General features: G+C 36.3%; 2 protein-coding genes across 3 annotated transcripts; one reads left to right on the top strand and one right to left on the bottom strand.

Annotated features, from left to right (window-relative positions):
- Positions 1 to 59661: 59661 nt before the first annotated feature.
- LOC120079640 (Insulinase (Peptidase family M16) family protein) lies at positions 59662 to 84584 on the top strand. Its single transcript, XM_039033907.2, has 25 exons — positions 59662 to 60106; positions 64001 to 64238; positions 68390 to 68631; positions 69436 to 69634; positions 70341 to 70388; positions 70606 to 70713; positions 70845 to 71033; positions 71146 to 71442; positions 73911 to 74012; positions 74287 to 74421; positions 75641 to 75865; positions 76732 to 76935; positions 77042 to 77212; positions 77918 to 78067; positions 78855 to 78992; positions 79497 to 79724; positions 79965 to 80117; positions 80408 to 80534; positions 80631 to 80742; positions 82414 to 82534; positions 82625 to 82705; positions 82981 to 83082; positions 83235 to 83385; positions 83649 to 83792; positions 84186 to 84584. Exons 1-24 carry the CDS (start codon positions 59928 to 59930, stop codon positions 83738 to 83740), a joined length of 3792 nt encoding a protein of 1263 aa, XP_038889835.1. The 5' UTR covers positions 59662 to 59927; the 3' UTR covers positions 83741 to 83792; positions 84186 to 84584.
- A 1008-nt stretch (positions 84585 to 85592) lies between these two features.
- On the bottom strand, positions 85593 to 91821 carry LOC120080573 (protease Do-like 10, mitochondrial). Of its 2 annotated transcripts, XM_039035283.2 has the most exons (8): positions 91131 to 91821; positions 90239 to 90484; positions 89556 to 89751; positions 89109 to 89368; positions 87736 to 87863; positions 87250 to 87453; positions 86963 to 87013; positions 85593 to 86157 (listed from the first exon to the last, which is right to left on the bottom strand). In XM_039035283.2, exons 1-8 carry the CDS (start codon positions 91615 to 91617, stop codon positions 85921 to 85923), a joined length of 1809 nt encoding a protein of 602 aa, XP_038891211.1. In that variant the 5' UTR covers positions 91618 to 91821; the 3' UTR covers positions 85593 to 85920. The 2 variants fall into 2 exon arrangements, with proteins under 2 accessions (XP_038891211.1, XP_038891212.1); XM_039035284.2 differs by lacking the exon at positions 90239 to 90484 and having other exon boundaries at positions 91131 to 91787.
- Positions 91822 to 144179: the final 52358 nt, after the last annotated feature.

Raw genomic sequence — 144179 nt, forward strand, 5'->3', positions numbered from 1 at the left:
AGCCACACGGGGAATGACACTGATATCTTTTTGGCTCCACTAATTGATGATTTGAAATTTCTTGGGAGGAAGGAGTTGAATGCTTTGATGCATATCGTAAAGAGGTATTTAACTTAAAGGTAATTCTATTGTGGATCATCAATGATTTTTCTGCTTATGGAAGTTTGAGTGGTTGTTGCACAAAAGTTTATTATGCACGTCCTATATGTTGGGTTTTATGTCCTAAAACTCATGGTTTGTAAACATTAAACATATTCTATTTTGCAATAAATATGTTATTGAAGTTTATTCAGTAAAATTGTTATTGAATATGTGAATTGCACCTTTAAGAAATCTAAATCCAATATACTAAGAACCTCTAACTATAGCATGAATTCTTGAACTATATGTGGAGACATAAAAGTGGATCAAGTTCAAGTATATACCAAAAGTGGTCTATAGTATAAGGATAAGGTTGGGTACCTTATCTTGGAGACACTATGAATGCAGTCCACTTTGTATTTGATACAAACGATGTGATCTTGAATCATTCATGTGAAGACATGCGAATGGGGGCATCCTACGTAATGAGTTTGTATAAGTCCGGACCACAAAATAGTCACTTTTACTTTATAACGTTGTTTACTGTTAAGATTGACTATTTCAATTCGATGACCTAGGTAACTCAATTTTAACCCTAAGCTAACTATGAATTCTTGCTTATTCGAAATTATCCTTTAATCTGCATGGTGAGAGTGGCTCTGTTGGGTTGTATGTCCTAAAACTCGTAATTTATAAACATTAAATATATTTTATTTACAATAAAGATGTTATTGAGGTTTATTCAATAAAGTTGTTATTGAATGTGTAAATTGCATTTGTAAAGCTTAAACCGAACAAATGAATGAACTCTTGGCTATATCGTGAATTGAACTTTATATTGAGAAATAAAAAAGGATCACATTTGAGTATATAGCCAAAACAGTCTATAAGTATAAGGATAAGGTAACCTTATCCTTGGAGACACTATGGATTCGCTGCTTTGTGTTTGATACAAACGATGTGATCCCGAAATCATTCATGTAGAGACATGCGAGTGAGAGCATCCTATGCAAATGATATTTCCATAAGACTGAACCACAAAAAAATCACTTTTCTTTAAAATATCGTTTACTGTTAAAACTGACTATTTCAACTTGATGACCTAAGGTAACTTGATTTCAATCTTGAGCTAACTATGAACTCTTGTTTATTCGGATTATCCTTTAATTTGCAATGGTGAGAGTGGCTCAACATCGTCGTTCAATAGGCCTCCCATTTTAGGGGTAAGATCGAGTAGATAGTTGGGGACATAGTCTTGCAAGATGGAATTCACTCCTACCCATTTTTAGGATTAGTAGATAGGTTGTTCCCTTAAATACTAACTCCTAGTCTTGAATAAGGGGTCTCACCTTCTCTATGACTTAGAGGGACTCGATTTATTGTAGGACCATAAACCAATTGTCCGTTGGTGGATCAGTGAGACTTAAGGAGTAAGATGTACTACAGGAGTAAAATGGTAATTTTGACCCAATTGTAAATATGAACAACCTGTGAAGGATCGACTTACTAATCATGGTTAAATCAAGTGGACAAAAATATATCTACAATGAGGAGAGTGCAATTATTGAGTTTCAGTGGAATGACCCGGTAGTTAACGAATGTTGGTTAATTCAGTTAAAAGGGTTTAGTCAATTAATCTCGAATCATTGAAGCTCATGATCTGTAAGTCTATTAGGTCCCCTTACTAGCTCATAAATAGACTAAACCTTAGAATAGTGTGATGAGAAAATTTGAAACGTTCAAATTAGAATTAAAAGAATTATTAATTATATATATAATTAAACGTTTAATTATCAAATTAAACAAAATTTTATAGAGCTAGAAAATGTTTAAATATGATTTAAATATTAATTACATGAATATGGATTCATGTTTGAAATAGGTGTTATATTAATTTAATATTGGATATTAAATTAATTTAATTAATTAAAATTATTTAATTAATTATTAAGAATTAGTTTTATTTAAAATTAATTATAGAATTAATTTTATTTAGGAAAATTATTTCAAATGGTAAAACTGTTGAAAATATTTACAAGATACAGCAAAATTTTAGAATGATCAATGATAGACGCTGATAGTTACTGATAGACTTCTATCAGTGTCTATCAATATTCTTGATAGATACTGGTAAAATTCTATGAGTGTCTATCAACGTCTATCATTGATCGTTCTAAAATTTGCTATATTTTGTAAATGTTTTTGTTTATTTTTCTATATTTAAAAACAATCATTTTATTTAAATATTATTTATTGAATTAATATTTTATAAAATTATTTTTTCATTTTAAATTTGAAACTAGATTTCAAATTAAAAGTTGAACTTTGAATAAAATTCAATTAAAATGAAAAAAAAAATTGGAAATGGGTGGGTTAATCCCACTTATTCCATTACATTACACCTACTTTCCACTCAAATTGGGAAAGGTTTGGTGTCATCTCCTCTTGATTTTTACTTGCATGAATTGATATGATAAAATGGAGAAAATTTCGGCAGAAATGAGTGATGTTTTTTGCTGAATTGATGAAGAAATTGTTCTTCATCTTTTTGACACAAAAAACTCACTAATTTCTCAAATTCCCTTGAATTTCCTTTTCATTTTGGATCACACAATCCAATCTATGGGCCTAGGATAGTAGGGAAGATCTTGTGGTGGTCTTTAAACATTGGAGTGGAGACTTCAATTGGATTTGGAGCTTAGAGGAGGATTCTTCAAAGGTATAGTTTTCTAAGACCCTATTATTATTTAATGACCTTACATGCTTGTAATCTAATGTAGTTAGAGTGTTTAAGGTCCTAATTGCTTTCATATGTTGATTGTCAACACCATCAATTGGTATCAGAGCATGATTTAAGCACTCAATTTACGTTAATTTTAGCTTGGTGAGTGTTTTTCATAAATTCTATTGCAAAAGTTGTAATTGAATCTTTGTTTATGAGCCTTAATATGTGATCAAGAGTCTGTAAATTTGTTAGAGTTAATAGAGTTGAAATTAAGTTGTAATTGAAGAAGATTTGAAGCAAGCTCACAAAGAAAAGTAACGGTTTTTAATATTTCCTTCGCAGCATTGCAACGTTGTTCGATTCAAGGGTTTCGGAGCTGATTCGGGTCAGTTCGATCGGTTCAAGACTTGTTTTTAATTATTCTTGTAATAATTTAGTTTGTTTGCTTGCTTAGGATATCAAAACTAGTCGATATCAGTATGTTTAATTATTTATGTAGTGTGAAATGTATGTTATAATTAAATAAATCTTGTATGTGCATATAGTATGCCATGTAAATTTAAAAATCCCAACATAGGAAGCATGTATCATGCATTGAAAGTACGTTATAATTTGTTATAATATATAGTATGCATGATCTAGAGTTTCATGTATTTAATACAATTTGTTATATTAAATTATGAAATGTTTGATGTATGTTATGGATGGAAAAATTAGTTTTATAATGTGTTATTAAATGAATTAGACATTTAAAATTTATAACAAAGATAAGATTGTTAAGAATATCCCAAAACTCGTAGTTTGTAAATATTGGAAACATATTCTATTTATCAATAAAAGTATTATTGAATTGTTCATTCAATAAAATATTATTGATATTGCATTTTGTTATAAAAATCCAATAAACGAAATCCATGGCTATAGTATATATACTTTAACTTTATGTGGAGACATAAACATGGATCAAATTTTAGTATATATCCAAAATGGTCTATAAGTACATGGATGAGATTGGGTACCTCGTCCTGGTACACTATGAGATGCGGCTCACTTTGTATACTGATACAAATGATGTGATCTCAAAGTCATTGATGTGGATACATGCGAGTGGAGGCATCATATGCAAAGGTTGTTTGCATAAGACCAGCCACGAAATAGTCACTTGTTCTTTATAATGACCGTTTACTATTAAAAACTGACTATTTCAAATTCGATGACTTAAGATAACTTGATCTTAATCCTTAACTAATTACGGACTCCTGTTTATTTGGGATTATCCTTTAATCTGCATAGGTGAGAGTAGTTCAACAACACTACTCAATAAGCCTCCCATTTTGGGGATAAGATCGGATAGATAGTTGGGGACATAGTCCTACAAGATGGAATTAACTCCTACCCAATTTAGGGTTAGAAGATAGATTATTCCCTTAAGTACTAACTCCTGGTTTTGAAGAAAGGGGCACCGCTCTTTCATGGCCGAGAGGGATATGGTTTATTAGTTAGACTATAAACAAATTGTTCAATAGAGGATCAGTGGGAGCTTAAGGAGCAACATGTATTTTACAAGGGTAAAACAATAATTTTGACCTTGCTGTAAATTCGAACGACTTATGAAGGATTGACTTACTGATTATGGTTAAAGCGGACAGAAATATATCTACAGTGAGGAGAGTACAACTATCGAGCTTTAGTGGTAAGTATTGGTAGTTAACGAATATTGATTAATTCGGTCTAAAGAGTTTAGCCGATTAAATCTCAAATCGTTGGAGCTTATGATCTGCAGGTCTATAAGGTCTCTCTACTAGCTCGTAAAATTATATATTGGATTAGAGAATTGAGTGGATTTTAAATGTTCAAAATCAAAATTAGGATTTTTTGAATTTCAAGTGTTCAAATTCAATTTAAGGTTTGATTAATTATATCTCATATAATTAAACACTTAAATTTATTGAAATTAAACATAAATTGGAGAGTTTATAATATTTAAATATTTATTTAAATATTTATTAACATGAATAGGATTAATGTATGAATTTGGTGTTTAATTAATTTAATATTTAATATTAAATTATTATTTAATTAATTATTTATTTAAATAAATCATTTTCAGTTCTATAAATTCAAAATTCAGATTTGAATTTTGTTTAAATTTAATTTTGATAGAAAATTAAATTAAATAAAATTGGAATTTTCAAAAAATTGGAAATTAAGTTAGTGGGAAAATCCAAATTTTGTTGGATTAATTCACTAACCAACACTTTGCCTACTCACTTAATGTTGATTGAAGTGTGAATTGAATTAAGTGGGTGGTTGCATGTTTAAACGCCTTAAATACTCCAATTTTTCAGATTGGGAGATTTTGATGCAATTAGAATTTTAGAAATTTTGCACTCTCTCAAACCTTTTTCTCCCTTTCACCTAATTGAGTTCAATTCAGTGTTTTCACCACACAATCCAAATTGGAGAATAGTAGAAAAGATCAATGTGGTGATCTATTGGTGTTTTGAAGATCCAATTCGTGGAAAGAAGCTGGTATTGAAGAGTTTCATCAAAGGTATAATATTCTGAAACCCTCTTTTATGAAATTATTTTCTCACATGCTTTTTTAACTCAAATTAAGTGTAATTAGAGTGCTTATTGATTCTGATTTCTTCCGCTACATGTATGTTTACTCTATCAATTGGCATCAGAGCGTGATTTAAGTACTCAATTAACATTAATTTGAGCTTTGTGGGTGAATTTCTATAAATGCATGTTTGGTTTACTGATATGGTTGAATTTCAACTTCGGCATTAGTTTTCTCTTTGATTATGTTGTTAAATTTGTACTTGATGCTTGATTGATGAGCTTTTATGTATGCTGTAGAGTCTATAATTTTATTGAAGCCCGAGGCATTGCAACGCTGAGATGAAGCATTATGACGCAGTTCATCCCAACCCAGAAAGGCGCGCATGACGGAGTCGGTTCGCGGGTAGAAACCAGTTTGATTGGTTCGATGGCCTGTTGACCAGTTCAGCCTAAATTTGGTCCAGTTCAGCCTCATTTGGAGCCTTGGAGAGCCGGTTCGGGTCGGGTTGAGCGGTCCAGATTCAAAATGGAGCTGTTTTTAATTATTATTTGTAATAATTAGTTAAATTTACTTGTTTAGAATGCCAAAGTTGAACCATATCGATGTTGTTTAAATATTTTATGCATACGATGTATATTATATTTAAATTAAACATGTATGTGCATATAGTATGCCATGTAGATTTAAAATCCCACTATAGGAAAGCATGTTACATGCATTAAAAATATATTATAAAGAGTTATAATATATAATAAGATTTTTAGGGTTTCTAAAGTTCAATATCAGAGTTATATTAAAGTTTGAATGCCTTTGATGATTTTTGTGAATGCAAAGCATGTCTACTATTTTATAAGTTATTATAAAATCAGATTAGACATTAAAATATATAATAAAGATAAGATGCATGCTCATTTAGATTAACAACTTGTTTTAATAGTTAAAATAGGTCGTTATCTTATAAAATACGGTTACAAACTCAACGGGTATGTGATCCTGCCTAAGGTTTGATGTATTTAAGTTGACGATTGATAGCTAGTAGAAATACAAGCTATTGTAGCATTTTATTTAGAATTATGAGGGCTAATAAGTAGAATATGCATTGATAATACTAAGAATACATGTGAAAAGTGAGCTTGCGTCGATCGACACTGAAAATTTCGGTTAACCCAATATTATGTGTTATTCGGTGTCAACATGTCTATTTTTGTAGCTATCGCATGCATTCATCGCATGGATGTTGTGGCTATTGATCGCATGGATGTTGCAGCTATAGAGTAATAACCATGATAGAAGGGTGATCGCAAGGTTGGTGGAATGCGATGGTACTTCAAAAAACAAGCATGAACGTATACCTTGGGAGTATAAAAAAGATGATGTTGACATTTCACCTGCCGCACCAAAAGTGACAATGATTCAGAGCAGGACCATCAATGTTGTCGGCGTTTGAGCTCTATAAATAGAGCCTTAGAGCCCAAATTCAAGGCATCTGAGCTTTTGCCTTAAAGCAGATCCTTGTGATTACAGATGAGTGCGTGAGCAAGACATTCTTTGAGAGTTATTCATTCCTTCAACCCATTCCAAGTGACGACCGGAGCTTTACCAAAGATAGAGCTCGAGAGAGACTACTCCGCCGCCCATCCATGGCACCACCGGCAGCCTTGACATACATCTGATGGAAGCAAGAGATTGTTTACATCTAGCCCTCCATCTCTCTTCTTATCTCTGTATTGTATTACATTTTGGCTTAAGACATTAATAAATTTTATAATCAATGCATCTTTTACGAGTTAACAGTTGTCGCGTCTCTACCAACTCTCATAGTCATACTTCCATTAATCAATCTGTTTAGTTAGGAGGAGTAGTAGCACATAGTCTTTTAACTTCCTTATTCTTTTATTCATCGCCTCAAACGCATTGCTTTGCAACATTTAGTTACAAGTCCCTGAGTTCGACCTTGAATCACCCTAAGAAACTTGTGATCTCGTTATACTTGGTGAGAGAGCAAGAAAACTTGTGATAGGAACGAATGATCATCGCATACACGATTAACGAATATTCTTCAGTTCAATGCATGATCATCGACGCATGGAGATCAACGTATAGCATAAGACATGCATTAAGTATTTTCCAACCATCAATTTTTTGGCGTCGTTGTCGAGGACTTGGCAGCTAATAGTTTGTTAAGTTTTGTGTTTTTGCAGGCACCCTTTTTATCATGGGCGTATTGTAGCTTGTGCAACCAAGTTTCAAACTTTGAGTGAAGGTGATGTGCCGAGAGCCAATATTGACCCCGAGATAAAAAGGTCATTCGTCCCACGAGCTGAAAGCAGTCTTAGGCGCGTGTCAATCAACATACGGCCATCAAATGCTGGAAGCTCCAATGGTCAGGACGAGTCTCTTGACCTAAGCAGTTGAGATCAATCTTCTGCATGTAAGATTCCTTGTGGTGGCTTCACTCCAATTTCTCCAGAGACGTCTTCTACTCTATTTTTACTTTTCTTTCCTAGTTAAGTTTATTTATTTGATTATTATCATTTTGGAATTGCGGCTGCTTTCTTGGATATGGTGTGCATTCGCTTCTTGTGGATGCGACAATAATTCCCCTCGGTGTGTAGTTTCAACAGAAGAATTCTCTCCATCATTCAACGCATGGTATGATTGCATGAATTCTAAAGTATGGTCGCAATTGTTATTATGTTTGTAGGTTCTTTTCTTGTTATCTTTTATGCATTATCCTTCTGAAATTCTCTTTTGTCTGCTTGCCTACCTTTGCGTTGATAAGTTAGCATCCATGATGATACTTATAATTCACTACATTCATTAACTAAATGTCGCAAGACTCACCTCACTTTAATAGCTTCTTCAAAGAGATCGTCTATGGAGCACCTTCTATATGGGGATTATGGCCGAATAATTGAGTGTTGTTAACTAGTTTTATGAGCTTGCGTGAGCGGTGTGAGGTAATAAAATGTTTTATCACCTAGATATCATAGGTTAGGTCCAAATATCAGAGTTATGTTTTGAAAATCACATAGACTTAGGATGTTTTTTAGCCGAAATATACCTAAGTAAAAGTATACCCAATATGTTAGAACAATTCAATGGGACATTAATAATATATACAATATATTATTCTTAGCTCTCACATCCCTAAGAGTTCACACCATGAGATCTATATTCGGCTTCGTGTCGATTTCACTTCGAATGCTCCATTCGAAAAGTGTTTGCATGGGTTAATAACAAGGTGAATAGGAGAAGTAGTTCATAATAAGTGGGTGAAGGAAATGTGTCAACATATCCTGTAGTCTCTTTCATTAGTTTGAACTGTGAGATTCCTATGTCGTGCTTGCTGTCGTTTTTAGGTGGCGCTAGCTAGTCGTTAACCATGGCAATCCCCTTGAAAGGTTGTAACATAGGATTCAGAACAACCCAAGCTTCAGAATGAATGGGGTTTCATAATTCCATTTTGAACATTGTCTTCCAATTCGGGGGCATATTCATACCATTCTATGAAATTTGGAAATGGAGGGTCACACTTACAAGAATTACTAAGTGTTAGTAAGTTCTTGATCGAAAATGGTAACTAAATGACTATAGGAATAAAAGTTATTCTAGAGATAATATTTGGTCAAGATTGTCTTGCTTAGTAAAGGAATATTTGAATGCCCCTTGGTAGCATCTATTCTGACTCACTAATGCACCGTTGAAAATAAATAAAGAGATATGGGTACCTTATTACTTTTTGCTAAAGTTGGATTTAGATGCATAAGTCTAATAAAATTTGTTTATTTTTTAGCAATGTCGAACTCGATTATACAACTATTAGCTTCCGATAAATTCAACGGTGAAGGATTTTCAAACTGGAAATCAAACATATATACGATACTAGTGGTTGACGATTTGAGGTTCGTTTTAATGGAGGAATCTCCTCCTCTTCCCAGTTTAAACGCTAATCGTTGTTGCAAGAGACGTTCGAATAACCGTCTTCTTCAGTACGACATGATGCTATTAAGTACGTCTATAACTTATATATGCGGGAAGCCTATGGTAGATGGGTTCGGGCTAACAATAAAGCCAGAGCCTATACCTTAGCAAGCATATCTGATGTGCTTACTAAGAAGCATAAATCCATGGTCATTGCACGTGAGATCATGGCGTTGTTGCAAGAGATGTTCGAACAACCGTCTTCTTCAGCACGACATGATGTTATTAAGTACGTCTATAACTCCCGCATGAAAGATGGGACCTATGTTAGAGAAAATGTCCTAAATATGATGGTCCATTTCAACCTATGAAGCACAAACACAAGTACGATTACACAATAGGGATACGATCGGATACGACGATTCGTCAATTTCTAAAAAACCAAGATATGAATACGTGTAAGGATGCGTCATTTTTAAATTTTTTTAATATATATATATATTCCTAAAAAGACGAGGATACTGATACGTTGAAGATACATTTTTTTTCTTTAAAAAATCTATGATATAGATAAGTTTAGCATACAAGTTAATAACAATAGCACAAAATAGAATACAAACACTAATACAAGAAAAGCAACATCTAAGATGTTGAAGTACAATAGTTAATAAAATGCAATAGAAAAGTGACTCATATTGCAAAGAAGAAGAAGAAGATTAGGGAGAGAAGTATGAAGATAAACGAAGAATTTATTGTTGAAGATATCTAAATGATTTATATTTTGGTGGACTTTGTGGGGACTCAAATGTGAAGATGGAAATTAGATAATTCTAGTCTAGGGTTTGGTCCGTTATTTATTATTTATCTTTTAGTTTTGGACTCAAGTAGTGAGCTTTTTAAATAGATTGCCTAATTTTAGATTGGGAAATATTAGATGAGTTACTTGTCTTTTTTCTTAAAAAAAATACGCATAGAAATAGATATGTCAAATTGCATGTCAGATACATATCTGGAAAGTATCTGAAAGTATAGATACATTAAATTACGTGTCAGATATGTATCTGGGAAGTATTTGGAAGTATCGGTATCTGATACGTGTCTGATACTGATTCTTTGCCTCACATGAAGTATCTGTGCTTCATAGATTTCAGCATTGCAGAAGCTAATGATGCTATCATAGATGAAAGGAGTCAAGTTAGTATGATAATGGAATCTCTTCCGAAGAGCTTTGTAACATTTTGTACTGATGCTTAATGAATAAGATTGATTACAATTTGACCACTCTTCCGAATGAACTACAGACTTATCAATCCTTGATGAAAAACAAGGAAAATGAAGCAAATGTTGTTTCATAGAAGAAATCTCTTAAAGGATCTTCTTCTGGAACGAAACCCTCAGAAAAAAAAAGAAGCCTGCTTTTTCTAAGGATAACAGTATCTAGATGGAGAAGAAAGGAAAAGAGAAGAAGAAAGCCCCTACAAAGAAAAGAAAGAATAATGGACCAAAATAAAAATGTTTCCATTGCAATGAAGACAGGCCTTGGAAACGCAATTGCTCGCAGTATCTTGCTAAAAAGAGAGGTGAAAAGGAAAACCAAGGTAAATCCGATTTACTTGTGGTAGAAACATGTTTAGTGAAAAGTTCTCACTTAACCTGGATACTAGATTGAGGAGCCGCTAACCATATTTGCACTTTTCTTCAGGAAACTAGTTCCTGGACACAACTATCAGAAAATGAAATGACTTTCAAGATGGGAACGGGTGAAATCATTTCAGCAAAAGCCGTGGGAGACGTCAGATTATATTTCGAAGATGCTTACATTTTACTTGAAAATGTATATTATTTACCTAAAATGAAAAGAAACTTAATCTCTGCCTTATTTGCTAGAAAATATGTACAAAGTAATCTTTGAAATTAATGAAATGTTCATTAGTTCAAGAGGTGTTCATATTTGTTCTGCTAGACTTGAAAATAACTTGTGTGTTAACCAGTTGAAGCAAAAGCCATCTAAAATATAGAGATGTTTAAAACGACAGAAACTCAAAATAAAAGACGAAAGATTTCTCCGAACACCTATCTTTGGCACTTAAGACTTGTTCACATATATCTCAACAGGATTGAGATACTGATAAAGAACGATTATCTAAATCATTGCCTCCGTTTGAATCATGTCTTAAGGGTAAAATGACCAAAAGATCTTTCACAGAAAAAGGTCTTAGAGCTAAAGAACCCCTATAACTTATACATTTAGACCTTTGTGGTCCGATGAATGTTAAAGCTCGAGGAGGATATGAATATTTTGTCAATTTTGTTGATGATTATTCAAAGGTATGGTTGTATTTACCTAATGGGTCATAAGTCTGAAACTCTTGAAAAGTTCAAAGAATTTAAAGACAGAAGTTGAAAACTTATTAGGTAAAAGAATCAAAGCACTTCGATCAGATTGAGGTGGTGAGTATATGGATTTACAATTCCAGAACTATCTAGTAGATCATAGAATTCGATCCCAACTCATAGCGCCTAGAACACCACAACAAAATGGTGTTGCAGAAAGGAGAAATCGAACACCACAACAAAATGGTGTTAGACATGGTTTATTCGATGATGAGTTACACTCAGTTACCTCAATCCTTCTAGGGGTATGCAGTACAGACAGCTGTATATATTTTGAACATGATTCCCTCAAAAGGTTTTTCAAAAACATCATATGAGTTATAGAGAGGACTTAAAGGTAGTTTGCATCACTTTAGAATTTGGGGATGCCCGACACACGTGTTAGTGCAAAATCCTAAGAAATTGGAGCGACATTTAAAATTATGCCTATTTGTAGGATACCCTAAAGAAACAAAAGGTGGATTTTTTTATGATCCTCAAGAAGATAAAGTATTTGTATCGAAAAATGCTACATTCTTAGAAGAAGATCATATTAAGAATCATCAATCTTGCAGTAAACTAGTATTAAATGAATTGTCCAGATAAACTACAAATTCAACAAGAGTTGTTGATCAAGTTGGTCCTTCAACAACAGTTGTTGCTCTATCACATCCTTTTCAAGAGTTGAGAATGCCTTGACATAGTGGGAGGATTGTACGACAACCTGATCGATACATGGGTTTAACGAAAATTCATGTCATCACACCTAATGATGGCTTAGCGGTTTCATTGACCTTTAAATAACCAATGGAAGATGTTGATAGGGAACAGTGGATAAAAGCCATGGACCTAGAAATGGAATCAATATACTTCAATTCTGTCTGGGAACTTGTAGATCAACCAGATGGGTTAAACCTATTGGTTGCAAATGGATCTACAAGAGAAAACGAGACCAAACTGGCAAGGTACAGACCTTTAAAGGCAGATTCATGGCAAAATATTTTACCCAAAGAGATGAGGTAAACTATGAAGAAACCCTCTCTCCTGTTGCCATGATTAAATCTATAAGAATACTTTTATCCGTTGTTGCATTTTATGACTATGAAATATGGAAAATGGATGTCAAGATAGCCTTTTTGAATGGTCTTCTTGATGAAAGTATTTACATGTCTCAACCAGAAGGGTTCATTGAACAGGTCAAAGAGTAAAAGGTTTACAAGCTTAAAAGATCCATTTATGGGTTAAAACAAGCATCTAGATCCTGGAATATAAGATTTGACACTGCGGTCAAATCTTATGGCTCTGAACAGAATGTTGATGAACCTTGTATTTACAAAAAGATAGTCAACAAAGCTGTGGCTTTCCTAGTTCTTTATGTTAATGATATCTTGCTCATTAGGAATGGGACAAGTTTTCTTGCTAATGTAAAAAAATGGCTAGCATCACAATTCCAAATAAAAGATTTAGAAAATGCACAGTACGTTCTTTGAATCTAAATTATTTGGAATCGCAAGAAAAGAACGCTAGCTCTATTTCAAGCATCTTATATTGACAAGATGTTGTCAAGGTATAACATTCAAAATTTCAAAAAGGGTACGCTACCTTTTAGACACGGAATTCATTTGTCTAAGTTACAACGTCCTAAGACACCTCAAGAACTGGAGGAAATGAAAAAAATTCCTTATGTATCAGCAGTCGGGAGCCTGATGTACGCTATATTGTGTACACATTCTGACATATGTTTTGCAGTTGGAATTGTCAGCAGGTTTCAATCCAGCCCTGGACAGAGTCATTGGACTGCTGTTAAGAATATCCTCAAGTATCTTCTGAGAACGTGGGACCGTATGCTCGTGTATGGGCCTAAGAATTTGATCCTTATGGGATACACTGATTCTGATTTTTAAACTGATGTAGATATTAGGAAATCTACTTCAGGATCAGTTTTCACTATTAATGGAAGAGCTATAGTATGGAGAAGCATCAAACAAAGTTGTATCACTGACTTCACGATGGAAGCTGAATATGTAGCTGCATGTTAAGCAGCTAAAGAAGCCATATGGCTACACAAGTTCCTGACAGATTTGGAAGTGATTCCCAATATGCATATGTTATCACTCTGTATTGTGATAACAGTGGAGCAGTTGCCAATTCATAAGAACCAAGTAGCCAAAAACATCGTAAACATATTGAGAGAAACATCTCATCAGAGAGATAGTACATCGAGGAGACATGATAGTCACGTAGATAGACTCTGAGGACAATCTTGTTAATCCATTTACGAAGGCCCTCTCGACTAAAGTGTTCAAGGGACACCTGGCCGGACTAGGACTACGAGCTTCATAATCTAAGGCAAGTGGGAGAATGTCAAGGGTATATTGATGCCCTAGCTTATTGTATTTTCTCTCTTAATCTCAACATTGTGTACATTATATATTTGTATATATTTTTAACTCACTGGAGTATTAGTCCAAGTGGAAGATTGTTGGAAATGTCCTAAAATTCACAATTCGTAAATATTGGAAACACATTCTATTTATCAATAAAAGTGTTATTGAGTTGTTAATTCAATAAAATGTTATTGATATTGCATTATGTTATAAAAATCCAATAAATGAAATCCATGGCTATAGTATGAATACTTTAACTTTATGTGGAGACATAAAAGTGGATCAAGTTTTAGTATATAACCAAAATGGTCTATAAGTATATGGATGAGATTGGGTACCTTGTCCTTGTGACATTATTGGATGCGGCTCACTTTGTATAGTAATACAAATGATGTGGTCCTAAAGTCATTTATGTAGAGATATGTGAGTGGGGGCATCCTATGCAAAGGATGTTTGCATAACACCCACCCACGAAATAGTCATTTTTTCTTTATAGCGACCGTTTACTGTTAAAAACTGACTATTTCAAATTCGATGACCTAGGATCACCGTGCACTTGCATCACCACCAGAGCGAAGCGGTACTCAATCTTTATCCCGAGCTAATTATGCGTGAGCGATGTAAGGTAATAAATTGGTTTATCACTGAGACATCATAGGTTAAATCCAAATATAAACGTTATATTTGGATAAACACCTAGACTTAGGATGTATTTATTAGCCAAAATATACCTAAGTAAACATTTACCAAAAACAAACAGAACACTTCAGTGGGAGATTAATAATAAATAAGATATATTATTTTTAGCTCTCACGTCCCTAAGAGTTCACACCGGGTGATTCATTCTCGAATTTGAGTCACCCTGGGAGTGACCTCCATTTGGAAAGTGTTTGCATGGATCAATATCAAGGTGAATAGGGGAAGTTGTTCATAGTAAGTGGGAGAAGGAAGTGTGTCAACACATCCTACGGTCTCCTCCATTATATTGGACCGTGAGAGTCCTATATTACGTCTGCTTGTCGTTTCTAGGTAGCATTAGTTAGTCGTCATTTTCAGCAACTATCCCCTCGGAGGGTTGTAACATGGGATGCGAGACAACTCCAACTCCAAAAATGGATAGGGTTTCTTAGGTTGATTCCCAACTTTGACTCTTCAATTCAGTAGCATTGTTGGGGTCGACCTCTGAGGTCTGAAAATGGAGGGTTACACTTACAAGAGTTATTAAGTATTAGTAAGTTCTTGACCAAAGACGGTAACTAAATAACTATAGGAATAAAGAGTTATCGTTGAGTTAGTATTTAATCAAGAATGTCTTGCTTCAGTGAATGTGTATTTGACTGCCCCTCGGTAGCATTTACTTCAACGTGTCAAATTCTTCTCACACACTCACTTCCGATAAGTTTTAACGGTTTTAAATATTCAACATGGAAATCAAATATAGACAAAATACTAGCAAATGATGATGTAAAGTTCATTTTAACATAGGAACGTCCTCTAACTCCCAGCTCATCGCATACCAAAAAGTTTGAGATGCTTATGACAGATGGATTGGAGTGAATCAAAAGGCTCAAGTCTATATATTAGCGAGCATATTCGATATACTAGCTAAGGAGTACCAGAGCATGGTTTCCGCTAAAGAAATCATGGATTCGATGAAAACATTATTTGGACAATCCGTCACGCATGATTCTCTCAGTAAAGTTTATAACTATGACATAAAAGATAGAACCTCTGTTGAAAGTAATAAACAGGAATGTCATAGATAAGGAAGTCAAGAAAGCACAACAAAGTAAATATTATTTACTCGTTACTGAAATTTGTTTAGTTGAAAATGATAAATTAACTTGGATATTAGATTCTGAAGTCGGTAATCATATTTGCACTTTCGCTCAGGAAACTAGTTCTTGGAGGCAACTTACAAAAGGCGAGACAACTTTCAAGGTTGGGACCGAGGAGGTTGTCTCAGCTAAACCAATGGGAGACATGAAGTTGTCTGTTGAAGATAGATTCATTTTGCTTGAAAATGTATTTTTTGTTCCTGCTATAAGGAGGAATTTAATATCTAACTCATGTTTGCTAGAACAAAAGTGTAAAGTTTCTTTTGAAGTTAATGAAGTGTTCATTATTTCAAAAGGAATTAAAATATGTTCTAAAAAGCTAGAAAATAGCTTATATGTGTTAAAACCAACTGAGGCAAAAACTATTTTGAATATAGAGATGTTTAAAATAGCTAAAACTCAAAATAAGAGGTGAAAAGTTTCTCCTAATGCCTATCTTTGGCACTTAGGACTTGGCCGCATAAATCTCAATAGGATTGGGAGATTGGTTAAAAGTGGACTCCTAAATCAGTTAGAAGGCAACTCTTTACCTCCGTGTGAATTTTGTCTTAAAAGTAAGATGACCAAAAGATCTTTTACGGGAAAAGATCTTAGAACCAAAAAACCCTTAGATCTCATGCACTCATACCTTTGTGGTATAATGAATGTCAAAGCACGTGGAGGGTATGAATATTTCATCAGTTTTATTGATGATTATTCTAGGAATGACTTTATTTACCTAATGCATCATAAGTTCGAAACCCTTTTAGTTCAAGAAGTATAAGGCAGAGGTTGAGAACCAATTAGGTAAAAAGATTAAAACACTTCGATTAGATCGAGGTGGGGGAGTATATGAACTTAAAATTCCAGAACTATTTGATAGAACACAGAATTCAGTCTCAACTCACAGCATCCCGTACACCTCAACAGAATGGTGTAGCAGAAAGGAGAAATAGAACCTTGTTGAACAGGGTTCATTCAATGATGAGTTATGCTCAGTTGCCTAATTCATTTTGGGGACATGAAGTAGAGACTGTTGTTTACATTTTGAACATGGTTCCCTCGAAAAGTGTTTCTGATACACCATACAAGTTATGGAAAGGTCATAAAGGTAGTTTACATCACTTCAGGATTTGAGGATGCTCGACATATGTGCTGCTCAAAACCCAAAGAAGTTGAAACGTCATTCGAAAGTACGCCTATTTGTAAGATACCCCAAAGAAACAAAATATGGTCTATTTTATAATCCTCAAGATGACAAAGTATTTATATCGACAAATGTTACAATATTAGAGGAGGACCACATAAAAAATCATCAACCTCGCAGTAAGTTAGTATTTAGTGAAATGACCAAAGAAACTACAGATAGATCAACAAAGGTTATTGATCAGGCTGGTTCTTCAACAAGATTTGTTAATGAAACTGGTCCATCACATTCTTGAACAAGAGTGCCTCGATGTAATGGGAGAGTTGTTCAACAGTATGACATAGGTTTGACAGAAACTCAGATCGTCATACCCGATGATGGCTTGGAGGATCCATTGACCTTTAATAGGCAATGGAAGATGTGGATCGAGACTAGTGGATAAAAGCCATTGACCTCGAAATGAAGTTTATGTACTTCAAGTTAGTATGAGAACTTATAGATCAACCAGATAAGGTAAAACCTATTAGGTGCAAATGGATCTACAAGAGAAAACGAGACCAAGCTGGTAAGGTACAAACCTACAAAGCTAGACTCGTGGCAAAAGGGTTTACTTAAAGAGAGGGGTGGACTATGAAGAAACCTTCTCTCTGGTTGCTATGATTAATTATATTAGAATACTCTTATCCTTGCTGTCTTTTATGATTATGAGATATGGAAAATGGATGTCAAGGTAGCCTTTCTGAATGACTATCTTGAAGAGAGTATCTATGCATTTCAACCAGAGGGGTTTATTGAACAAGGTAAAGAACAAAAGATTTGTGAACTTAAAAGATCTATTTATAGGTTGAAACAAGCATCTCGATCCTAGAATATAATATTTGATAATGCGATCAAATCTTATGGCTTTGAACAGATGGTTGACGAAACTTGTGTTTACAAAAATATTGTCAACAAGACTGTAGCCTTTCTAGTATTATATGTTGATGATATTCTAATCATTGAGAGTTAGGTAGAACACCTGGCTGACGTTAATAATGAAGGAACTCTAAAACTAGAGGACCTATGAACGGAAGCGGATCGTTCCAAACTCCATTGTGAAATAACATAAACATTTACAATCATACAGAAATGATTGTGCATTAAAGATAAATTACAACATGCTTCTTATAAAAAAAAAAAGAAAGGATATAGTCACAATACCTTTGAAGAACTTTTTCTTCACGTATTTCCCTCGATCAAACTTGAACACCACGAGCAACTGGAATGTCCTCGAACACCAACGAGTAAAACTCGATCCTCGAATAGAACTAGACACCACCACAAGATTACCTTGGTATTCTCGGTGTGAGAATCCAGGAGTTGTGACACAACCACAAGAATACTATTATATAGTAAACTCGATAGTCAATTGTGTAGTCACTCGATAGTAATCTGATTATTTGTGTTGTCCTGGAATGAATAGAAAAACCATTTTTCTTCTTTATCCCACTTAGCCATAAAATCGTCTAACCACCCATTAAGTGTGGTTATTGGAGAAAAAGAAACTTAATTATCTCATAATTAATAAACTATAAATAAATACAATAACTAACTTATCATATTATATTTATAACCTAAAGTTTTAATATTGCATCATATGCAACATATAAACCATAGTTCTTTTTCTCTTTTTATGGCATTTAATATAAATCATATTTATATTAATTCCTCCAATCAAATAATAATGTATCAAATACATCATATCAATTATATCACATATAATTTAATTAATTTAATTATATCATATATAATCAAATTCCCTCTTGTTAATTTGAACATTTCAAACTAACCCAAAAACTGATTCTCAACTTGAATCCATTGAGCTACCAAGGGACCTTATGAACCTATAGCTTGAAGCTCCAACGATACATGAATAATTGACTAAACTCTTTAATCACGATATTCACCATCCATTAACTATCGGGCACTGATGAGAGAATTTGTGAATGTAATTATGCGATGCATGTCTTAAGCTATGCGTTTTTACTCATGTGTCGGTGGTCATGCGTTGGAATGGAATGTATGTGTTGATCTCATATGCAATGACCATGCGTTCCTGTCACAAGTTTTCTTGCACCCTCACCAAGTATAATGAGAACGCAAGTTTCTCGGGTGATCCGAGATCGAACTCAAGGACTTGTAGCTAAATGGTATGCGTTGATGTGTTTTCGGCGAATAAAATAAAATAATGATGAAGGTGATAAGCTAAGCACTACTCCTACTCCTAACTAACAGATTAAGCGGTACGAGTATGACTGAGAGGTAGAGACACAACAACTATTGACGTGTAGTAAAATGCATGGAAAAATAGATGAAAAGGCGATGATGTCTTCACTGCAACACTAAGCTTGACCGCAAGGGCAACCCCAGCCAACAGAAGCTATGCGATCATGCTATACACACTTGACGTAGACGTATGCGATGTATATGCGATAGTGTCAAGAAGCCTATTTTTAAGCTCTATATGACTGCATACCACCATAACCTACTTAAAGGGTGCATACGTTGTGTAGTAGCAAACAGAGTTTATCTCTAAGTTCCCCATTCTTGTTTATGCGATCCAATCCGCTCTCTCGAGTCTTAGATTTGGTTTTTAGACTACTCTCCCAAGTATGCCTAAATGATGAATGATACGCTCATATGACAAGATAATCGCATAAACTTGGCTGACGTAAGATTATTCCTATCTCTAGTGAACACTTGCCTACATTGCTTAATGCGACCAACCACTTACCCTCTCGAGTAGTTAGTTGCTGCTGATTCTACTCATAGACAAGCATTACGTCCACTTATAGACAAGCGCTACACCTTCACACTAAGCAAATAAGATTTTGTCATAACACTCGCGCAATGCACACCTCTCGATGGTTTGCTACATGCTTCATATCTCTATGTCGCATGATTAAGTATGCGATACTCTAGCAATCTCACTTAGTTATGCAATGAAAGTAAAAGATGCTAAGTAAATGAGATGGAGATGGAATCGAAGGAAAATATAGAAATGCATTGATCATAAAATGTATTAATTCCTTAAGCCAAAATGTAATACAATACAAAAGAAATAAGAGAAATGAAGGGCCAGCTGGAAGCAATGTCTTGCTTCCAACAGATGTGTGTCAAGGCTGCCGGTGGTGCCATGGATGGGCGGTGGAGTAGACTCTCTCGAGCTCTAACTTCGGCGAAGGCTCCGATCGTCACTCTTAATGATTGAAGGGGATGAAGAACTCTCAAGCTATCTTCTCACGCTTTAATCTGGATCACAAGGATCCATCCTAACGCAGAGACCCTCAAACGAAAAAACTTGGATGATCTGAAATTCTGCTCAACGGCTTCTATTTATGGAGCTTAATCGCCGATAGCATTAATGGACCTGCTCTGAATTTGACACTCATGGCGCGATGGTTCTTTTCTGAATCTCTGCTGCTAACGACGTGGTAGGTGAAATGTCAACATCACCTTTTGATAATCCCAATGTATGCGTTCATGCTTTCATTCTATCAACCTTGTGTTCATCCCTCTATTATGGTTATCATTATGTAGCCGCAATCTCTCTACGATGACCTCATTTGCTTGACAGCCATAACTTCTATGCGATGGACGCATGCGGTTGAGGGCCGCAACATCCATGCAATGGACACATGCGGTTGGTGGACGCAACATCCATGTGCCGAGCGTATGCGATCGCGCATGCGATCATCACCTGGATCTCGTGTATGCTATCGATTTCTGTAGTTGCTATAAAAACAAACAATTGAACGCATAACAATGCATAATAGTGGGTTAGCCGAGATTCTTAATGTCGATCGATGCAAACTCGTTTTCTCATGAATTCTTAACATAATCGCCGTATATTTTACTTAACAACCCTCATAATTCTAAATAAAAGGCCTATAATGACGTACATTTCTGCTCAGTCATCAGGCAAACAACTTTACCATTGTGTCAAATCTAATGTTTCATGATCGAGACGCTTGTTTTCAGCCCATAAATGGACCTATTAAGCTGGATAATTTTTTTCTTTTGATGTGGAACTATGAACCCCTCTGGTTGAGTCATATAGATGGTCTCCTCAAGATTACCATTAAGAAAGGCAGTCTTGACGTCCATTTTCCATATCTCATAATTATAAAATGTGGCTATGGACAGGAGAATCTTAATAAACTTGAGCACAACAACAGGTGAGAAAGTTTCCTCATAGTCAACTCCCTTAGCCTAGGTATAACACTTTGCCACGAGACAAGCCTTAAAGGTTTTCACCTTTCCTTCTACACCTTTCTTTCACTTATAAATCCACTTACACCCAATAGATCTTACCCCATCAGGAGGATCAACAAGCTCCCAGACGTTATTGAAGTATATAGGCTCCATTTCCTGGTTCACGGCTTTAACCTATTGATTCGTTATTTTATTGAATGGAAATATGGATGATATACGTAGATGGATTGCATTGTGCACTCAAGTTTCCCCAGCGGAATTCAAGTATAAATTTCTCTGAGTTTCCTGGTAAGTCCAGGTTCGAACACAGGGACTTATGAAAATAGTTGCGTTGGTAATGTTTATAAAAACTTTGTGGTAACCAAATGAATAAATAAAGTGTTGGGTGTGTTGTTGCGTTGATGAAAAAGAAGTAAATAAAGGCAACGGATTTGAGAAAGATAGTTGTGTTGATAGATGCAATGAGTATGCGATGAACGGGTTGAGAAGATCTTTAACTAGCATTACTCGGGAATGCGTCAAACTTTGCGATCATGCTACAACCATGCACAGCAAGTCATTTCCCAATGTAAATGCGATGCTCCCTAGTCTAGGACGCATGTGTTGAATGCAAAATATCCATAGAGCTTATCCCTAAGTCTCTACTCTTGTCCTATGCGTTGATGCAAAATGCATGAAAGCAAGGTGACCGCATACAATCATATTTTATCGCTAAGATGCATGCGATGCGTTAATAACAAACAGTGCTCATTTCTAAGCGCCCATCTTTCGTTTATGCGTTCTAATCTGGTTCTTCCAAACCTAGATTCTAACCTGACCTTCCCAAGTCTAGATCTTGTCTTTAGGCTACCCTCTCGAGTATCTTTAATAGACGAATGAAGCATACATAAATAAGTTAATCGCAAAGAATGAAGATTCCCTCGTCATGCTAGCTAACTGCTTCTCAACCCATTCAACTAATTTAGCTACTCATGCTTGAATAACAGAGAGTGAACAGATATAGAGAAAGAAATTCCGTTCTTATAACTGAGTTGAGTACAAAATGACAATGGAAAGTGAAGGTAGAGAGCCTGGTAGCAATTCCTTGTTGATCGAGGCTTTTTACACTAAATCTCTATTCTGATCTACAAATTTTTTCGCTTCCGCAGGCGTTGGCCCTCTCTATCTTGGAGCTTTCAGTGCTTTTCCAAGCTTATTGGAACAATCTACCGGCACACCTTCTTCCTCACGTCCGCCTTAAAATGAAATAAAACTATGGACAGAGGCGTGAACTTGTAAAGTGATGAAGTAATTGACTGCTTAACCTCTTCTCTGAAGAATACACTTGGTATTTATAGAGCTTCCATGGTGAAAGGCGGTTTCTCTCTCCTGGATGTACAGATGGGATAGCTTTAATTCCCACTTGACGCACCGAATAATTATCATCGATAAAGCTGAATGTACTTCATGACCGTTATCGGCTATCAACTTAATTTAGATCCAACTGTCATCAGCTTTCTATCCCATCGCTCTTAATTATCCTTTCACCCGGATGTGCCCACCATGTTTCACTGACCAAGTTGCGGTGATTCTTCTTGAGAGAATGTTTGCGAGCACGATCAACGCAAAGTCTTGCGATGAAGTTGCACTCTACCAGTGAATTCCTATGATCGCCATCTTTGCATTGCGTTAACGCATATTCTGCACGAAAATATAAAGATCAACTGTTCTAATGCGTTGGATGCATGCGACCACAATATTATAGATTTTATGCTTAATGGACGCAACTTAACATATTTCATCAACGTAATCCAACATTGTTCAAGAACTTAGCACTATGATAACGTGCATTTCTGCCCGTTATCACACCCCTAAATTTAAACAATGTTTATCCTCAAGCATAAGCTAAAGATTCCTTTAGCAAGTTAACCGCAAAGTTCTTTTCCTAGATTTCTCAAGAATACTTCGTTCAAATCCTATATACTAGAATTTCCTTTAGTCTTATTCAAGTCTCTTCCTAAAATATTTCTAAGACTTAGGAATTGCAAGCTTAACTTTCAAAAGAACTTTACTAAATTCCGGAACATCGCATAATTTATTTCAAAAAGAAAATTTTCCTCCAAGGTGTCAAATGATTTATCCTTGCATAAAAATTTTCTTTATTGCTATATTTTTTTTCTCTGACATTACGCTGATCCGAGTGCCTTGCCTTCGTTTTGGCTTGCCTCCACAGGTTTCATGCGGACATTCAACTGCGAGCAATGCACTCTTTCTCAGACTAAACGCATACCGATTTGGCATTGAAGTTGCGGTCATTGATTTATGCATTGATCCTGGTGACTTACTTTCCTTTTGGCTTGCCCCCACATGTGTCATGCGGACATCCAACTATGGGTAAGTTCCTTTAACAACTTAACTCTTAACAACATGGGTTTTCCATTGCATTGACAGTGGAGTTGTTATTCTCAAAAAAATATTTTTTCCTTTTTTTTAATTATTTTTTTCGCAAGGTCGAAAATAAATACCTCACCCCCAAATTTAAAATATGGCAATGTCCTTATTGCCAAAAGAAATTAAAATAAGTCATGCGATGGTCATAGAATGCGTTGTAAAGAAGAATGCGTTGTAAAGAAGGTTTGAAAGAAAGCTAGCAAACCCCTAACTTCGAGAAATATTTCATGAGGTGACTATCTTAAGATTAAGTTGACTCTTATATATACGAAAGACATAGAAGCATATTTTTCATCATTGAAATTATACTTGGGAAAGAAACAACATGCGGTAAACTACTAAATTTATCTACTCGACAAATGATTCTGGTAATCAGAGAGGATGCGGTGATAAAACTTAAAATACAATGTGATAGCGCAAAATTTGAAATAAGGATAAGGAAGAGTACACCCCCAAATTTTGTGTTGTCGTCCGCATTGGATTACAGTGATGGAATGAGATCATTTTCTTCTTCGCAATCCTGTGCCTTAATCCTTGTAAATAGACAAAGAGAGGGTCAAATGATTTGAAAACAAAACAACATGTTTTTTTTTTTTTTTAGAGAAAGAAAAATAAGTGAAATACAGATAATAGTAAAGTGATGAAGAGTTAAATGTTCAAGAGTTGAGTAAGGGATAGTCCGGGTATTTCAACATTCTGGAGACTGTTTCTGGCTGGAAATCTCCTCCGCAATATGCCTTTATCCATTATCCATTAACTTTAAATGTTCGATTGCCATCCTCGATGATCAATTCCACTGCACCTTGTGGAAATATTGCTTTGATGATGAAGGGACCGGATCAGCGCGATTTTAATTATCCCGGGAAGAGTCGCAATCTTGAATTGAAGAGTAAGACCTTTTACCCGACTTGGAGGTTTCTAGCACATATGCGTTTATCATGCCAACGCTTGGTGCGCTCTTTATAAATCTTTGCATTATCATGTGCGTTGACCCTTCATTCTTCTAGTTCGACCAGCTGCAGTTTTCGCGCTTCCCCTACTTTCTTCAAATCAAAATTCAGTTTCTTGACCGCCTACAATGCTTTATACTCCAGCTCCAAAGGCAAATGACACGCCTTGCCAAATACCAACGCATAGGGGGACATACCTATTGGTGTTTTAAATGTTGTCTGGTATGCCCACTATGCATCATCAAGCTTCATCGCCCAATCTTTCCGCATAGGTTTTACCACCTTCTCAAGTATCAACTTAATTTCTCTATTGGACACTTCAGCCTGACCATTCGTTTGCGATGGTATACGGTGGCCATTTTGTGTAGGATATTGTATTTGCACAGCAACTCCTTTATATTGTGATTGACAAAGTGTGATCCTTCATCACTTATGATGGCACGGGGAGTGCCAAAACGAGTGAAAATATTTTTTTTGAGGAACTGGGAGACTACCGGGACATCACTTGCGGCGCATGGAATTGCCTCTACCCACTTGAAAACGTAATCAACAGCCAATAAGATATAATGCTTGCCATGCGAAGGAGGGAATGGTCCCATGAAATCAATCCCCCAGACGTCAAATAATTCCAGGTCCAAGATAGTGTTCATTGACATTGCGTTCTTACATGAAATGTTGCTGGTGTATTGATACCAATCACATTTCATTGCGTAGTCAGCAACATCCTTAAATAATGAAGGCCAAAAGAATCCACTTTGCAAAACTTTGGCTGTAGTGCGTTGCCCTCCAAAGTGCCCTCCATATGGTGAATCGTGGCACTGTGACAATATATGTTTTTAGGCAGCATTTGGTATGCATAGTCGAATGATTTGGTCTGTACCTCCTTTATACAGATTCGGCTCATCCCAATAATAATGTTTGCATTCATGCTTGAGCTTCTTCTGTTGATGGTAGGTGTAATCTCTAGGAAATTGTTCACAGACCAAATAATTAACGATGTTCGCATACCAGGGCAATTCTTCTATGTGGAACAACTGCTCATCCGGGAACACAGCACTCACCTCAGATTCATTGCGGTCAACCTCGGGATTTTCCAATATGGACAAGTGATCCCCAACTTGATTCTCTGTTCCCTTCTGATCAATTATCTCGATATCAAATTCTTGAAGGAGGAGAACCCATCTGATCAACCATGACTTTGCATCTTTTTTTATCATTAAATATTTGATTGTCGAGTGATCAGTGTGAATAAGTACCTTTGTTCCCAACAGATATGCCCTGAATTTCTCTAACGCAAAAATCACAGTCAGGAGTTCTTTCTCAATGGTGGTATAATTTTTTTGAGCAGGGTTTAGAGTTTTACTCGCATATGCGATGGGGTACAAAATAATTTTCTTCTTTTGCGCTAATGCAGCCCCCATCCCATACCCGTTTGCATCGCACATGTTTCAAATGGCGTTATCCAATCTGACGCAATTAGTATGGGCACGGTAATCAGCCCATCTTTTAATACTCTGAATTCATTGAGGCAATTATTGTCAAACTCAAATTTCATGTCCGCCTCTAACAACACACTGAGTGGTCGTGCAATCTTAGAAAAGTCTTTGACGAATCGTCTATAGAATCCAACATGCCCCAAGAAGCTTCGTATAGCCTTCATGCTGGTTAGAGGTGGGAGTTTTTCAATTGCTTCGATCTTTGCTTTGTCCATCTCCAACCCTCCCGGGAGACTTTGTGTCCCAACACTATACCCTCTTTCACTATGAAGTGACATTTTTCCCGGTTGAGCACTAGGTTCGTCTCTTCACATCTCTTCAGAATTTTCTCCAAATTGGCTAGGCAGACTTTATAAGTGTTTCCATATTCGGTGAAGTCATCCATAAATATTCCACTGAGTGATCGAGAAAGTCTGAAAAGATCGCCATCATACACCTTTGAAACGTGTTCGGGGTATTGCAGAGGCAAAATGGCATGCGGCGAAAAGCGAATGTCCCATATGGGTAGGTGAATGTGATCTTGTCTTGATCTTCAGGAGCTATCATGATTTCATTATATCAGGCATACCCATCCAAGAAGCAATAAAAATCATTCCCTGCTAGTCTGTCCAACATTTGATCAATGAATGGCAGAGGGAAATGATCTTTCTTTGTGGCCGCATTCAATTTGCGGTAATCCATATATATGCGCCATCCAGTGATGGTTCTTTGTGGTATTAATTCATTGTTCTCATTTGGGACTACCGTCATTCCGCCTTTCTTCGGCACACATTGCACGGGGTTGACCCACGTGTTATCAGCTATTGGATAGATAATGCCCGCATCTAGCCATTTGATAATCTCCTTCTTGACGACCTCCTTCATCATAGAGTTAAGTCTGCGTTGATGTTCAATAGTTGCTTTGTGGTCGTCCTCAAGATGAATGTGGTGCATGCAGTACACGGGGCTAATTCCTCTAATGTCAGCGAGCGTCTAGCCAATTGCTCGCACATGTTTCTTGAGAATGCTCATCAACGCATTCTCTTGATCTGCGTTGAGCGCAGAGGAAATTATCACTGGCAGCTTCTCGTTTTGCCCCAAAAATGCGTATTTCAAATGGGTTGGTAGGGTCTTTAGTTCAAGTGTTGGTGGTTCAACGAGGGATGGTTGCGTTGTTTTTCTTTCTTCTTTTGTCTCTTCTTCTTGTGTTGCTATTATTTATTCTTCTTTGTTTGTTTTTGCTACGATTGCATTGCATGCAGCTATGGATGTGTTGGCATCCTCTTCTTCACACTCTTCATCAGACTTTTCTTCTTCAATCAAATTCAGGTCATCGTCAGAATCTTGTAGATCTTCCTCATCCGGGAATTTCATGGCATGAATTATATTATATTTGAGCTTCTGTCTGTTTATGCTCAAAGTGATTTCTCCCTTGTGCACATCAATTTGAGCACGACTCGTTGATAGGAAAGGTCGCCCTAAAATGATGGGCACATCTTTTTCGGCCTCATAGTCTAGAATGATGAAGTTAGCTGGGAAAATAAATTTATCAATCGTGATCAGCACATCCTTTACCATACATCTGGATGAACCAGAGATCTGTCAACCAATTAGAGAGTCATTGATGTGGGCACAAGTTGTCCCACATTTAATTATCTAAAGATTGACAGCGACATCAAATTTATGTTGGCCTCTAAGTCACACAGAGCTTGCCCAATATAGAGTCCTTCTATGGAGCAAGGAATAGTGAAGCTCCCAAGATCACTCATCTTCGGTGGGATAATGGATTTGGAACTTTGTGTTGCAAATTTTTCAGTGCCTCTCTTCTTAGTTACCATGTCCTTCAGAAACTTCACATAGGCAGGCATTTCCTCAATCACTTTATTGAAACGAATGTTAACATGTAATTTCTTTAACATAGATAAGAAGCGTTGGTACTGTACCTCTTCGTTTCTCTTCTTTCTTAGCCTCTGAGGGAAAGGTGGTAACTGAACTTTCACGGTTCCTGTTTTATTTGACTTTGAGGTTGACGCAACCTCAGGTTCCACTGCTTCAGTTTCTCTTTCTTCCTCTTGTGTTACCGCAATCTCAGGCTCAGTTGCGATGGATGTTGTTCTACTCTGATCCTTCTTTTCTCCCTCCACAATCTTTCCACTGCACAATGTCACAACCTGACATTGCTCCTTACCTGATCCCCCTGGGTTGCGTGGAAGCTCGGTTCAACTTGGCAATGCCCCTTGCAGTCGACTCTTCAGCTCATTCGCAATCTGGCCCATTTGCAATTCGAGGTTGCAGATGGACGTAGCCTGAATTTGAAGCACTGTCTCGTTTTTCTCTATATATTGCTTCAATAGGCTCTCTAGAGAAGAAGATTCTGTTGGTTTTTGTGAGCTACTTGCTTGGTTGCTTTGTTGACCGTTGTTGCATTAGAAGAATCTTGGTGGCCCTTCTTTTTGTGCCACAGATTGAAAATTTTGTTGTTGATTCTTCTAGGTAAAATTGGGATGGTTTCTCCACCCGGGGTTGTAAGTGTTTGCAAAGGGATTATTATTTACAAAATATACAGACTGTGGATTTTGCGGGCAATCTTCCATCGCATGACCATCACCGCAAGTCGCACACCTTGCGGTGTTTTGACTTATTGCGTTAATTTACCCTCCTTGCGATGTTGGGCTGCTGATCGCCATCCTTGAATCAAATTCATCATTGCGGGCATTTGGTTTGTTATTTACGTCGGAATCTTTGAGTCTCAATCTCTGGTCGCTTTCCCTCTAGTCTTCATGGTTCTTGGAGATGCGGTTCAGGATATTCTTCACCTCATCGTAAGTTTTGTCAAGCAGACCACCAGCGGCTGCCGTATTGGCAGCGGTCTGCGAAGCAGGATTCAAACCTTGATAGAAAATTTTCATTTTAAGGCAGTCTGGTAGCCCATTATACGGACAATCCAAGACCAACCTTTTAAACCTCGCCCAAGCATCGTTGAGCGATTCATCCATATCTTGTTCAAAATTTGTAATAAGCTTTCTTCGTCTTGCATTCTCGGTAGGTGGAAAATACTTTTTCATGAATTTCTCCACTACCTGCTCCCGAGAAGTAATCTCTCCTGGTTCGAGCGAATAAGCCCATTTCCTAGCCTGATCACAAAGAGAAAATGGGAACAACGTTAGTCGAACTTCTTTAGCAGAGATGTTCGGGAACACAAAAGTATTGCAGATTTCAATAAAACTTCGGAGGTGGGCATGCGGGTCCTCGCCATGCCTTCCTCCGAATTGAATTGCAGTCTCGATCATCTACCGCATCACCAGTTTCTTCTCGAATCTACTTCCATCAAGGGCAGGCCTCATGATTCCTGGAGAGAAATCATAGAGGTTTGGCGATGCATAGTCCCTAATAGGCCTATTACGATCGTTTGCCAACAGAATCGGATTCGCCATGACATTTTTATCATTTGGTGCTCCACCTCCAGGCTGCTCTGCCATCTCTTCTTTATCGGATTGTGGTTGCTATTGGCGGTCTCTTAGTCTCCTTTGAAATGTTCTCTCAATCCCCGGGTCGTAGTTTGCCAAAGATTGGGAGTTCTGCAAAGAAATCACAACAATTACCGTTAACAACTATTTTGCCGAAGTCCCCGGCAACAGGGCCAAAAACTTGATGCGTTATTTTATTGAATGAAAATATGGATGATGTGTGTTGATGGATTGCGTTGTGCACTCAAGTTTCTCCAGCGGAATTTAAGTCCACGGTTGAACATAGGGACTTGTGAAAATAGTTTCGTTGGTAATGTTTATGAAAACTTTGTGGTAACCAAGTGTATAAATAAAGTGTTGGGTGTGTTGTTGCGTTGATGAAAAAAAAAAGTAAATAAAGGCAACGGATTTGAGAAAGATAGTTGTGTTGATAGATGCAATGAGTATGCGATGAACGGGTTGAGAAGATCTTTAACTAGCGTTACTCGGAATGCGTCAAACTTTGGGATCATGCTACAACCATGCACAACAAGTCATTTCCCAATGTAAATGTGATGCTCCCTAGTCTAGGACGCATGTGTTGAATGAAAAATATCCATAGAGCTTATCCCTAAGTCTCTACTCTTGTCCTATGCATTGATGCAAAGTGCATGAAAGAAGGGTGACCGCATACAATCATATCTTATCGCTAAGATACATGCGATGCATTAATAACAAATAGTGCTCATTCCTAAACGCCCATCTCCCGATTATGCGTTCTAATCTGGTTCTTCCAAACCTAGATTCTAACTTGACCTTCCTAAGTCTAGATCCTGTCTTTAGGCTACCCTCCCGAGTATCTCTAATAGACGAATGAAGCATACATAAATAAGTTAATCGCAAAGAATGAAGATTCCCTCGTTATGCTAGCTAACTGCTTCTCAACCCATTCAACTAATTTAGCTACTCATGCTTGAATAACAGAGAGTGAATAGATATAGAGAAAGAAATTCCATTCTTATAACTGAGTTGAGTACAAAATGACAATGGAAAGTAAAGGTAGAGAGCCTGGTAGCAATTCCTTGCTGACCGAGGCTTTTTACACTAAATCTCTATTCTGATCTATAAATTTTTCCGCTTCCACAGGCGTCGCCCTCTCTGTCTTAGAGCTTCTAGTGCTTTCCCAAGCTTACCGGAACGATCTACCGACACACCTTCTTCCTTGCGTCCGCCTTAAAATGAAAGAAAACTATGGACAGAGGTGTGAACTTGTAAAGTGATGAAGTAATTGACTGCTTAACCCCTTCTCTGAAGAATACACTTGGTATTTATAGAGCTTTCATGGTGAAAGGCGGCTTCTCTCTCCTAGATGTACACATGGGGTAGCTTTAATTCCCGTTTGACGCACCGAATAATTATCATCAATAAAGCTGAATGTACTTCATGACCATTATCGGCTATCAACTTAATTTGGATCCAACTGTCATCAGCTTTCTGTCCCATCGCTCTTAATTATCCTTTCACCCGGATGTGCCCACCATGTTTCGCTGACCAAGTTGCGGTGATTCTTCTTGAGAGAATGTTTGCAAGCACGATCAATGCAAAATCTTGCGGTGAAGTTGCACTCTACCAGTGAATTCCTATGATCGCCATCTTTGCATTGCGTTAATGCATATTCTGTACGAAAATATAAAGATCAATTGTTCTAATGCGTTGGACATATGCGACCGCAATATTATAGATTTTATGCTTAATGGACGCAATTTAACATATTTCATCGACACAATCCAACATTGTTCAAGAACTTAGCACTTTGATAACGTGCATTTCTACCTGTTATCACCCATTCATCTTTTCCAACATCCTCCATTACTTTCTTAAAAGACAACGGATCCTCGACCCCATCATAGGAAATGATGTTTTGTGCTTCAGTCAAACCCATGTAGCGATCTGATGGGTATATAACCCTTTCACTATGTTGAGGCAGTCTCAACTTTTGACCTGGTTGACTAGATGTTCCGACCTCAACAACTCTTTTTGAACCCTCAGCAGTCTCAATCTCACTTGAAATCTCACGTAAAACGAGCTTACTTCGATGCTTATGATCCCTCATGTGGTCTTCTTCCAAGAAGATAGCATTTTATAGAAACAAACACTTTGTTCTCACTCGAATCATAGAAGTATCCACCGCTCATTTCCTTTGGGTAGCCTAAAAAGAGGAAAACCTTCAAACGTGGTTCCAACTTCTTTGGGTTAGTCACTAGCAGATGTCTCGGACAACCCCAAATCCTGAAGTGGCATAAACAACCTTTATGATCTCGTCACAACTCAAAAGGTGTTTCAGAAACACTTTTCGAGGGAACGTTGGTCAAGATATAGCATGCATCCTCCACTGCAAAACCCCAAAACGAGTCTGGAAGATGAGCATAACTCATCATAGACCGAACCATGTCCAACAAGGTTCTATTTCTCCTTTTTGATACACCATTCTGCTGAGGTATACCTGGGGCCGAGAGTTGGGATGCAATCCCATGTTCTATTATATAGTTTGGGAATTGGAGGTTCATATACTCTCCACCACGATCAGATCGTAGTGTTTTTATCTTCTTACTTAACAAGTTTTCAACATCAACCTTATACTCCTTGAACTTGTCAAGGGCTTCAGACTTACGTTGTATTAGGTAGAGATACCCGAATCTTGAATAATCATCTATGAAAGAGATCAAATATTCATACCCACCCCGAGCTCTAACATTCATAGGGCCACAAAGGTATGAATGTACAAGCACCAAGGCTTACTTGGCTCTGTTACCTTTTCCAGTAAAAGGTCGTTTGGTCATCTTGCCTTCGAGGCATGATATTGGCAAGGAGTTTTCTTCTAAACTCTTTAGAAGTCCACTTTTCAGCAACTTTTCAATCCTACTGAGGTTGATTTGACCTAAACTTAGATGCCAAAGATGGGTATTTTCATTAGGAGAAACCTTTGATCTTTTAGCTGTTATTGCCGTACTGAACATTTCAGTGTTAAACAAGGCTGTAATGACTAACGACCTTAGTACATAAGTTTCTTTCCATTGAACCATAACCAATCTCCATTCCATTCTTGAAAATAAATACATTATTCTCAGAAAAAGAGACGGTATACCCTTGTTCAATGAGACAAGAAACCGAGATTAAGTTCCTCTCAATATGAGAAACTACGAAAACATTATCCAGTAACAGATAACGTTTCTTGTCAACAAATAAGTTTAGCTTGCTTACATCAACAGCTGAAACAACCTCACCAGTACCGCTCTAAGAGTCATCTCTCCCTATGGCAACGTTTGCTAGGAGCTGAATCCTTGGTAAGAGGAACTAACATGGTTGGTAGTACCCGCATCAAGAATCCAGGCAGAATCATCATTCTCTACCAAACATGTCTCTAAGACCAATAAATTAGGTTTACTGTCTTTCCTTCTCTTTTGGAGAGTAGTGGGATCAGTGTCAGAACAACTGACACTACTGGTTTTGTCATCTGATGCGTTATTTTATGCGATGAAATAATGGAAGGATTACGGTGATGGAAAATGTGTTATGCAACAAGTTTTCTCAGCAGGACCCAAGTATAAATTCTACTGAGTTTCCTGGTAAGTCCAGGGTCGAACACAGAGACTAAGGAAAATAATATGCGGTAGTAATTTTTAGATCACTTTGCAATAATAAATAAATTAAGAGTTTGGTTGGTTTGTTGTTTGAAATATAAAAATTATGCGGCGGATTTGAAAAAAGAATGATTATGCGAAAAATACACTAAGTATGCGGAGGAACGGGTTAAGAAGGTCTTTGGCTAGCGTTTTCCGAGAATGCGTTCAAACTATGCGATCATGCTACAATCATGCGACAACAAATCATTTTCCAATGCAGATGCGGTAGCTCCTAATTCTAGGACGCATGCGATGAATGTGATAATGTCTAAAGAGCTTATTCCTAAGTCTCTACTTCTTACCTTTGCGATGATGCAAGATGCACACAAGGACAAGGTAACCGTATACAATCATAACCTATCTCTAGGATGCATTCGATGCGTTAATAGCAAACAGCACTTATTCCTAAACTCCTATCTCTTGATTATGCGTTTCTAATATGTCTCTCCCGAATCTAGATTCTAACCTGACTTTTCCAAGCCTAGGTTCTATCCTTAGACTACCCTCCCGAGTATCTCTAATGGATGAATGATGCACACATAATACAAGATAATTGCATAGAATGAAGATCCCCATTTATGCTAGCTAAGTGCTTCTCAACCCATTCAAAAGATTTAGCTACTCGTGCGTAATGTACAGAGAGTGAACAGATATAAAGATGTAAATTCCATTTCTATAAATCAGTTTAGGGTACAAAATGACAATGGAAGATAAGGATAGAGAGCCTGAAAGAAGTTCCTTGCTTTCCAAGGCTTTTACACTGTTAACTCTATTTTGTTCAAAAGATGTTCCTGCTTCCGCATGAGTTGGCCCTCTCTCTGATCTCGACGCTTCCGACACTCTTCCAAGTTCACCAGAACGTTCTCTCGGTAAAATCTCACTTCCCTCGCTTTCGCCTTCTATGTAAAAGAAAAACTATGAACAAGGCTACTTCTATCTATATGGAAAATTATCTAACTGTCGAACTCCTTCACTAAAGGTGGCCTCCGGTATTTATAGAGCTTCGGGGTGAAAGGCTTCTTCTATCTTATGATTACACTGATGGGATGGCATTAATTCTCTGTCTGATGCGCCGAATGTTTGTCATCAAAAATTTGAGTGTACTTACTATAGTATATCGTTAACGGCTTGTCAACTTAATTCGAAATCGAAAGTCATCAGCTTTCTGTCCCTTCGTGATTTATTACGCTTTTCACCTAGATGCGCCCACCAAGATGCGCCGGCTCTATGCGGCAACCTTCTCGAGTGGATATTCGCAAGCGCAAATGATCACATAGCCTTGCATTAACGCAATCTCGTAATGTGCTCGACCGTTGATTTTTTTGGATCGCATTTTTCACCTTGCTTCAATGCATTTTCTGCATAGAAATACATAAGTTAATTGTTTTCATGTGATATACGCATGCGATCGCAATGTTGTGAACTTAATGCTTTTGGACACAATATTGTATATTTTTATCATCGCAACCCTACATTGTTTATAACTTAGCACTGTAATAACGTGCATTTTTGCCCCTTATCACACCCCCAAATTTAAACAATGATTGTCCTCAAGTATAAGCTAAAGATTTCTTTTAGAATGTCGACCGCCTTCTCTTTCCTAGATTTCTCAAGGATGCCTTATTCAAATCCTATACACCAAAATTTTCTTAATTCTCATTCAGGTCTCTTCTTAAAATATTTCTAAAATTTAGAGATCACAAGCTTAACCTTCAAAATGACTTCACTAGATTCTAGGGCATCGTATGATTTATTTCAAAAAAAACTTTCACTGGGGTGTTTTCAAATGATTTTTATCCTTGCGTATTTTCGACACATTTTTTTATGACCTTGCGCTGATCCAAGTGCCTAGCCTTCGTTTTGGCTTGCCCCCACGAGTGTCATGCGAACATCCAACTACGAACAAGGCGCTCTTTCTCAGTTTAGACTCATGCCCATTTGACAGCGGAGTTGCGATCATTTATTTATGCGTTGATCACAATTCCTACCTTCGTTTTGGCTTGCCCCACGTGTGTCATGCGAACATCCAACTACGAGTAGGATCCGATCGCAACGTATTTTTTTTGTAGGGCTAAAAATAGCAAGGTCGAAAAATGAATACCGCACTCCCAAATTTAAAATGCGGCAATGTCCTCATTGCTAAAAGATTGAAAGAAGTCATGCGATGCTCTTAAGAAGTTTCGTAAAGGGTCAGTTTGAAAGAAAACTAGCAGACCACTAACTTCTGGAAATAGTTCATGAGGTGATGGTCCTAAAATTAAGTTGACTCTAGTGTATACGAAAAACAATAGAAGCATGTGTTTCATCATTGAAATCATAATTGGCGAAGAGAAATCATGCGGTGACTTATTAAATTGATCAATATTGAATGATTGTGGCAACCAAAAAGGGTGCGGTGATAAAATTTTCAAAATTGAAATGCGATGTGATAGTGCAAAATTTGGAATAAAGTCAAGGAAAGATACAACCCCCAAATTTGCATTGTCGCCCGCATTATTTGTTGATGCATCATGCTTTGCGACGATCTACTTTCTTTGGATTGCAGTGACGAAATAAAGTAGTTGCATCTTCGTGTAGTGCCTTCGCAATCGTTTACCACGATCGTTTGCAAAGAAAAACATTGAGAAGGTCAAATAATATTAAAAAATGAAGTTAACAATTTTTTTATTTTTTTGATGTAAAGATGAAGACAGATAAACGATAATTGAAATAGCATCATAGTAATGAAAGTTCATGAATCATAAGTAAGAAAAGGATATTCCAAAAGACTTACGCCCCAGATGAATTTCTGTCGCATGCCAGCGCATGAACCACTCGATTTTCCTTCATTCTGGATTTCTCAGGTCTACAGAGCTCTTTTCCCTGTGAAATCACCCCCGCAGTATGCCTTGACTCTTTACCCGTTAACCTTAAATGTACGGGTCCCTTCCTCATTAATCAGCTCAACCGCACCATGCAGGAATTTCCCTTTAATTGTAAAGGGTCCGGACCAACGCGACTTTAATTTACTAGGAAAGAGCCGTAGCCATGAATTGAAAAGTAAGACCTTTTGTCCGACATGGTGATTTTTGCCGCATAGCCAGTTGTCATGCCAACATTTTGCTCGTTCTTTGTAAATTTTGGCATTTTCATAAGCTTGCGTTCTCCACTTATCAAGCTCGACCAATTGGAGTTTTCTTGCTTCCTTGCTGTTTTTAAGTCAAAGTTAAACTTCTTCACCGCCCACAGCGCTTTGTGCTCCAGCTTCAGTGGTAAATGACATGCTTTACATAAATCCAACGCATACGGAGACATGCCTATCGGTGTTTTGTAGGCAGTCCTGTATGCCCACAGCGGATAGTCCAACTTTGCTGCCCAATCTTTTCGCGAAGGCTTTACCACCTTCTCCAGTATCAGCTTGATTTTCCGGTTGGACACTTCAGCCTGACCATTCGTCTATGGATAGTATGCGGTGGCCACTTTATGGAGGATATTATATTTGAGCAGCAGATTTTTAACGATGTAATTGACAAATTAAGAGCCTTTATCACTTATTATGGCACATGGGGTGCTAAAATGAGTGAAAATATTTTTCTTCAGGAATTTGGAGAGTACTGTCACATCGCTTGCGGCGCATGCTACCGCTTCTACCCACTTAGAAATGTAGTCGACGACTAACAGAATATACTTGTGACCATTCGAGGGTGGGAATGATCCCATGAAATTAATGCCCCAGATGTCGAACAACTCCAATTCTAAAATGATGTTCATGGGCATCACATGTTTCTATGAAATATTACCCGTGCGCTGGCACCGGTCACACTTCATCGCGTAGTCTTTTGCATCCTTGAATAGTGTTGACCAATAGTACCAACTTTGTAATACTTTTGCTACTGTGCGCTAGCCTCCAAAGTGCCCGCCATATGGTGAATCATGACATTGCGATAATATGTGTTGGTGAGCAGCATCCGGTACACATAGTCGCAGAATCTGGTCTAACCCCTTCTTATACAGATTTAACTTATCCCAAAAATATGATCTGCATTCATGCCGCCTCTTTTGTTGGTCGGTATAATCTTCAGTAAATTACTCGCAAACCAGATAATTTACCACGTCTACATACCATGAAAATTCTTCAATATGAAATAGCTTCTCATCTGGAAACGTTGCGCTCACTTCTAACTGATTACAGTCAATCTCTGGATTTTCTAATCTGGATTAATGATCTGCAACTTGGTTCTCCGTCCCCTTGCGATCAATTATTTCCATATAGAATTCCTGGAGGAGGAGAACCCATTTAATCAACCTCGACTTTGCTTCCTTCTTTGTCATCAAATATTTTATCACCGAGTGGTCAGTGTGGATGAGTACTTTTATTCCCAGCAAATAAGCTCTGAATTTTTCCAATGCAAATATTACCGCAAGCAATTCTTTTTCCGTGGTGGTGTAGTTAGTTTGAGTAGGATTCAAAGTTTTACTCACATATGCGATGGGATATAGCATTGTTTTTCTCTTCTGCGCTAGCACTACTCCCATCGCATACCCGCTCGTGTCATACGTCAATTCAAAGTGTAGTGTCCAATCTGGTGCGATCAACACAGGCGCGGTCGTTAATGTGTTCTTTAAAATCATGAATGCGTTGAGGCAATTGCCATTAAAGTCAAACTTTCTATCTGCCTCCATCAACGCACTCAGTCATCGTGCTATATGAAAAGTCCTTGACAAAACGTCTGTAAAATCCGGTATGTCCCAAGAAGCTCCTGACAGCCTTTACACTTGTTGGAGGTGGGAGTTTTCAATCGCTTCAATTTTTAACTTGTCCACCTCCAACCTGTCCCTAGAGACCTTGTGCCTAAGCACAATGCCCTTCTTCACCATAAAATGGCATTTCTCCCAATTAAGCACGAGGTTCGTCTCCTCACATTTTTTCAATATCTTCTCTAAGTTGTCAAGACAGACTTCGTATGTGTGCCCATATACAGAGAAGTCGTCCATGAATATTTCTACAGAGGCCTTGAGATATTCCGAAAAGATGGCCATCATGAACCTTTGAAAAGTGCTCGGCACATTGCAGAGGTCGAAGGCATGCATCGAAACGCAAATGTTCCAAACGGGAAGGTGAATATGGTTTTTTCTTGATCTTCGGGAGCAATCATGATCTGGTTATAACCAGTATACCCAACCAAGAAGCAGTAGAAATCATTTCCAGCTAGACGATCCAATATTTGGTCAACAAAAGGTAACGAGAAATGATATTTCTTTGTTGTCGCATCTAGTTTGCGGTAGTCCATGCAAATACGCCATCCGGTGACGGTTTTTTGCGCTATCAGCTCGTTATTTGTATTAGAGACTATCGTCATCCCTCTTTTCTTCGGCACGCAGTGCACGGGGCTGACACACTTGTTGTCTGCTATTGGATAGATGATACACGCATCTAACCACTTGATTATCTTCTTCTTTACGACCTCCTTCATTGCAAGGTTGAGTCTGCATTGATGTTCAATCGATCCTTTGTGATTCTCTTCGAGACGAATTCTATGCATACAGTATGTGGGGCTAATTCCTCGAATTTCTGCGAGCGTCCAATCAATTACTTTTACATATTTTCTCAGAATGCTCAGCAGCATATTTTCTTTGTTTTCATTAAGTGCAGAGGAAATGATTACCGGTAGCTTCTCATTCTGCCCCAAAAATACATACTTCAGGTGGTTAGGAAGGGTCTTTAGCTCTATTGTTGGTGGTTGTTTTAAGGATGGTTGCATTGTTTTTCTTTCTTTATTCACTGTCAGCTCATCTTCTTGGGTTGCGATTATCTCATCTTCCTTGTTTGTTTTTTCTGTGATTGCATTGCATGCAATAATGGATGCGATCGCATCCTCACCTACGTTTTCATCTTTAGGCTTCTCTTCTTCATTCAAATTCTATTCATCGTCCGATTCATTAAGGTCTTCTTCGTCAGGATATTTCATGGCTCGGATAATGTCAAGCTTAAGCTTTTATCCATTCACGCTCAAGGTAATCTCTCCTTTGTGCACATCAATCTGGGCACAATCGGTTGATAAAAATGGTCGCCCCAGGATGATGGACACATCCTTGTCGGCTTCGTAGTCCAAGAGGATGAAGTCTGCTGGTAATATAAATTTGTTGATTGTAACTAGCACGTCCTTCACCTTTCCCTCTGGATACACCAGTGATCTATCCGCAAATTGGAGAGTCACTGTTGTGGGCGCAAGTTGCCCCACATTCAGCTGCTTGAAAATTGACAGAGGCATCATGTTAATGTTGGCTCCAAGATTGTACAGCGCTTGCCCGATGTGTAATTCTTCAATGGAGCAAGGTATAGTGAAACTCCCAGAATCGCGAATCTTCGGTGGGATTATAGATTTTGAGCTCTACGTCAAAGCCACCATGGTGAACTTACCAGTGCCTCTCTTCTTTGTAACCATATCTTTTAGAAACTTCGCATATGCGGGCATCTCCTCAATTGCTTCAGTAAATGGAATATTAATATGCAACTGTTTTAACATATTCATGAAGCGTTGGTACTCTACCTCATCATTTTTCTTCTTTCTGAGTCTCTTTGGGAAAGATGGCAGTTGTATTCTTACGGTCCCCTATTCTTTTGGCTCTGAGGTGGACACAATCTTTGGCTGTATCGCCTATTTTTCTTTTGCTTCTTCTCACCGCAATCTCGGGTTCTGACGCAATTGGAGCAATCTGGCTAGGCTTCTTCTTCTCCCCTGCCACAGTCTTTCCACTCTGCAACATCACCACTTGACATTGCTCTTTACCTATACCCCTGGGGGAGTTCCGTTGAACTCGACAAGGCCCCTTGCGGTTGGTTCTTGAGTTCGCCCGCAATCTGGCCTATCTGAATTTCCAGGTTGCGGATAGACGTCGCTTGGCTTTGAAGCACAATTTTGTTCTTCTCAATATATTGCTTCAATAAACTTTCCAAAGAGGAAGATTGCGGCGCCTGCAAACTGCTGGCTTGATTATTCGTTTGACCGTTGGTTCGCGGGAAAAATCCGGGTGGCCCTTCTTTTTGCGCCACTGATTGGAAATATTGTTGTTGATTTTTCCACGCGAAACTGGGGTGGGTTCTCCACCCAGGGTTATACATGTTAGAAAATGGGTTATTCTTCACAAAATAAATTGACTGTGGGTTTTGTGGGCATTCCTCCATTGCATGTCTTCACCGCAAGTAGCACACCTTGCGGTCATCTGGTTGATTGCGTTCACTTGCCCATTATGCGTTGTTGGGCTGTTGATTGCGATTCCCTGTATCAAGTTCATCATCGCAGTCATCTGACTCTGAAGGGATGCGATAACGCCATTGTTCGCGTCACTATCTTTGATCGCTTTCTCTAGCCTCTTAAACCTCATCATACGTTTTATCTAGCAGACCTCCAGCGGCTACCGCATTGGCAGCGGTCTGTGAAACAGGGTTTAATCTGTGATAAAAAAATCTCCATTTGTAAGCAGTCTGGTAATCTATTGTGCGGGCAGTCTCTTACCAGCCTCTTAAACCTTGCCCAAGCATCGCTGAGCGATTCGTCCATGTCCTGTTCAAAATTGGTTATTAACTTCCTTCTTCTAGAATTCTCCCGTCGTGGGAAAGATTTCTTCATAAACTTCTCTACTACTTGCTCCCGTGAAGTAATCTCCCCCGGTTTGAGAGAATACGCCTATTTTCGTGCTTGGTCACACAACGAAAATGGAAATAAATTTAGTCGAACTTCCTTGGTGGAGATATTTGGGAACACAAAACTATTGCAGATCTCTATGAAGCTTTAAAGGTGGGCGTGCGGGTCCTCGCCACTCCTCCCTCCAAACTGTCCAGCAGTCTGGATCATTTGCATCATCACCGGTTTCATTTCGAATCACAATCCATCAAGCACGGGTCTCATGATTTCTGGGGAGAAATCGTAGAGGTTGGGTGACGCATAGTCCCGAATGAGCCTATTACGGTCGTTCGCCAATAAGATGGGATTTGCCATGACATTATTTTCATTTGGTGCTCCATTTCTAGGTTGTTCTGCCATGTTATCTTTCTTTTGTTGTTGGCGTCTATCTCTCGGTCTTCGTCGGAACGTTCTTTCAATCGCTGGGTCGTAATTTACTAGAGATTGAAAGCTGCAAAGAAATCATAAAAATTACCGTTAGCACGATGTCTTGCCAAAGTCCCCGACAACGGCGCCAAAAACTTGATGCGTTATTTGATGCGATGAAATAATGGAAGGATTGTAGTGATGGAAAATGCGTTGTGCAACAAGTTTTCTCAGCAGGACCCAAGTATAAATTCTACTGAGTTTCCTGGTAAGTTCAGGGTCGAACTTAGAGACAAAGGAAAACAATATGCGGTAGTAATTTTTAGATCACTTTGCGGTAACAAATAAGTTAAGGGTTTGGTTAGTTTGTTGTTTGAAGTATAAAAAGTATGCAACGGATTTGAGAAAAGAATGATTATTCGACAGATACACTGAATATGCGGAGGAACAGGTTTAGAAGGTCTTTAGCTAGCATTTCCCGAGAATACGTTCAAACTATGCGATCATGCTACACTCATGCGACAACAAATCATTTTCTAATGCAGATGCGGTAGCTCCTAATTTTAGGACGCATGCGATGAATGCGATAATGTCTATAGAGCTTATTCCTAAGTCTCTACTTCTTGCCTTTGCGATGATGCAAGATGCACACAAGGACAAGGTGACCACATACAATCGTAACCTATCTCTAGAATGCATGTGATACGGTAATAGCAAACAACGCTTATTCCTAAGCTCCTATATCTTGATTATGCGTTTCTAATCTGACTCTCCCGAGCCTAGATTTTAACCTGACTTTTCCAAGCCTAGGTTCTATCCTTAAACTACCCTCCCGAGTATCTCTAATGGACGAATGACGCATACATAATACAAGATAATCGCATAGAATGAAGATCCCAGTTATGCTAGCTAAGTGCTTCTCAACCCATTCAACAGATTTAGCTGCTTATGCGTAATGTACAGAGAGTGAAAAAATTTAAAGATGTAAATTCCATTTCTAGAAATCAGTTCAGAGTATAAAATGACAATGGAAGATAAGGATAGAAAACCTGGTAGCAATTCCTTGCTTCCCAAAGCTTTTACACTGTTAACTCTATTCTGTTTAAAAGATGTTCCTGCTTTCGCAGGAGTTGGCCCTCTCTCTGATCTCGACGCTTCCGACACTCTTCCAAGTTCACCATAACGTTCTCTCGGTAAAATTTCACTTCTCTCGCTTCCACCTTCTAAGTAAAAGAAAAACTATGAACAAGGCTACTTCTATCTATATGGAAAATTATCTAACTATCGAACTCCTTCACTAAATGTGGCCTCCGGTATTTATAGAGCTTCGGAATGAAAGGATTCTTCTCTCTTATGATTGCACTGATGGGATGGCAATAATTCTCTGTCTGATATGCCGAATATTTGTCACTGAAAAGTTGAGTGTACTTGCTACAGTAGATCGTTAACGGCTTGTCAACTTAATTCGGAATCAACAGTCATCAGCTTTCTGTCTCATCGTGATTTATTACGCTTTTCACCTAGATGCGCCACCAAGATGCGCCGGCTTGCAACCTTCTCGAGCAGATATTCACAAGCACAAATGATTGCATAGCCTTGCATTAACACAATCTCTTGATGCGCTTGGTCGTTGATTTCTTTGGATCGTATTTTTCGCCTTGCGTCAACACATTTTCTGCACAGAAATACATAAGTTAACTGTTTTCATGTGATGGACGCATGCGATCGCAATGTTGTGAACTTAATGCTTTTGGACGCATTATGGTATATTTTTATCATCGCAACTCTACATTGTTTTATAATTTAACACTGTAATAGCGTGCATTTCTGCCCCTTATCATCATCCATCCCTTTGTGCTCGACAAGTAAGAACTAACGTTCAAACAAATCTTGCAACGAGTCCATGATCTCACATGCAATGACCATGTTCTCAACCCTTTTGGCCAAAACATTAGATATGTTAGACAAAATGTGAAGTCGAGCCACCGAATTAGCCTTCATCCACAACTCAATGCATTGCGAACACTTCGCAATGCATCAAGGGTCGGGACTTGAGGACTCTCTTCAACCATGGAAAATTCGAGGTTGTTTGCAATGAAATACATTTCACACGATCCTTTCCACTGTGTGTAATCGGTCATTTTCAAAACACTAACAAAAATACTAACGATTTGCTGAAAAGAAAAATACATTGACCTACGTTAGGTTTTAAACAAATACTCGTTGTAAAACAAACAACATCCAATAAGGTTCTAGCAAAACTAATATGAACCCTGTGTGACATTTAGTTTTGCAATGACGCTTCAAAGGTTTAGGACAAAAGCCACCGAAGGAAGGTCAATTATCCCTCCTCTGAATTGAGAAGTTCTCAATCAGTCATTAATACCAGAACAACTCATGCTCCTATAATGACTAGCAATCATTGATTTGGCCAAGAGATCGTTAACTTACTTAACAATCTCCTGTATGTGTGACCTGCCATTTTAGGCCCTAGAGATCCGCCCCAAGTAGCCAATCCAAAGGGAAAAAATTCGATTGGGGCAAAACCTAAAGCGACCCTATCCATTTCTGAAGTTTACCTTGATCTTGACCAAATGCACAAAACCCATCTGAAGGGGGACGCTCCCAGGGCGCCATGAGGGAGTACATAATGATCTCATGGTGTAAACCAATGACAGAGACCATAGGATGTGTTGACACACACCCTTCACCCACTTACTATAAATACTCTTTCCGTCCACCTTGATATTGACTCAGGCAAACACCATCCGAAGGGGGATGCTCCCAGGGCACCACAAGACCAAGTCTGAATCTCACGGTGTGAAAATACAAGGAGAAACATGAGTGGAATCATAGACATATCAAATACATCTCTTCCTCCCACTGAGTATTTTATAACCTAGGGTTTAGTTTACTTAAAAAAAACACGGCTAAGGATTTTAACTAAGTGACTTTTAGGTTTGCCCAAGAGTAACTTTTACCTTGGATAGTTAAACGACTTTTGAACATCATCCATTAAACTCTTTAACGAAGTCTTTGACCAATTGTCGCATGCTTGTAGAAAATCTATCTAATTCACCTTTTTAGGTAGGTTCCCAGGTAAGGGTGTTTTGTTTCTGTCAACTTAAGAACCCCAGCCTATTCAAAACCCGTCTTAGACAAAAGGTCTCTGATAGATAGATTTAAAAGAAATTTAATCTTTTATGCCAACCAATTTAATCCTATTAAACCGATTTTAAAAGATTAATCTAGGTTACTAAACTCTGTAGAACCATTTGAACTTAGGTCTATCTCAATCCAATTTTAAAACCCTTTTAAAAAAACTTGAGTTCATTCTAAGACCGTATGCAACTCTTTCTTATTGATTTTAGTTTTAATTTCCTTTATAACACTTATAAACGAAAACAACCAAAACCATAATGCAAAGATAAGACATGCAAGACATTCATAACGATTATAAACAGCCTAAGTGACATGCTCAATGCATTGTTCATTCATTGCTACTTCTTTTATATGATGCTTATACAAAACAACAATGAAACAAGCATAACATGCTTCGATTCACTCTTAGACTATAACAGTTATAATAAAAGGGTGATGCATGATAATGCTCACTGCAAGCAAAATATAACTCTTATATTTCATGATGCACACGCATGCTTTCATGTAATTTCTTCATGCTAGATTATAACATTTTTAATACATGATGCATGAATAATTGCACAACCTAAGGTGGGTTTTTAAACTATATGTCAAACACTTTGCCATGAAGGTAAAATTGCAACAACTCCTATGAGCACATCCACTAAGCTTGACAAGGATGAAAAAGGTAAGTGTGTGGATATAAAAACTTATAGAGGTATGATTGAATCTTTACTTTATTTAACCGCTAGTAGACCCGATGATATTATGTTCAGTGTATGTCTTTATGCTAGATTTCAATCTTGTCCTAAGGAATCACATTTACATGCTGTTAAAAGAATTTTTAAATATTTGCTTGATACTATTGATTTAGGCTTATGGTATCCTAGAAATGTTGAATTTAATTTAGTAGGATATTCCGATGCGGATTTTGCGTGTAGTTTACTTGACCGTAAGAGTACTAGTGGGACTTGTCAATTTCTTGGTAGTTCCTTAGTTTCTTGGTTTAGTAAAAAGTAAAATTCGGTTGCCTTATCCACTACCGAAGCGGAATATATTGCAGTTGCTAGTTGTTGTGCTTAAATTCTTTGGATGAAACAAACTCTTTGTGATTTTGGATTAAAGTTTGATAATGTGCCTATATTTTGTGATAATATTAGTGTTATTAATTTGACTAAAAATCCTATACATCATTCTAGGACTAAGCATATTGATATTAGGCATCACTTTATTAGAGAGCATGTACAAAATGATAATATTACTCTTGAATTTGTAGGCTCTAATAATCAATTAGCGGATATTTTTACCAGGCCTTTGAATGAAGAAAACTTTTGCAAAAATAGGCTTGAGCTCGGTATTATTCGTTGTGATGCCTCTTGATTTTATAATTTTACTTGTTAAATCTTTTAGAAGGTATTTTGATAGGGGGAGATATGGAAAGCATGTGCTAATATTCTTAGGGGGAATTGTGCTAAATTTATGTTCATGTTTTTAAGGGAAACATTTATGTAGTTCTAAATTTTTTCTTAATTATTCTTTTTGATGATTCCAAAGGGGGAGAAGTTTAAGAAAAATATGCTATAAATTTGTTACGATTTTGATTGTATTAATTAGGGGGAGAATTTATTTTTTTGAGTGAATTTCAAGAATGATCTTTATGGTGATATGTTGAATTTTATTATGTGCTACATATGGTTTACATGAATTTCAAGCTATTTTTCTTGAATGGTTTGTCATCATCAAAAAGAGGGAGATTGTTGGTTTTTTTGCCCTTAATCTCAAATTAATTAATTTTAATTAATTAATCAATCAATATTTTGATGATAACAAACTCATTTTTTAATTACTGAAAATCTTAGTGTTTTAATATGTCCATAGCGTAGAGCTCGTAACAACGATTCCAACACCTCTTGAATCACTCAAATCGGAGCTAAAACGAAGACGATATGACCGAAACAAATCTATAAAGAAAATACCGTGGTGGATGATGTGACATAACCAGACCATTTGCATGTAGACATGTGGCAGCATATTGGTTGAATGGTGGATATTAACATATGATGGACTTTTGATTTTTGGATTGATTTAAAATAAAAACAAAATTGAAATTAAAAAGAAATTTAAAAGGAAAATAAATTAAATATTTTTTTATGTTTGTGTCTAATGGCTAGTTTTTTATACATGATATGTTTTTTATTTTTGGATTGACTTTAAAAATAATGAATTTAAAAAGAAAATGAATTAAAAGGAAAATGAATTTAATATTATTTTATGTTTGTGTCTAATGGCTAGTTTATTTACACATTGTATGTTTTTTTTATTTTTTGGATTAATTTTAAAAAGAAAATGAATTTCAAAAGAAAAGGAATTTAATATTATATTTTGTATGTATCTAACGACTAGTTTAGTTTAAAATCTCCACCGTTGATTTTTCTTTTCCAAAATCCAATGGTCCAAATTAATTGTGGTTTCTAAAAAATTTTCCATCTCTATATAAACCATCTTCCTCTCCAAATTTTAAAACCAACAAATTTTACATTTCATAATCCTCCAAAACTCAAAAGTTTCATTGTTGCTCTCCCTAAGTTCCCAATTGTTTTCTTTTCATCTTATTCTTGAGAGGGTGTTATTGTATTGTGAGGATAAACTTGTTGAGTACTTAAACTTGTAAATCCACTCTAGTGAGAGTTGTATTGTGTTCTTAAAAAATTCCAACATTTGTAACAGTTTGATCCTAAACCGTGGAAAGGATCGGGTTTCTCTTGAACCCGTAAAAAGAACGATGGTGTAATAGTTGGGCTCTAATCCGTGGAAAGAATAGGAAAGATTTTATTCAAATTCCCAAGAGGCGCTTGGGGAATGAAGTGGGTCGAGTTTGACCGAACCACTATAAAAATTACGGTGTCTTCTTCTCTAACTCTTTCCTTTTTATTTTTGCAATTAATTTAAGCAATTTATTGTATGTTTTAGTTTGTTCTTATTTATTTGCTAAAATTTGATAGAATTAAATTATCACATTTTTGTCATCTTATTTGTTGCATAAATTGAATTTTTCTTATCATTTATAAAAAGTGTATTAATTAGTTTAATTGGGTTAATTTAGAAAAAAAAGTTTAACTAAACCCTATTCACCCCCTCCCCCCCCTCTCTAGGGTTGCCATATCGATCCAACATACTTCAGGATCAGTATTCACTCTTAATGGAGAAGTTGTAGTATGGAGGAGTATAAAGCAAAATTGTATTGCTGACTCCACCATGGAAGCAGAGTATGTAGCTGCATCTGAAGCAGCAAAGAGAAGCAGTATGGCTAAAGAAGTTCTTAACCGATTTGGAAGTAGTTTCAAACATGCATCTGCCTATCACCCTTTATTTTGATAACAATGGAGTAGTTGCAAATTTCAAAGAACCGAGGAGCCATAAGCGCAAGAAGCACATTGAGTGCAAATATCATCTCATTAGGAAGATAGTACACCGAGGAGACATGATTGTCATGCAAATAGCCTCTAAAGACAATTTAGTTGATCCATTTACAAAGGCCCTTACGGCTAAAGTGTTTGAGGATCACCTAGTTGGACTAGAACTATGAGATTCATAAATCTAGGGCAAGTGGGAAAATTCATGGGTATGTAATGTCCTAGTTTATTGTATTTATATTTATACTCTCATACTTAATGTTGTATATATTTGTATGTATGATACTCCACTGGAGTTTTTAGTCCAAGTGAGAGTTTGTTGGGTTGTATGTCCTAAAACTCATAGTTTTTAAACATTAAACATATTCTATTTACAATAAAGATGTTATTGAAATTTATTTAATAAAGTTGTTATTGAATGTATAAATTGCACTTGTAAAGCTTGAATCCAATAAACTAGCAAACCCTTGGCTATAGCATGAATACTTGAACTTTAAGTAAAGACGTAAAAGAGGATCACATTTTAGTATATAGCCAAAACAGTTTATAAGTATAAGGATAAGGTTGGATACCTTATCTTAGGGACACTCAATGACCTAAGGTAACTCAATCTCAATCTTAAGCTTACTGTGAACTTTTCTTTATTTGGGATTATCCTTTAATCTACAATGGCTCAACATCGTCGCTCAATAAGCCTCCCATCAGGGATAAGACCGGGTAGATAGTTGGGGACATATCCTACAAGATGGAATTCACTCCTACCCGTTTTCAAGATTAGCAGATAGGTTGTTCTCATAAGTACTGACTCCTAGTTTTGAACAAGGGTCCACCCTCTATATGACTGAGAGGGACTTGATTTATTGGTAGGACTATAAACCAATTGTTCATTAGTGGATTAGTGGAGACTTAAGGAGCAAGATGTATTACAGGGGCAAAATGGTAATTTTGACCCAAGTGTAAATGCGAACAACCCATGAAGGATCAACTTACTGATCATGGTTAAATCAAGTAGACAAAAAATTATATATAGTGAGGAGACTGCATCTATTGGGCTTTAGTGGAGTGACTCGGTAGTTAGTGAATGTTGGTTAATTCGGTTAAAAGAGTTTAGCCAATTACCCAAGTGGATCGGCGAACAGGGGTAGGTTCTGGTTCTGCACCAGGGGCAAATAGTAGATCTGGGAGTGCATTGGTGGAAGAAGATGAATCAGCTCAGAGACAAACAAAGAATCATAAGCAGGGAAGAAACCAGTAGAGGGATTAGTGAAGAACAGACGGGGGCTAGTAAGGGAAGCATGAAAAGAAGAAAGACTAGAGAACATACGGTGCTCCCAAAACGAGACATGATGGGGGATATGCAACCTTTTTGAAATAGGATCCCAACACTAGAACCCTTTTATGATCAGTTTCATAGTCAAGAAAACAACATAGATGAGCCTAGGGTTCGAGGAAAGAAAGTAGGTGAGTGTCTTTATACTCCATTGCATTATCTGTGCGAAGAATTTTGATGGTGCACAAAGACTGAGTGTGAACCATTTTGGCAAACTCAATGTAGATGTGAGATAGGGGAAAACGATGTTTAAGAAAGTATATCTAAGTAAAACAAGAATAGTCATCAATAAATAACACAAAATATCGAAAACCATTGACAGTAGAAATAGGTACAGGGTTCCAAATATCAAAGTGAACAAGACCAAATGGGACATCAGATAATGAATCAGAAGTAGAAAAAGATAGAGTTGGTTGCTTCACAAGTTTGCAATGTTAACAGTCAAAAGAACTGAATTGCGAAACATTATTCAAACTATCAACAAAAATTAAATTACGAAGCTTGTCAGATGATGCATGACCAAGACATAGATGCCACCGATATGTACCAATATCAGCGACATTAGCGAATATAGATGGAAGAATGGGTGGTTAAAAGAATGTGAGCTCAAATAACCATCCCACCTTGGGACCTGTATTTGACCCATCCGTGGATCCTGAACCTGACAACCATGAGGGGAAAAGAAAATAGTGAGTCCTAGGTCACACAATTGATCAATAGAAGCAAGATTAAATGTCAGGTTGGGGACATAATAAGTATAAAAAAGGGTTATAGTTGGTGTATTAACAGTACCAATACTAGAAATGGTCATATGGTTACCACAGTGAAGTGAACAGAAGGAAGAGATTTGACAGGGTTGGAGGAAGACAATAAAGCAATATTTTAAGTCATATGGTTGCAATAAGTTTAATCAAGGAGCTAAGATGTACCTGGCGTGATAGCAAGAGCAAGAGAATTGAATGATAACACCTATTTGAGCAAATCCTGAAGATCACTGATCTGGAGACTCGAAGAGGTAGAAGATGTCACATTAGAAGACGTCGCAGTGATAACAACAGATGGAGAGCTAAGCTTAGAAGAATTCTTCAACTTAGTGATATAACCTAGGGGACAAGGCGGTCTGGTAGGACAACTGTCTAAAATATGTACACGCTTGTGGCAGTACCTATACTCAATGGTAAGGCAATTAGCAAACTTATGATCGAGCGATTTGCAATTTTTTGCAGAAAATTGACTCAACGAAAGAGCGTGAGTGAGTGGTGGCGAGAGCAACATCAGTTGATATCGAGGAGACCAGCCCAAGTCTTTTTTTCTCAAAAAGAATCTTCTGGATTGTAGCATTAAGAGATGGCACAACATTGCGATACAACGAGGTAACACGAACAAATTCATATTCTGATCGGAGCCCCATAAGAACCTTGATGATTCACAGATGAACGGGACTAATTTTGGCCTGATCTAACTAAGTCCAAATGGGTTGAAGAATGGCCAGATACTCATTCACAGATTGCCCACCTTCTTGATAAGTCGCAGATGAACAGGACTAATTTTGGCCTGATCTAACTAAGTCCAAATGGGTTGAAGAATGGCCAGATATTCATTCACAAATTGCCTAGCCTCCTGATTGGTGCTAACCATAGTAGGGTGCAACTAATAGTAGTGAGTTAGATCAATAGTTTGAAACCGTGTAAATAGAAAATCTCACAGTTCCTTAGCAGTACTAAACACATTAAATTGGGTATGAATGACTCGGATGGAAGTGTTACCCAACCAGGTGATGATCTGGTGATTTTTGCTATTCCACTCCCCCAATCCTTCAATAAACTTATTATCTTCTTCGGTGGCACTTTTGACAGGTTGAACAATATCCTCGATAACAATCCGCCATAACTTGTGGTCGATCAGAAAACTCTTCATTTGGTAAGCCCAAGTTATGTAGTTGATGCCATCAAGTATAGTGCTAATAGAATGAAAAATATCATTTTTTCCATGATAAAGGAAAATAAACAAAGACGGCTCAACTGGAAGATATGGCTCGACTCGGCTCGATTGGGAGATATGGCTTGACTTGACTGTGAGATATGGCTTGGCTTAGCACATATGGAACGGTATGGTTTGGCTCAATTGGAGGGATGGCTCAGCTCAGCTCGGATTTCCACAGATAGACGTTTCGACAAACGAGCATTTCAACGAGTGCTTCGACGGTCGAGAGAATGAACAGACCTGATCGAATCTAGGATGGCGTTGGATCTGGTGACTGAAGGAAATCTTATCAAAGAGTACTTCTGAGTGGAAGTGAGATCGTTCCAAACTTATTGTGATAGAATTACCACATTCACAATCTATCAGACTAGTTATGCAATATACAACAAATTACCAGCATGCTTTTAACAATTAAACTACAAGAGAACGAATACATACCAGTTGAAGAACTCTTCTTCACCAAAATCTCGCTATCGTCCATGGAAGCCTATCTCGCTCGCGCTGAGAACGTCCAAGCAATCGTCTATCAAAAACCCATTCGTTTACCCATGAACAGACTCCTCACGAACACGACAGTAGGGAGGACACCCCCACTTAGAACCCTCAATATTCTCGGTGTGAGAATTCAAGAGGTGTGGGCTCTGTTGGATTTGGTAGAGGGAAGGAGGAAGAGAAGATCGTACACCACGACCAAGCAAGTGGGAGAAGGCAGGTATCTATCGTATAGATGATGCTTGATCGTTTAGGTAGAGGTAAATGATCGTTTAGTAAAAGAGTCGCGATCGTATAGACAATTGTTTAGTAAACGCTCGAGAGCGTGATTTAGGAAAAAAAACTAGACGATCGTTTAGCAAATCCTATGCGATCGTTTAGAAGAACGCACACGTGTATACGATCATTTAGAAACTTTAAGCTATTATGTAGGCTCTTGGTTTACTATGCGATAGGCAGTATACACCAAAACATGAGTGAATTTCTGATCTCTTGCAAACATGAAAATGATTTTTATTTTATTCTTCAGTTACGAAAACTGAATGCAACCTCCCACTATCACACGGTTACGGAGAAAATGTCAACACAATTATCCTATAATTGTCCAAAAATAAATAATATATATAATTATATTATATTCATTAACCTATGCTTTAATATCACATCAAATGCAACATATGAACCATAGTCTTTTCTTCTCCCTTAGATATAAATCACATTTATATCATTTTCCTCCAAATGTATCTCATACATAATGTCAATCATATCATATATAATTAACCAGTTTAATCATATCATATATAATCAAACCCTCTCTTGTCAATTTGAACACTTCACACTGACTCAAAAACTGATTCTCGACTTGAATCCATTGAGTTACCAAGGAGACCTTATAGACCTATGGCTCGAAGCTTCAACAGTACGTGAATAGTTGACTAAACTATTTAGCCACGAGATCCACCATCCGTTAACTGCCAGGCATTTCACTAAAGATCAACAGCTGCAATCTTCTCACCACAGATATATTTCTGTGTCCATCGAATATAACCAATCAATAGTACGATAACCCTTCACAGATGCTCGTAAGTACAACTGGGTCAATTTATCGTTTTGCCCTTGTAGTTACATCTAACTCTTTAAGTATCATCGATCCTTCTAATGAACAATACAACATAGTCCTACTATGTGTGGACACCTCTTAGGCCATGAGAATGTGTGTAGCGCCACGTCGTTCAAGCCCCGGAATCAGTCCTTAAGGGAGCAATCTATCTACTTACCCCTGTTTCGGGGAATGTGTGAACTTCATCTTATGTAGCTGAGTTCCTAGCTCCCAAATTAGACGAATCCCCAATGTGGTAGGTTTGAGTCGGTGATCTGGCCACTCACATCCATGCAAATCAAAGGACCACTCTTAAAGGTAGGAGTTTCCAACTTACTCAGGATTGAGGTCATGTTACCTATGGTCATCCTAGTGAAGTGAAGTCTCTGTCATGAACGACGTTATATAATGAGACTATAACACTTCATGGTTCAATCTTATACAAACTCCTTTGTATAGGACGCCTCCACTCGCATGTCTCCACATGAATGATCAGGATCAGACCATCTATAGCAAGTCACAACACTTGTAACTATTCTACAAAGCAGGTCACATCCGTAGCATTACCAGGATAAGGTTTCCCTCCTATATCCATATACTACAGACTATTTTGGTTATCACTTAAGACATTATCCACTTGTATGTCTCCATATACATGCTTAAGTTATAAACGACAATAAGGGATCTTAGTTTATGGTTTGTGGTAAAGAAAATAAAACATCCAATGTCCATAGACAAAAATGAAGAAAATATCATATATTACACATCACAAATGTTTTTTCAAAACTGTACGAGAGTTTAGGGCATCATCCCCAACAGTGACAATAACCACGAATGGAACGAATCGAAATGGATGGGATCAAAAACGGATTTGAAATAGTGGTTAGATCTAGAGATCAATCCTCACGAACTGAGACACGTACACACGAAATGGAGAATGGAGAAGGATGACGTTCGAACGAAGAAGATTTAACGCTCAAACGAATGGAAGGATCGATGCTCAAACGGACGAAAAGTTGATTGGATGCCCGAACGGAGGACATATGCTATTGATGGATCAGATGCCCAGACAGAGAACAGTCACTACTAGTAGATCGGACGCTCAGACGGAGAACCGACGAACTACGATGGCTACTAGCAGTACATGAACCATGATGTCAGACCCTAATTTTGGGCTTTGATACCAAGTTGAAATAATACTGTATTCTATATTTCTATTTGTGTACATAAGAGGTAAAATACAAAGGTGTTTACATATAGAGGAATACCCAAAGATAGATATAAGAAATCTTCAACAACCCATAAAATCAGGCGTACAAAACGTTGTTGGATTGTATGTCCTAAAACTCGCTGTTTGTAATGTTAAACATTTTTTATTATCGATAAAGATGCTATTGACTTTTGTTCAATAAAACTGTTGTTGAATATGTAAATTACACTTGTAAAGATGAAATCTAATAAACTAAAGATCCATGGCTATTATATAAATACTTGAACTTTATATGACGACATAAATATGGGTCAAGTTCAAGTAAATAGCCAAAATGATTTATAGTATATGAATAAGGTTGGGTGTCTTATTCGGGTAACACTATCGGATGTGGCCCAATCTATAGTTTTTACAATTTGTTATAAAGTGCTACAAACGAAGTGATCGTGATTTGATCATGTAGTGATATGAGGAGCGGGGACATCCTATGCAATGAGTTTGCATAAGATCGAACCATGAAATAAGTCACTCTTACATTATAACGTTGTTTACTGTTTAAGACTGACTGTTTTAAATTGATGACATAGGTGACTCGACCTTAATTGTGAGCTAACTATGAACTTCTATTTATTCGAGATTATCCTTAGATTTTCATAGGTAAGGGTTGACTCAATAGCATCGCTCAATAAGCTTCCCATTTCAAGTGTAAGACCGGGTAAATAGCTGGGGACATAGGGTGCAAGATGGAATTCAAATCTACCCAATTTAGGGATAGTGGAGAGATTGTTCTTTTAAGTAATGAATCCAGGTCTTGAACAAAGGGCCCCACCCTCTTATTGGCCCGATAAGGACTCAATTTAGTGATTGAATCACAAATCAATTGTTCTTTAGAGGATCAGTGGGACTTAAGTAGCAAGATGTAATTTCGGGGGTAAAACAATAGTTGACCTAGCCATTATTACAAACATCCTGTGAAGGATCGACTTACTGGTTATGGTTAAATCAAGTGGACAGAAATATATCTACAATGAGCAGAGTGCAACTACTAATACAGTTTAAAGAGTTTAGCTGATTAATCTCAAATCGTTGGAGCTCATGATCTGTAGGTCCGTAAGGTCCCTCTACTAGCTCATAAATCTTGGATTAGTATATTGAGTGAATTTGAAGCGTTCAAATTAAATTTGGGAATTAAATTTGAAGTGTTCAAATTTTAAATTAAGATTTGAATTTGAATTGTTCAGTTTCAAATTAGGGTTTGGATAGTTATATTCGATATAAATAACATTTAATTTATCGAAATTAAATGTAATTGGAGAGTTTAATAATATTTAAACGATGATTTAAATATTAATTACATGAATAGAATTCATGTATGAATTAGGTGTTCGATTAATTAATATTTGATATTAAAGTTATTATTTAATTAATTAAATTTATTTAATTAATTAAAATCAAATTACTTTTCAATTTTAAATTCAATATTTAGAAATTGAATTTTGTATTTGATTAATTTGTGAAATTAAATCAATTAAAATATTGAAAATCAATTTTGGTGTGGAAATTTCTAACATTTTTTAATCTTGGTGGATTTAACACAAATTAGACACACCTAGACCATTCCTTAATGTTGTTTGATGTGTCGATGAGTTAATCTCCTAGTGCTTGCATATATTTGATACATAAAAGCTTCAATTTTGGGATTAATGCCGAGGTTGCATGCTGAACTTAAAGGAGATTCTGCAGAAATTAGTTTCTGTTTTGACTACTCTTTATACACTCATTTTTCCTTACTCAATTCCCATCAATTTTGAGTTTCACCACTCAAATCCAAGTTGGAAAATAGTAGAGAAGACTCTCTTGGTGGTTCACTGTTGATTTGAAAGTAAAATTCGTGAAGAACAACTTGGATTCGGAAGAATTCTTCAAAGGTATATGTTCTGAAACCTTATTCCTTCAACATTTGTTTTTGCATGCTTTTAGAACTCAAATTAAATGTAATTAGAGTGCTTATTGATTTTGATTACTTCTGTTGTATGTTTGTACTTTCCATTAAACGTAACAACCCATAAATATTAACAATTGTGTAGATTAAATTCATTATTAGGAATTTTCAAATTGGATTGAAACTTCATATTAAGATGATGTTTCATATACAAAATTGACATGTATGAAGTTAACTTTGTAATTTTTTCAATTTGAATGAGTTATATTGATTTTGATCACGTAACAACTCAGTTAAGTTAAATCTGACAAATGTTTCAATTTGTATTTATTTGATTTTATTTTGTATTTTGAAGAGTTGGTAAGTTGCTAACCTATAAATATTAACTTGGTTCTTCATTTGTAGTATCCCATTTAAAATTAAAGAGTTCTCTCTCTCTTTCTTTTTTAATCTTTAGTTGACTTGAGAGCAAGTATCTAAGAGTTCTGTCAGATTTGAATAGTTCGAGGTTGCAGTTTTACCCGAGTTAATAGTTGTATCCTGCTAATACGATCGTGCTTGCAACCCAAAGCGAATAATTGCCTTTAGGACAACGTTTATTAGAAGTGTGCTTCGACTACCTATTGGTTTCTCCACATCATCTTGGGATTTTTAGTTATTTTCAATTCGTAAGTCTTGTTATATTATTTAGCTTACTTTTTTGTTTGAATATTATTATTGTATAACAATGTGTGTGCGGATTCTAGTTGAAGTGTAATCAGTTTGTTAGTATATTCATATATATCATTTCCTCCAACAATGTGTTCAACGTTCTTCTCTTGAGTGATGTGGCAAAAATTAATAATAATCTCTTTTCAAGGACGCTCTTTGATTTAGAAAGATGTTTTTAAGATAATGTTATTTTCCTTCTTAATTAAGGTTGTTGAGTGTGGATGAAAAACAAAGTGTTCACCGTTCATATAATTTGACTTGCAATATAGTATATGGATTTATTCTTGTTTTCCCCCTTGGAATGTGTGAATGTTCCATATACCTTCATTTTATTGTTTTGATTTTGTATAAGGAAAATTTGATGCATAGATGTGATTATAAAAATATGCCAAAAAAGTCAACTTTGTAAATATTTACTTGATTTCATAACCATTTGTATTAATTTCATGAATAATTATAATTGGTAGCATTTTTAGAAATAATAACTAAGTGTATAACATCATTTAAAAAAATTGTAAATATAGACAAATCTATCAGCGATAGACTTCTATCATCGATAGACTCTTCCTAGACTCCTACCAATAATATGGTCTATCACGGATAGATTATTTAAATTTGGTCATATTTGCAATTTTTTTTACATTATGTTATATCTGCTAATACTTTGGGTCTAATGGTTATATTTGCAACTGTCCCTTCATTTAGCAATAAAATATACAGAATTTCTAAACATAAATTAAAAATGTTACGAGTCTAGCTTAATTAACATAAAATTTGTATGAACAATTTCGAGGTATAAGATTCAATCATCTATCCCGCATATTGTAAAAAAAAAAAAAAAAAAAAGAAAGAAGAAAGAAGAAAGATATAACTATCTAATAGTACTATTTAAAATTAAAAATTAACAATACAAGAACCAACATTTACATTACAAATCCTTGAACTTTTTAAGCTTATGTTAGTGTCTTATGTCTCTAACTTTTAATCTCGTGTCTAATAAGTCAAAAGTATTCAAAATCTTTGAACCTTCCATTTTTTTTTAATGGGTCATTGATTATCTATTCGACAATTGTGTAAAATTCATGTATCTATTATATATAAAATTTAAAGTCTGACGTTAGAAACTTTATGAATCCTTTTAGGAATAGTTTGAGTCCCATTTTTTAGGTTTTTTGGGTTTGAAAATTATAAGTAAAATCTCGATTTTATAGGTTTGTTTAATATTCAGGTTGGTTAAGTTTGCATTTGTTGAACCTAGGTTTGGATGGTATTAAATTTGAGTTTCTTAAGTATCTATTTGAATTATAATTTATTAGATATATGGTTTATTGAGAGTGTATTTGGTTGGTAGATTTGAAATCTATTATAATTAATAGGTATTTTATGTTAGATTTTATTTAAATTTAATCTTATCATTAATGTAGCCATCGTTTTGACCTATTGTTTTTTACAAGAAAACATTGTTTAGTCAATTGTCAAACACTACACTATATAAACATATCTATTTCTCTTCTGGACTCTTTTAGTTGCTAATTTTTCTCATTGTAGCCCATTGGGTCTTTCCAATTATTAATTTAATCATTTTATTTGAAACAAACAAGAAACAGGAAAAAAAGAAAAAAAGAAAAAAAAGACAAACTTAAGCACAATAGCAATTGAAGTAGAAAATTTGCTTGATTATTTTTGTCTTCTAATATATATAGCAAAATATATTATAATCTATAACATATATTCAATGAGTTATTTGTAAAGAGAGTAAATTGCCTGCCCATGAAGCCAAACAAGCTAATATTTATTCAATAGACACATAAAGTCATTATTTTGTCTGTGATTTTTGATGACAATGACTATGCATAATCACATTGCAAAGTATAAGAACAATACAATGAAAAATGTTAAAAGCTTGTTAAATAGACAAGATCTAACTGTTCATACGAGGCTCTCGAAATAACGTATTTCGTGGAGTTAAACTTGTATTTATGTTGATTTGTGTGAATGTGGTCCGACCTCTAATATTTGATCATCTTATTCTCTCTATGAAATCCATATGCTTGATTTGAGAAAGCAGAATGCGTTGATGTTTTTGAAGTTGAAGTCTCTAAAGAATATTTGTATCTTCAAATGATTTTAGTCTTCAAGTGAGAGTCATTCTTAGTCTTCTGTAGTTAGCTTGAGAGTGTTGGTCTTCCCGTTTTTTCAATCCGCCTGAAAATGAAGGATAGGGTTCTTATTTATAGCATTTCTATGGACTTGGATTTGGTTGGTCTATTTACCTCACTATGCTCTTTTGGGATTGGTTGACCTATGGGCCAAATTAAACATATTTTTAGGCTCAATTGAATATGAGCTCAAATATTAATACTTAATTGGATCAAATTAATTCATTCGATCCAACAGTCAAGGTAAAAACACATGACAGCATCGGGATTCGTCAACAATAATTGTAATTTCGTCTTTAATTATAAAATGACATAACAATTTATAATTGGTTCAAAATTTCTTATTAAAACTAACCATTACAAAATAAATGACTTAATTTGTTGGAAAATTATTTCAAATGATAAAACTATTGAAAATATTTATAAGATATAACAGAATTTTAGAACTATCAATGATAGACACTGATAGACTATCAGTGTTTATCAATATCGCTGATTATTAGCTTCTATCATTGATAGTTCTTAAATTTTGCTATATTTTGTAAATATTTTAGTTTATTTTTCTATATTTAAAAACAACCCTAATTTTTCTTCAATCTAAGAAATACGTAAATATAATTAAATATAAAAAATAGTTAATAAAACACAATACAAACAAAATTGAATATCAAATTTGAAAACCAAAATGAGAATCTCAATTTAAAGTGAGTAAACAGAATAACATAACTCAACTTGTTTGATCCCAATTCTTATATTACTTATGATTTCAATTTTCCTTTCTACATTGATAACATTATTATTTTTTAAATAAAATAAATTTTAGTTTAACAAGGAAAGAAAAAAAATCTCCCTCCAACTCTAAATTGTGGTTCATAAGGAAAGACAAAAACACAAGGAAATGAGATTTGCAAATTTGGAGCTCCTCTTGTCTCTATAAAAAAAAGGAAAAAAAAAAAAATCTAAAGAACTCAACCAATCGCCTCTCTATTTCATCCCGGTTCTTGATAAACGGTTCAATCGGACCGCCGACTCTATCCCAATAGGCCAAAATCTTCCTCGTCTCACTTTCTTTGCTTCTTTCTCGAGCTGCTGTGTTCAGTTTTATCTGTTCTTTGCAAGCCCTGTTCCTTCCAGTTTTCTTGGATTTTTGCCTGCAATGGCCGTTGCAACTTCTTCTACTGTTTCAAATTTGACGCAGCGGCGGCCGTTGTTGAGTCTAAAAGACCCAAGTACTCCCAATAGGCGGGTGAACTCGGTGCAGCTCCCTTCCCGCTCTATTTGCGCCCATCTCCCTCGATTCGATGTCGAGCCTCGATTTTTCGTCCCTTTGACGAGGTGAATTTTAGTCTTTTCCACGAAGAGTTGTGTTTTCGATAGCTAGCAGTGTTGTATGTTATGTTGTTAACCTCCCATGGGGAAATTATTTATCTGGGTTTGATGTGGGTGTTTTGAGCTGTACTTTGATTGCTTTCTTCAACCTCTGGGCTGTCCATGTTTCACCTACGGAAGAATCTAATTGTTGGAATTCTGTTATTGGAAAAAATGAATAAATATTTAGAGGTTCTATTTTGACTTTGCAGCTAAGTGATGTAATCTTTGGTGGTCCTTCCCTTTCTATTGTGAGGTGGAGTTTAAAAAGTTTTTCTTTGTGGTAATTTTTTTTTTTCTCAATGCAAAGCTAAAGTTCTTTGGATAAATCTTAAATGAGCCCTTCAGGTTTCCTTCTTTACTTTGGATGAGTTAAGAGTTGGATTCTCTTTCTTCCTCTTGTTGCACTTTGTGCAATGAGATATGTAATTATGGCGTTATTTTGATTTATGCCGTGAGAGCTGTTTCTGTAAGTCCCTTCGGGTTTGAAGTGTTGAAGTGCCCCAGCAGGCTTAAAGGGATACCACTCCTCTGCATTCGTACCATTCAAGTTCCCCTGGCATTGTGGTAACCAGCCATGATGATCTCTAATCCATTGACCAACAATCTTGAATGTTTAATGCTCTCTAATCAAAGAGTGAAGGGGATGGAAAGAGAGAAAATGGGAAATTTTGTGCCTTGAATCTCTTCCAACTTGATGAAGTATTGCTTCATTGTGACATGGAGGAGGAGCCAGAAAATTTTGTAGTATTGAAGGTTGGGAAGAGCTGGGTGAGTTCTCAATGTGGTTAAAATATGGGGTGATGAGAAATGTGGTAGAATCCCTTGATGTGGAGAATGGTTTATTGTAAGAAATCTACCACTATCGTGTTGGTAAGAAATGAATCTCAGTTAGATTAGAGATTTGAATGGGAGCTTTATCATTGCATAAAGGATATTACTTAATATAGATAATTGTGTGAAGGATATGTGTGCAAGACAATTATCGTGACTTTCTTCCTTCAAAGGTGTGTTGAAGTTGGAATGAAATGCCTCTTAACAGTTTGGAATAGCTCCTTCCTATGACAGTTTGGCTATCTTAAGAAACCAAAAGATTTGCAATTGTTTCTTGGTTAGGCAGCATTGAGGTTGTATGATTAGTCCATTGCTCTAGGATCAATGGACGTTAAAAGGGATCTTTGATAGCAAGATTTTGATAAAATTAATCTAAGTTTTCAATAGTATTACATGCTATTTTAGAGCTAAATGAATGTTCAAAGGTTCACGAATTCAAGAGACATTCTTAGAACTCAAGGACACAATAGAGAAATAATAAATGAAAATTGTAGAAAATAAGAGCTAGGAAATTGAAACTCAATTGCATACCCCAATTGAGAAGTCAAAGTACAAAACTAAAAGTATAGAATTGGACCAAAGTCTTAAATATCATTTTTAGAAGGTGGCAAGCTTGATTTGCACGTTTGACAAGATCCGACATCACGAATTCCACTTAGTGCACACTTGACAACATTTCCTTCACAATTTCTGCACAGTTTTTTTTTGGTCCTCCATGCCATCTTCCAAACAAACTATATAACTTCTCCCATGCCATTTTTACTCCATTCTCTTCTAGACTCATTGCACTAACATTATACATAAATCTCGTTAAAAAGTCTTTCTCTTCTTGCGCATTAGCTAGTCTTTGAAGATGTAATGTGAAAGCCTCTTGAATCTTCTTTCCCTCGCTTCATGTGATAGCTCATACGGGTACATGCAATGGATCAATAGTTGGATTCACATCAAGAGCCATTTCTTTTTGGGATCTTTCACCGAAAAGTTTCAACATAAGCTTGACAAATGGAAGTTTTTTCCCATTTCAAAGGGGTTTTGCTTGACTTTTGTCCAATCTGTTTTGAACAGTACTGGTGTATTATTTCTCCTTGGTGAAATCTCCTTTGGGGGTTATTAAAAAGATGAAAAAGCTGGTGTGTGATTTCTTTGGGCAAAGGAGATGGCCATGGGTGCAGTAACTTGGTGAATTGGGGTAAGACTTCCCTCCCGTTGAAATATGGAGGTCTCGGCTTGGGGATTTATATCCAAAGGAATGACACCTTGTTAGTTGTTACTCAAATGGTTGTGGAGATTCACTAGAGAAGATAAGGATCTTTAAAGGCAAGTCATTGATTAGCATTCATAGCTTAGATTAGAATGGTTGGTACATCCTTCTCCCTCAGGGTAAAGCCAAAGGGAGACCCTGGTTTGATATTGGTTTCTTGTATGCTTGTCATAGGGACACTCGCATTATGATTGAAGAGTTTCTCCTCAATCTGTTTCATTGGAAGAAAGGGTTGCTTTTTATGGTTGTTGGGGTGTGTACGACCTTTTGGGTTTTGGAGAATAGTAGGATATTTAGATGGGTGGAAAAGGACCTTAGTGAGGTTCGGTCCCTCATTTTCTTTCATGTTTCTCTGTAGGCTTCTCAAAAACCTTTTGTAATTATTCTTTAGGCATTATTTTGCAAAGCTGGAGTCCCTTTTTGTAGAAAGAGTTCCATTTTTTGTGGCTTAGTTTCTTGTATGCCCTTGTATTCCTTCATTTTTTTCTCAATGAAAGTTATAGTTTCCATAAAAAAAAATTGATGTTATCTAGTTGGGCAAGGGGAAAGATGAGACTGAGTATGGGCTGTTCACTTCAAATTGGCATTTCCGAAGTTCGGTGATAGATTTCCAGACCTAAAAGCTCCTTTGATTGGTTTTATCTGGAAGAATTGTGCTTCTAAAAAGGGGGGAGTCTTTTTTTGGTCCTTAGCTCACAGAAGCTTGCAAACTTCAGAGAGAGTGTAAGAATTGGGTTATCTCCCCTTCAGCATCTTCTCTGTGTTACTTGGCTGCTGAGTCCTGTAATCACTTTTTCATTCATTTCCCTTTAGCCATGTTAGCTTGGCAATAGTTGTTAAGGGAATTCAATCTCTCCTTTTGTGTTCCAAACAGTGATCACTGGTTGGTTGAGATTCTTGGAAGCTGGAACTTCAGGAACATAGGCAAGGTTTTATGGTCCATGGCAGTCATGGTTCTTATTTGGAATCTTTTGCTTGAAAGGAATGGTTGTATTTTTGAGGATAAGTGCTCTTCTTTCAGTATTTCTTGTAACAACATTCAATTCCTTGCTTCTAAAAACAGGATTTGGAAAGCTCTCTTATGGGTATCTTTGTTGGAGGGGGTTTTCTCTTCCCCCTCATCTCTAGCTGCTTTGTTTTGGGCCTTTTTGTGCATAACATACGTCCTGATCTAACAGAAAAAAATTCAAGAAATCAAGTTTCATCGAGGAAAATGAGAGAATACAAAAGATGCAATAATAAAGGGTCTATAAAACAACAACCCAAAAAGGGAGCTTATGTTGTCAAAAAATTTGCTTTCGATGGTGTTTTAGTTCGTTCTTGTTAAGGGAGGATGATTGGTAATATCTTAAATTTATTCATTTATATTGTAATGTAACTTCTTATTATAACTATAGTTTTCTTTTGTTAATTCACCTACGGGGGCTGGTTCATCCCTTTCTTTGGTACATTTCATTTATGAATGAAATTATTCGTTTCTTCTTCATAAAGAATGTAACTTTTAAAAAAATGTTTCCTCTTAAAAAGAAAACTAACACATTGTATTTTTTATTTTTGTTTTTCTTATATTCTCTTGGTTGAAAGATTTTTTTATTTGTTTTTTTTCCTTCCTTCTCCCCCTAACAAAGTTAGTATAATTAAGTGAATACTATACTTTTGTTCTCCTCCCTATTTACCTTTTCCTTGATCTGAGCTAAGGTTTTATTCAGTGCTTATATTTATATCAGTGCATAGCTTTGTTGATTCTTTCCTCTTTGACTTGGAAGGTACTCTCGTGATGATGGTATTGGTAGATACAAGATTAGAAGAAATAAGGATAATACTCGAAGGCCATGTGCTTATAAAATGGGGGAACGTGGGAATGAAACTTTGGGGACTACTAATTGCATCTCTTGCTTTCTTAACCAAAAAAGAAGATGTCCCAGTATTAAAAGACCCACTCCTAGATTCATTCTTGACAAGTCTGCTTTTCAGTTATCCAAGAATGAGCGTGATGATAGAGTTGTAAGTGCTTACTTGTTTTGCAGATCTGCCTTTTATGTATTTCCGAAAATTTCCCTCCTCATCATTATGCTTATTTCTTTTATTTTTTTAATGAAATTCTTCTGTAAATCTACGTCTTTGTTATCTTTTCACCTTAATCGTACAATCTCATTATCCTGTTAATAGGCATTTTTAGTTAAAAAAATCATTTTTAGAGATAGTATGGAAGGGAAAGATTAGAAATACTCCCATGCAACCTTAGGAGCTTATGGAGAACACGCTGGTAGGTTAGTCACAAGATATTTGAGAGAAAGACTCAATAATATTGTTCTTCCACTAGAGTTATATATGTGGGTGGACAAGGCAATCCTAAATTGAAAAATGCGAAATTACAACAAAGGGCAAATGACTGATGAATTTGATTAACTAGGCTGTTTACAAACAACACGATGCACTAATGTATATGTGTTAATAGACCTTAAGAGTTGGAGCATGTATTTTAATGGACAAATAACTAATGAACTTTTTTTTGGGAAGATCAGTGTGGGATGGTAAGGATACGTATTTTTGGGAAGATCAGAGGGAGACAGTTCCCTCTGCTTCATGTTTCCTCATCTTTATCATTTGTCTTCCTTTAAAAATCGTCTGGTCTCTGATTTTTTGGTTTGGTAGGGGAGCTCTGTGTCATTTTCTTTCGATTTTCGTTGCCATTTATTCAATAGGGAGACAATGGAGGTTGCCTCTCTTTTTTCTTTGTTGGAAGAGTGCAATTTTAAGGAGGGGAGAAGGGATGTTCGTGTTTGGAGGCCTAATCCTATGGAGGGTTTTTCTTGTGAATCTTTCTTTAGGTTACTTGGATCCCTCTCCTGCTAGTGAGTCGGTCTTTGATATGGTTTGGAGGAGTAAGATACCAAATAAAATCAAGCTCTTTACCTAGCAGATTTTGCTAGGTCGAGTGAACACTTTGGATAGGCTTACTAGGAAGATGGCCTCGTTAATGGGTCCTTTTTACTGTATTCTCTGTCGAAAGGTAGAGGAAAACCTGGATCACCTTCTTTATGGCTGTCAGTTTACAAGGTCTGTGTGGATTTGCTTCTTGCAGGCACTTAACATTCAAACTTCAAATAGGTGACTAGAGGGATATTCGCGCGATGATGATCGAGGAGTTCCTCCTTCATCTTCCGTTCAGAGAGAAAGTGATGCACACAAGTGAAGAAATACAAATACCTCAAAATTTGATTAGTCTTGCTTTCAAATACAAGGACTGCCTCTTATTTATAAGAGAAGATGTGGGCTTGGGCTTTAGTGACCGATTTAGAAGGTTATTTTGGTGCGAGACCTAAATAACTCGTTAGTTTAAAACAAGAATTACAAGATTATAAGGCGGTTGCATAACTAACCAAAGAATGATGCAAAAATACAAAAGATTTAAAGAAATAACAAAACATCCTAAAATGATTTAAAAGGTCAAGATTTACAAGAACTTTCAAGATTTCCTACATCAAAAAAACCATTTGTTGTGGTTTCTTGGGGTGTGCGTTGTGTTGTGGGACATTTGGGTGGAGAGAAACTATAGGGTGTTCTGAGGTTTGGATAAGGACCCGAGTGAGGTTTGGTCCTTAGTAAGGTTTCATGTTTCACTCTAGGCTTCGGTTTCGAAGCTTTTTTGTGATTATTCTCTAGATAACATCTTACTTAATCGGAAACCCTTTCTCTAAAGGGGTTGCTTTTGTGGTTTTTTTTTTTTTTTTTTTTTTTTTTTTTTTTTTTTTGTGTGTGTGTGTGTGTGCGCTCCCTTGTATTCTTTCATTTTTTCTCAATGAAAGTTGTTGATTCTATCCCCCCCAAAAAAAAGAACTTGAATAACTAGACTCGGTTGTTTACAGACTTTGTGATGCACTGATGTATATGTGATAATACTCCACCTCAAGAATTAGAATATATATTAGTTACGTCTAGCTTGTTATAAAGATAGTTTATGCATGCTTCATTTAATGCTTTCTTGGAGATGTCTCCAAATTACTTTGTAGTCTTAACATCACACATGGACAACAAACTTTCTCGTACTTTTCAATGAATAAAATGATAGTAGATTTCACTTCAATATGTTTAGTTCGTTCCTAAAATATTGGGTTAGAAGCAAATACAGTGCTTCTTTTGTTGATCACCCACACTCTGTTTAGGATTGTAATACCAAAGCTTAACTCAATTGGGACTTGCCAAATGCATATTTTTTCACATGGGGACTATGCCATTGCTCAATATTATATGATTCAACACTTGAACATGCGATCATCTTTTTTGTTTCTTATTCTTCCCTGAAACTAAATTATCCCCAACAAGAATATATTTCCTTTTGCATAATAGGTACTGTGACTAGTATTGTAGTTGGTTTGATCGAGATCTTTTTTATGGTTCTTATGCTAGATTAGATGTTGGTCTTCTTTCTACCTTAAATCCATTTTCAGTCCACATCTAAAAAATTCAATTTTAGGAGAAACTTTCAAATAACACAAATCTGTTCCACAGTGGGCCATTTATCAACGGTAGGTGAAGACATGTTCAGACTCACGATTTGGATAAAAGCTACATTGGCTGAATCACTACAAGACACTAGCTTACTGATTAATCTCTTGTACTTCTTTTGTTTCTCTAAAAAAAAAATTTCCTCCTGCTATTAACATGTTTAAGGAAAAAAAATACCCATTTGGTTCCTAAGTTTTGGGTATAGTTTCCATTTGATCCTTAGGTTTCAAAATGTTACTTTCTTATCCTTGAATTTTGAGTTTAGTTTCCATTTGGTCCTTAGGTTTGAATATGTTGCACTTTTATCTTTGAATTTTGAGTCTAATTTCCATTTAATCCCTATGTTTTAAGATTCTATACTTCTACCTTCACTAAAGCTTCTTTTGGTTATTAGTACTAGTTTTCTATTAATTAATTTAAAAGAATTAAATTAGTTTTCACTAATATTTTGTCATTTTTAAAATTAATTAAAAAATTCCACATGATAATTATTACAAAGTAGGGGTAAAAGTATAAAATCTTAATACATAGGGACCAAATAGAAACTAAATTCAAAACTTGAGATAAATGTACAACATTTAGTCCACCTAGAGATAGAGACCAAATGGAAACTAAACTCAAGATTCATGGGTAAAAATATAACATTTTGAAACTATGGACCAAATGGTGACTATACTCAAACACGAACCAAAAGAGTATATATATATATATATATAGTTTTTTTTTTTGAAACGGAAACAAAGACTATTCATTGATATAATGAAAGAGTCTAATGCTCAAAGTACATGAGAGGACACAAAATGAAAACTTCAAACTTGCCAATACAAGACTAGAACCAAATTACATCATAAAGACTAAAACTCCGAAGAAAAATTTAAAACAATCCAATTGAACACAGTTCTCAAGATGAACACCTATTCCAGATGACTCTAACTCGATCAAGCCTTAAACAAATAGAAGGAAAGCTTCCACCGCAACGTCTCACAAAAATGGAACTTGAAATAATGAAGAGCCAACTAAATATGGGTGATGGAATTCCAAACCCAGTGAAGAAATCAGCTGTTTCCAACAAACCGATTGATAGCACCTTCCAAAGAAAATAAGGAGACATGCTGAGAATTTCAAAAATCCAACCCCACTCAGCCACTGAAGCTAAAAACTGATATTTTAAACTCGGAAACCAAGATCCTCATACTGATATATATATAGTTTTAAAACTTGAAAATTAAACCCATTGTTAAAAAGAAATTTAGTTTATCTTTTGTTAAAGTGCTAATATAATTGATTTACCATAACCCATTAGCTTAAGCTTTTGGGTCAATCGGTGTTTTGACATGGTATTAGAGCAGGAAGTTTTGTGTTCGAACTCCTGTAATATTATTACCTCCCAAATTAATATTGATTTCCACTTGTTGGGTCTTTTCAAGCCCACAAGTGAGAGGGAATATTAAATTGTTGATATAATTAAATTTACCATAACCCATCAACTTAAGTTTTTTGTTCAATCGGTGATTTAACATCTTCTAATACAACTAGCGTAAGATTTTTAGAAAGGAATAAAAATGGCATTCTACAGTATTTATTATTTACTTGATAGTCCGTATATTCTTATATTTCCTGTCTCTGTACTGTTATGCAACATCCAGGTGAAGCATACCCGTATTGTTTGTGGAACTGTAGGTCCAGATGAGCCTCATGCAGCAACTACAGCCTGGCCTGATGGTATTCTGGAGAAACAAGATTTGGATACTTCATATCCTGAGTTTGGAAGGGCGGAGTTAGAGGCATTTCTTAGTTCTGAACTCCCGTCTCATCCCAAGTTGTATAGAGGGCAGTTGAAAAATGGATTGAAATATCTAATTTTACCGAATAAAGTTCCCCCCAACAGGTATTGACCATGTGGTTCTTGGAGAAATAGTTTAACTAGTGAATGTGTTTCAATTTAACCTGTGAATACAGGTTGACATTCATGGAGATTTTTAAGTATTAATGAATTAAAGCTTTATGTATATATCTTATTTTCAGAGTTTAATATCATGATGACTACTAGACAGGGAAAACCAGCATAGATTGGTACTTTTTGAATTGTTCCAAAGATAAACCGATTAAACTTTTGATTCAATTTTCACAAAAAAAGAAGGAAAAAAAAAAAAAAAAGAAAAAAAAAAGAACTTTTGACGTCCAGGATCCAAAAGATAGTGGGATGCATGTGGACTATTCCAGTGAGATAAGTTTTGTGGGAATGTTTGGTTGAAAAGAAACAGTGCAACTTCCATGAGTTAGCTGAAAATTATCTTGCTTCTTATAAAATATATATGAAATCTATTTTCAATATTTCACGGAATAGAGGATAAAATGGATGTTGTGTTCTACATGGTAGGCAGTTTGCATGTGGAGGAAATAATTGATTGATAAATGTTAAATCTTTGTCAAGCACTTTTTCTTATTACCCTATCCATTTTGGTAATTCAAGTTATGGGACCTTAGTGCAAGGACGGGGATAAAATTTAAAATTTATCTTGTTAGGTAGGTTTTGTGGGTTCTTTTCCTCTTCTTCTTACTCTCGATAAGGATTATCTCTGTGTGTGTGTATTAAAAAATTTGGACCATTCTTCTGCAATCTCATTGAACAAATGAAGCTTTATTGATGGAGATTAGGAAGGACTCTACAATGACAACTTTTTGAATTTAGGTTTGAAGCACACATGGAAGTCCATGTGGGGTCAATTGATGAAGAAGATGACGAGCAAGGAATTGCACACATGATTGAGCATGTAGCCTTCCTTGGAAGTAAGAAACGTGAAAAGCTTTTGGGTACAGGCGCACGATCCAATGCCTACACTGATTTCCATCATACTGTGTTTCATATACATTCACCAACTAGCACAAAGGTTGTTCTTGTTGGTTTTTCTATTTTTACAGGCATGCACTGAATATCACAGTTCAATCTTTTGTCTTTCGTGTTTCTTTCGGGACTGGGTTAAACATTTTATCTCTCAGAGAACTGGTTTTGTTTCCAGCATTATTTTCTTTCTTGCCGATCTTAAGTAATATGTAACTTTTCCACCCATGTACAAACCCCAACTTTCTTTAATCAGTATATATTTCTTTTATGTAATTCAGTTTCTTATAATATCTTCACCTGACCTTTTTGTTCTCAGCATTACATAGCCACTAATTTTTTTTCTTTTTAATTTTCAAATTCAAAAATGCCTGCTCAAAAGTTTCAGCAACTTTATTTTTATCTAGCTAATGCACTGAGAAATTCGCTTAATGTTTAGAAGCACAAATTTTTCTAGTGCTCAGGAATCACCACTGAGGCATTTTCAAATTATAATCCCCTTGTGCTAGTTTCTCTATGTATTTTCTTGCATTCTTCTGAGATGCTTTTGGCTGAAAATAATTCTGAATCCAGATCTATTAATGCACACATGGTGATCAATCAAAGATCATGGTTGGTGGATCATTTGGAGTTCACCCATATAATAGATGGGAGAAGAATAGCACCATACTAACACTGCTCTTTGCATGACTTTTGTGTCTAGGTTTGTTATTAGCAATTTGTTTGAATATTGACCATATTACCTTTGGCTGTAGGATTCTGATGGAGATCTACTTCCATCCGTTCTTGATGCCTTAAATGAGGTATGAACAATAGATGGATTTATTTATATCAAAGTGGACACTATTGTGGCTTTGGTTTCTGATGTGATTTTGTTGCGTGATGTACTGTTTTTGTTTTTAGAAAATGAATTGTCTGACTTCAGTATATGTTTTTGATGAGAAAACAAGTTCAAATAAAAACGCTGGGTACTCTTATTACCTTATGGTTTATGCATCCTTTGTTTGTGCTTGTCTATAGATAGCTTTCCACCCAAAGTTCCTTGCTTCACGAGTTGAAAAAGAGAGGCGTGCCATTCTTTCTGAACTTCAGATGATGAATACAATAGAATATCGTGTTGATTGTCAGGTATGCATTGCAGTTGCTTTTGTTCATAAAAAATAATTGCACATTGGCGGTGTTTCATAAGGTTTATATATTGGCTGATCCGTGCCCTTTTCTATAATTCCATTTATTTGGAAACATTTCTTGCTGTACAGCTGTTACAACATCTGCATTCTGAAAACAAGCTTAGCAAAAGGTTCCCAATCGGATTGGAAGAACAGATTAAGAAGTGGGATGCCGATAAAATAAGGAAGTTCCATGAACGATGGTACTTCCCTGCAAATGCAACCTTATACATTGTTGGAGATATTGATAACATCTCAAAGGCCGTTAACCAAATTGAGGTTTGAACATGGTTTTTTTTTTGTTCAAATAATTCTTTTTTTCTTGAGATTAGAGACTATAAAGTTTATTTAAGGACTCAGCTCATCAGTACACTGATATTATCTCTTCCAGGCTGTCTTTGGTGAAACTGGCCTCGAAAATGAGGCTGTTTCTACGCCTAATCCCAGTGCATTTGGTGCAATGGCTAGTTTTCTTGTTCCCAAGATCTCAGTAGGATTAGGTGGCAGTTTATCAAACGAGAGATCAAATTCAGTAGATCAATCCAAGATCATTAAGAAAGAAAGGCATGCAATTCGTCCTCCTGTGAAGCACAATTGGTCGCTTCCTGGGAGCAATGTAGATGCAAATCCCCCACAGATATTTCAACATGAGTTACTTCAAAATTTCTCAATTAATATGTTTTGCAAGGTATGCAGTATTAAATATATTTTTTTTCTAATATTTTCCCTCTTGAGCTTAGCTTGCACGAGTTCTTTTTTTAGAGCTCCCATGATCATTAATATATGAGCAGCACGGTTGAGAGATTTCAGAGAATATTTTAGAGTTATTGTCTATCATGCTATATTAGTTTAAAATTAGCTCGCCTAAGTTCTTCATTTGGGTGTTCTCTCTCAAAGTTGTTTTTATTCGGCGGTTTTTCCAGTCAAGACTTCACTGCAGCTGGGGAGTTATTTTTTTTAATTATTTTTTTGAAATGGAAACGAGCCTCTTCATTGATAAAGTGAAATGAGGCTAATACTCAAAGTACAAGAGGGATGTACAAAGAGCAAGAGAACATCATCTTGGATACCGAAGATTAAGAGGAAAGACATCAACCCACGGGTCAATCCAAAAAGCAATTCTAGCAGCATTGCCAAATTTGAAAGGAGCCAAAACATCCACTTTCAACCGAATTCTTGAAATGCTAATCCAAGAGCTTCTCAAATTATTACCATTTTTCCCGGCCGTGTGCCAATTAAAGGAATCTTTTCCATGAATGCTTCTAACAACCTGTCTCCATAATGAATTTTCTTCCTCCATGTGCTACCAACCCCATTTAGCTAGTAAAGCCATATTTTTATTTTTGAGACCACCCAATCCGAGACCTCCATCTAATGAGGAACGTGTAACAAGGTCCCATTTCACTAAATGGTTTATTTTGCTTCCCTTATGTCCTTCCCAGAAGAAATTTTGCATAATTCTTTCTAATGAAAGAATCACTTTATCAGGCATTGCAAATAAGGACATATAATAAGTTGGAAGGTCGGAAAGAATAGAATTGCACAAGGTAGCTCTCCCTCCTCTAGACAAATTAAATCTTCTCCATTTATCTAGTTTTTTTATGAACTTTATCAATCACTGGCCGCCAAAATGAAGCTTGCTTCGGGTACCCACCTAAAGGCAGACCAAGGTAAAGAAAAGGCATAAATTCTGCCTTACAATTTAGAAATCCAACCATTTACAGCAGCTCATTTTCATCTACATTGATTCCACATAAGGCTGATTTTTCCCAGTTTACTTTCTGTCCTGAACACCATTCAAACAACTCAATGGTTTCTTTCAATTTTACTAGCATATGGTTATCATATTTGCAAAATAGAAGAGTGTCATCTACAAATTGGTGGGGAATATGAATCTTCTCCATTCCTACCACGAAACCTTCATACGAACCATTCCCATAGAGCTTATCTAGAAGAGCACCCGACACTTCACTAACAAGGAAAAGGAATGGTGATAATGGATCACCATGCCTAATTCCCCTAGAGGCAAGAATACGTCCTCATGGCTTTCCATTAATAAAAATAGAGAATTTGGGATTTTTTATACACCCCATAATCCAAGAAATCCAACGTGGATTAGGGGAGTTATTTTTTTTTCCCTTCAGTTTTCTGAATTGTGTTAGTTTTATTTTGATTGCTAGTTTGGCCTTTCTTTGTTTACTTGCTGATTTCTTGCTTTTTCTCTCCTTTTGGAGTTTGTATCTTTTAGCAATAGTGTCTTTTCATTTTCTTAATAAGAAGTTTCGTATCTTGTTAAAAAAAAAGTAACACAAAGAATTAACCTTTTTAGGGATGTAATTTTGAGTATATGAAAAGGATATTCCAACTAACACTCAGATTCTTTGGCTTTGTCTAATAATTTTGTCTAATAGCACTTTTGGGGTTGTTAAATTTTTTATTGTAATAAAGTTAGTTGATACTTTGTAATCATCTTTTGTCTATATTGCTTGCTTGTATATCGGTTGTTTTTGGAGATGATGAGGGTGCTATGGGGGTGTCAACCTAGTTGAGATTCCTGGGTGCGTCTTCTGATCCTTTGGGTACTTTTATTTGTATCTCTTTCTTGTGAAAGCATTAGTCCGATTTCATTATTTCAATGAAGAGGCTTGTTTCCATTTAAAAAAAAAAGATTCTTTGGATATACTTCGTTAGGATGTTTTTCTGGCTCACTTGGCAAGAATGAATCAGAGGATCGCTAAAGATAGCGAGCTGTTCCCTTTGATCCTTTTTTGATGTTGTAATTTTTCTTTTTTTTTTTTTTTAATTTGGAATTGTATATATATACACACAAAGAAATAGAGCCAGCTAGATAGTTTGCTTAAGAAGTTTCTGAAACATGTAGTACTCAAGCATTGGTTAGGATCATTGTGTTAAACACCGAACACCAACTACCAACATTTCACTCTCATTGTAATTTCCTGATCAATACTCCGGACTCCTGTGGTTTTCATAAATCTCTTTTGTTTTTCAATGCTCAGAAATATGAGTTCTCTTCTCTTTTCTCTCTCTCACCCTTTCACTCATACTCATCCTCTTATTCTTCAAGCATATTCTCTTTTTGAAGTCTTGTTTTGGTTTAGGGATTGACCAAATACCTGCTATTGAATTTCATTGCAGATTCCAGTAAACAAGGTTCGAACATTCAGTGACCTGAGAAATGTTCTTATGAAGAGGATATTTCTCTCTGCCTTGCATTTTCGTATAAATACAAGATACAAGGTGCGTTTGAAACTATATCCTCTCAATTCTGATGAATATTTAAGATCTCAAGTTTTGAATGTCATCTTTTTGTCTGAATTTGTCAAAATTGTTTTTTCATTGGTCTTCTAACATAAATTAATATTTTTATTTGAATACACAGTATTTCTTTCATGTGACTGGGCATCCTAATTTGGTTTTAGTGATGTATTAATTATTTATTGCCTATTTTAGTCATTCTATAGTATAAAACTTTTTATCGTTCCAAAATTTTCTAATTTAGTGCAATTTTCAGAGCTCAAATCCACCATTCACTTCCATTGAGTTGGACCATAGTGATTCTGGAAGGGAAGGGTGCACTGTCACCACACTAACAGTAACAGCTGAACCCAAGAATTGGCAAAGTGCGATTAAAGTTGCTGTTCAGGAGGTTTGTGTCTCTTATTTTATCCGTAACGTCCGAAAAGTAAACATTAAAATAAATTTTCTGGAAAGATTTTCCACCCTTTTACCTGTTTACGTGTTAACTTTGAAATTATTGTTTTTCATCAATTTGAATACTAAATTGAAAAAATTGTTAAACTAGATCCCTGTTATTGGTTTGTTGATCCTGGTAATGACTTGATTAATTAGTTTTCATTGTTCTTTTAATGAGCTCGGTATTCTTTAAAACAATGAAAAAAGGGATTAATTTCAAGGATTTTTATATTGTTTTATTATTATTATTTTAAAATTAAGTAGGTCAATTATTTTAACTCAAGAAAAGATCAAAGTTAAAACAAAAAAGAGAGGAAACTTTGAATCGAACCATTTAATTTGGTTTGGATTAATTTCACTTTCACCTATTGATCCCTACATTTGAATACAAATACATATAATCATGCTTTGGTAGCATTGCTGGTGCTCAGGTCATTGAGATAGGGAAAGAGAGGAATTCAGGCTAATAAAATGCCAAGAAATAAAGGATTTACACCTGTTATTTGTAAAAGAGAGAAGGATACCGGGTGATGCAATAACAAAGTAATAAAAAATGAATGTTTTTGCTTTAGGGAGAATAAGAAAAAAACATTTATTATTATTTTAGAAAATAAATGCTTGGTTGGCTTGTTGGAACAAAATAGAGGATTATATATACATATATATATATATGTGTGTGTGTATATATATACATATATACATATATACATATATACATACATATGTACATATGTATCTATGTATCTATGTATGTATATATGTATCTATGTATGTATATATGTATCTATGTATATATATATATATATATATATATTTTTGAGGGTCTGGCTATCCTATGCACACCTAATCTCTAGGGATGCCAACGAACTGGGATAAAACTTTCTTATTTTCCTGTTATTTTGTTATCATAGTTACTATTCTCAAATTATGTGAGACACGGATCCTCCCCCTCTCCCCCCCCCCCCCCCCCCCCCCCCCCCCCCCCCCCCCCTCCCCTTTTTTTTTTGAGAAGATGAGATACAGACACAGATCAATTAATGTGATTAGAATGTTCTGAGATTGTTTCATTTTCTTTTTTGCTTTTCATGTTTGACATCTGGAAACAGAAGCTCCGCCAGCAGTTTGACTGCTGGACATATAATATAATCTGTAGTGTATTCCATGTGGTGCAGGTACGGAGGCTTAAGGAGTTCGGTGTCACTAAGGGTGAACTGACCCGCTATATGGATGCACTTCTAAAAGACAGTGAACACCTAGCAGCAATGATTGATAATGTGTCATCAGTTGATAATTTGGATTTTATCATGGAAAGTGATGCACTGGGGCATACAGTTATGGACCAAAGACAAGGTCATGAAAGTTTGGTTGCTGTTGCTGGAACAGTTACTCTTGAAGAGGTAAGGTACCTTTTTTTTTTTTTTTTTCTCTTAATTATATTCTGAATGAAATTTCAGAGTAGTTTGTTATAGAAGAGTAGTCGTCTTTGAGAACAAAAGGTGACATATATGGGAGGCGGATTGTGCTTGTCTCTGATATAGGCCTCCTTTTCGATTATTAACACTGATTATTTCTTGTATTATGGCTGTATTTTCTCTAAATTGTTTCTTTCAAGAAATAAGTTAGGGTATTTGGAAAATTCAATAAATAATTTACTAGATGATACTTTCTGTAAGAATAAGTTGGTAGTTGGAAAATTCTCTTCCCCTTTTATTGTTTTTTTTTTCTCTTAATTTCTTCTTCTCAAAACTTAAAAGAACATGAAAATTGTACTGATGCTAAAATGGTGCAAGAGAGGAATTTGATTATTTTTAAAGACCAAAAGAGATGACAAAAAAGGCTTGCAATTTGTATTCAAATAAAGGAAGTTATTCTATGATTTATCCTCCTATCCTGTGCAAATTTTAGTATATATTTTATTTTACTATTGATATACATTATAGTGCCAGGAATTGGATATTTTATATCTATTTTATCAATCAATGAAATGGTTTCCGATTCCTTAAAAAAAAAAATAAAAAAAAAATATACAAGTGTATTGTTACTGATTAGAAACATTGATGGGTGAAGCAAATAACAATGCGAATGTACATGCCCAGTTATATTTCTGAAAGTTTGAGAATTAGCTATATGAGTGAATTTAAAAATTATGGAGGGTAGGGGTTGACTAGAGTCCTATAACATTGTCTATTTAGGCTATACTCTTATTAGCAGTTTCTTATAAACTGTATGATGTATTTATTTGTTTTCAAATTTTTTACCTTAGGTGAATTCCATTGGTGCTGAAGTGTTAGAGTTCATCTCTGATTATGGAAAGCCTACTGCACCCCTTCCTGCAGCTATTGTTGCATGCGTTCCAAAGAAAGCACATATTGACGGGTTGGGGGAAACAGAGTTTAAAATAACTGCCAGTGAGATAACTACTGCTATTGAGGCAGGATTGGGGGAGCCTATTGAAGCTGAGCCTGAAGTATCTTGTTCTCTAATGCTCTCTCTTTCTTTCAGTATAAATATATCTGCATATTTGTTTTATGATTTCCTTTTTGTTGGAATTAAATTTCTATATACTTCTGCAGCTTGAGGTACCAAAAGAGTTGATATCATCATCACAGATATCTGAATTAAGGATGCAACACCAGCCATCATTTGTTCCTTTAAACCCAGAGACTAACGTCACCAAATTTCATGATAACGAAACAGGAATCACTCAATGCCGTCTGTCAAATGGAATTCCTGTGAATTACAAGGTATAACTTTATAAGATAAACACAACTAACATGTACATAACTCAACGGTAATTGATATGTATTCCTTCCTTGAGGTTGGAGGTTCAAATACCCATGCCCCACATTTGTGGTACTAAGAAAACTTACGAGATAAATTACATACTGGAGGGGGAGTATTTCTGTAGATTTCTGGTTTCATTAATATTTTATAGGTCCATTCTATCTTTTTATTTCTTATACGAAGAAAACAAAATGTTTAAACTGAACGTGACTCTAAATACCTTAAAATACGTCAGGTTTCAGCCTTTGCCTACTCAAATTCAAGAAAGATGTTGTGTGGGTTCATTTGACAAATGTGTTAAAAAACGAATTCTATTATTTTTTTCATTGCTAGATTGGAAAATGTATTGTGCTTTGTAGATTTCCATCTTCCCATTTCCTGGTTGTCTGGTAGTACAGTTTTTATTAGTTCTTTTTACTAGTTTATATGCTCAAAAGATATTTGAATATTACTGCCATGAGTATTTGTGAGAAGTATAATTTAAGTGGTCATCTGACAATAAAGATGCTGTAGTTATATTTCATAGTAGTTAAACTCCAGGGTGAAGAGTACTGGTTATTCAAGTGATGATTTCTCAAACAAGCGTGGGTAGCTCTGAAAAAATGTATGCCTGGGTGGTTGTTATTTGTCAACTTATTTAACCATTGATACCATTCTGCATGTAGATTTCAAAAAGTGAAAATAAGGCAGGCGTGATGCGACTTATAGTTGGTGGGGGACGAGCAGCTGAAAGCCCTGATGCACAAGGAGCTGTTGTGGTCGGTGTTCGAACTCTCAGTGAGGGAGGTCGTGTAGGAAGCTTTTCACGGGAGCAGGTATTGCATTAGAATCCTCACACTCACACTCCCACTCACAACCAATTAATTCTTTAAACTTCAAACTCAGTAAAAGTTAAATGAAGCGATGAACATGAACTTCCTTTTGAAACAATAAAAAATTCTTCAGGTGGTTTATAGATACTCTTGGCAGCAATCTATTCATTTGAAGTAATTCTAATTTAGTGTAAAGTGTATTTGTCAATTTTGTATTGAATGATATTAGGTTAAATTGCAAATTTGGTCCTTGTGGTTTTGAGAAAGTATTTTGTTGCAAACTTGGTCCCTATTTTGTCTCTATATATTTTGAGCATTAGTCTTTTTTCATTTTTTTCAATGAAAAGATTCGTAGCCTTTTTTAAAAAAAGAAGGTTACAATCTCTATGGTTTATAACTAGAATTTAGTCCATATGGTTTGATAAAATCCTAGGGATTATTCATGAAAATTTGATTAAACCATAGGTACTATTTATGAGGTTTTGTCAAACTATAAGGACTAAAAACTAAATTCTTACTTACCAAATTTGTAATTTAACCATGATAATACCTTAGTAACTGGCATTTTAAGTTAACAGTAATATTGTGCTTAAGGAAATTGCTATTGCTATTATTCCTGTTAGCTGTTATTCCAAGAACTTGCTTTGGCATCTAAGTCCTATCGCTGAATGACATGTATGCAATTTACATGTAGAACCTATATGTGTGTATAAATGGCTTAATGAACCGTTCATTGCCCATATAACTCTTTATTCAAGTTGATCGATGCTGTATGTGTAATGTTTTGTAGGTGGAACTTTTTTGCGTTAATCACTTAATAAATTGTTCTCTGGAGTCAACCGAAGAGTTCATTGCTATGGAATTTCGTTTCACCTTGAGAGATAATGGCATGCGTGCAGCTTTCCAACTACTTCACATGGTTCTTGAGGTACGTGCAAATGGCTGGTTTTGTTAAAAAAAAAATTACTTTTCCGTACAAAGAATAGTTGCCCATATGAGATATGGACCTATGGGCTATGGCCATGATATATATAAACACAACTCTGCTTTCTTAAGAGTTAGTGCTTGGAGATTGCTAGAACACAGAATGAATTGAATATTTTCTAGAGCAAACTGCTCTATAACTTTTAATTCTTACCAAATTTTTTTATTTTTTTATTTTTTTATTTTTAATTTTTTATTCTAAGCGTTTTATCTCAACCTTAAAGGGTAGACAAGAAGTCGTCTGTAAATTAACCTTCTTTCTGAAGTCCTCTATATTTCAATAAATTAACTAACAAGGATGAAGGATCATCTCGAGGAATTTTACCCATAATTCTTAAAGACTCGACATTTCCCTACAATTATTCAGGGTTTAATTCAAATTTTTCCTTTGAATAAATGTTTGTGCATTTTACTGTTTGAAGTCGTGGCGATTACTTATTATTTGCAGCATAGCGTCTGGCTGGAGGATGCATTTGATAGAGCAAAGCAGTTATATATGTCATACTACCGGTCTATTCCTAAAAGCCTGGAACGATCTACTGCTCACAAACTCATGTTAGCTATGCTGAATGGAGATGAGCGGTTTGTTGAGCCTTCCCCAAAATCACTGCAGAATTTAACATTGCAAACAGTGAAGGATGCAGTGATGAATCAATTTGTAGGCAATAACATGGAGGTATGTTTTTTTTTATTGAAAATAAAAATAACAATAAGAAGTATCATCTCCAGAGAAAGAGAAGGAGATATCTTAATGAAATAAAGGGAAATTAAAAGAAATATAACCATTCAGCGTACGAAGAAGAAAGAATAGAAAAATATGTAGACCAACAAAAAGGCAATCTGTTATTTTTTGAGAAGGCACATGCTTGAACAATAATTCCTGATGTGTCTGTCATGGAATCTTCCCATTTTCTAGGTAAGTCTTGTTGGGGATTTTTCAGAGGAAGAAATTGAATCTTGTATTCTAGATTACCTTGGTACAGTCACAGCAACTACAACTTCTGAGACAGCACCTGCTTCTGTTCCCATTGTGTTTCGACCATCTCCATCTGAGTTACAATTTCAGCAGGTGAGGGTGATTGACTTTTAAACCGTTCAGTTTACTTTTTGAAGATAAAACCTCACCCTATACCGAATAATTTTTAAGCTCGCCCTATACCAACTAATATTCTTAGCAAAATTTATCATATAGGGAAAAATTAATCCACTCCTTAAAAGATACTGGGAAAGATCTCCTTGATTTTTCATTTAGTTTTTGCAGTTGCATACTTTCTGAAATAAAAAAAGATAGTGTGTTCAGATCATTATGATCTATGTTATGTTTTTTATGTGAACTTATTCGTTATCATATTTAAACAGGTGTTTTTAAAGGATACAGATGAAAGAGCTTGCGCTTATATTTCAGGTCCAGCACCCAACCGCTGGGGTGTTACATTTGAGGGTTTAGAGTTGTTAGAATCAGTTAGCCAGATTTCAAGAACAGATGGTGAGTTTCTCTATTGACTTATGTACCGTTCCCTGATTTTCTAATATAGCTTATGATGGGTTTGTTTGTTTCTTTTTTTCTTTTTTTAAACACCAGAAAGTGACAAATCTGATAATGATATTAAGAAGGGTTTGCAGAGAAAACTTCGTAGTCATCCACTCTTTTTTGGGATCACGATGGGGCTTTTGGCTGAGATTATAAATTCTAGGCAAGTCTTCTCTCCCAACTGCATTGTGTAATCTTCCCTTTCTTTTCTCCTTGGTGCATGTTAGAGTGTGATTCACATTTTTTTTTTACTTCCATTCTTGTTAATATGTTAGGGTTTCTTCTTTTTGGTTCTTTGTTATCTAAGGCCTACTCTACCTCCACACCCATATCCAATCATCGGTGTTACCATTACCATCACATTGACTGTATCCACCTAGCCACAGCCTCTCACGATCGCACCCCACGTATGCCCAATTGTTTGTTGGCTCCTCCTAATGTGGTTTGAAGACACGCCAAATCTCATCATACAAGAGATATTTGTATCATAAAGTACCTGAACATTGAAGTTATACACTAGAGTCAGCAACAAAAAGCTCTAGAAGTTGTTTGAATTCCAATTGACCTAACGAGAACAAAACATAGAATTCTTCCTTCCCAGTTTTATTTCTCTCCATCCCTCCAAAAGCTTTGTCCTTCCATTTCAGTTAACAGTTAACACTAAAGCAAGAAAATACCCAAACCCTTGCTTAGGAATCGATCTTCAAGAAAAGTTCTGTTCTTTTTTCATTAGCATTACCCCAAATTGGCCCAGTCGCCTGCCAAATTGAACCAACTAAACCTTCCCGTTGCTATTTGGTTTGGCATAGTTTTTTTTTAGCAAATATAGTTTGTCGTGTTTTTTCTTTCAGAAGAATTTGGTTCGTTTTTGGTTCAGCTCCAAAATTAAGCCAAACAAAATGGTGAACACCCCAAGTCGAATAAATTTGCACGAGGACATGGCAAAATTAAGCCACCAATAACAAAGAACTTGATCGATATTTTCTTCACAATAATGAATTCAGGGTTTATGAAGTGAAGCCTTTCCGTAGCATTTGAAGCACGATCATCCATGGCGTTATCGTTAAAGAATCTGATTTGTGTGCAAATGTCCGCTAACAATTAATGTAAAGCAAGTTGTCTGATAATGAGTATCAGTTTCAACCTTCTCTTAATTCTTAAGTTGAAGGCTGGAAGCCATTTTTTGATCCAGTTGTTTTTAGTGTTGCCCCAAGTCTTCTCACGGAAATTCTTCATTACTCTTCATTTGCCAACAAAGTAACTAAAAGTTAATCTAGCCCCTGAGAAGAATAACCCCTTTGTATCCTCATCTTATTCTTTTTATGGGTTTCCATTTCTGAGATTTAAAATATTTTAGATACCAACCTCCCAACCCCAGGAAATAGTATGTAGACCAATCAATTCGCTTAATTTGTATCAACGTCGATAACCACTGATGAGAATTTATTCTCTTAAAAAATTGATCCAAATAAAATTGCCAAACAAACCATACTGCTTGACTTTGAGGAAGAAAATTGTTTTCTCGGTCATACAATGAGACCCCCAGCATATTCAAGCTTGCTGTTATTGGATTATTTCTCGTTCATTCCAGAATATTGAAGTAGGTAAGCAGCGTTTATGCTTTCATTGACAACCAACCAATGGGAATATGAATTGTCTGGATACTTTTTCAATTTGTTCTAGTTAGAATCTGCTGCGGCCACCTGATCATTTCAAATAACAAAAGTAGAGCACAATTTATTATATCTCTTTATTCGCTGCATAAAAATTAAAGGTTATAAATCTTTATATGATCTTTAGTTATCTTAAAATAATATTCATGTGATTGTTCCAGGCTTTTCACAAGTGTGCGGGATTCTCTTGGATTGACATATGATGTATCCTTTGAATTGAGCCTGTTCGATAGGCTTAAGCTTGGATGGTATGTTATATCCGTGACATCAACTCCAGCCAAGGTTTGGACTCAATTTTCATAAAGATCCTTGTTAAGTTAATTTATTTCTTTTTTTTTTCCCCCCTTTCACTGATAGGACTCCTCTTTTCAGGTGTACAAAGCTGTTGATGCATGCAAAAGCGTTCTGAGAGGATTACATAGCAACAAAATTGCCCAAAGAGAGCTGGACAGGGTAAAGTGTCAAAGTGACCAACTGAGCTAGTACTGCTAATAAAAACTTAGCTCCAATTTGATGTTTTTTCATAAAAAGGGTGGCAAGCCGCTACAAGGCGTTTAGTGATTTTCATTTGAAACTGAAAATAGTTTGTTGCTCTCGACCCCTCTTTCTTTTTACATATCTTACTAGGGCATACGGTGGTACAGATTCTTTCTCGTGTGGTTCTGTACCTGGAGTTTGTAGATGATTCATTCTTAGCCAAGGTTTTAAATAATGTTTTCCAACTGCAGGCAAAACGTACTCTTCTTATGAGACATGAAGCTGAAATAAAATCCAATGCTTATTGGCTTGGTCTATTGGCTCATCTTCAAGCGTCTTCTGTTCCACGGAAGGTAGAACTAATCTGCTTGTGCTTCTCTTCACTCCTCCTATGCTCTTGCCTTTGAAACAGAGCGAAGATTACATACAATGATTTTACAATGTGTTGCAACTGTCTTCATCTTTGGATGTCTCACCTGTCTTTTCTTTTCTGACTGTGGGGCAGGACCTATCGTGCATCAAAGATCTGACGTCATTGTATGAAGCTGCCACCATTGACGACGTATACATTGCCTATGATCAGTTGAAAGTAGATGCAGATTCTTTGTATACATGCATAGGGATAGCTGGAGCTCAAGCTGGGGAAGAAAGTATTGGTGAGAAGTTTCGTATTTCATTTCGTGTTGACTATTAATTGATAGGTCATTATTTGTGTAGATTACAAATTGTTTCTTTAGTTTCATATCTACTTCTGTAGAGGGGTTTGAATTTTACTTAAGGTTAAACTGGGCTGTCCTCCAGTGGTACCAACCTTAGATTTGCCTAAGTGGATTCTCTTTTCTCAGTGTATAAATTAAGATACAGGTCATAAATATGGGTTTTGAAATTTTTATTCAAGTGTTATTTCATGTTATTGCAGTTTCATTCGAAGAGGAAGGATCAGATCAAGATTTTCAAGGTGTTGTTTCATCTGGACGCGGTTTATCTACAATGACCAGACCCACGACATGATCCTCCCTTGATAAATTTTTTTAAATTATCGAAAGGGATCAACCAATGAAAGGTTCGTTTTGTTTCTAACTTCATTTTACGAAAAATCTTGATTCATCTTCTCTCCAGTCCGGTCTTGTTGGCTATAAATTGGTATTGTGATTGAAAATATATTCGTAATTGTACATACTAATAACATACCTGTTTGTTATTGGACAAAGGGAAAAAAGCTAACGGAGGTATTATGTTCTTCGTTGTGAAGTTATAATAGCAAGAATCTTAGAAACAAAACTTAAACATAGCTCAACCAGTTATAACACTTTTTTGGGTTAATCATGTAGATATGCAAGTAAATAATAAATAAGGTTTCCTTGGTCAGTGTAATGCCTATTCTATAAGTTTATAGAAGTGAATTGAATCCTTTGGTTTCAAACATACCTGATCCTCTTGATTGGTCATTGTATAGGATGGATATTCACTTCAAAGTACAGCCGATTATCTAACCAAAGCATACGAAGCTGAAGTGCCGATCTCCCTCGGTGTAGAGAAGTCAGATCGTCGTAAGCCGATTGGCATACACGTGGTTTAATTGGCATGCTTTTGTGCTTGATTTTCTTTCTTGCCATCAGGCATTATTATGCTTGAATATACAACGATGCCGATTCATTTTTCATAATGCATCATTTAGATAGCATCCACAGAGCTTGATTGTCATTATCGCAAAATCAGAGTAAGATATACAATACATTTTATGGTTCCATTTCTACTTATATTTTGTAAAGTATTATGGTCTCTCTTGTGGTATGCCAAGGACAGGCATTTAAACTCATACTCAATAATATGAATATCTTATGAGCATCTTCAATCTTTTGGTGTGAAACTCAAGTTTTTATGGTGTTTCTAGTGGTAATATTAACTATATGCTTCTGGGGTACGAATTTGAACATTACAAGAATTTTGTAAAAGTATATTGAATTTTACTCGAATAATATTTTAACGCATTAAAGACCATATCAAATAAATTTGATGATACCGTAAAAATTTACTAGAAAATTTCTAGTTCTACTTGGTGAGCCTTCATTCACAAAGACTTTTTTTCCCCTCTAAAAGGAAAATGACCTAAAAATTTTGTTAAGCCTTTTAAAATTCAAGTAAAAAATTAAAAGTCGAAAGACTTATTAATAAATTGAAAGAATAAATTTCATAATCTATAATTTTAGAAATGGAGGCACTTGTGGCAATGACCATACTAAAGCTATAATAACTACCTTTTTGTTACCGTATATGCTGTTTTATAATTCTTGATTAGCTACCATCAACACTATTTCAAGTTCTCTATTTGCTACAGTATTTGCTATTTATTACCATTTATATTATTCAGCATTCATCATTATTCTTTACCATATTGTTTATTATTTTCTTCTCGAACTAAAATAATTGGCACCTTAAACACATATTATTATAACTCAAATTAAAATAATCTACACTTCAAACATAAATTATTATAACCTAACTATAATAACCAACTCCTTGTCCCAAACGTCCCTAAGAAACTATTTGATAATCATTATATTTTTAAAAGTTGAATTTATTTAATACTTAATCTCATAACCTATATTTCAAAATGTTTTAAAAATTTTAACCAAAATTTAGAAATTGTTTTAAAAATTTTAACCAAAATTTAGAAATTGAAGTTAATATTCAAGACTTCGGCTTTGTTAAACTTGATTAACCTTCGAACAGTGAAAGGAAAAAATTGTTCTTAAACAAACCAAATTTCTAGAAACCTGATTTTTTTTTCTTCATCAAACATATCTGATTGACCTCACTAAGCAAGATGATTAAAAAGAAAAAATGAATTAGAAAATCTGTATGAAGTGAAAAAGAAAGTAATCAAATCTCAATTGAACAGATCCTCCCCATAGTATACAATTAATTCTCACTCGCTGAATAAATTAATTCTCTCTCAATAATCAAAACTACAGAAATTTGGAGCTAAAAAAAGTATCAAAAAGAAAAAGAATCAAACTATAGAGAACTAAAGTTACCTCTCTGACCCTATATTTGCCTTCTCCTAAATAATCTTTTTGGCATCTTAGAAAAATTGGTCATTCAGTAAAATCTATGAACCAATTAAGGGGGCAATTGATTCTCAACATGAAAATCTATTGAAAAGAGTTCTTAATGAAGCAATCTATTGATTATAAGGAGGCCATTTCAGAGTTGTAGAGGGTTACATCTTCCATAAGATCACGAGACATTGCAGACGGTATTCGGTGGTGATTCAGAATCCTTGAAGTTGCAATTTTAGCCATCTCATAGTTCAACACAATAACCCTTTCATCATCCAAATCAAACCTTACACTATCTTCACTTTTGTCCACAAGTTGGCACAAGTGTTTCAGGTTTTCAACTTCAACTCCATTTACTTTCATAACCTGCTCAAGCGAAAGAATGAACATTCAGCAGATTGAAACTTTGAATAAGCTTTGAATACACTGTAATTTTAGTCAACAGCTAGTAAAGATCCAATTGTAGAAGAAAAAACATAAAGCAAAGAATGTACTGAACACTTGACTGATTTCCCCAAAGTTCATTATCATAAACCAAAGACGAGCCCTGAATTTCTATTTCATATTTGTTTGTAAACGCATTCAGTTTAACAATTCATAAGAGCATTGCAAAGCAAATTTAAGTAGGGTGATACGTGGATCAGAAAGAGATCTAAACCATTTATTCACATTGAACTTAAATCTTTTGTAATTTCTTTGGTTTGGGCTTCTTGTCCTTTTATAAATTTTATACGAGGAAATTTGTTTCTTATTAAAAAAAGACATTGAACTGAACTCTACCAAGTTCTCACTTCATTCAAAACAGATTTTCTCTGAGCAATAAAATTTACACATTAAAAGCAATGGCAATGGGGTTATGAGAATATTGGTCAACGTCAACTCATGATTTAACAAGGTATTAAAATAGGTCCAACTTAGGAGGTTCAATAGATTCTTGTAATGTTAAGGACGAGTGTTCAAAGAATATGTTTTTGAGAAGGGGGGGGGGTGGTGGGGGGGGCGGTTACGTTAAGACAAATTTCCAAGATTTCGAAAATATGGAATCATGGCATTCCACCATAACAAAATAGATAAAACCCCCTATATCTTTATTATAACCCTTAAACCTCATTAAAAGTTAAAAGACAATGGCATACACACACACATGTATACTTATGAGCATGCATCTTACCTGCAACTCTGCAAGACGCTCATACCCTGCATTAATATCATCCATCAACACCTGTGAAAATAAGCAGCAGTTACCAAATTGAATCTGAAATATTAACTTTAGTTACTAATAACCCAGATGACAAGAGTTTCCATACTTCTTTTTTTCCCCTTTTCTTTTTTAAATAGGAAATGAGGCATGATTTCAAAGTTTTCATTGCCAAGCGATATCTTATTTTCATGTAAAATCAATGAAAACTCGGCACACAAATTACTTATTATGCATGCCTCAGAATAATGAAAGCAAACCTGTGAAAGAATGACAAGTTCTTCGCCAGGCTTTTTTGGTAATTCCCTTAGTGCCCTCTCGCACAAGCGACGAGGCGAAGTATTATACCAATCTTCTCCATACTCATGAAGGTAAGGCTGGATAAGTGGAATGAAGACAAGACCGGCAAAAATGTAGTAGCTAGGAAGCTTATCAAACTGATGAACTGGTACCAAGGGTCGCAACTGCAGAGTATTGAACTTATTTATATAATTATTTATCATACATGCCTCAGAACAATATGTTGGATTGCAAATCAGTTTGGATTGATTTTCATTGAGACTTCAGGAATACTCTTTATCTTCCCTTTACCTCTAATATATAAAAATATATGACTGGAATGACTATTTTAGAACTTTATATCATGGGATTGCTTGAGTCGTTAGGAAGAGATTATGAGAAAATGGTACTAGTTACAGAATACATGAAACTCATTAGAATGAATATGAGAGCTACAGAAAGCATACAGGTCGGAGGGTGATACTGAGCTCATGCACTTCACCGTCCCTTAGAATTTTGAGAACAGATTTTTCATTGGGTTTCTTCATAGAGACCAAATGGTCAAATGTGATCCGCTCCCTGTTTCGGAAAGAAACTGCATAGTATGAAAATTACAATGGGAATAATTATTGGAAATAAGAGTCGAGAATTTTAGCAAAATGAGACGATCACAACTTACTTTTACAACTATTATAAGAATTGCAGACAATAGCTTCATCAAAATGAAATGTCACTTTATTTCTTTTATTTTTTTAACATCTTGAGTTAAAAAATGTGTGGGGTGAGATTCAAACCCCAAACCATTTGGTTGATGAAACAAAGCCTTGACCAGCTTTGCTCTGGCTTCTTCTTCTTTTCTTCTTTTCTTCTTCTTCTTTCTTTTTTTTTTTTTTTTTTTTTTTTTTTGACGTACTGAAATCTTCACTTTGAATTCATCATTATTCCAAGCACATCAATAGGTTGAGAGAAAAAAAAAAGTTAATTAAAAGACAAAGTAAAATTTGGTGGAAGTAGACTTATATGCAACAACGATAATTTGATTTATGGTCTCTTCCCTTTCTTATTAGCTATTCCTTGGTCCTTCCATTGGAGTGTCTAGACTTTGCCCATAGGTTGCCCCTGCCATTGATCCACTTCCATGAGTCTAAATCTGCTTTCTCTTGGTGTTTTATGACTACACATAGGTTGTGGAGCAAGTTCTCACTGCTCTAAGATTTTTGTCAGCTAGTTTGGGGCTGTGTGGTACTTCTTGATGCTTTGTGTTTCTTATATAATGGGGAAAATTTTTTAAATATACTCAAATCTCTTCACTTGTTTTTGGGTTTAATAATGATTAGCATTGAAGTAAGAGATCATGAATTCAAGCTCCCACAATATTATTTCCTCCAGGTTGATATCAATACTTTAGGTTTTTAATTTGGTGAGTCAAATTAATATTTGAATCTATACATGGATAGGAGTATCAAGGATACATTAAACTAGATAAAATATATCTTTAACCTATTAATGCAAGCTTTTGGGTCTAGTGATAATTTAAGTAAATAGAAGATAAGAAGACTGAAGAAAAGAAGTAAGATAAACCCACCCCATACCATCCCCATACTTTCTTGTCGGTGACAAATTGGGCAAGATGTGAATCCCATGTTATCTAGTATATCATATACAACAATTTCTTCCTTGTGAAAATAGAAATATAGCATGGTAATTTTAAAGAGAAAATAGAAAAAGTACTAAATTAGGGAAAAGAAAATAAGAATAATAATAGCAACGGTAATGTATTACAGAATGGACATAGGATATAATAGCAATGATAATGTATTTAAGAATGGACATAGGATACCTGTTCCATCATTGGCAATAGGCTCACCGTCAAATGCAAGGATGATATCATCTTTTTTCAGGATATCATAAGCATCTGAAAGGGGATTAATTTTGTTCACAAGTACTCCAGTCATTCCAGGGCCCATCTTGAAGTGGTTTCGAAGTTGAACATTTTCAGTAATCTGGCAGGACAAACCAAGTGAACAGAATCCAACATATTTTCCACTCTCTTCCACACCAGCTATAAAATGCCTTATCACAGGGACAGGAATTATGTACCTGTGGAATCCATTTACAAGGGGAAGAACTAAGAACGAAAAATTGTTTAAGGTCGGGAGTTATTGAAGTGTGTACAAGTGAAGCATAATTATTTAAGAAAAGATAAAGTTTGCAACCTGCAATCATGTTCCACAATGGAAGATACTAAGTTTGTTACTCCCAGTAAAATTTTCAACTCATCACTCACCCAATATTTTCTGCACCAGAAAGGTTTTGGAAAGCTACTCCAGCCACTTTATTGCCCATGATTGCTGGCCCACCACTATTTCCTGGATTTATAGCAGCGTCAATTTGAATAGCCATCAACTGGGATGCACCATGTACATATTGTGTAAGTTCAATCCTAGAAACAACACCTTTAGTTACAGAGATGTTATCCCCACCTGCGATAAAACCAAAATTGGATGTCAAGTGCACCATTATAATGTCGACATGTGGAAATGAATAGCAGAAGGGATGCATGTGATTAGAAGTGGTTTGGCCTTAATTTCCTTGAATTGTGTCATAATTACAAGTAAACAGAGATACAGATTATTAAGAATTGATAATCATAATTCCTACTTTCAAAAGATACCTTATGACCCATGTAATAATAGGAAACCTAGTCCCTTCGACTACCAGCAAAAAGCCAAAAACAAATAAAAAAAAACTATAAGAAGATCCTAAAATAATAAAGCCAGAAAATTATCAAATACACAGTTGTTCTACTTAATAAAATCTTTAGACCAAACAAAACTAACATTCGACATGCAGAAAGAAACGTGCATAAATTAGAGAAGAAGCATTTTCAAAAGATGGAGATGTTAATTTATAAAACTGATTACCATTTTACCACATTTAATTTATCGAGACAATGGTAGAAGTCTATACCCTGAGGATAACCAACAACGGCCACAGTTTCTTGCAAGATAGGAATATCTCCCAACTCCAAACAATTGGTGTCTTCCCAAAATTCTTCACTATTAACGACCAGAATAGCCAGGTCACATTCGTGACCAACAGCTTGAACTTCTGCCCTATACTTTGTTGGTGACCCATGCTTTCTTACAAGGACGAAGGTATGATAAGCGACAACATGAGCATTTGTAAGAATCTTTTTTCCAGATATGATGAATCCTACATTTTTTTTTTTCAAAATAGACACAAGAAATATGCACATAAGTAAGAACTCTTACAAAACATGACAACAGATTTCATTGGGGTCAACTTCAAAGCATAAATGAGAATGAAAATATACTTAGTAGCTCAGTAACTTCCGATATGAACGTTATTTAAACTACTTAACATGTGCATATGTATAAAAATCCATTCTGATTTCTAGGGACCATATGAAATCCATTCAAGTAAAGGAGTTTAAAGAGCTGGAGAATGAAAATAAAATGAAGAAAAACTCCCAAATCGGTTTTAATAAATAAAGTTCGAATCGTCCCATTTGGCTGTAACTGTTTATGTATTTCCCCAGTAAATGAAATCCAAGAACAATTCAATGGTCATGGTCACAACAATCAAATGCAATAGGTAGAACTGATTAATTGTGAACTCGTTACTAGATGTCCCTCATAAAATCAAAGTCTACATACGGGAATGCCAGCAAAACACAGTTTACAACAATGTAATCTCCAGTTTTAACAAGTAAAACAATAGCAGCCTGAAGAGAATAGTAAGACGATCAATTAAGTTTCAAATTTCAAGAGGCAGTAAAGTAAAAAACAGAGTTCAATCAATCATACTAACTACAAATTAAGTACATTAAGCCACAAACCGGAACCCATAGTTTCTCGCTGGGACTTGTTCTGCCATGGAAGAAGGTAGTTGGGGCTGCAGGAAACAGTGAAAACCTTGACAACGGAATCCAGTGCCAGCTCAATAGCAGAGAATGTATCAGTGGTAATCCTCTTGCGCTCAATCCTATTCAAATGAGGCTGTAAAGAACGAAGGCCCCGCCTCCTCGAGGTGGTACGAGTTCTCAGCAATGGCTTATGAGAAGAACAAGGCACAGGGTCATTCCCATTACTGGGGTTTTCTTCGTTCCGATGACTCTCGCCATTGTTGCAACAATGATCGAGTGTGGGGGATTTTAAGGAGGAATGAGATGCAGAAAGTGAAGAGTACGGAACAGCATTAGCTCTGATATTGATTGCAGCGGCAAGAGAGGAGGCCGGTGGGAAATAACAATCGTTGAGGAATTTAAATGAAGAGGAAGAGGAGAACCTGCGAGCTGTGCGGAGAATTTGAGCGAGCATGGCCATGGCTTCTTCTTCTTCCTCCTCCTTATTCTCTCTCACACGAGAGACCGAGGCTGTCTCGGGTTTCTGTCTCTGAACCAAACGGCAGGGAGAGGAAAATTGCGATTCTGTATAGACGGCAAGAAAGGGAAATTTTTTGAAAAATTTCACAAAATGACTTGAAATCCAAAAGCTTTCTCTTCCTAAAAAATTTTCTACTACTGAGTTTCTATGCGAAATTCTAAAATTACTCCAATCTTTAAAAAGTCTTCAGGGATGAATGCGTGTCTCTACGAATATTTTATAACGATGGGGTCTCCCTCCATTTCGTTCATTTTCTAATCGTTGGGAGAATACTAACCGATCAGATAGAGAATACTAATCGAGCGTTTAGATATTACTAAGCAATCGTATAGAGAATACTAAGCGATCGTTTAGCTGACTGTTACGCGATTGTTTAGTGCAATTATTTAGCTACCTATTATGCGATCGTTTAGATATTCGTTATGTGATCGTTTGGTTAACTATTATGCAATCGTTTAGATATCTGAAACGATCGTTTAGTTTTTGTTACACGATCGTTTGGCTAACTGTTATGCGATCACTTAGTTTTTGTTATGCGATCGTTTAGATTTTGTTATACGATCGTTTGGCTAATTGTTACGCAATCATTTAGATATTTGTTTATGCGATCATTTAGTTTTTATTATGCGATCATTTAGTTTTTATTATGCGATAATTTAGTTTTTGTTATGCGATCGTTTAGATATCTATTATGCGATCATTTAGTTTTTGTTATATGATCGTTTAAGTTTTGTTATGCGATCGTTTAGGTTTTGTTATGCGATATCGTTTAGATTTTGTTATGCGATCGTTTCGTTTTTGTTGTGCAATCGTTTAGATAAATTTATGCTAAATTTGTAGAATACAATTGGTGTTGTGCATTTAACTAAACAAATAAATAACTAAGCGATCGTTTAGATAAATTTGTACTAAATTTGTAGAGTATAATTGATGTTGTACATTTAACTAAGCAAATAAATAGCTAAGCGATCGTACAGAAAAAACTAAGCGATTGCCTAAGAAAATTACATATTGTTGAGTCTAGATGGGCCAGTGTCAGGTGTGTTTGTCTGTACGTTTTCTTGTTATGTTCTCTCTGACCATATTGTGTACACCTATGTATTTTTCGTGGCTCCTCTCTAATTAAAGGTATCCTGACGATTTGACGTTGACCTATACTTGCTACCTTTTGCGGTGGTAGAATTGGTTCAAAATCTCCAACATATGGCCTTCAAATCCATTCTTGTCTGTGTTTGACTAGGAAGATTGGTATGGCATAAGCAGCAAGCACACACTCAGCTGTAAATCATTTTGCACATAATGTTTGAACATTAATGTTTCTCAGGATCACTGCAGATATTACATGGTAGCACAGGATCTCGAGGCAATTAAACTCCATGCACGTACATGTTCGTGAACGAAGATCAACCACTCCATACACGTACATTGTCCACATTGGACCCTCCACTTGCATTCATCCACTAAACACCGGATAGTTAGCAAGCTCTTTGTTGACTTTTTTTACATGGTAGTCAAAGTTCTTTCTTATTGCAAGCATCGATAATTTAACTGACAAATCATATTTCAAAAAGAAAATTTGACCGACCTTTATATCCTCGTTATTCAGACAATCATGAGGTATTGTGATGAGGTCGTCATACGATGGGCCCTCTAATGGTCTGGGTATATCAACAAATGGTTTGATTGGAACAGTGGAATGCATTAGAACCGAAGGCATCACAATTGGTGGAACGGGAGAAGGTGGGGTTGGAACATGGATGTTAGGTGTTCGAGAAGTTTGTAGTCCTGAAGATTGTCCATATCCATGTTTAGTATCGAATTGTGAAGTACATCTGGGTTCACTATTCTGACCAAACCAAGTTTCACTTTGGTCATCCCCAAGTTACATGGCTCAGTATCATCATCAAATGAAGACATAGTATGAATATTGCATGTCGGAATGGTTGCACACCCACAATTTTGACTGGTTGAAATGGGTTGATCGGTTGGATTGCAATGCTGGTACATATTGTCAGTGTATATTCTATGACTTTCGCAAGATGTAACTAATACAAATAATGACATCCGAGATGCATCACTGCCTTCTAAAAATAAGCTAAGATATTCATCGTCGACTATGTTAATTGGGGGAGTCAAGACCAATAGATTGTAGCAACATTTGATATGCATATCAAACATATCCGGATCGATATTCAGTCATTAGTGCATCATACTCACTAATTCACTGACTATTATATCATATCTGACTTTCAAACCTTCTATATGACAACTAACATAATTTCTTCCGGACTCATCCTAATCCCTACTAAATCGTACAAAGATTTGAAGTAGCATTATTGATCTACAATGGGATAAACAAATCATTGATAAGTGAACGATCGTTTATACATTACTATACGATCGTTTATAAATATTTACACATTACTATGTGATCGTGTATAAATTACTCTGCTATTGTTTATACATTACTATGCAATCGTTTATACATTAATATGATAGTTTACTATGCGATCGTGTATAAATTACTATGCGATCGTGTATAATTTACCATAAGATTGTATAGTAATTTATACACGATCATTTATAATTTACTAGATGATCGTGTAGTAATTTATATACGATCGTCTAGTAATTTATGAACGATCGTTTAATTGTAATGAACGATTATGTATATATTACTACACGGTCGTTTATAGTTTACTAAACGATCGTGTGTAAATTACTACATGATCGTTTATAATTTACTATATGATCGTATTGTAATTTATGGACGATCGCCTATATTGTAACGAACGATCATCTAGTAATTTATGAACGATCGTTTATATTATAATGAATGATTGTGTATATATTACTATATGATCGTTCATTTAATGCTAAACGACACTTATTATGAAAGCGATATGGGACAAGAAATCGTACATTGAATGAAGGGTTGAAGAAATCGTTGAAGGAAGAAGAAATGTGGATTGAATCTAACGATGAAAGTGATCAACAAAGATATTGGACTGAAACTCTGAGAGAAAGCTATGAGAGAATAATGAGAGAATTTTGTGGGGAGTACGACAGAAAGTGCATACTGAGAATGACATTCTATTCTCTTCAATGCTATTGGAAGAATATTAGTTGGGAATAAATGTTTTGGTGGAATGTTGGTATTGTATTGAATGTACATTGAATAAAGGGCCGAAGAAATCGTTGAAGGAAGAAGAAATGTGGTGCGGTCTGAAGACTTTTTAAAAACTGGGGGTAATTTTGGAATTTCGCATGGGCAAAAGGCCAGTGGTAGAAAAGTTTTTAGAAAAAGGTCATTGATAGAAAAGTTTTTGGGTTTTGGGTCATTTTATGAAAATTTCCAATTTTTTTTACAGATCACTACCAGTGCCTTATAAAGGAGGTTAGGGGCAAGGATTATCCCAAACTATATTAACCATCTCTAGCCACAGTAAATAGTATTTTGTAGTCCCTAATTAACTATCGTCAACACTATTTCAAAATTCCAATTTGCTACCGTTTTTGCTATTTTAGATTATCATTTTTTTTTATTTTTCGCTACAGTATTAACTATTTTCTTCTCCAACTAAAATAGTTTACACCTCAAACACATACTATTATAATCCAAACTAAAATAATCTATACTCCATACACAAATTATTATAACCCAATTATAATAACCTAGGACTATAATAACCAATTTTTTACCCTAAATGTCCCTTAATGTCTAATGACATGTCCTACAAATAAATGAAATCTAATCTTATACTTACTTCATAGGTTTCATCACGGTAGAGATACTCTCCGAACCTAAGGTTATTGTATCCCTGACCCAATGAAGTAGACACTGCAATGAAACTTTTTCTCACGTTTTTTAATTCAACTTCACGTTAGAAATGTTCCTCCAAATTCGATGATTTTTGCATAATCGTGTGGCAATTCAAAAGACAACTCAATGAAATAAATTAAACAGAATAAAAAACACATATAAGTTCTTCATCAAGGTAAGCATAAATTGAACATTGACATGTTCATTACCTCTATCTTTGTTATGTTATTTTTTATTTTTTAATTATTATTATCATTAACATGTTCATTAACAGGTTAGGCCATACTATTCCGATACTAAGATCATCCTTTTACCTCTTATTATTTTATTTATCATTTATTATTATTATTTTAGGCCACCTGAAATGTATACATTTTTCACATATGGATATCCTTATTATTTCCCTTTTATGATGAAACTGAATCTAAAGATACTTTTGCATTGGATTTTGGATCACACTATTGTAGGAAAAAAGGGGCTCCGGTATCACGAGGTTGGCCCCATCTTCGGAATTTCGAGGCCAAGCCATACCACTCAGGTGTAGGTCTCTCCTTACACTCTACTTTAAATTTTGTTTTTTTAGCCTTCAAACTATTATAGGACAAAAAGGGATATGGTACCACGAGGTCGACTTCGACTTCGGAATATCGAGGTCGAGCCATACACTTACGTGTGGGTCTATCCTTACACTCTGCTTTAACTTTTTACCTTCAAATTATTGTAGGAAAAAAAGACTTCAGTACCACAAGATTGGCCCCGACTTCAAAATTTCGAGGCCAAGCCATACCACTCGGGTGTGGCCCTCTCTTTACACTCAACTTTAATTTTTCTAAAGCTGTCAAATTATTGTAGGAAAAAAAGGGTTTTGGTACCCCGAGGTTGGTCCTAACCTTGAAATTTTGAGGCCGAGCCATACCACTCGGATGTGTGTTGGGATTTATGTCCTAAATCTCATACTCTTTAAATTATAAACAAATTATTGAATAAATAAATTATTTATCTTCTAATAAATAAAGTGATATTTATTTTAATGCATACTTAAATCCAATAAATTAAGATCCAAAGTTATTTAATGTAACTTGAATAGTTTGTAGTTGACATACAAATGGATCATGTTCAAAGAATAACCTAAAAGATCTATAGTATATGGATAAGGTTGGGTGTCTTATCCTAGTAACACTATGGATGCCCCACACTTGATTAGTGTTACGAACAATTTGATCCAAATCATTCATGTGGAGACATGTAAGTGGAAGATATCCTATACAGTGAGTCTGTATAAAACCAAACCACATAATATATAATCTCTCTTTGTAACACTGTTGACTGAAGAGATTAATATTTCAAATGATAACCATGTAACTCAATCTAAATCCTAAGTGAGTTTTGAACTCCTACTCATGATGGTTGTTTTTTGATTTGTATGGGTGAGAGTGACCTTAGTTGCCAACTCAATATGCCTACCATTTTGGAGATGATACCGAGTGAAGACTTGAGAACATATATAGCTTCACATGATGAAATTCACTCATTCCCAAACTTTAGGGTAAGTAGAAAGGTTGTTCCTTTAAGTGTTGACTTTGGGACTGAGGCCTCACTGTCTCATATCCCGAGAGGGACTTTGTTTATGATAGGACCATAAACAGATTTTTCACTAGAGGATCAGTAATATTTAAGGAGCAAGAGATAATTATAGGGGTAAAATGGGAATTTAACCCAACTGTAATTACGAACAATGATCGAACCAAAGAAATGAGTGTTGTAAGCCTCTCCCCGACAATAATGATATTTATAATTTCACTGAACCAACTACTTATACTACTAGGTAACACAAGCGTAAGTCTGGGATCGAACCACAGAAAGCCTAAGATAAAATCTCTTCTAAGCTAAATTAGTCTTTGAAAAGTAGTAAAAACGGGGGGTGGGGGGACGGGAGTGTTATGTTTGGTTTATCAAGAAAAATTAAATGCAGAAAACTAAGATAGATTGAGAAAGAGTAAGGACGAGCACAAGATTACCTTCATCAATTTAGAGATCGTTGGGCTATCTATGAATTTATTCATCGATTAATCATGTAAATATTCAAGGATTAACTATTTCTCAAGCCTAACCGAATGTAGGGAAAGCCCGACAAACTTCCTAAAGAAAATTAATATGTTGTTGATTCCTAAATTAACTAAATGTTGGCACGCAAGCCCTTTCATTTAGTCCTCGTTTGACGATCATTTTGTTTTTTGTTTTTTGTTTTTGAAAATTAAGCCTATAGACACTACTTCCACCTCCAAATTTATTTCTTTGTTATCTACTTATCACCAATGGTTTAAAAAACCAAGCCAAGTTTTGAGAACTAAGAAAAGTAGCTTTCAAAAAGTTGTTTTTTTTTTTTTTTTTTTTTTTTTTGGAATTTGGCTAAGAATTCAATCATTGTACTAAAGAAAGATGCAAATCATTGTAAAATGTGGATGAAATAGGCTTAATTTTAAAAAATAAAAACATGAAAAACCAAATGGTTACCAAACAGGGCCTTAGTTAATCATATTAAGCTCTTGAATTGATTAGGACATTAAGCTAAATTAGTCAAATCTAACTTAATGCATTTTCAATCTTTAGGTTTTGTTATCTTTTAGGTAACTCTAGAAGTCTACAATCAAGCTATATTTCTAACTAAAACCTATTGCTACTCAAATTAAGCATGCTTCAATACAATTATGGACACCAAGAACATACATAGCAAGGGCGGACGAACATACGAGTATATGCTATTAAGTTGTCAATTAAATCTACCTATATGATCATTCTTGAAACTAAAACAAAGAGAGGAAATCAATAAGAAACAGAAAGATCCAAGAAGAATTCATCAAAATCTCATAAAATTCAAAGAAAATGCCCAACAAACCTCCAAACGACGATTAGCCTTCAAACATTCATGAATCTGAATCACGATGAAAAATTATACAATTAAATCTTAAAATTCAAAGTAATCTCATGAGTTTTGGCCTAAAATGGCCAAAATTGAGCTAAGAGCTCTCAAAATCGGCCTAAAACTCCTTCGCTCTTTACCTAATTCGAGAAGAAATCTATTTATACGAGCAATACAATGTTGCAACGCTGACTTTTTAGTTGTCACAGCATAAGGATGTAGCATAGCAACACTGTCTGCTACGTTGCTCAACTCGCCAAATGCGTACATTCCCTCTACTTCTATCAATATTCGTAGTGCTACAACACTACGTTGAATACAGATTACTGCCTTCAAGCATAAGACTTCGGCATAAGGTGGGCATTGTGATGCTCTTTCGAATGTTGATACTTATGTCTTCTAATGTAGCTCTACGCGCTGCAGATGGTTGCTATGCTCGGTTAGGGGCATTTTTTGTAGAGTAAAGAACATGAAAGCAGAAGCAATTTGGATTTAACGCACTAGAATTACATCAAATTTATGGATTAAGTATGCTTGTTAAAAACTGAAAAATAAAGTTTGAAAAACAAACCTTGATGTAGCTCAAAATTGAAGCAAATCCTCTGGTTATTTTTTTTTTTATCACGAACACTTCATGGATCACCGTTAACTACCAGGACACTCCACTATAGCCTAGTAGTTGCACTCTCCTCTCTGTAGATATATTTTTGTCCATTCGATATAACCATGATTAGTAAGTCGATCTTTCACAGGTTGCTCGTAATTACATTTATGTCAAAATTACCATTTTACCCTTGTAATTACATCTTGTTCCTTAAGTCCCACTGATCCTCTAATGAACAATTGGTTTGTGGTCCAACCACCAAATTGAGTCCTCCTCAGGCCAATGAAAAGGTGAGACTGGTTGGATTGGTGTCTTAATTCTCCCGGAGTCTCGTTGTTTTGTAAAGATACACATTGTTTGATGAATAAAAATGTTATTTAATTCTGGCATTTACTCATATCCAATAAACAAAACTCCTTGGTTATCTTATGTGAACTTAAGCATGTATATGTGATATACAAGTGGATCATGCCTTAAGTGATAACCGAAATAGGTATGTAGTATAAGGATTAAGGTGGGATACCTGATCCTTGTGACACTACGGATATGGCTCGCTTTGTAGAGGTATGCAAGTGTAGTAAACTACTACAGATGGTAGATCCTGACCATTTATATGGAGATGTGCGAGCGAGGGTGTCCTATACAAAGAGTTTGTATAAGACCTGGACCACGAGATGACTAGACTCTGTATATAATGTCGTTGATACTAGAGACTTGCATCTCACCTAAACGACCATAGGTGACACGACCTCAATCCTGATTGTTTTGGGAATTCCTGCCTTTGAGGGCAGTCCTTTGATTAGTATGGGTGAAAGTGGCCAGATTGCCAACTCAACATGCCTACCTTTTTGGGGACTTGTCTAATCTGGGAGCTGGGAACTCAATCCACAAGATGAAATTCACTCCTTTCCCGAAGCAGGGATAAGTAGAGAGATTGCTCCCTAAAGGGCTGATTCCAGAGCTTGAACATAGTGGTCACAGCTTCTCTTTGGAAGAGAGGACTCAGTCATAGTAGGACTATGACTCATGTTCATTAGAGGGATCGGTGGTACTTAAGGAGTTAGACGTAACTATAGAGGCATAACGGTTATTGGCCCAACTATACTTACGAGCGATCCGTGAAGAGTTGTTGCACTTTTGATTGGTTAAGATGGACACATAATATATCTGTGGTAAAGAGAGTTGAGCTGTTGGTCTTTAGTGGAGTGCCTGACAGTTAACAGATGGTGGATCCCGTGACTAAAGAGTTTAGTCAGTTATTCACGTACCATTGGACCTTCGTGCTACAGGTCCATAAGGTCCCCTTGGTAGCTCAATGGATTCAGTTGAGGATAAGTTCTTGGTATTGATTTGAAATGTTCAAATTGACAAGAAGTATTTTGATGATATATGATATGATCGGTATGATGTATGAGATACATCTAGTGGAGGATTAATGTAAATGAGATTTACATTAAGTATCATGGAATAGAAAAAGAACTATGGTTTATATGTTTCATGAGATGAAATATTAAAACTATAGATTATAAATATAGTATGATAAGTTGGTTATCATTTATTTTATAATAATATTAATTATTGGATAATTAAATCTTTTTCTCTAATAACCAATTGAGTAGGAGGTTATTGGTGGTTCATGGTAACCGTGAGATAAAAAGAAAATTGATTTTTTTTCCTAATTTTAGTAATGTTGAAAAATTGTTTTGAGATTTCTCTCAGAAAAAAGAAACTCACGGAAACTTTTCAAGTAAATATAGATTTACTGAGCGACAGCTTGAGCGAAGTAAACGATCGTGTAGTGTTTTGTAGGTGGCAGACACTGAGCTAAACAATCGCTTAGCTTTTGCTAGACGATCACTTAGCTTTAGCTAAACGATTGGGCATCGACCTATATGATAGGTTTCTGTCTTCTCCCACTTGCCCAATCGTGTACACGATTATTCATTCCTCCTTCGTCTGCCTCATTCCAAGCCCACACAGAGCCTACCCTCTGAATTCTCACACCGAAAATACCAAGGTAACCTTCTTAGTGGTGTCATACTCAACTCGACGTTGTCTAGGTTCTGTGGAGGCTGTTCATGCTGCTAGAGAGTTCGTGACTAAGGTGATCGCTGAGGACGAGCGCGAAGTGTTCGTACAGTGTTGCGGTCATATTGCTCGAGCGTTCGAAATTGCTGTATTCGAGCGTTCGTGAGCAAGAAGCGTGGAGACAAGTCGAAAAACATTCGTAGATATTCTCCTTGTTCATTAGTAGTTTCATACTATAATTTCGATATTGATTGCATAACTGTATGTTTTGTTTATGACTGTAATTGTAATGTTCATACATGATTGTAATTTGGAATGATCTATTTTCCGCTGCTCATGGAAATCTCAAATTTGATTTCCTTCAGAGACCCTTTATTCAAGATCCGGAGTCAGCATTTAAGATAACAACCTATATATTATACTTAGAATCGGGTAGGAGTGAATTCCATCTTGCAAGACTATATCCCCAGCTATCTACTCAATCTTATCCCTAAAATGGTAGGCTTATTGAGTCAGTAAACTCGGGCCGCTCTCACTCATGTAGATTAAAGGATAATTATGAATAAGCAGGAGTTCATAGTTAGCTCAGGATTAAGAACGAGTAACCTATGTCATCCTATTGAAATAGTTAGTCTTAACAATAAACGACATTATAAAGTAAAAGTGACTATTTTGCGGTCTGGTGATAACTTGTAGAAATGCAAGTTATTGTAGCCTTTTAGTTAGAATAATGAGGATAGATAGGCCGAATATGCATTGATAATACTAAGAATGTTGGGAATCTTCTAAACTCGCAGTTCGTAAATGTTGTTAACATATTCTATTTATCAATAAAGATATTGTTGAGTTTTTTTATTAAATAAATTATTATTAATATTGCATCTTTTATGAAAATCCAATAAATGGATTCCTGGCTATAACATGAATACTTTAACTTTATGTGGTGACATAAAAATGGATCAAGTTTTAGTATGTAGCAAAAATGGTCTATAAGTACATGGATGAGATTGGGTACCTCATCCTGGTGACACTATTGGATGCGGCCCATTTTGTATACTAATACAAAAGATGTGATCCAGAAATCATTCCTGTAGAGACATATGAGTGAAGGCATCCTATGCAATAAGTTTGCATAAGACCAGACCTCAAAATAGTCACTTTTCTATATAACAACCATTTACTGGTAAAACTGACTATCTCAAACTCAATGACCTAGGGTAACTCAATCTTAATCCTGAGCTAACTATGAACTCCTGTTTATTCGAGATTATCATTTGATCTACATAGGTGAGAGTAGTTCAATAGCACTGCTCAATAAGCCTCCCATTTTGGGGATAAGACTGGGTAAATAACTGGGGACATAGCTTTGCAAATGGAATTCACTCTTACCCATTTAGGGTTAGCAGATGAGTTGTTCTCTTAAGCGCTGATGCCTTATCTTGAACAATGGGCCCCGCCTTCTCATGGTAGAGAGGGTTATGATGTATAAGTTGGAATATAAATCAATTGTTCAATGGAGGATCAATGAGAGCTTAAGGAGCAAGATGTATTTACAGGGGTAAAAGGGTAATCTTTGACTCAGCTGTAAATACGAACAACCTATGAAGGATTGACTTACTGATTATGGTTAAAATGGACAGAAATATATCTACAGTGAGAAGAGTGCAACTATCAAGCTATAATGAAATATCTTGGTAGTTAACGAATAGTGATTAATTTGGTTTAAAGAGTTCAACCAATTAATTACAAATTGTTGGAGCTCATGATCTGTAGGTCCATAAAATTCATCTACTAGCTCGTAATTTGGATTAGTAAATTGAGTAATCTTGATGAGATTTGAAATTAAGGTTTAGAATTTGATGTTCAAATTCATTTAAGGTTTCTATTTATTATATTTGATACAATTGAAATGTTTAATTTTATCGAAATTAAACGAAATTGGAGAATCGATTACTGTTTAAAATATGATTTAAATATTAATTGTATAAAATTAATTTCATTATAGAGGAATTGTTTTTTTTTTAATTTAATATTAGATATTAAATTAACAAAATTAATTAAAAGGTTCAATTACTTAGTTTATTATAAATCAATTAATTGAATTAATCTTTTAAAACTAAATAAATTGTTTTATTTAAAAATTGGTTTTAGAAATCAATTTTTGAAAAACTAAATTTGAAAACAAAAACATTTTTTTGAAAAACCAAAGTGGAGATTTCCAAAGTTGGAAATCTCTACTATGGTGCAAACCACCTTATTCATCCAATTCCATTTTCTTCATGAAGTAGGAGCTGACCTTCATGCAATCTATGCATTTGCATGATAAAACTTTATAAATTAAAGTGCTGGGCTTAATAATGAGATTAAGTTTTCAAGAATTTCTCCAAGAACTCTACAGAATTCGAAACTCTCCAAACCCTCTTCGTATCTTTATCAAATTCAGCTCATTTTAGTGTTTCCACCACACAATCCTTGCAAGAGAATAGAAGAGAAGATCTTCTGGTGGTCTACTTGTAGATTGAAGCACATTTACGTGGAACTCAGCTGGTGTTGAAGAGGTTTCATCAAAGGTATTGTGTTAAGCAAACCCTCTTTTGTAATAGTTACTTTGAAGCATGTTCTAAACTCAAATTAAGTATCATTAGAGTGCTTATTGATTCTAATTTTCTCCGATGCATGTTAATATACTCTATCAATTGGTAGAGAGCATGATTTAAGCACTCAATTCTCGTTAATTTGAGTTTGGTGGGTGTTTTTCATAAACTGCATGAAAATGGTGAACTGATATGTTTTTTTCCGTGTTTTAGCATTTGAATCTTTTCAATTATGTTGTAACTCTTGTAATTTTCTCTTATTTGATGGGCCTTAATATGTGTTTAAGTGTTTGTAATTCGTTTGGAGTCATTAGAGTTACAATTAGGATGTAATTGAAGAAAGAAGTGAGGAAGGTCAAGTAGCAGGAACTGAAAATTCAAATTTCTGCCAGATACTCGATGCTCGATGGAATACTTGATGGCATACTTGATGCACGATACCATACTCAATGGTACTTGATGCGTTTACTCGATGATATTTCATGAAATACTCGATGCATGATGCCATACTCGATGCGTTCACTTGATGATATTTCATGAAATACTTGCTACTCGATGCATGATGCTTTACTCGATCGTCGATGGCATCTGCTTGATGGTATGTTGTGAAATATTTGATGTTTGATGATGCTTGATGTCATGATACACACTAGTATACTCGATGCTGGGTGGTATGCTCGATGGTATTCATTGCTTGCTGATACTCGATGAGTTTTGCTTGGTTCAAGGCGGTTCGAGCGGTTCAGAAGGTTTTTGAAGCCGATTTTGCTAATTTATGTAATAGCTAGGCCTTTGTCTGCTTGGAAATGCCAAAACCAAAACCATATCAGTTTTGTGTTTAATTATTTATGCATTTGATGTATGTTATAATTAAATAAATCTTGTTTGTGCATAAAATATGCCATGTAGAATTAAAATCCCACCATAGGAAGCATGTTACATGTATTGAAGTATTTTATAAAATTGTTATAATGTTTTGGTATGTCTATTTTTGTAAGTTGTTATAAAATTGAATTATACATTGAAATCCATAACAAAGATAAAAAGCATGCTCATTTAAATTAACAACTTGTTTTAATAGTTAAAATAGGTCGTTTTCTTAGAAAGTTTGGTTATAAACTCAATCAGTTCATAATCCTATCTAAGGCTGGGGGTATTTAAGTTGACGGTTTACGTAACAACTCCTATCTGGGGATTATGACTGAAATAACGAGAATTGATAACCAGTTTTATGAGTTTGCATTAGCGGTGTGAGGTTTTAAAATTAGTTTTAACCTAGACATCGTAGGTTTAAATCCAAATATAAACGTTATACTTGAATAATAAACACATAGTAGGTTGTTTAAAATTAACGAAATCTTTCAATTTCTTATTTGACTATGTTCAACTCTATGTATTCCTGCCATAACAAACCTAAGTTAAACAATATCCAAACATTTAGAATACTTCGATGGGAGATTAACAATATATATGATATATTGTTTTTAGCTCTCAGGTTCTCAAGAGTTCACACCGTGAGATCCATGCTCGGCTTTGTGTTGATTTTACCTCGACTGCTCCATTCGAAAAGTGTTTGCATGGGTCAATAACAAGGTGAATGAGGGAAGTAGTTCATAGTAAGTGGGTGAAGAAAATATGTCAATATATCCTACGGTCTCCTCCATTAGTTTGAATCGTGAGATTCCTATGTTGCGTCTGTTGTCATTTTTAGGCAGCACTAGCTAGTCGTTAACAGCAGCGATCCTTTCAGAGGGTTGTAACATAGGATTCAGAATAACCCAAGCTTTAGAAATGAATAGGGTCTTATAGTTCCATCTTGCACATTATCTTCCAATTTGAGGGTATGTTCATACCGTTCTATAAGATCTGAAAATTCCAGGTCACACTTATAGGATTACTAAGTGTTAGTAAGTTATTGATCAAAAAATGATAGCTAAATGACTGTCGAAATATGAGTTATTCTGGAGACAGTATTTAGTCAAGAATGTCTTTCTTTAGTGAAGGAATTTTTTACTGCCTTAGGTAGCACTTATTCTAACTCACTATAGTATCATTGCAAATAAATAAAGATATATGGGTACTTTATTAGTTTTTGCTAAAATTGGATTTAGATGCACCTTTTTAATAGAATTTGTTTAATTTTTCAGCATGTCAAACTCAATAATACAAATTCTAGCTTCTGAAAAATTTAATGGAGAGGGTTATTCAAACTGGAAGTCAAATTTAAATACAATATTAGTAGTTGATGATCTGAGGTATGTGTTAACGGAGAGTGCCTTCCTATTCTCAGTTTGACGACAAACCAAAACGTTCGGATGTTTATGATAGGTGGGTAAGGGCGAATGAAAAGGCAAGGGCCTATATCTTAGCGAGCATATCCAATGTGCTCAACAAGAAATATGAACCCATGCCCACAACCCGTGAAATTATGGTATCATTACAGGATATGTTTAGGCAACCGTCATCTTCTGTTCGACACGAGGCTATAAAGTATGTTTATAACTCGCAAATGAAAGATGGAACCAATGCCAGGGAACATGTCCTAGACATGATGGTTCATTTTAATGTCGTAGAAGCTCATGGGGCTGCCATAGATGAAACTAGTCAAGTTAGTATGATATTAGAGTCTCTTTCGAAGAGCTACCTAACCTTCTGTACTAATGCTGTAATGAATAAAATAAATTACAATTTGATTAATTTATTAAACAAACTATAGACTTATTAGTCAATGATGAAGTTGAAAGAGAGTGAAGCAAATGTTGTTTCACGACAAAAGAAATTTTTGAAGAGTTCTTTGTCAGGAATGAAACCCACTGACAAAAAGAAGTCTGTCCCTTCATCATCTAAAGACAAAATTGTACAGATGAAAAAAAAGGGAAAGGGTAATAAACAACCCACTGCAAAGAAAAACAAGGCTCCCAAAGGAAAATGTTTCCATTGTGGAGAAGACGGGTATTGGAAACGAAACTGCTCGAAGTATTTGGCTGAGAAGAAAGTGGAAAAGGCAAATCAAGGTAAATCAGATTTACTTGTAATTGAAACATGTTTAGTAGAAAATTCTCACTTGACTTGGATATTCGATTCAGAAGCCGCTAACCATGTTTGTACTTTTCTATAGGAAACTAGTTCTTGAAAACAACTCTCAGAGTACGAAATGACTTTCAAGGTGGGAATAGGGGAAGTGATTTCAGCGGAAGCAGTGGGAGATGTTAAGTTGTTTTTTGGAGATTTTTTTGTCTTGTTAAGAAATGTATATTATGTACCAAAGATGAAAAGAAACTTAATCTCCATATCATGTCTACTAGAAAATATGTATAAAGTATCTTTTGAAGTTAATGAAGTGTTCGTTTTTTCAAGAGGTGTTCATATCTGTTCTACTAGACTTGAAAATAACTTGTATGTGTTAAAACCAACTGACGCAAAAGCCATTTTAAATATAGAGATGTTTAAAATGGCAGAAACTCAAAATAAGAAATGGAAAATTTCTTCAAATGCCTATCTTTGGCATCTCAGATTTGGTCATATAAATCTCAATAGGATTGAGAGATTATTTAAAAACGGTCATCTAAATCAGTTAGAAGATAGTTCTTTACCTCCTTGTGAATCATGTCTTAAGGAAAAAATGACCAAAAGATCTTTTACTAGAAAAGGTCTTCGTGCTAAAGAACCCCTCGAACTTATACATTTAAACCTTTGTGGTCCGATGAATGTAAGAGCACGAGGTGAATATGAATATTTTTTCAGTTTTATTGATGACTATTCTAGATATGACTATATTTACTTAATAAGTTACAAGTCCAAAACCCATGAAAAGTTCAGGGAATTCAAGATCGAAACAGAAAACCTATTAGGTAAAAGAATTAAAACACTTCGATTGGATCGAGGTGGTGAGTATATGGATTTACAATTCTAGAACTATTTGGTAGATCATGGAATTCAATCCCAATTCACAGCATCCTGGAACACCACAACAAAACGATGTTGCAGAAAGGAGAAACCGAACCTTGTTAGACATGGTTCGATTAATGATGAGTTTTGCTCAGTTACCTCACTTCGTTTAGGGGTATGCAGTATAGACTACGGTATGTATTCTAAACATGGTTCCCTCAAAAAGTGTTTCTGAAACACCGTATGAGTTATGGAAAGGACGTAAAGGTAGTTTACATTACTTTCAGGTCTGAGGATGTCCGACACACGTGTTATTACAAAACCCTAAGAAATTGGAACGATGTTAAAAATTATGCCTCTTTGTTGGATACCCAAAAGAAAGAAAAGGTGGATTGTTCTATGATCCCCAAGAAGATAAAGTATTTTTTTTTACAAATGCTACATTCTTGGAAGAAGATCATATTAGAAGTCATCAACCTTGCAGTAAACTAATATTGAATGAAATGACCAAAGATACTACAGTTAAATCAACAAAAGTTGTTGATCAAGCTGGTCCATCAACAACGATTGTTTCCCCATCACATTCTTCTCAAGAGTTGAGAATGCCTCGACGTAGTAGGAGGATTGTTCATCAACCTGAACGCTACACGGGTTTTAACAGAAACTCAAAACATTATACTTGATGATGGTCTAGAGGATCTATTGACCTTTAAACAGGCAATGGAAGATGTTGATAGGGAATGATGGGTAAAATCCATGGACATAGAAATGGAGTCCATGTACTTCAATTCTGTCTGGGATCTTGTAGATTAACCACATAAGGTTAAAACTATAGGTTGTAAATGAATCAACAAGAGGGAAAGAGACCAAATTGGCAAGATGCAAACCTATAAAGTCAGACTCGTGGCAAAAATTTTTACCCAAGGGAGGGGGTTGACTATGACGAAACCTTCTCTCCTGTTGCCATGATAAAATCAATTCAAACAAAGAAGAGTCTGGTCTGAATTCTGGCTCGACTTGCCCGTCTGCTGCTAAGTCCGGGAATGGCACCAGGCAAGGGCGCCGCTATGCCTCTCAGCTCTGCTGCGACCTTCATTTGGAATACTCTTATCCATTGCCGCATATTATGACTATGAAATATGGAAAATGGATGTCAAGAAAACTTTTTTGAATGGTCATCTTGATGAAAGTATTTTTATGTCGCAACCAGATGGGTTCACTATACAGGGTCAAGAACAAAAGGTTTGTAAGCTTAAAAGATCCATTTATGGGTTGAAGCAAGCTTCTAGATCCTGGAATATAAGATTTGACACTACGAGAAAATCTTATGGCTTTGAACAGAATGTTGACGAACCTTGTGTATACAAGATGATAGTCAACAAAACTATAGCATTCTTGGTACTTTATGTTGATGATATCTTGCTCATTGGGAATGAGACAAGTTACCTTGCTGACGTAAAAAGATGATTAGCATCATAGTTCCAAATGAAAGATTTGGAAAATGCTCAATATGTTCTTGGGATTCAGATTTTTTGAAATCAAAAGAACAGAACCTTAACACTATCTTAGGCATTTTATATTGACAAAATGTTGTCAAGATATAACATGCAAAATTCCAAAACGGATATGTTACCTTTTAGACATGAAATTCATTTATCAAAGGAACAGTGTCCTAAGACACCTCAAGAAATTGAGGAAATGAAAAGAATTCTATATGCATCGGCAGTTGGGAGTCTGATGTACGCTATGTTGTATACATGTCCAGACATATGCTTTGCAGTTAGAATCGTCAGTAAGTTCCAATCTAACCCAGGACACAGTCATTGGACAACTGTAAAAACATCCTCAAATATCTTAGGAGAACGAGGAACTATACGCTTGTGTATGGACCTAAGGATTTGATCCTTACAGGATACACTGATTTTGATTTTCAGACTAACGTAGATTCTAGGAAATCTACCTCAGGATCAATTTTCACTCTTAACGGAGGAGCTATAGTATGAAGAGGCATTAAACAAAGATTTATAGCTGACTCCACGATGGAAGTAGAATATGTAGCTGCATGCGAAACAACTAAAGAAGCAGTATGGCTGCGCAAGTTCTTGACAATTGGTATTAGAGCCAGGTTGCTGATATTCCAAATTCCATTGCTATATTGAATTTCATTTACAGTCTTGGTGGGTTTTATGAATTCTGCAATGCATTTAAGTGTTAAGTGTGGTTGTGGATTGTGGTTGATGGATAATTTCAGGATAATTACCTCTGTTTAAGCTTTCTTTTAAATTTACAGAGTTAATTTGTAAGGGCCCCTATGTTTTTGGGCATAATTAACTTGCTATCGAGTCTGTATTTAAGTTTTTGTTGTTTGAGTCATTCGTGATGAAGCTTTAAACGCATAGAGATGTTGTTCGCTTCGAGGAAGAAGACCAATCGTTGGTCGCATCGTGTAGTCCAGGCTAAACGACCATTTAGATTTGGCTAAACAATCGTTAAGATTTGGCTATGCAATCGTGTTGAAAAGTTCTACTCGATCATGTAGTATTTGCTAAATAATCTTATAACTGATTCTACACGATCGAGTAAAAAGTTTACTCGATCGTGTTGCATTGGCTACTCGATCGCATAAACGCTCGGGGTAAACGATTGCTGAGTATATGATACTCGACACATGGCATGCGTGTTAAATGATCGTGTAGGCTAGCATGCTCATCGTATAGTCATTGGCTACACAATCACTCAGTATAAGATACTCGACACTTGCTCCTCGATCATTTAGACAATCATGCTTCATCGTATAGTCGTTGTCTAAACGATTTCATGACATGTATTACACAATATGTGCTGCACGATCGCATTGGTGTTCATGCTCATCGCATAGTCCAAAGGCACACGATCAATGCTACCGAACGTCTATACTCGATAAAAGTTACTCATGCGATGACTTCACTATAACATTAAGCTTGATCGCAAGGGTAACCACAGCCAGCACAAGCTATACGATTATGCTATACACAATTGACTAAAACACATGCGATGCACATGCGATAGTGCCGATAGTATTATGTCTAAGTCTCTATTCTTGCTCATGCGCTCCCACACATAAACAAGGTGACCGCATACCACCGTATCCTACTTCTAGACGCATGCGATGTGACCGCATACTATCATATCCTATCTACAGAGTGAATACGCTGTGTAATAGCAAATAGAACTTATTCCTAAGCCTCTATTCTTGCTTATGTGATCCAATCTGACTCTCTCAAGCCTAGATTTGGTTTTTAGACTACTCTCTCAAGTATGCACAAATGATGAATGATGCACTCATAAGACAAGGTAATCACATAAAGCATAATTGACATAAGATTATTCCTATCCCTAGGAATACTGCTTACTTCGCTTAGTGAGTTTAACTACTTACCCTCTCGGGCAGTTAGTCGCTGCTGATTCTGCTCATAGACAAGCATTGTGACCGCTCATACACAAGCGTTGCTACAGCCTCACACTAAGCAAAGAGGATTTTTTCACAACACTCGCGCAACGCACACCTCTCGGTGGTTTGCTACATGCTTCATATGTCTATGCCGCATGATTAAGTATATGTTACTCTAGCAATCTTACTTAGTCATTGCAATGAAAGTAAAGGATAATAAAGCAGAGGTAAATGAAGATGGAATCGAAGGAAATAGAGAAATGCATTGATCACAAAATGTATTAATGTCTTAAGCCAAAATGTAATACAATACAGAGATAAAAGAGAGATGTAGGGCCAGATGTAAGCAAGGTCTTGCTTCCATCAGATGTGTGTCAAGGCTGCCGGTGGTGCCATGGATGGGTGATGGAGTAGTCTCTCTCGAGATCTATCTTCGACGAAGCTCTGGTCGTCACTCAGAATGGTTGGAGGAATGAAGAACTCTCAAAGAATGTCTTCTCACGCTTTTGTCTGTGATCACAAGGATTTGCCCTAAGGCAGAAGCTCGGATGCCTTGAAGTTGGGCTCTAAGGCTTCTATTTATAGAGCTCGATCGCCGACAACATTAATGGTTCTGCTTTGAATTTCTGCTGCTAACGGCGTGATGGACCTGCTCTGAATCTCTGCTACTAACGACTGGGTAGGTGAAATGTCAACATCACCTTTTGATACTCCTGAGGTATGCGTTCATGCTTGATTTTCGAAGTATCATCGCATTCCATCACCTTCGCGTTCATCCCTCTATTATGGTTCTTACTCTATAGTCGCAACCTCTATGCGATGGACGCATGCGGTTAATGGCCGCAACATCCATGCATCGAACGTATGCGATCGCCTCTACGATAGTGAGATTCACTGCATGTAATCGATTCCTGTGATGGCTACAAAAATAGACATTTGGACGAAAAATAACGCATAATATTGGGTTAGTCGAGATTTTCAATATCGATCGACGCAAGCTCATTTTTCTCATGAATTCTTAGTATAATCATCGCATATTCTACTTATCAGTCTTCATAATTCTAAATAAAAGTCCTATAATAACGTGCATTTTTGTCGGTTATCATCTACCTTAGCAATATGGTTGGTTTTAATTGTTTCATTCTTTATAAGAGTTATAATTAATGAAATTAGAAGTAAAATCAATAAGAAAGACATGCATGCAAACTTAGGCTTTAATCATGTTTTAAAAGAGTGTTAAAATTTGATTGAGATAGACCTAAGATCATGGTTCTAATGAGATTAGATGCCTAAGTTTAATCTTTTAATTTGGTTTAATAGGATTAAATTGACTAATAAAAGATTAAATATGTACCAAATCTATCTATAAGAGACCTTTTGTCTAAGGCGGGTTCTGGCTAGGCTAGGGTATTTAAGCTAATGAAAACGGATTACCCCTACCTGGGAACCTACTTGGAAAGGTGAATTAGGTAGATTTGCTGCATGCATGCAAATTTAATGATAATCTGTTAAAGTGTTTAATAAGACTTGAATCAAACTTGTGTAATTATCAAAAGCAAGTGTTAGTTTTAAGCAAATTAAACATCCACTTAGTTAAAATCAGTAGCCGGATTTACTAAGTTAATGAATCCCTAGGTAGAACATTCAGTGAGAGGTAATTGGAGTATATGATACTTCACTTTACTTCAACACGTTTCTCCCTAAAAGTTCACACCGTGAGATCTATCCTTGACCTCGAGGCACCCTGGGAGTGTCCCCCTATAGGATGGCATTAGGGTAGGTCAATACCAAGGTGAATGGAGAGAATGTTTATAGTAATTGGGAGAGGGACGTGTGACAACATATCCAATGGTCTCTCTCATTAGGTTGGATAAAGTTTTCGTGCACTGCCTCGAATCACCCTGTGAGTGTCCCCTTAAAAGATGGTTGTATTTGCACAACTCTTTATCTGATCTCCAGAAATGGATAGGGTTGCTTTAGTCTCTTGTCTTCATATGCTTTTTCCCTACGGTTGGCACATTAGGGTTGGACTTTAGGGCCTTAAATGAGGGGTTATACTTACACGGAATTGTTAAGGATGTTAACAAATTCTGGACCGAATAATGGTGACTGTTAGATTCAGTTACAAGGAGTTGTTTCTGTCTAATGGTTGAGATGTCTCATCCCAGTGAAGGGGCACTTAATCACCCCACTAGTGACTTTTGTCTTGCCTCACTAGGGCATCATTGCAAAATAGATGTCATTTAGGGTACAATAAAACTATTTTGCTAAAACTAAATTGGTGTTAAAAGTGGTAATGCAAGTAGACTCATTAAGTTTGTTTTCTTTTCAGCAACCTTTTAAAATGGCTACCACTACACTTGCACTTTTAGCCGTCGATAAACTGACTGGCGAGAACTACGCTATTTGGAAAAATACTATAAACACGATACTTATCATCAACGACTATAGTAGATATGTGATATCAAACTATAAGTTAAAAATATAATATGATTATATTTATTAATATTTTAGTTGGTTAATTATATGATAATTAACCCAAAAATCAATGGTTAATTATATGATAATTAACCCAAAAATCATGTTTGGATGTGGGTTAGTGGGAATGAGTCGGTTATTGTAACTGATGAAATAAAAATGAAATCGTTTCATTTTGAATCGTCGTCCAAAAGAAAAAGAGAAGCACGCGTTGGTGATATCGTAAACGATCGCTTAAAAGAATCGAGAGCCTATATAATAGTAACTCTCTGCTTAAACGATCGTCCACCTCGCGCTTAAATGATCGCACACTAGTTCCTACATGATCGCATAGCTTCTCTAAACGATCGTAATGTGTGCCAGTTTTCTAAACGATCCTATACCATTTCCTAAACGAACGTTCAGTAAAACCTACACGTTCGTGTAGCTTCTCCTAAACGATAAGCATTTTGCTATGCGATAGCGTCTTTTTCTCTCCCACTTGCTTATCGCTGACACGATCTGTCCTTCCTCTACCAAATTCACCAAAGAACATGTTTTGGGTTCTCACTCTAAGAATACCCGAGGTTCTTTTTTGGTGGTGTCGTCCCCGTAGCGTTCGTGTTCGTGCGGTTGTTCGTGTTGCTATAGTCGACGTGGCTGTTGGGCGTTGGATGATCGGATGGAGGGTTCCACTGCTTTGAGTTCCGAAGTTTGAAGACTGTCTTCAATTGGTATGGCAACTCATTCCCTTGTTATTTTCATATTCATAGCATGTCGTTAATTAAGATTTGTGTGCATAACTGTGCGTTTGAATGTATATTGTTGTATTTCGGTCACTGTGAGATCAGAGCGATCAGAACGTGCTCATGGAACTCTTAGGTAAGAGATCATTCACACACAACCTGCTGTTCCGCAGGGTAGGCGACCAACGTCCAATGACAAGGGAAAATGTTTCCATTACAACCAGGATGGGTACTGGAAGCAGAACTGTCTACGTAGGTATGTCCTCATATGCATTGATATTTGGTAAGGTGTGTCATTTGCCTTTGGAGCTGGAATACAAGGCACTATGGGCGGTAAAGAAGCTAAACTTTGACTGGAGGAAAGTAGGAGAAGCAAAAAAACTTCAACTGGTCGAGCTGGAGGAATAAAGGATCAACGCATATGAGAACGCAAAGATTTACAAGGAGCACACAAAACACTGGCACAACAAACATATATACGGTAAGAACTTCCAAGTCGGGCAGAAGGTCTTTTTATTCAACTCACAACTACGGCTCTTCCCTGGAAAATTAAAATCACATTGGTTCAGACAATTCATAGTTAGAAAGGTATTTTCACATGGCACGGTTGAATTATCAAATGATGACGGAACCAAAATATTCAAAGTTAATGGGCATCGAGTTAAAGCGTATCACGGAGAAGGTTGGCATCGCCAAGTCGAGTCCGTGGAGTTGAGAAACTTTGAATAAAGGAAGATGTAGGTGGTCCCTACGCTATCAGACGATCGAAATTCACCAGGGACGCAAGCTTTGGGAATCATGGAATCTTCAACTTTTCTCTACTACTTTGAATTTTCATTCTACTATATCTTTTCAGCTCTTTATCTATTCTTATTCAAAAAAAAAAAAAATGGAGATTGCGGTAAAAGAATTTTATTTTGTTTAAAATTATTTGACCCTCTCACTGCTTTTCTTGCAATGATCGAGGCGCAGGATTGCGGAGGTGTTACACAAAGAAGCAACTTATCTTATTCCGTCACCACAATCCAAAGAAGATAAATCGCCACAAAGAATGATGTTGATGCGGGTGACAACACAAATTTGGGGGTTGTATTCTTCCTTAACTTTATTTCAATTTTTGCGCTATCGCATCACATTTCAATTTTAAAAGTTTTATCACCGCATCCTCTTTGACTACCGCAATCATTTAATATTGATAAATTTAGTAATTCACCGCATGAGTTCTTTGCCAATTATGAATTCAATGATGAAACACATGCTTCTATTTTTTTCTCATATATACTAGAATCAACTTAATCTTAGAAAATTCACCTCATGAAATATTTCTAGAAGTTAGAAATCTGCTAGCTTTCTTTCAAACTCTCTTTACGTAGCTTTCTAAGAACATCACATGATTTCTTTCAATCTTTTGGCAATGGGGACATTACCTCATTTTAAATTTAGGGGTGGGGTATTTATTTTCGACCTTGCCATTTTTAGCTCTTAAAAAAAAAAAAAAAAAACAACTCCACTGTCAACACAATGGGAAAACCCATGTTGATAAGAGTTAAGTTGTGAAGAGCACTTACCCGTAGGGGATGTCCGCATGACACACGTGGGAGAAAGCCAAAACGAAAGTAAGTTGCCAGGATCAACGCATAAATACAATGACCGCAACTCCGCTGCCAAGAAGGTATGAGTTTAGTATGAGAAAGAGCGCATTGCTCGAAGTTGGATATCTGCATGACACACGTGGGGGCAAGCCAAAACGAAGGCAAGGCACTTGGATCAGCACAAGGTCAGAAAAAAATAATAATAATTGACACCCCGGTGGAAAAGTTTTCTTTTTAAAATAAATCATGCGATGTTTCGTAAGTTAGTAAAGTTCTTTTGAAGGTTAAGTTTGCGGTCCCTTAGGTCTTAGAAATATTTTCAGAGGAGACTTGAATAAGACTTGAGGAAATTTTGGTGTATAGGATTGAAATGAAGTATCCTTGAGAAATCTAGAAAAAGAGAATTGCGGTCGACTTGCTAAAAGAAATCTTTAGCTTATGCTTGAGGACAAGCATTGTTTAAATTTGGGGGTGTGATAAAGGGCAGAAATGCACGTTATTACAGTGCTAAGTTCTTAAACAATGCTGGCTTGCGTTGATAAAATATATTAGATTGCGTCCAAAAAGCATTAAGTTTATAACACTACGGTCGTATGCGTTCATCGCATAGGAACAGTTAATTTTTATATTTTTATGCAGAATATGCGTTGACACAAGGCGAAAAGAGCAATTACAAGAGATCAACGGACGAGCGTAGCATTACCGCAAGGCTTTGCGGTGATTTATGTTCACAAATATCTGCTCAAGAAGGAATTCCGCATAGAGTCGCCGCAACTTGGTGGGTGCATATAGGTGAAAGGTATAATTAATCACGTTGGGACAAAAAGCTGATGACGGTCGAACTCGAATTAAGTTGACAGCCGCTAACGATAACAAGTACAATCAGCTTTTCGGTGACAAATATTCTGCACATCAGTCAGGGAATTAAAGCCATCCCATTTGTGCAATCATAAGAGAGAAGCCGCCCTTCACCCCGGAGCTTTATAAATACCATAGGCATCCTTCAGGAAAAGTGTTAACAAGTTTACCTGTTCACCGCTTTAGAAGCTTTAGCCGTGTTCATAGTTTTCTTTTATTTTTAAGGCGGAGCAAGGGAATAGTATAGAGGCCAAAAGATCACTCAGGACAACTCGAAAGAGAACTTGGAGGCGTAAAAGCAGAGAGTGGGCCAACTCCCGCGAGAACGAGATTATCTTTTGAACACGAGTAGAAAAGACAGTGTAAAAGCCTGGGAAGCAAGAGATTGTTATCAGGCTCTTTATTCTCTTTTTGCATTGTTATTTTGTACTTCATCTTTATATTTATACAAAGGAAGTTCTTATTCTACATCTGTTCACTCTCTTAGCATGCATGAGTAGTTAAACTTATCGAATGGGTTGAGAAGAACTAAGCTAACATGACCTAGGATGTTCATTACTTGTGATTATCTTGTGTTATGCTGTGCCAAACATCCCTTTAGACCTACTCGAGAGAGAGTCTAAAGAAAAAAACCTAAGACTTTAGAGAGCTAGGTTAGAATCTAGACTCGAGAGAGCAAGATTTGAACTGCATAAACAAGAGATAGGGACTTAGAGATAAGCTCTGTTTGCCAACCTGCATCGCACGCATCCTAGAGATAGGAATGATATTATGTGGTCACCTTATTTTTGTGTGTGTCATTTTGTCATCGCATAAATAAGAATAGAGGCTTATGTGTAGGTCCTATAGACTTATCGCATATATCGCATGCGTTCTAGTATTAGAAGTCGTAGCATTTGCATCGAGAGGTGGTTTACTATTGTATGTGTATTGCATGATCGCATAGCATGAATGCATCCTAGGAAGTGTTAGCCGAAACTCTTCTCAACCCATTCACCGCATACTTATCATATCTTCTGTTTTATCAACTCTTTTCGAACTCCGCCGCATTTGTTTATTTTCATTACCGTAACAAACAAAACCAACAACTATTTGAGTTACCGGTTACCGCAAAGTTTTCCTAAAAATTACCACCACATATTGTTTTCCCAAGTCCTTGAGTTCGACCCTGGACTTATCAGAAAACTCAGTGGGGTTTACACTTGGATTCCACTGAGAAAACTTGAGTGCTCAACCCATTTTCATCATCACATTTCATCTATAATTCCACATCATAAAATAACACATCATAGTCCTATTGAGTGTATTGATAATTTGAATGATTTCAACGAATGAATGCACGAATGAGTAGTTGATGCTTTGATTGATTGAGTGCATAATTCTCGTTTCAACTTGCTTGGGACAACCAAGTTTTAAGTTTAGGGTATTTTGATAGGTCTTGTAAAAGACTATCCTTTCTATGATTAAACCCTCATATCTATCTTGATTCTTTGCTTTAAATGTCTATTTTGTAGGGAAAATGATCCCGGGACCAATTTGGAGTCAATGCATCAAAATTGGGCAAAAGGGATGAAAAAGAAGTCATGAAGTCAACTCCATTGAAGAAAGATAACAAAATTACAAAAATTTCATCCAAGCGCGGTGTCACGACCCTACCACAGCGTTCGCAATGCTAGAAGGAAAAAGCATCACTTTCTCAGCAAGACAGGGTAGCGTCACAATGCTACCCTCAGTGTCATGACGCTTTGGAGAAGGATGAAATGTGCGTGCATACTTTGCGTAGCGAAGCGTTGAGGGCAGTGTTGCAACTTCAGCCCAATGCTTCTTGGCTTTTCATCGATTTAGCGTTGCAATGCTACCCCAGCGTCGCGACGCTACCCTGGGAACTATAAATACGTTTTCTTTCATTTTTGTGAGGAAGGAAGAAAATTCCATGGAGGCTAGGATCTCTCTGAGTTCTTTCATCCCTTTGGTAATTCTTGTTCCATTTTAGGTTAGATTTTATATTCTTGATGAATTGTAAACGATACTTTTGTAATTCTTCATAAGATTTGTTTATGAATTTGTGAATTTTGATTGAATCTTGATTCTAGTCTTCAAGGGTTCTTACAATTCTTTTGAGTTTTCTCTTTTTCCTTATAATTTGTAATATGAATTTGTGCTTTCTTGAATCTATGTGATGCGTTATTTTATGTGATGAAAATGTGAAATGAAATGTGGTGATGGAATTGCATTGAGAAACAAGTTTTCTTAGTGGAATCCAAGTATAAACCCCACTGAGTTTCCTAGTAAGTTCAGGGTCGAACTCAGGGACTTGGGAAAACAGTTTGCGGTGGTAATTTTCAAGAAGACTTTGTGGCAACCAAATAGATCAATAGTTGTTTGGGTTGTTGATTGCGGTAATAAAATAAATAAATGCGACGAATTTGAGAAAAGTTTGATTATGCGATAGATGCACCGAGTATGCGGAGGAACGGGTTGAGAAGGTCTTTAGCTAGCATTTCCTGGGAATGCGTCAAACTATTTGATGATGCTACACTCATGCAACAACAAATCATTTTCCAATTACAAATGCGGTGCTCCTAAGTCTAGGATGCATGTGTTGAATGCAACAATGTCCATAGAGCTTATTCCTAAGTCTCTACTCTTTTCCTATGCGATGATGCAAGATGCGCACAAAGACAAGGTGACTGCACACAATCATATCCTATCTCTAGGATGCATACGATACGTTAATAGCACTGTTTATTCCTAAGCTTCTATCTCTTGATTATGCATTCAAATCTGACTCTCCCGAGCCTAGATTCTAACCTGACTTTTAATCGCATAGAGTGAATATCCTCAGTTAAGCTAGCTAAGTACTTCTCAACCCATTCGACAAATTTAGCTACTCATGCGTGATAAACAGACAGTGAACAGATATAAAGAAGTAAATTCCATTTCTATAGATGAGTTTGAGTACAAAATAACAATGGAAGATAAGGTTAGAGAGCCTGATAGCAATCCCTTGCTTCCCAAGGCCTTTACACTATCAACTCTATTCGGTTCAAAAGATATTCCCGCTTCCATAGGAGCTGGTCCTCTCTCTAATCTTGAAGCTTCCGGCACTCTCCCAAGTTCACCGGAATGATCTATCGGCACAATCTCGCCTCTCTCGCTTTCGCTTTAAAATAAAATAAAATCTAAGAACAAGACTATTCTAACTATGGAGAAAATTAACTAAGTATCCAAACTTGCTAAACTAGCTGAACTAGCTGAACTCCTTTTCTGAAGGTTGCCTTCAGTATTTATAGAGCTTCGGGGTGAAAGGCGGCTTCTCTCTTATGATTGCACAGATGGGATGGCTTTAATTCTCTGACTGATGCACCGAATATTTATCACCGAAAAGCTGAGTGTACTTGTTATTGTTAGCGACTTGTCAACTTCATTCGGATTCGACCCTCATCAGCTTTCTGTCCCATCGTGATTAATTATTCCTTTCACCCAGATGCGCCCACCAAGTTGCGCCGGCTCTATGCGGTATTCCTTCTCGAGCAGATGTTTTCGAGCACAAATCACTGCAAAGCCTTGCGATGTTGCTGCGCTCGACCATTGATTTCTTGTGATCGCGCTTTCCGTCTTGCATCAACGCATATTCTGCATAAAAATACAAAAATTAACTGTTTCTATGCGATGAACGGATGTGACCGCAATGTTATGAACTTGATGCTTTTTGGACGCAATCTAACATATTTTATCAATGCAAACCTTCATTGTTTAATAACTTAGCACTGTAATAACGTGCATTTCTACCCATTATCACTATGCTTAATTCTTGATGTATGTTGAATGATATATATCTTGAACATGTATAGCCTAGATGCTTGGTTTTGTCACAATCATTGTTGAATGCATTGCTTTCAATGTGTTCGATGGAATGTATAGCCAAGATCTACAAGAGGCAATAGTAATTATATGTTTGATGGCTATTCAAAAGATGCATTAATTACTAGATTTGGAGAAAACATGGTTAATTGAGTAAGCTATCTTAACAATTAATCAACGCAACTGAATCCTAGAACCGAATGCGCATGTTTTCTATTCTATATGGCCACTATCGAACCAAATAGAAGTAGGAGCATGTAGGTTGATTAGGGTTTGGCCTATCCAACCTTAATCATTGTTTAGGACGCTCTCTTGACTAGGTTATTGCTAGTTGTTAGTCTTTGTAGAGGCTAGCTTGATCGAGTTGAGTGAGCAGTTGCGAGCATAATCCAGTTGTCAATAACTTTTAGAATTTGACGATAGGAATTGCATTGAACGTCTAACTTAAACTAGAAGCAAGATTATTCCTCATTTGTTTACATTAATCTTTTATCTTTTGATTTTTAGTATTTTTCCAATTTCATCAAACCCCCAATTTATTGCTTTAATAGTCAAAGTTAGTTAAGAAAGGATTAGAATTAAAACCCTCCAAGAGGATCGACCTCTTACTTCCCCTTTAACTACAAACTAGTTTTAGTAGATATATTAGTTTTATAAATATTGTTTGTTTCGAGGTAGGTAGAATTTGAAGGAACTCTTATCAAAAAGTACCTTTGAGTGGAAGCAAGATTGTTCCAAACTCATTTTGACAAAATTACTGCATTCACAATCAAACATACTAGTTATGCAATATACAACAAATTACAGACATGCTTGGAAACTTAAACAACAAAAGAACAAAATACGTACCGGTTGAAGAACCTTTCTTCACAAAAAACTCGTTCTCATCTAAGGATGCTCCTCTCATTCTCATTGAGAATGTCCAAGTAATCGTCCACCAAATCGTCTACCCACGAACGACCTTCTCATGAACACGGTAGCAAGGCAGACACCACCACTTGGAACCCTCGGTATTCTCGGTGTGAGAATTCAGGAGGTATGGGCTCTGTTGAATTTGGTAGAGGGAAGGAGGAAGAGATGATCATACACCATGACCAAGCAAGTGGGAGAAATCGGGTGTCTATTGTATAGACGATACTTGATCATTTAGGTAGAGGTACACAATCATTTAGTAAAAGGGCCGCGATTGTATAGACAATCATTTAGTAAACGCTCGGGCGTGCGATCGTTTAGGAAAAAGCTAGACGATCATTTAGAAAATCCTATGCGTCGTTTAGTAAACTGTGCGCGTGTATACAATCATTTAGAAACGTTGAGCTATCGTGTAGGCTATCGGTTTGCTATGCGATAGGCAGTATACACCACTCGTGAGCGAATGCCTTATCTTTTGCAAAATGAAAACAATTTTCATTTTATCCTTTAGTTACGAAAACTGAATGCAACCTCCAACTATCATTTGGTTACAGAGAAAAAGCCGGCACAATTATCTTATAATTGTCAAAATTAAATAAGAAATATAATCATATTATATTCATTAACCTATGGTTTAATATCACATCATATGCAATACATTAACTATAGTCTTTTTCTCCTCCACTAGATATAAATCATATTTATATCATTATCCTCTAAATAATGTATCTCATACATAATGTGAATCATATCATACATAATTGACTCGTTCAATCATATTATATATAATCGAACTCCCTCTTGTCAATTTGAATACTTCAAACTGACTCAAAAACTGATTCTCAACTTGAATCCATTGAGCTACAGAGGAGACCTTATGGACCTATCGCTCGAAGCTCCAACGGTACGTGAATAGCTGACTAAACTCTTTAGCCACGAGATCCACCATCCGTTAACTTCCAAGCATTCCATTAAAGACTGACAACTGCACTCTTCTCACCACAGATATATTTTTATGTCCATCAGATATAACCAATCAACAGTACGATAACCCTTTATAGATGCTCGTAAGTACAACTGGGCCAATTTATCGTTTTTCCCTTGTAGTTACATCTAACTCCTTAAGTACCACTGATCCCTCTAATGAACAATACAACATAGTCCTACTATGTGTGGACACCTCTCGGGCTATGAGAAGGTGTGTGGCGCCACATCATTCAAGCCCTGGAATTAGCCCTTAAGGGAGCAATCTATCTACTTACCCCTACTTCGGGGAAAGAGTGAATTCCATCTTGTGTAATTGAGTTCCCAGCTCCCAAATCAGACAAAACCTCAAAGTGGTAGGTTTGCGTCAGAGATCTGGCCACTCGCACCCATGCAAATAAAAGGACCGCCCTCAAAGACAGAAGTTCGCAACTCACTCAGGATTGAGGTCATGTACCTATGGTCATCCTAGTGAAGTGAAGTCTCTATCATGAACGGTGGTATATAATGAGATTATAACACTTCGTGGTTCGGTCTTATACAAACTTCTTTGTATAGGATGCCCTCGCTCGCATGTCTTCACATGAATGATCAGGATCAGACCATCTATAGCAATTTACAACACTTGTAACTATTCTACAAAGCGGGCCGCATCCATAGTGTTACCAGGATAAGGTTTCACTCTTATATCCATATACTACAAACTATTTTGGTTATCACTTAAGGCATGATCCACCTGTATGTCTCCATGATAACGAGCAGAAATGCACGTCATTACAATGCAAAGATATAAAACAATGTAGGATTGCGATGGTAAAAATATGTAAAATCATGTCCAAAAGCATTAAGTTGAGAACATTGCGATCGCATACGTCCATCGCATTAAAGCAGCTAAGTTACCTATTTTGTGCAGGAAAATGCATTGGCGTAAGGTAGAATTGCGATCCAAGGAATTCAGTGTCTGAGAGCATTAATAGATTGCGATCGCAAGGCTATGTGATCATATGTGTTCGCGAAGATCTGCTCGAGAAGGCAGCTGCATAGAGACGACGCATCAAGGTGGAAGCTTAATAACTCTCGATGGGATAGAAAGTTGATGACGATCGAATCCGAATTAAGTTGACAAGCCGTTAACAACACTGTAGGAAGTACACTCAACTTTTCGGTGACAATTAATCGGCGCATCAGACAAAGAATTAATGACATCCCATCAGTGCAATCATTTAAGAGAAAAGCTCTTCACCATGAAGCTCTATAAATACCAAAGGCCACCTTCTTTAAAGGGGTTCAACGGTTTAGAATTGAGAGTTCTTCTTCGCCATATACATAGATAGCCGTATTTTGTAATTTTATATACTCAGAAGGCAGAGGGGAGTGAAGAGAGAAGAAACCGAAAGGTCGTCTTGGTTAGCTCGGAATAGAGCCGGGAAGCATTGAGAACGAAGATAAAGCTAACTCTTGCGGAAGCAAGAATATTCTTTTGAGCAGAGTAGAGAAAAACATAGTATAAAATCCTTGGGAAGCAAAACATTGCTACCAGGCTCTCTATCCTTATTTTCCATTGTCATTCTGTATTCTGATCTTATTTATAAAATAGAATTTGCATCTCTACATCTGTTCACTCTCTTTACATTACGCATGAGTAACTAAACTATCGAATGGGTAAGCACTTAGCTAGCATAACCTGAGATCTTCACTTTATGTGATCATCTTATATTATGTAAGCATCACTCGTCCTTTAGAGATGCTCGGGAGGGTGGTCTAAAGATAAAATCTAATCTTGGGAAAATCAGATTAGAATCTAGGCTCGAAAGAGTCAAATTAGAACCACATAAGCAAGAGATAAAAACTTAGGGATAAGTTTTGTTTTCTATTAACGCATCGCATGCACCCTAGAGATAGAATATGATAGTATGTGGTCACCTTGTATATGTGTGCATCATTCATCATCACATAGACAAGAATAGAGACTTAGAATAAGTCCTATCGACATCATTGTATACATCGCATGCGCCCTAGAAATAGGAGCTATGGCATTTGCATTGGAAGATGAATTGTTGTTGTTGTGTGTGTAGCATGATCACAGAACTTGAACACAATCTCAGGAAGCACTAGCTAAATCCCTTCTCAACCCGTTCCCCGTATACTCATTGTAACTTTCGTTGTTATGAACTCTTTTCTCAATTCCGCCACATAGACTCTATACCTTAAACAAATATACCAACCAACTCATTGTTTTATTTGTCATCGCAAAGAAAATCTGAAATCAATATTGCATACTGTCTCCATAGTCCCTACGTCGACCCTGGGCTTACTAAGCAACTTAGTAGGATTTATACTTGGATTCTGCTAGGAAAACTTGCATGTACAACGCATACACCACCATCACAAGATACACCATTATTTCATCATATTCACAACATATCACTCCGCATACGTGCTTAAGTTACAAATGACAACAAGGGATCTTAGTTTATTGGTTTGTGGTAAAGAAAATAAAGGATCCAATGTTCATAGACAAAATTGAAGAAAATATCATATATTATATATCACAAGCGTTTGTTCAAAACTGTGTTTACAAAATACAGGACCTAATGAGAGTTTAGGGCACCATCCCCAACAATCTCCCACTTTTCCTAAAGCGAGTGGGGTGTACAAATAACTAGTACAAAACAATAAACTAGGGCACTTAGGCCCAACACAAAAATATCTCCTACTTTCCCTAGTCCAGCCGTGGGCAGTCGCATAGACCCATGCTCTGAAGGTGACCCTAAAAAACTGGAGTCGTGAGAGCCTTCGTGAACGGGTCAGTAACATTGTGCTCCAAAGTGATCTTCGTGACTATCACGTCCCCACGATGCACTATCTCGCGGGTGAGATGATACTTCTGCTCTATATATTTTTTGCACTTATGACTCCTAGGCTCCCTAGAGTTCACCACAACACCACTATTGTTACAATAGAGGGTGATGGGCCTAGACATGTCTGGAACCACTTCCAGATCTATCAGGAACATCTTGAGCCAAACAACCTTCTTAGTAGCTTCACAAGCCGCTACGTACTTGGCCTCCATCATGGAGTCGGCGGTGCACTCTTGCTTAGTGCTTCGATATACTATTGCTCCTCCATTAAGAGTAAAAACTGATCTTGAAGTGAACTTCCTAGAGTCCTTATCAGTTTGAAAGTCAGAATCCGCGTATCCAGTAAGGATCAAATCCTTAATTCCATACACGAGCATGTAGTCTCTTGTTCTCCGAAGATACTTGAGGATGTTCTTAACTATGGTCCAGTGACCCTGGCCTAGGTTAGACTGATACCTGTTAACAATTCCCACAGTATAGCAGATGTCTAATCTAGTACATAGTATTGCATACATCAAACTCCCAACGACAGATGCATATGGGACCTGTCTCATCTCCTTAACCTCTTGAGGTATCTTAGGACACATTTCCTTAGACAAAGTAACTCCATGCCTAAACGGCAGTAGGCCCCTTTTGAAGTTCTACATCGAGTACTTGAGCAACATCTTGTCAATGTATGATGTTTGAGACAACGCTAGCACTTTGTTCTTACGATCCCGAAAGATTTGTATACCAAGAACAAATTGAGCCTCTCCCCAATCTTTCATTTAGAATTGGGTCGCTAGCCAATTCTTAACTATAGTCAGTAGTCCTATATCATTCCCAATGAGTAAGATATCGTCTACATACAACATTAAGAAAACTACTGAACCGTTGATGATTTTCTTGTAGACACAAGGCTCATCAACGCTTTGGTCAAAGCCGTACGATTTGATCGTAGTATCAAACCGAATGTTCCAAGATCGAGATGCCTATTTCAGCCCATAAATGGACCGTTTCAGTTTGCAAACTTTGTGCTCTTGACCTTGGGCAATGAATCCCTCGGTCTACATCATATAAATGGTCTTCTCAAGATTTTCATTTAGAAAGGAAGTCCTGACGTCCATTTGTCAAATCTCATAATCATAATAAGCGGCAATGGACATGAGGATGTGGATCAACTTCAGTATGGCAACAGGTGAGAAAGTCTCCTCATAGTCGACTTCCTCTACCTGGCTATAACCCTTTGCCACAAGTCGAGCCTTGAAGGTTTGCACCTTCCCATCGGCACCCCATTTCCTCTTGTAGATCCATTTGTAACCTATAGGTTTTACCCTATCAGGCTGATCTACAAGATCCCATACTGAGTCAGTACATCGACTCCATCTCGAGATTCATGGCTTTAACCCATTCATCCCCATCAACATCCTCCATTGCCTTCTGATAAAACAACGAATCCTCAATGTCGCTATCGACTACCATAGCCAGGATTTTCGTGAAACCCATATAACGAACAGGTGGGTTCGTAACCCTTCCACTGTGTCGAGGTTCCCTCAAATGTTGAGGTGGAATTGACCTACCAGATGAACTATCATCAGCAACTCTTGCTGATGAAGCAAGCTCTTCAACAACTTTTGTTGAAGATTCAGTAGTTTCGTTGGAAAGCTCACGTAACATGATCTTACTACGTGGACTGTGCTCCTTAATATGATCCTCCTCCAGGAAGGCAGTGTTCGTAGAAACAAACATTCTGTTTTCTGTCGGATCATAAAAGTAACCCCTTCGTGTACCTCTAGGATAGCCTACAAAGAGGCACAATCTCGACCGTGGTTCCAATTTCTTTGGATTGGCCTCAAGCAATGTGCTAGGCAACCCCATATGCTGAAGTGACGTAAACTAGCTTCGTTCCACAACTCTAGAGGTGTTCTCGCAACACTCTTGGAAGGAACACAGTTGAGTATATACACTGTAGTCTCCACTGCAAAACCCCCAAAATGAGTCCGATAAGGAAGCGTAACTCATCATCGACCAAAATATGTCTAACAAAGTTCTGTTTCTCCTCTTCGCTACACCATTCTGCTGAGGTGTACTCAATGCTGAGAGTTGGAAAACGATTTCATGTTCTATCAAATAGTCATGGAACCCTGAATCCAAAAACTTTCCACCTCGATCCTTTCGAAGTGTCTTAATCCATCTATCTAATGCATTTTCAACCTCAACCTAGAACTCTCTGAACTTTTCAATGGATTCAGACTTCCATTGCATCAAATAAACATAACCATACCTAGAGTAATCATCAGTAAAAGTGATGAAATACTCATAGCTTCCCATGGCTCGCACATTCATCGGACCACAGAGGTCAGAATGTACTAACTCTAGAGGCTCTTTGGCTCGATAACCTTTTCCAGTAGGTCTTTTAGTCATCTTACCCTCAAGGCAAGATTCGCACACCAATAAAGAATTTCCCTCTAACTCATTTAGAAGTCCATTCTTCACCATCCTCTCAATCCTATTGAGATTGATGTGCCCTAATCGAAGGTGCCAAAGTTAGGCATTTTCTTTTGGAGAATCTCGTTGATGTTTATTTTGAGTTACGACAGTTTAGAACATCTCTATGTTATGGGAGGGAACTCGTTGCTAACGACCTTAGCACATATAAGTTATTTTCCAGATTTGTTGTACAGATTTCTACTCCATCTTTATGAATAAACACTTTATGCAAATTAAACTCAAACGTATATTTATACTACAACAAGCACTTTACAGAAATGAAGTTCCTTTTCAACTTAGGAACTACAAATACATCATGTAAAACAAGAAATTTCTTCTATAAAGTCAATTAGATTCCTCCCACTGCCACAGCTGGGACGACATATCCGGTGCCTATTCACATCGTCATCTCATCAGCCTCTAGCTGCTGCCAGGATCTAATCACTTAAAAAGAAGAACAAATGTGAATAGTGGCGCCCGAATCAATAATCCAGGCAGAATCATCATTCTCCACTAAGTAAGTTTCCAAAACTAGTAAATAACATTTACCTTGTTTTGACTTAGCCTTGGTTGCCTTCTTCTTCTTAAGCCAGCAAGGACAATTCCTCTTCCAGTGTCCGTTTTGGTTGTAGTAGAAAAACTTTCCCTTTCAACCGAAGTTGGAGATCTATTCTGTTGGGCGATAGGCAGTGGGTTAGCAGGTGCCTTCCCCTTCCCCTTACCACCCTTCTTCTTCTTCCACTTTCCAGTGAAAGGTGTAGAAGGTGCAGACTTTGTTCCAGAGGTCAAACCTCGATGGAACTGATTTGTGAAGATGAGGCAACATTTGCTTCACCTCCCCTCTTCTCCTTACTTTTCAGTAAGGATTGGAATGTCTGCAACTCGTTGAGGAGAGTTGTAAGGGTATAGTTCACTTTGTTAAGAATCACATTACTAACAAAGTGAAGGAAGCTATCCGGCAACGAATACAAGATTATGTAACCTGGCTGCCCTCATTGATCCAAGACCCATTCATCTTTGCCACATTGAAGTGGACCATCATATTAAGCACATGTTCACGAACAGAGATGCCTTCCTCTATTTTGGAGTTAAAGATGCATTTAAGAGTCTCATGTTTGAGTTGTCTAGACGGTTGTTCGAACATCCCCAACAGAGACTCCATGATCTCACGTGCTGAGACCATGGGCTCATGCTTCTTGGCCAACACATCATTAAGACTGACCAAGATATAGGCTCGGGCCTTCTCATTTGCCCGTGTCCAGTGCTCATAAGCCTCCCGAAAATTTTGAGCGAAGTTTGGAGGTGGAATAGGAGGATGTTCCTCTGTAAGGATGAACATGAGATCATCGATGATCAGTATTGTTGTGATCGTGTGTTTTCAACTAGTGTAATTCTCACTAGTTAGTTTGTCAGCACTAAGTAGAGTTAATGTAGCTGTAGCCATTTTAAACGTTGCTGAAAAAACGAACAAACTTAATAAGTCTATGCTTTAACCACATTTTAGCACCAATTTTAGTTTTAGCAAAATAGTTTCCAAGTACCCTAAGTGAAAGACTTCTATTTTGCACTGATTTCCCAGTGAGGTAGGACAAATGTCACCGGTGGGGTGATCAGATGCCCCTTTGTTGGGATGAGACACTCTCAACCATTAGGCAGAACCAACTCTTGGAACTGCATCTAATAGTCACCATTTGTTCGTTCCAAAACTGTTAACCCTTAACAATTCTGCATAAATGTAACCCCTCGTTTTCGGCTCCAGAGTCTCACCCTAATGCACCCACCGTAGGAAAAAAATAAATTAGGATAAGAGACTAAGTGACCTTATCCTATACAGGAAATCAAATAAAGAAACGTACAAAACTGGCATCCTATAGGGAGACACTCCCAGGATGCCTTGAGACGATGCACAGAAACTGTATCCAACCTAACGAGAAAGACCGTGGGATATGCTGTCGCACGTCCCACTCCCACTTACTATGAACATTCTCTCTATCCACCTTGATATTTACCTACCCAAACACCATTCTTTAGGGGGACACTTCAAGGGTGCCACGAGGCCAAGGATAGATCTCACAGTGTGGATAATAAAGGGAGAAACGCGAGAGGTTTAAATGAAGCATTAGATACCCCAAGTACCTCCCACTGAATGTTCTACCTAGGGGTTCATTAACTTAGACCATCTGGCTACTAATTTTAATCTAGGTCAGTTTAATTTGCCCAAAAACAACTCTTGTCTTTGAAATTAAACAAGTTCAAGTAGTCACATTAAACTCTTTAATGGACTGTCCTCAAATTTGCATGCATGCATCAAATCTATCTAATTCACCTTTTCAGGTAGGTTCCCAGGTAGGGGTATTCCGTTTCCATCACCTTAAATACCCCAACCTAGACAGAACCCGCCTTAGACAGAAGGTCCCTTATAGATAGATTTGCTACACGTTAACCTTTAATTAGTCAATTTAATCCTATTAAATTGATTAAAAGATTCAAGCCTAGGTTTCTAATCTCATTAGAACAGTGATCTTAGGTCTATCTCCTTCAAGTTTTAAAAAACTTTTAAAACCATGATTGAAACAAGTTCACATGCATGTCTTTCTTATAGATTTTAATTCTAATTTCCTTCTAACCTTTATAAAAAAAAAAACTTAATCCATTCACATTGCCACACAACTAAGTATTTATAACACTTCTAAATTTAACCTATATGTCATGCTTCATGCAATGTTCGTTCATTACTATACATAACTTTTATATACAAGTAATGAACCAAGTAAACGTGCTTCCATACACCCTTATACTATAACACTTATAATATAAAGATGATGCATGTTTATGCCTTGTGCATGCATAAATATAATTCTTCTATTATATGATGCATGAGCATGCTCTTATGTAATTTACATCATGCTTCTCTAAATCATAACACTTATAATAAAGAGATGATGCATGACCAATGCATAACCTCAGGTGAGATTTCTTCTATATAGCATACCATATGACATATAAATAAACATACAATCTATGTACATTCACAAAGATTAATGGACTGAGATGAACCACCTCAAGACCGGAAATAAAAACTCTATCTATTACATTTTCCATCGAGCAAACTGGTTCATAGGCGAATCATGTCTTGAAACGCCCGGACGAAGCTCCTATCGTTTAATAAACGCGGCCAGGTATACAATCATTTAGCTACGATCGAGTACCAATAACTATGCGATGAAGCATGAGGCACTCGATCATTTAGTGCACAAGAAAAAACACGCGAGTTCTATATGATCATTTAGACGACTACGTTGCTGTGAAGCACGATCGTTTAGACGATCACTTAACAAGCGATAGGTAAACGATTTACTCCATGATCAATTAGTCAAGAATTAAGCGATAAAGCTTGCTGAGCTACATGATCGTCTAGTATGCACGCGTCAACCTGCTCCTGAGTATCCGATACTCTACGATCGTTTATCCCATCATTTACACGACCCAACCAACGCTTGGTCGTCTTCAACCTTGAAGCAGAGTAACTCCCTGCCTTGAAGCTTCTTCATGAACGACTCACAGACATAAAACACTTTGAAATTACAGACTCGATAGCAAGTTAATATGCCTAAAACACAGGGGCCCTTACAATTAACTTCAAATGTAAAAGAATTTAAATAACCAGAGGCTTCATCCCAGAAACTCCATTAATCCACATCCACATAACTATTTAACGATTAAACAAAGAGTAGACATGTTTTACCCACCGAGAAAGTATTCTTTGCATCAATGAATTTGGAATATTAGAACCTGACTCTGATACCAATGGAAGGAACTTTTATCAAAGAGTACCTCTAAGCGGAAGAAAGATCGTTCTAAACTCATTGTAACATAATTACCGCATTCACAAACAAACAGACTAGTTATGCAATATACAAAATATTACAGGCATGCTTGGAAACTTAAACAATGAGAGAACGAAATACATACAGTTGAAGAACCCTTCTTCACAGAAAATGTTGGATTTTATGTCCTAAAACTCGTAGTTTATAAATTAATAAACATATTCTGTTTCATTTTTCGATAAAGTTGTTATTGAAATTGTAATCTTGAATCCAATAAACTAAGGTTCTGAGGCTATTTAATGTAGTTTGAACTTTATGTAGTGACATAAATGTGGATCAAGTTCAAATATATAGCCAAAATAGTCTATAGTATATGAATAAGGTTGGACGCCTTATTTTGAGGACACCATGGATGCGGCCCACTTTGTAGTTAGTATAAACGATGTGATCCTGAATCGTTCATATAGAGATATGTGAGTGGGGGCATCCTATGCAATGAGTTTGCATAAGATTGAACCATGAAATAGTCACTTTTTACGTTATGAATGTCGTTTTATGTATAAAACTGACTATTTCGTTAATTGATGACCTAGGTAACTTAATCTGAATCCTAAGCTAACTAAGAACTTCTGTTCACTTGGAATTATCCTTAGATCTACATAGGTGAGGACAGCTCATCATCGCTGGCCCAATAAGCCTCCCATTTTAGGGGTAAGATCGAGTGGATAACTGGGAACATAGGGTGCAAGACGAAATTCACTCCTACCCATTATAGGGATAGTAGATAGGTTGTTCCCTTTAGTATTGAATCCAGGTCTTGAACAAGGGGCCCCACCCTCTCCTTGGCCTGAGAGGGATTCGGTTTATAGGTTGGACCTTAAACCAATTGTTCATTAAAGGATCAGTGGAACTTAAGGAACAAGATGTAATCTTGGGGGTAAAACGGTTTTTATAACCCAACCGACATTATGAACAACCTGTGAAGGATTAGCTTACTAATCATGGTTATATCAAATGGACACAAATATATCTATAGTGAGGGGAGTGCAACTATGGGACCCTAGTGGAATGACCCGTTAGTTAACGAATGTTGATTAGCTCCATCTAAAGAGTTTAGCCAGCTAATCTCGGATTGTTGGAGCCCATGATCTATAGGTCCATTAGGTTCCCCTACTAGCTCATATGGAATAAACTTAGAATAGTATGATAGAATAATTCGAATTGTTCGAATTAGGTGAAGAGAGAGAAACCGACAAGTATATGTGATATAGTGGTTGGGTTTTTCAGTTTAGAGATACAACTTTAATATTTAATTGTGATTTAAATATCAAGAATATGAATACGTTCATATTCAAAAGCTCGAAAATAATGGAAATGGTCAAAGATATAAAAAGTCAAAAAGTTGACTTTTGATTTTGAAAAGTCAAACTTTGACTGATCTTACATTCAAATGTGATTTGAATTTCGAGAAAATGAATTCGGATTCATGCTGAGGAGGTCAAAATCAGTCAACAAGGAAAAAAATCATAAAAAGTCAAAATATTGACTTTTTGGTCAAAGTTTGACTTTGACCAAATGACTATTTTGCACTTTGACTAAAGTTAGTGGGAAAATCCAAACTTTTGTTGGATAATCCCATTAACAAAATAGTGGGCTAGGTATTGGTTTATAGTGGAGACATTAAGCCCACTAAGATAGTGGATTATAGGTGTTGGATTTTTATGGATTTGGTTCTTGCAATTATTGCATGGTTTTTCTATAAAATGGGCTTTCATTTTGAATGAAAAAAGTTTTGCCAATTTTGCCAAATAATTTTTCAAAATTGGGCTAAAAAAGGGAAAACCCAAAACCAAAATTCCATCTTATTTTTTCCATCTCTTTCTCTCTCTCGGTTTTCTTCATTCACCGAGTCCCACAACCCGGTTCTGAGTCCAGAGGATAGTAAGTCAACTCTAGTGGTGGTCCATTCGTGTTCAGGTCGAGATTCAGTGAGGAAGAGCGGTTTTCGGGAGCTACAAAGGTAATTATAATTACTATTTTCCCTTCAATTACATGCATCTTTTCCTTTAAATTAAAAGCAATTAGAGTGTAATTAGGTCCTTATTCCGCTGCGTATGTCTCGTGTTCCATCATATGGTATCAGAGCATGCTAGAATTATGCTCAATTGCTTTTGGTGGGTGTTTTTTCCTTTCTATTCAAGTGTTGAATGAAATATGGACTAAAGTAGGTTTATTATGATTTTGGCATTGTTTTTCTTTAAATTTCTTGTGAAAATTTGTAATTGCTCACTTGTTTATGAGCATTAATGTGTGAAAAACGGTCTGTAAATTTGTTGGAGTCAATAGATTGAAATTAGGCTGTAATTTCTTGATTCCGGGAGAGAGAACAACAGTAAAATTGAAGAAAAATGCATCACAGACCCGTCGGATTCTCTCGCACGCGCGCTTGGCTCACACGCTTCCCCGTCCAGATCCAACCAGTGCCTGCCCGCTCTGCTTCGTCGACCCGGTATGAAGCTGTCACGTGCGACCCGTGTCCCATGTGCGCCTCCCACCTTCGCGACCCGCTTTCCGTTCGCCCGACCCGCTCGCACTTTCGTTGACCGCGCTAGCAACGTTGAAGTTGGTCTAGACTGACCGGTCCGTTTGACCTGGTTGAGCCGATTTGACAGGTTCAACTTGGTTTTTGGAGTTTTTGGTCCGGTTCGAGAGTTTTTTGGCCGGTTCAAGATGGTTCAAAGTGTTTGAAGCCAATTCTGGGAAGCTAGTTGCTGAATTTTGTAATAAATTAGTTATTTGTTTGTTTTTAATGCCAAAATCGGTCCACTTTAGTGTTGTTTACTTATTATGCATGTGATGTATAATGTTGTTTGATTATGTGTGCATATAGTATGCCATATAGTTTTAAAACCCTACCACAGGAAAAGTATGTGACATGCATTTGTTATATCTTATAAGTATTATAAAATATATACTATGCATGCTTAGTTTTAATATAAGTGTTATATTAAACCATGTTTGATTGAAGGAAGCATGTTATAGATGATTGCTCTAGAGTTATAATTGTTATAATTTATTTTATAATTGTTATAAAATAACCTAGACTTCTAAAATCTATAACAAAGATAAAATGCATGCTCACTTAGGTTTAACCTTCGAGCTATCCCAATTTTCATAGAAAATAGGTCGATATCTTGTAAAACTGAAGTTACAAGAAAATTCACCTAGCAAGATCTTGGCAAAAAGTCAGATAAAATGACTAAGGTTGAAGGTTTTTAAGTTGACGGTTCACGGAACACCTACTACCTGGAGATCGAGCCGACGTCCGATTTAGGTTAAACTGGTTTTATGAGCATGCGTGAGTGGTGTAAGGTAATAAAATTTGTTTATGACCTAGACATCGTAGGTTAAAAATGCAGTATAAAAGTTATACTCGGATGAATCACCTAGACTAAATGTATCGCTAAGTATTTTATACCCTAACCGTCTAGAACACTTTAGCTGGAGAGAAGTAATGTACTTTAAGCTCTAGCGTCCCTAAGAGTTCACACCGTGAGATTCATGCTTGGCTTTGGGCCGCCCAAGGAGCAGACTCCATTCGGAGAGTGTTTGTATGAGTCAATACCAAGGTGAATAGGGGAAGTTGTTCATAGTAAGTGGGAGAAGGAAGTGTGTCAACACATCCTACGGTCTCTTCCATTAGGTCGCACCATGAGATTCCTATAATGCACTTGCATGTCTGCCCTGGAGCGACCTTACTAATTAGTGGGTTGTATTATAGGATTCGGAACTCCGCGAACTCTAGAAATTGATAGGGTCTCTCAGGTCCGTTTTCATTCTTGTCTTTCCAACTTCAAAAGCATAATGATTCCGATCTTTGAGGTCTGAAAATGGAGGGTCACACTTACGAGAATTACTAAGTGTTAGTAAATTCTTGACCAAAGTAGCGATAACTGAGTTACTATAGGGATTAAAGTTATTTTGGTGATAGTATCTAGTCAAGATAGTCTTGGTTCAACGGAGGAATAGTCGATCACCCCTCGGTGGAGGTTATTCTAAACCCTTGAAATATTGTTGCAAAATATAATAATGAAGGGTACATTATTAGTTTTTTTTTGGTAAACTTGATTGGATTTAAAAGATTAATGTTTTTTTTTACTAAAAAGGATATGTTTTTTTCTAGCATGACTAGCTCTTTAGATCAACTCTTAGTTTCCGAGAAACTAAACAGCTATAATTACTTAACATGGAAAAACAATATGAATTCAACACTAGTAATAGATGACTTGAGATTTGTCTTAACTGAGGAATGTCCTCAGGTCCTTGGCTCGAAAGAAGCATAAGGTAAATATGATTTACTAGTTGCTGAGACATGTTTAGTGGAGGATGATACCTCAACCTAGATATTGGATTCAGAAGCCACTAATCATATTTGCTTCTCTTTTCAGGAAACTAGTTCCTGGAAAAAGCTTAAAGAAGGCGAGATCACCCTCAAGATTGAAACATGAGAGGTTGTCTCGGCCGAAGTAGTGGGAGACTTGAAGTTGTTTTTCGAAGATAGATATCTAGTACTTAAAAATCTTTGTATGCACCTCTTATGAAGAGGAATTTAATATCTATCGGTTGTATTATAGAAAAAATGTATAAAATATCTTTTAAAGTTAATGAAGCATTCATTTTCAGAATAGGTATTCAAATTTGTTCTGCTATACTTGAAAACAACTTATATAAGTTAAGACCAACTAAAGCAAAATTTATCTTAAATACTGAGATGTTTAGAACAGCCGAAACTCAGAATAAAAGACAAAAAGTTTCTTCTAATGCCTATCTATGGCACCTAAGACTTGGCCACATAAATCTCAAAAGAATTGAGAAATTGGTTAAGAATGGACTTCTAAATCAGTTAGAAGACAATTCTTTACCTCCATGTGAGTCTTGTCTTGAGGGAAAAATGACTAAGAGATCTTTTACTGGAAAAGGTCTCAAAGCCACAATACCCTTAGAGCTCGTACATTCGGACCTCTGTGGACCGATGAATGTCAAAGCTCGAGGTGGGTATGAATATTTCATAAGTTTTATTGATGATTATTCAAGGATGGTCATATTTACCTAATGCATCACAAATCTGATTCTTTTGAAAAGTTCAAAGAATATAAGGCTGAGGTTGAGAACCAGTTAGGTAAAAAAATTAAGACACTACGATCAGATCAAGGTAGAGAATACATGGACTTAAGATTCCAGGACTATATAACAGAACACAGAATCAAGTCACAACTCTCTGCACCTAATATGCCTCAGCAGAACGGTGTACCTGAAAGAAGAAACAGAACCTTGTTGGACATGGTTCGCTCAATGATGAGGTTTACTGAGTTACCTGATTCCTTTTGGGGACATACATTAGAGACTACTGTCTATATTTTGAATAACGTCCCCTCTAAAAGTGTTTCAAAAACACCTTATGAGCTATGGAAAGGGCGTAAAGGCAGTTTACGTCACTTTAGGATTTGGGGATGCCCAGCACACGTGTTGGTGTAAAATCCTAAAAAATTGGAATGTTGTTCAAAACTATGCCTATTTGTAGATTATCCAAAAGAAACAAACGATGGTCTATTTTACGATCATTAAGAGAATAAAGTATTTGTATTGATAAATGGCACATTCTTAGAGGAATACCACATAAGAAGTCATCAACCTCGCAGTAGACTAGTATTGAATGAAATTTCCAAAGACATTACAGACAGAGCTAGTTCATCTACTAAAGTAGTAGATAAAACTAGTACATTTGGTCGGTTACATCCTTCTCAAGAGTTGAGAATGCCTCGACATAGTGGGAGGGTTGTTCATCACCCTGACCGTTACTTGGGTTTAACAGAAACACAAGTTGTCATACCTGATGACGGCATAGAGGATCCATCGACCTATAAACAGGCGATGAAAGATGTGGACCGTGATTAGTGGGTCAAAGCAATGGACCTCGAAATGGAGTCTATGTACTTTAATTCTGTCTAGAAACTTGTAGATCAACCAAATGATGTAAAACCAATTGGTTGCAAATGGATCTACAAGAGAAAACGAGACCAAGCCGGTAAAGTACAGACTTTTAATGCTCGACTTGTGGCAAAGGGTTATACTCAGAGAGAGGGAGTGGACTATGAAGAAACTTTCTCTCCCGTTTCCATGCTTAAGTCGATTAGAATACTCTTATCCATTGCCACCTTTTATGACTATGAAATTTGGCAGATGGATGTCAAGACATCCTTTCTAAACGACGATCTTGAGGAGAGTATCTATATGGCTCAACCAGAGGAGTTTATTGCACAGGGTCAAGAACAAAAGGTTTGTAAGCTTCAAAAATCCATTTATGGGTTGAAACAAGCTTCTAGATCTTGGAATATAAGATTTGATACTACGATCAAATCTTATGGCTTTGTATAGAATGTTGACGAGTCTTGTGTTTACAAGAAGATCGTCAATTCTACTATAGCGTTCTTAGTTTTATATGCTGACGATATTCTACTCATTGGGAATGAAGTAGGTTACCTAACTAACATCAAGAAATGGCTAGCAACGCAGTTCCAAATGAACGATTTGGGAAATGCGCAGTATGTTCTCGGAATTCAGATTATTCAGAATCGCAAGAGCAGAACACTAGCCATGTCTCAAGCAACTTATATAGAGAAAATGTTGTCTAGGTATAAGATGCAGAATTTCAAAAGAGGTCTGTTACCTTATAGATATGGAATTCAATTGTCAAAGGATCAATGTCTTAAGACACCTCAAGAGGTTAAGGATATGAGATGCATTCCCTATGCTTCCATAGTAGGGAGCCTGATGTATGCAATGCTATGTACTAGACCTGACATATGCTACGCAGTAGGGATAATCAGTAGGTATCAGTCCAATCCTGGATATGATCATTGGACTGTCGTTAAAAATATCCTCAAGTATCTTAGAAGAATGAGGAACTACATGCTCGTGTATGAACTAAGGATTTGATCCTTACTGGATACACTAACTCTGATTTTCAAATCGATAAAGATGCAAGAAAATCTACATCGAGATCAGTGTTCATTCTGAATGGAGGAGCAGTAGTGTGGAGAAGTGTGAAGCAAAATTATATTGCGGACTCCACAATAGAAGCTGAATATGTAGCTGCTTATGAAGCAGCAAAGGAAGCAATATGGTTGAGGAAATTCTTGACAGATTTGGAAGTTGTTCCAAATATGCATCTGTCTATCACCCTATATTGTGATAATAGTGGTGCAGTTGCAAATTCAAGAGAACCAAGAAGCCACAAGAGCGACAAGCATATTGAGCGCAAATATCATCTGATCCGGGAGATTGAACATCGTGGAGACGTTGTAGTGACCTAGATATCTTCTAAGCAAAACATTGCTGATCCTTTTACAAATGTCCTTACGGCTAAAGTGTTTAAAGGTCACCTACAGAGTCTAGGTCTACGAAGTTTGTAAACTAGGACTAGTGGGAGAACTTTTTGGTATATGCCCTAGTTTATTGCATTCATATATTTATAGTACTCAAATGTTTCTCACTTAAATTCAACATTGTGATACTCCACTAGGAGTTTTAGTCCAAGTGGGAGTTTGTTGAATTTTATATCCTAAAACTCGTAGTTTGTAAATTAATAAACATATTCTGTTTTGTTTTTCGATAAAGTTGTTATTGAAATTGTAATCTTGAATCTAATAAACTAAGGTCCTGAGGTTATTTAATGTAGTTTTAACTTTTTGTAGTGACATAAATGTGGATCAAGTTCAAATATATAGCCAAAATGGTCTATAGTATATGAATAAGATTGGGCGCCTTATTCTGGTGACACTATGGAAGCGGCCCACTTTATAGTTAATACAAACAATGTGATCCTGAATCGTTCATATAGAGATGTGTGAGTGGGGGCATCCTATGCAATGAGTTTACATAAGACTGAACCATGAAATAGTCACTTTTTACGTTCTAAATGCCGTTTTATGTATAAAACTGACTATTTCGTTAATTGATGACCTAGGTAACTTAATCTTAATCTTGAGCTAACTATGAACTCCTGTTCACTCGGAATTATCCTTAGATCTGCATAGGTGAGGGCAGCTCATCATCGCTGGCCCAATAAGCCTCCCATTTCAACGGTAAGATCGGGTGGATAGCTGGGAACATAGGGTGCAAGACGAAATTCACTCCTACCCGTTATAGGGATAGTAGATAGGTTATTCCCTTTAGTACTGAATCCAGGTCTTGAACAAGGGGCCCCACCCTCTCCTTGGCCTGAGAGGGATTCGATTTATAGGTTGGACCTTAAACCAATTGTTCATTAGAGGATCCATGGAACTTAAGGAACAAGATGTAGTCTTGGAGGTAAAACAGTTTTTATGACCCAGCCGAGATTACGAACAACCTGTGAAGGATTAGCTTACTAATCATGGTTATATCAAATGGACACAAATATATCTATAGTGAGAGAAGTGCAACTACGGGACTCTAGTGGAATGACCCATTAGTTAATGAATGTTGATTAACTCCATCTAAAGAGTTTAGCCAGGTAATCTCGGATTGTCGGAGCCCATGATCTATAGGTCCATTAGGTTCCCCTCCTAGCTCATATGGAATAAACTTAGAACAGTATGATAGAATAATTCGAATTGTTCGAATTAGGTGAAGAGAGAGAAACCGACAAGTATATGTAATATAGTGGTCGGGTTTTTCAGTTTAGAGATACAACTTTAATATTTAAATGTGATTTAAATATCAAGAATGTGAATACGTTCATATTCGGAAGCTGAAAATAATGAAAATGGTCAAAGATGTAAAAAGTCAAAGAGTTGACTTTTGACTTTGAAAAGTCAAACTTTGACCGACTTTATACTCAAATGTGATTTGAATTTCGAGAAAATGAATGCGGATTCATGCTTGGGAGGTCAAAATTAGTCAACATGGAAAAAATCATAAAAAGTCAAAATATTGACTTTTTGGTCAAAGTTTGACTTTGACCAAATGATAATTTTGCCCTTTGACTAAAGTTAGTAGGAAAATCCAAACTTTTGTTGGATAATTCCACTAACAAAATAGTGGGCAGGTGTTGGCTTATAGTGGAGACATTAAGCCCACTAAGATAGTGGATTATAGGTGTTGGGTTTTTATGGATTTGGTTCATGCAATTGTTGCATGGTTTTTTCTATAAAATGGGCTTTCATTTTGAATGAAAAAAGTTTTGCCAATTATGCCAAATAGTTTTTCAAAATTGGGCTAAAAAAAGTGAAAACCCAAAACCAAAATTCCATCTTATTTTTTCCATCTCTTTCTCTCTCTCGGTTTTCTTCATCCACCGGGTCCCACAACCTGGTTCTGAGTCCAGAGGATAGTAAGTTAACTCTAGTGGTGGTCCATTCGTGTTCGGTTCGAGATTCAACGAGGAAGAGTGATTTTCGGGAGCTACAAAGGTAATTACTGTTTTTCCTTCAATTACATGCATCTTTTCCTTTAAATTAAAAGCAATTAGAGTGTAATTAGGTCCTTATTCCGCTGCGTATGTCTCGTGTTCCATCAGAAAATTTGTTCTTGTCCAATGACTGCTCATCTTGCTCTCACTGAGAACATCCAAGTAATCGTCCACCAAATCGTCTACCCATGAACGACCTCCTCACGCTTCACATAAGACTTTAGACGTCTCTGAGCGTTCTTCTGGGTTCTATCGTCTCCGCCAGGGAAGTTTGGTGGTTCGACCTCCTAATGAGAATTGAGGTCCTTGCGCGGGCGTCTCATCCCCATACCTTCCTCAGGTGTCAAATGTGATGTTGTACCTGGTCGTTTAAATAAGATCTCCATTTTGGTACAACGAGAAGGAGTTTACTATGGTCAGTGTAGTGAGATTTGTGGAACTAATCATGCCTCCCGGTTGTTCAATCATTTGATAACGAGAGTCATTCTTTGATAAATGATCACTACGAGTTAGACAAATACGGCAGCAAGGAAGACACTGCCACTTGGAACCCTCGATATTCTCGGTGTGAGAATCCAGGAGGTGTGCGCTCTATTGGATTTGGTAGAGGGAAGGTGGAAGAGATGATCGTACACCATGACCTAGCAAGTGGGAGAAGTCGGTGTCTATTGTATAGACGATGCTTAATCATTTAGGTAGAGGTACACGATCATTTAGTAAAAGAGCCACGATTGTATAGATGATTGTTTAGTAAACGCTTAGGCGCACGATCATTTAGGAAAAAGCTAGACGATCGTTAGCAAATCCTATGCGATCGTTTAGTAAACTGTGCGGGTGTATATGATCGTTTAGAAATGTTGAGCTATCATGTAGGCTCTCGGTTTGCTATGCGATAGGCAGTATACACTACTCGTGAGCGAATGTCTTATCTTTTGCAAAATGAAAACAATTTTCATTTTATCCTTCAGTTACGAAAACTAAATGTAACCTCCCACTATCATTCGGTTACGGAGAAAAAGCCGGCACAATTATCCTATAATTGTCAAAATTAAATAATAAATATAATCATATTATATTCATTAACCTATGGTTTAATATCACATCATATGCAATACATTAACCATAGTCTTTTTCTCCTCCACTAGATATATATCATAATTATATCATTTTTCTCCAAATAATGTATCTCATACATAATGTCAATCATATCATATATAATTGACCCATTCAATCATATCATATATAATCGAACCCCCTCTTGTCAATTTGAACACTTCAAACTGACTCAAAAACTGATTCTCAACTTGAATCCATTGAACTACCAAGGGGATCTTATGGACCTATGGCTCGAAGCTCCAATGATACGTGAATAGCTGACTAAACTCTTTAGCCACGAGATCCACCACCGTTAACTGCCAGACATTCCATTAAAGACTGATAGCTATACTCTTCTCACCATAGATATATTTCTGTGTCCATCGGATATAACCAATCAATAGTACGATAATCCTTCACAGATGCTCGTAAGTACAACTGGGCCAATTTACCATTTTGCCCCTATAGTTACATCTAACTCCTTAAGTACCACTGATCCCTCTAATGAACAATACAACATAGTCCTACTATGTGTGGAAACCTCTCGGGCTATGAGAAGGTGTGTGGTGCCACATCATTCAAGCCCTGGAATCAGCCCTTAAGGGAGCAATCTATCTACTTACCCCTACTTCGGGGAAAGAGTGAATTCCATCTTGTGTAATTGAGTTCCCAGCTCCCAAATCAGACGAATCCCCAAAGTGGTAAGTTTGAGTCGGCGATCTGGCCACTCGCACCCATGCAATCAAAGGACCGCCCTCAAAGACAGGAGTTCCCAACTCATTCAGGATATAGGTCATGTTACCTATGGTCATCCTAGTGAAGTAAAGTCTTTGTCATGAAAACCGTTATATAACGAGATTATAACATTTTATGGTCCGAACTTATACAAACTCCTTTGTATAGGACGCCCCCGCTCGCATGTCTTTACATGAATGATCAGGATCAGACCATCTGTAGCAAGTCACAACACTTGTAACTATTCTACGAAGTGGGCATTTCTGTAACGTTACCAGGATAAGGTTTCCCTCCTATATCCATATACTCATTTTGGTTATCATTTAAGGCATGATCCACCTATATGTCTCCACATACATCCTTAAGTTACAAATAACAACCAGGGATCTTAGTTTATTGGTTTGTGGTAAAGCAAATAAGACAACCAATGTCCATAGACAAAAGTGAAGAAAATATCATATATTATCATCATAAGTGTATGTTCAAAACCGTGTTTACAAAATACAGGACCCAACGAGATTTTAGGGCACCATCTTCAATAGAATTAACGACACCTACTTAGCAGCCAATTCTTACTTTCAGATTGATATAGATTCTAGGAAATTTACTTCAGGGTCAGTATTCATTCTTAATGGAGGATCTATAGTGTGGAGGAGTATCAAGCAAAGTTGTATTGTTGACTCCATCATAGAAGCTGAGCATGTAGTTGCTAGTGAATCAATTAAAGAAGTGGTATGGCTCAGAAAGTTCTTGACCAATTTGGAAGTTGTTCCAAATATGCATTTGTCTATCACTCTTTATTGTGATAATAGTGGTGTAGTTCCAAACTCAAAGGAACCTAGAAGCCATAAGCACGAAAAATACATCGAGCGCAAATATCATCTCATCAGGGAGATCGTACATCAACGAGATGTGATTGTCACACAGATTGCCTTTGAAGACAACTTGGTTGATCCATTTACAAAGACCCTCTCGGCTAAAGGGTTCGAGGGTCACCTAGTGAGACTAAGACTGCGAAATAGATAGAACTAGGGCAAGTGAGAGAAGTAATGGGTATCTGATGCCCTAGTTTATTGTATTTATTCTCTCATTACTCAACATTATATATATATATATATATATATATATATATATATATTTGTATATATATAAAATCCACTGGAGTTTTAGTCCAAGTGAGAGTTTGTTGGGTTGTATGTCATAAAACTCGCAGTTTGTAATGTTAAACATATTCTATTATCAATAAATATGTTATTGACGTTTATTCAATAAAACTGTTATTGAATATGTGAATTGCACTTATAAATTCTAAATCCAATAAATTAAAGATTCATGGTTATTATTTGAATACATGAACTTTATGT

Source organism: Benincasa hispida, chromosome 6 (assembly GCF_027475165.1).
Source record: "Benincasa hispida cultivar pf3 chromosome 6, pf3_genome.v1.1, whole genome shotgun sequence".
Classification (NCBI taxonomy): Eukaryota; Viridiplantae; Streptophyta; class Magnoliopsida; order Cucurbitales; family Cucurbitaceae; genus Benincasa; species Benincasa hispida.

Excerpts from the sequence above, each read along its gene's own strand:
- LOC120079640 (XM_039033907.2), top strand. The coding sequence starts at position 59,928 with ATGGCCGTTGCAACTTCTTCTACTGTTTCAAATTTGACGCAGCGGCGG. Across the intron at positions 69,635-70,340 it reads ATTCACCAACTAGCACAAAG|GATTCTGATGGAGATCTACT; the intron begins GTTGTTCTTGTT and ends CTTTGGCTGTAG. Across the intron at positions 80,743-82,413 it reads GCTGAGATTATAAATTCTAG|GCTTTTCACAAGTGTGCGGG; the intron begins GCAAGTCTTCTC and ends TGATTGTTCCAG.
- LOC120080573 (XM_039035283.2), bottom strand. The coding sequence starts at position 91,617 with ATGGCCATGCTCGCTCAAATTCTCCGCACAGCTCGCAGGTTCTCCTCT. Across the intron at positions 89,752-90,238 it reads CGTTGTTGGTTATCCTCAGG|GTGGGGATAACATCTCTGTA; the intron begins GTATAGACTTCT and ends GTTTTATCGCAG. Across the intron at positions 89,369-89,555 it reads TCTGGTGCAGAAAATATTGG|GTACATAATTCCTGTCCCTG; the intron begins GTGAGTGATGAG and ends TGGATTCCACAG.